General features: G+C 36.7%; 1 protein-coding gene and 1 long non-coding RNA gene across 2 annotated transcripts; one reads left to right on the plus strand and one right to left on the minus strand.

Annotated features, from left to right (window-relative positions):
- Positions 1–21885: 21885 nt before the first annotated feature.
- MAST3 (microtubule associated serine/threonine kinase 3) lies at positions 21886–120598 on the plus strand. Its single transcript, XM_072405129.1, has 28 exons — positions 21886–21996; positions 29173–29262; positions 51936–52024; positions 53379–53448; positions 56099–56119; positions 56209–56287; positions 58058–58215; positions 61688–61763; positions 65728–65937; positions 66839–66940; positions 67276–67408; positions 75965–76032; positions 76870–76955; positions 78110–78318; positions 79584–79722; positions 80056–80188; positions 94316–94481; positions 96761–96862; positions 98211–98333; positions 98770–98882; positions 99183–99337; positions 101824–102038; positions 103886–104083; positions 108446–108672; positions 108747–108869; positions 109387–109523; positions 111353–111534; positions 112457–120598. Exons 1-28 carry the CDS (start codon positions 21950–21952, stop codon positions 113476–113478), a joined length of 4473 nt encoding a protein of 1490 aa, XP_072261230.1. The 5' UTR covers positions 21886–21949; the 3' UTR covers positions 113479–120598.
- On the minus strand, positions 58092–70110 carry LOC140326490 (uncharacterized). Its single transcript, XR_011919880.1, has 3 exons — positions 70053–70110; positions 65795–65916; positions 58092–58224 (listed from the first exon to the last, which is right to left on the minus strand). It is a non-coding gene; the product is annotated as an uncharacterized lncRNA (long non-coding RNA).
- Positions 120599–124912: the final 4314 nt, after the last annotated feature.

Here is a 124912-nt window from a genome sequence, read left to right on the forward strand (position 1 = left end):
GGGGTGGAGGGCCCTCTACCTTCTCCTCTTAAATGATACTTTCCATTAGAAGTGGAAGTGAGTCTTTCTCTTTGAAGGTGGATTCATGTAGAAAGTTTCTACATTAGAATTTTTCTTTTCTGTGTTTTCCTTTACATAGTTTAATAGGACAAATATAAGGTCATTGACAGTATTTTTCTAACAGAGTCAGGATGTTCTAGTGAGAATGGTGTTTCATACCTGAAGCAATGTCTAGTAGCGTGTGAATTGTGCGTTTAGGACCGTGGGAAGCAGTCATTTTAGCCAAAAAGAAACCTGCCCCGTTTCCCCATTTAAAATACCTAAATGTAATAAAACAAGATTTCTGCAGATGTTGTCAGTGCAGGCAAGAGTCTAAAATAAAAGAAGCCTGCAGCCATTGCTGCTTAGCTTCTTCTGTGAGTGATTCTTTATAAGCCCTGTAAAATGTGACGCTATTGTAAAGTGGTCAGATTTCCGCTTATTGGATACGAATGCAGAGATATGGCCACGCATGACTGCCTTTCCCATAGTAATATAGGAGTGCCCCAATGTTGAAGATTATCATTCAGAAATTCCAATAAATGGCCTCAGAATTAGAAAGGTATATGGGGAAATGCCAACTGAGGGCCTTATGTACCAGGGCAAAAAGGTAAAGGTGTTGGAAAATTGGCATATGGCCCGAAAGGAAGATAGGATGATATCCCACCTTCCCTACCTGGGAAAGCACAGTATACAAAATGAGAAAAAAGTCTAACCGGGAGAGGGATTTATGGGCTTTGGAATAACAAGATTATTCCCTAGCAAAGGGGTATAGAGATCGCCATGAGTTGGAAGCTGGAAGGTGAATCAGCCTGTGTTTGAAAGCTAAGGTATTGGAAGGAGAAACGGGGTGAGGTAGATTTATTTATAGCTGGATTGGGGACTACATTAAAATCTCCAGTCACCACAAGATTGGTAAAATGTTCTTGTAATAAGAATTGTGTAAACTGTGTAAAAAAAATCAACATTATTTCCGTTGCAGTCATAAACATTCGTGGATAGTATCCTCAATTGCTATTTTCAAAAGTATAAATTTAGAGGAGGGGTCAATATGAGTTTATATTATTCAATAAGGGAGAGACCTTATAAAAAGGATGGTCCACCTGCATTCTAGAAAACTATATGAAGTGAGGAAAGAGTGCGAGTTGTGGGACCATGATGGGTCTGGGTAATAGGATGTGTCATATTGGCTCACTAATTACAGGAGAGATGAAAAGGAAGTTACGTCAGATAGAGTCAGAAGAGGCTGTTCCAGCCTGTTTGAACTCCCTAGCTAAAGAGTAATAAGCTGCTTATACTGTATGCAAAGATAACTGGCCTCACAATACATTCAATGATCACATTAGACACTTGTGTATAATAACATTTCAAGAAATTCATTTTATCAATATAAGGAAAAAAGAAAATTCAAATGACCACTCTGGGAAGAAAAAACCCTGAGTAAGATACACAACAAAATACAATCTTTTAATTTTGTAAAAGTGTAAACAAATTTTCCCTTGGAAAGGAAAGGCACCAGGCTTACAGTCCATAACTGAACAACTATTTGAAAAGCTAAAAAAGATGTCACGGTGTTGCACAGCAGGATGGTGGACCCTCTGTGTCACCAGCTCAGTTGGTAGAGACGTGCACAGGGTGCAGAGACTAAGCAGCTGCCCAGTCTTCACCTGAGCCTCTAGAGGTGAGGGTATAGCGCTGCGGGCAACTGCCAAGTTGTGGTCCCTGTGCACGCAGGCAGACAGGAACAAGATGTGGTACTAGAGCGAGGAGCAGAGAGTAGTCAAGCAAGCCAGAGGTCAGGGCAGGCAGCGATCAGGAGTAGTCGAGGTCAGGCCAGTAGTCAGGGCAGGCAGCGATCAGGAGTAGTTAAGATCAAGCCGGGGTTGGTACACAAAGAATCTGAAACAAGAGAATCAACAAACAGGAACCTGGACACAGAGCCAAAGGAACTCCTTGTTCAGGCAACTACCTGTTGCCCTTCACTTCCTTTTAAAGGGCAGGTCATGTGATGAATAGAGCCATGTGACCTGCTGCATCCTATCCTACCACCAGACGGGGTCCTGGACGCTAGAGGTTGGTGGTGTTCACATCTCTACCAGCAGGGGGAGCGCGTCTGTGAAACACTCTAGTCCTCTGAGGTGGAGGAGCAGCTGACTGGGAGTCACTTGACCTGGACCAGGAAGTGAGCTGCGGAGATGATGCCTTAGCAGAGCTGGTGCTGGCAGCAGAGGAGTGAGAGGTGGGTAGCACTGAAAGAGGCACAAATTCCCTGAACCTGCAGGGATCTGTGACACTAGATCTGAACAGCGGGCGAAGGCTCAGCATGGTTAGTAAGCATATACATAGGGTTTGTAAAATGGTAACATAGAGGTCCACAGTAAAGAGGTGTGAAAGCCTGTAGCAATATTGAAGACAACAAATGAAGGAGCATTCGCACACTGATGATAATGGAGAGAAAATGCAACCTTAACAACTGAGAGGACTGAACTAACTTACTAACTGAACTGTTCAACAGGTTCACAATGACCAGGATATAGTAGAGATAGGTGGAGACATAAATGGTGACCTTCAGTTTTGCTGGGTAAAGGAGGCCAAAGCGTTGGTACTGTTACAGAAGAAAGCGGCATACTGCTGAGAAGACCCATTTTTTTAAGGTTTTTTTAGGGATACAGCTGTGGAATAGCTGTATCTCAAAAAAAATTATGGCCATCTGCAGTAAGAGAGTCTATTTTGAAAGCTGAGAGGATATGTTTCTTGTTCTTGAAGTGAAAAAACTTGGCAATCACAGCCCTGGGTCTGGTATTAGAGGAACGTTGCTCTGGGCCTACACGATGCGTCTGTTTAATTTTATGGGGAGAGCAGGGTTCTAATTGTAATGCTCTCATTATATCCACCATGTGAAATTTAAGCAAGTCTTGCAATTTATAATTCTCTGGTACACCAATAAATCGAAGCTTTGATCGGCGGTTACAATTCTCCAAGTAGTCATATTTATCTGTCAGCTCAGTGAGCTGCTTTTTATGTAAATCAATGATAGGTTGTTACTTGATCCTCTAAATCACTAATGAAATCTGAATTTTCCCAGGCTGTAGAAGTGTGGTCCACCCCAGAAAACATTGGTTGAGAAGAAGACAATATAGCCTGCCAAAATTGGCTGAGAAATCTAGTGTTGGTGGTGATGGTGGATCCACAGATGTAGCCTTTTCAGGTGTGCGGGCGAGAGGCTTATTTTTGTTGCTTGTTTTTCCCATGGTTTGAGGTGCTGACCTGATCATATACTTACTTACATTACATAAATTTATATTAACCACCTGGGCGTTACACTGATGTCTAGATTTCTGTACCAAAAGCGGTACACTGTTTTTCATGAAATTGTTTTTTTAAATTGTGGACCTGTAACTTACAGAAATATGTCCGAACAAGGGTCTAGTAGTTATCATGAATATAAAAAAAGTTTGAAACACAATCAAGTAAAAAAAAAAAAAAATTTACTTTTAATAAAATTAAATAAAAAACACAAAATCAGCTTAAACAAGAATACATAAATAAATCAAAAATACTGAAAATGCAATAATTCGGTATACTGTATAGTAATAGTTTTTTCTAAAACACCTCCCTAGTGTGGTAAATTTTAAAACAGTCCAACGTCACATACCTATAGACAAAACCACATAAATATATTTTGTATTATTTTGTATTGGATTGGATACAGGACTTTGTATTGAACCCAATACAAAATATTTGAATTTCCTGCTACAACCCCCATCGACGGGCGCACGCACGGACATCATCAAGCATACGATGCATACGCGAACGCCGGGTATTCTAATTCTTTCCAAACTTCCATGCAAAAAGTGTTAAATTTTTTGCATGGAAATCTATTTTAGATTGTAGGCTATAATTCACCGAATTACTCAATAATTACTTATAATTCACTGAATTACAACGAATTACCGCATAACTCACCGAAATATGTCCAAAATTTTATAAATTTAATAATAAAATTTTTTTTTATAAAACATAAAAAAAAAAAATCTTTAAAAAAAAAATAGTGTATAGTGTAATGTATATGTACAGTAGCTTATATAATATATATATATTATATAAAGATTTCTTTGTATTGGACTCAATACAGCTTTTTTGTATTGAGTTCAATGCAAAGAATTTGAATTTCCCGCTCGCCTCCCGCACCGACGCATGCAGCGGCGTCACCGGGAAACCCCAGAGATCGTCGCTGCACTCGCCAGGTGAACACAGAAGAGAGAGGACGTGTCCAGGGGGGGCTGCGGGGATAACGGCCCTTGGTACGGGGCTGTTATTACCCCGTACCAAGGTCGGATTTACCGGCCGGGTGGTTAAGGGATGAAGCTCCTGAGCAATGACCACAGCACTTTAGAAGCAGAAGTTGTCCCCAAGATTCTGTAAAGAAAGAGGCTTAAAACTGTGAGACTTGTATTAGTTCTACATAGATAAGAGAAAATGTGACAGCTTACCACTGTGCAGGGATGTAAGACACACAAGCACCAGGGGGCAATAGAGAGAGAAGAAGATGTGTGTGCTGGAGAGCCTTGGTAGTCTGGGTATTTAATGCAAAGGGTGTAATGGGAGACTAGCCAACACAGTAAGGCACTGAGAATCCCACAACAATCTAAGTGGGCTGCAAGAAAGAGTTTTGAATGTGCCTAAAGGAAGGTTGCTGGTAAAGAAAATGCAGGAGAAATCTCTGTGCTTGGGCCAGACAGCAAAACGGCTGCCGCTGGATTTGCGCTGAGCACAGGATCCAGGAAAATATCAGCCGGGAAGTTTAAAAAACAAGGACCTTACACTGACCTGTGGACTCCACACCCCCCACCCCAGTGGAGCTGGGGTAAAGAATGCTCACTGATCTAGCAGATGTCTGTATAAATGATGGAACAGCAGGAGCCCTGGTAACATGCAGCCACCTGCAATGGAAATGGAAAAATTGGAGGATGCCATTGCTGACCACCTTCTGAAAATGCTAGTTGGCTGGCCTTATGCTGTTCAAGTGATTTTAGTATTTGCAAGCCTCAGATACAAAACAAGCATGCAAATCTGGAAAATTACTGTGAATTCATTAATCATAAACTGCATACATGTTCTAGGTCAATGACACACAAAGTATTCAAAAACAGCATGCTTGCCAATAACTAGGAATATCAGTCAGTGACAGCATTTACATTTTTCACAAAAGAGTTTCTTTTTAAGAGATCATCCACTTCAAACAGGTTATAACCTATAGATTTCAGGGACAACTAGAGCCTTCGCTAAGTGGAAGAGTGGATTTAGAAATGGGTTTGGCAATGCCTTTACCCAGGATAGGGCCTCTGAGAGCAGAAATTCCTGTGAAATTAACCAGTAATCTAAATGAGGTGTTTAAAAGCAAATGCACCTAGCATACCATAAGTGCATTAAAAGATACCTGTACACACAAAATAGAAATAACAACACATTCATATAGTAAATATATGATATGGAGACAGCTGGAATACCTTTAAGTCAGGATGGTGGTGATGAGGAGATGCTCCAACAGGCACTGTAACAGCTTGAAGAGTAACTTGTCTCTAAAGAAGTCAGCATTGTGACACTGGAGCTCAATGTCAGCTTATCTAGTCTGCCACTCAGTCCCTAAAGGGTCTCTATCCTGCTGCTGCAACTAGACCTCTAGCTTCCTATGGGCCGTCGGTTACCTAACCTGGTAATATCTTATTCTGTTTATTGAGCTCTGAACTAATTCTAACTAGGCTCCCAGACCAGGTTGGGACTACAGCTATTCAGAGTACTGATAGCTGCATGTAAACTGTAATACAGATAGGTTGACCTAATAGTGTAAATACAAGGTGAATCACTTCACATGCAAGCAATTGCACAGACCTGTATTTACTCAGGTGTCAGGTATAACTCTGTGACCAGACCTAATAGGAACACAGAAGACGTGCATTAATAATACCAATAGAAGAATATAGTACATTTGCCTGTTAGTTTCTACCTCTGGTTTGGAAGATCCCATAAAGTACACTTGCAGCAAGCACTGCTATATAGGGTGGCTATGTGCTCCATTTCTGACAATACTTCTTGCAATCCACCCTATATTTTACACATAGTCCTCCAGTCTGGGTTTTCTGACCAAGCTAGCAGAGACAGGAAGTGCTATCTGTACATGAACTCTTATTAACAGGTAAATAGCTTTTACAAGTACAGGTTGACCATCAAAAATCCAGCAACCTCGGGACCTGAGGAGTGCCAGATTTTCTTTTTTTTTATACTTTCCTCCACACACCTTTCTCTTGCAGCACCCGCATACATCTGACACAGTTCCAGGGAGCAGGCAGCAGGGACGTCTCAACGTGTATTTAGTTTAGCAAGCAAATGTTTCTGCAGAATAGCGCCAAAACATTAGTGGCAAACAGTGAACTGCAGTCCCTGTACTGAATATGCGATCTAAAATTCATGCCGGAAAATTAAGTAAACGGATTAACGGTGGCTGGATGTTCGAATGTCAACCTGTATACCAAAGTAGCAAACAATCCTCAAGAGTGACATCTTGTGGCCTTTTACTACATTGCTCCAGATTAATGATATTACTTTGGTAGACTGTGAAACAACTTAGTAGACCACAGTCTACCAGGGCTATAATTGTATGACCAGTTTAGCATACATTGAAAATAAGTGTGTTGATATCATAAAACCTTCTTGCACAACCTGTATAGTATGTTACTCTGTATAGAGTTGAAAATAATTTGAATTTGATGGAAATGCTAAGGCTACATACACACATGCAATAATTGTCATTAGAAACAAACGATTGACGACCGATTGGCCAATATTCCTTAAAAAAAAGTGCACAACGACTGGCCAACGACGCAGATGAACAAGGAAAGTCGCTGGAAACGAACCACCGTCTCGGCAGATCTGATTGGGCAACAATCGTTCGCAATCGATTTTGTGTACGGTCGTTCAGTGATTGTGGATAACTCTGCACTACACTTTCTCTAGTACACGTCACAACCTGCATCGTTCAAACGATTGTATCTAGTGTGTGTACATTATTGGTGGATTATATTTGAACATTGATTATATTTGGATTATATTTGAACATATATGTTTTAACATATATTAATTCATTATTGGTATATATAATTGAGTTAATGTGACCAAATGATTAATATAAACACATTTTAATAAAACACATCAGCATGTATACAAACATGCATGCTCTCTTCAGCATGCCACAAACAGAGACGTGCTATCCTCGACACATTTCGTGGATTGCGTCTACTTTTTCAGTAGGAGAGAACAGACTATGGTAAAAACAAACAATACATGGCCTATTGTTAATACATCAGTACAAAATTACATTATAAATTTGCATCATTTAATGATTTAATAGTTTGGTAACCTACATTGAACCATGAAACCAGGGTTCCCTTAATTGGACAGCTGGAAGGCGGGGAGGGTAGTAACTGACAATATGAGGAATGGGTATCCAAGGACTTGTCCTTTTACCTTCTCCAATATAGCGGGGAGGGTAGCAACGGACAATATGAAGAATGGGTATCCAAGGGCTTGTCCTTTTTCCCCTATCCAATATGATGCATGTGGTTTCGCATCAGTTGCGCCATATTCTCCAATGGATACTGAAGTTGCATTTGCTTCTGTTGTCCATGCGGAAGTGCTTGCGCCACGTGGAACGCCCATCATTGGTCACATATAAAGATGAACAGAGGAGTACATGAGTTGTGGCAGTTGGAAATCTGGACATCTTGGCGTGTGGTCGCTGGTCATTGTTTGGTATTTTGGAATAGAATATGGTTTTGGATACAACTCTAGTGGTAAATGTAAGCTTATGCGCATATGGCTATATTGGATGTAATTGCTAATTTTGGAGATACATCTATTGTTATTATAATTAATTAAATGCAGGCGCTGTACAAACAAGGCGAGTTTGGATGCACATGACAATCTGTATGAAAATATAGAATACTTTATTAGCGATTTTGTCTTGTTTTGACTATGCGCATATGTTAACGCAATCAATTTGTCTATTGACCCGTTTCTATGACTTTAGGTCTTGAATATACACTTTTTAAAAAATAGATAGGGATATGATATACCTGTGAATTTATTAACAAGGCACACATCTTCTGAGATGGTGCTTTCTGTATCACATTTTGTTTATACACACACGTTTGGTATATATCTACATGCGATTTGCTAATTATATATGCAGATATATATATACATTTTTAAACTACCTCGTAAGTGGATTTGCAGCTTAATTATGGTCGCATTCCTCATATTGTCCGTCCCCCCCCCCACCTTTTGGCTGTCGAATTAAGGGAACCCTGGTTTCATGGTTCAATGTAAGTTATCTAACTAATAAATCTTTATAATGTAATTTTCTACTGATGTATTTACAATAGGCCATGTATTGTTTGTTTTTATCATAGTCTGTTCTCTTTACCTAAAGGATAGCATGACTCTGTTTGTATGCATGTTTGTATACATGTTGTTGTGTTTTATTAAAATGTTTTTATATTAATCATTTGGTCACATTAACTCAATTACATATATCAATAATGAATTATTATATGTTAAAACCCTGTGGGCATTGAGAAATGTTGAATATACGGTGCCAAATATACATACAGTATATTGCTTGAAATACATCATAATGTACATCATGTTTCCAACATATCTGGAAAAAACTCAGCCTGGTGTTTTTCCGAATAATATAATTAGCAATATATTTTCCCTCCATGCTGGTAAAACTCTGGGCGGTGGTGTAGACAGATTTAGTTAAACATGTTCCTTTATACGATTAGTAAACTGCTACATGTAACCTAATTGTTACATCACACCATATTGCCTTTAAATCCTTCTTGGACACACCTTAGGGCAGGGGTGCCCACACTTTTTTGGCTTTCTAGATAGTTTTAAAATTACCAAGTCAAAATGCCAATACCAACAATATAAATGCTGAACGTATATTTTTTTATTTATATACCGAGTATACTTTATATTTAAAATATATGTTTTTTATACCTTGCATAACAGCATGAACATGTATGACAGAATACAATTCTGTACATTTTTGGCCATTACTACAGAGCATGTGAAGCAGATTGCCCTAAAATAATTTTTTTTTACAGCAATGAAGTCATGTATTTGTGAACTGAATATGGGAATGGAAGCCTGTGTGTGTGTACACAACACGTATTAATAACTAGAGAGCACATACTGTTGTGTTAAACACTGCATGGAATAGAGCATTGTACAGGTGTTCACCACACAACACAGAGAACTTTCCATGTCAACAAACAGCAAGAACACTGAACAGTCCCTGGAAAGTGCAGGTGTATGGGGCATTGTTCACCTCACTCCCTCCTCACATCATACACACATTTACCCAACAAGAGAGAGCAGCCTCTGTATTCCTTTGTCACTACATCCCCACAGGACCCGCTACCACAAGCGAGGAACTATGGCAGCCCTTGCTGAGGTAAATGGGCAGAGCCAGTGAGCTGAGGTAAAATGGGCGGGATCACCAAGCTGTCATAAAACGGGAGGTACAGTTTATTTTGAAAGGCAGGGCTCCATGTTGCCTTTGCGATCGACTGGCAGATCGCAATCCACGTGTTGGGCACCCTATGTCTTAGGGTATGTTTATAAATGATTCCCCTGTCAATTAGACTGTATGTTTACCCACAGCAGTTGAAATCCCTATACATTGCTCATTTCAATGCAGTTTAAAACTATGACTCTTTCTGCCACCTAATGGCCAATACTGCTGGTCAACAAAGAACCTCTTGTCAAACAGATTAGTCATTTCAGGTTATGTTTGATGCACAAATTCCAAATATGGTATTGGTTTTGCTAGCTTGGCTCTAGTTTTTAAAATAATGACCTCATTATTAACCTCATAAAAACAAATGAAACATGAAAATAAACTAGATATGCCTACATAAACAAAATTACATTTTTGAAATATCGTCAATATATTGTTATTCAGTATATTTACAGAACTAATCACAAAGAAGTCATAGAAAAACTCAAAACTTTGTATGATTTCCTTATATGCTGATGCTTGATGCTTAGGACAATCACGTTGAAGGCTTCAGCAGTAGTCTGCCATCATGTGTCTATCCCATCTGCCCTGATACCTTTCTTCCATCCCCTTTATATTTTGATAGAACCTCTCCTTTGTTCCTCACTGAAATCGCCAAGGTTTTCTGGAAACTTTTGCAAATGGCTATGGAGATAGTGTACCTTTATGCTCATAGTAGCACCCAATTTTTTTAAGTTTAAGAGCAAGTTTTGTACCAGTTCTTCATAATTTTGTGCTTTATGGTTACCCAAGAAGTTTTTGACAACCATGACATAGCTGTGCCAGGCAGAAGTATTTAGTATCAGTCATGTAATTTGTGAAATTTGAATCATTTATCAGCTTCCGAATCTGGGGTCCATCAAAGATTCTAGCTTGTACTTTTTCAGTACTCAATCCAGGGAAGAATCTACAAATGTTTTTGAAGCAATCACCGTTCTTGTTCAGAGCTCTAACATAGTGCTTCAATAATCCCAACTTTATGTATAGTGGAGGGAGAGTGATTTTTTTTTTTGTCAACCATTGTCTCGTTAATGATGTTCACTGCACCTTTTTTCATGTTTTCCCTTGGAGGCCATGTCACTTTTTTCCAGTGATCCCGCTTTGCTTTACTATCCCACAAGCGGAAGAAACATGGGTACTTTGTGTATCCACTTTGCTGTCCAAGTCGGAAGTTCACTATTTTTAAATCAACACATATGGACCATTGGTGTTCATGATGGCAAAGCTTTTGTAAGACCATTTTGATATTTTTATATTCTTCTTCCAAGTTTTGTTGAGTGACCAATTGGAATTGATGCATAGCAGTTGCCATTATGCAGTAAAACTGATTTCAAACTTCAAGTGGAACTGTCTATGAAAAGCCGCCAGTCTTCTGCTCGGTATTCTGGTTGTCACGGATAACAGGGGAGGAGAGGGAAACAGAAAGGATTATACTCTGGACTAGGCCTCCAGGGGCTAGGGAAAAGGGAATGGTCACCCCTTGCAGACACCCTAACCTTGCCCTAACTCCTAACCGTATGAGTATCCCCTGATGGTGAAAATACTCATACACAGGAACCTAGTCCCTACTAGCCCTGTATAGCCCTAGCAGTAGTGTCTGGCTTCAGACTGCTGGTTCCGTCCCCTATGAAGGACCCAGTATCTCCCTGAGGCCTAGTAAACAACTAAATAACCACAAGACCCCAAAACACCAAAAGACCAAAAGTAAAGCAACTTATCTTATTAGCAGATATAAACAGGAACTCAGGATGGCACAACACTCCAGCTATTCACAACCCAGCAGTGAATATCAACCGCACAGCATGAAGTGTGAGGCCAGACTAAATGGAGGAGCAGTAATGACCACCAGCTGCACCTGATACAAGGGGAGTGGTCATTACAAACAACAACACAGAAACAAGTAAAAACAAAGAGACTGACAGATAACCTCACATGCAGCTTGTCTGACAGATCCTCAAACTTCCGTCACGGAAGGGACCGTGATACTGGTACTCCCATATGGGCTAGTAGTCCAGGGATATTACAACAGTACACAAAGTCTCCATCTTCACTGAAATATGGTAGGAGTGTCACCTCTCTTGTCCTTTAAACCGTTATTTTAACTTCCGGTCTCAAGACAGTTCTTTTCTTTTAGCCTGGATGCTAAAAGTTCAGATGCTTGTTTCGACAGGCTTAGGTAACGTATTAAATCATTGAGCTCTGCTGGGAGAACTGCTGGTTTTGATGAAACACTTCCTTCATATTCAGTTTCACTGCTAACTCCTAGATTACACTCCAAACCCTGTATATCCTCCATGTCTGATACAGGAATATCAGGGAGTGTACTGAACACTGGTATGGGAACATCAGCACCATGCGGCACAGGTAATCTTGCTGATTCCAAATCGGGGTACTGCCTACACTTACCTACCCAAATCAGGGTACTACACCTGTTTTTCTTGTAACAATTGAAACTTTTTACATTCACAGCACAAAAATAACAATCGTTACTATACCATACCATAGTTACACCAAATTTTAAAATTTTCAGTTTTTCATTTTTTTCACTGACAGACGCTTTACACAAGTTTTGCAAACCATATGAGGAGCCCAATATTTATCTCCCCTAGTTTACTACCAAAATATGCAAAATTTGCTTGTTTTACAAATTCTGTAATGTTTCTTCTTTGTTTTTGCTGCGAATATTCAGCAAAATACATTAGGGTCATTTAAACAACTTCTTCTTGAAGAACTAATATTTCTGTAAAAAAAAGAAAATGTATGAATAAACAGAAGGCAAATGAAAGTTTCATGAAAATAATGCTACATTTAATATATAAAATACAAAACATTGATGTAAAGATTGATAATAATATGTTGTGTTGACATTTGTTGTTGGTCATCTATTCTGATTCCTGTATCACAAGAACTAGAGCCAATTCAATGAAACTGATGTCATTTATGGATACAGCAGACCTGAAATACACTAAATATTATAAATATAATAAAAAATCCTTGGCAGGAGAAAACAAATTTTTTTTGGTTGAGCTGTCTAGTTTGAATTGACAAGGGAATCATTTATAAATATACACCATTCACAGACAAATTGTATACTTTCTTAAATTTATTTGTTTTATTATATATAAATAATTAAATAAACAAATGATACATAAGGTATAATATTCTACCAGTTTGCAATCAGAGACTAGAAATAGTTATGTGGAAGGTTTAAATGTTATCAGGGTTCCTGAACTGGAGTTCCGCCTGAATTTTGTGTTTTGTCTTAAGTTTATTTTTTATTAAAACATAGCTAAAGCATTCATGTAATGGCAGAAAAAAAAATGACCAAAAATGGTAAGTTTTCAACACTATATATTTTCATCTGTGTGTCTAGTTGTTGTGGTAACCAAAGTAGCACTATAAATTGAGCATCAGTGGCATCCTGTGAACTTATTTTCTCTCTCCACCGGGTATGATAACTCTTAAGGGAATCAGAAGAGTAGTTTGTTAATGAGCAAAACTCCATGGTAATGTCTGATTTTTTCCCCAATGTTTTCTCCACATAGGTTTAGGGTGTGGGTTAAACTGACAGTTCGGCATAGAAAGGCACAGGTAACTCAATGAAGCAACACATTTGCTACTAAAGGAACAAAACATTTATTGTCAAATAATATTTTGACAACTGTTAGCTACAACATTTAATTCCTCCTAAACTATATTGAAATGTGTTCGTCCTGTACTGTAAAAACACAATCTGAAATGTAGCTACACCACACTTTTTTTGGGGGGGAAAATATATTGTTACTTGGGTTTGCACAGAATTAGTTAACTGATATTACCTCACTAGCACCTAATACATTTTTTTAGTTAAAGCTTACCTCTGGGTTAAATTTGTTGGTTGTATGAGTTGTTGATGGTTGATGGGCTTTTGTTCACACCAAATTGGTTTAGCCTTTTCACAGAAGAGTATGGGAATAAAAAAACAAATTGTGGGCAAAAATGCAACACTCCAAAAGCATGAGAAAAAATATGTATTATTTACATGGTCTGTGGAGCACAATGACACAAATTGTGGATTATTAATTCAACATTCTGGACTAGAGGAGTAGAAAGATTAAAATACTGAAAAATGTAGCTGGCATTTTTAAAAAACTGGATTAAAACAAAGGTACAAATGGGGGTTGTAAATACAAAAGGGTTTATCCCAGTCATCCTGACTGACGATAGGATAAATCCTATCCAAAACTATTTGGCAGTTAGACTCCAATGATCTGCTACTGGGGTCATATACCATACTATGCCACTTCCATAGTTTGTTTTGGAGCACAGATTTCTCTCCTATCTAAAAACCTGGCAAGTGGCTCCTTTACCATCCACACTGACCTTCAGTCATTTAAGAAAAATTGAATATTTACCTATTCTGAATTCAGTACCAGTTTTAGGGTGTGTTAGATTGAATGTTTGGGTTAAGTGTAAATTGTAGGGCTTAATTATAATAATTGTATTAGAGTTTTAAGGGTTCAGGATTCACTTCTTGGGTTAAGTGTCAGGGTTGAGTAACAGTGATCATGGCACTATAGGAACAAAACAAAAGTAAGCACAGTCACTAAAGGTACCGTGTACCTTGAGAAAAAAAAGGTACCGTGTACTGACAAATGCAGATACAGATGCTGTTGACTTCCATATGAAAAAGGGAGTTGTTTCTACTGTCTTTGGTAGCATTGTTCTGAATTACTAGCCTTAAAAAACAATTATGTGCATTCATGTTAAAGGTCAGTAACTCAAAAAGTAGTGAAGCCATTGTCTTACCCTTACAACAAACTAAAATCTTGCACCAGAATTTGTCTTTAGCATAATTTTGCAAAGATGCTGAAACAGCAAAAGTGGCCAGTGTTGAAACAGACAAATTTAGATCACTACTGTCAGCTATATTGGCAGGGGTGAGAAAAAAACAGAAGGAAAAAAGGGGTGTTTTTCAGTTTGGCAAATGTAATTTATGTTCTAATTGCAAACTTTTTATATATTGACAACAGAACAAATGTCATTACACATATTCATTACTTCATGTATGGATACGTATTGAATAATCATATTTAATAAAGATAATCAAGTGGACTGTGCATTGATCTCCAGTAAATTGATGCAAGTATTGTCATATTGAAACTGTTCATGTATGTGTAAAAAGGTGGTTAGATGAATAAATAAATATACAAGACTTACTTGAAAGTCTAGGGATAGGAGTATGTAGAAGCAATGAGATGGTTATGGTAAAAAAAATACCTAAAAGGGTATCACAAGGTTAGTTAGGTGTATTTATATGATATTTGAAGGGTTTGGTGAGCAAACAGTTTTCCATAGTAGTTAAACTTGAATTTAATTACAATATGGGTATAGAACTTACATATCCCAGGAGTTGATAGTAGCTTGCAAATTTCAAATAGGGAGAAAAGGTCTCAGTAAAGTGTCCCTTGGAGGAATACCTGTAGGGTCAAATACATATATCTTTTTATCGTAGATAGAGGTATTTGACCTGAAAAAGTGACATAATCAGGCTGTTGGTGGGAAAAGGGGAGGGGAATGGGAGGGAATGAAGTGTGTGTGTATAGAGTATGAATGGGAGAGTGCTGTGTATGATGCATGAATCTGGAGGACAACAAAATAGGAATTGATGAACATGGACTAGCCTGAAGATGTTGGAATATGTTAGATGTGTAAACATTGTGTTACCTTTTTTTTTTTCCTTTTTTGGTTTATTGTATGTAAAACAAGTATTTACTATATTATATAGATTGGTTGAGAACTTATCACTTGTCACCATTATAATATGATAATGGTTACAATACGTATTAACACATTTAGTGGATTATTAATTTATTATATGGGGATTTAAGGGGTTTGAAGTAATAAGTGCTGTTATATAGGGGCTACACGATGAAATACATTTGCACTGAGCATTCAAGCTTTACATCAACGTATATGTTTCACAGACACTGGAATTCATTCCACCCAAAAATGGGCTTAGCACATTAATTCAAATATTGTTGATGATTTGCATTTGCACTATTATTTTCTTGGAGCACTTGGCTTACAATGTGTGAGATAAAATGTATCTAAAATAAATTATCTTGTTTCATATCATTAGAAAACGGCTTAAAATTTTATTTGCTACACTGCTGTCCCTGCCTGATCTCATCTGTATAGATGGGGCTATATCTTTGCCATAGGAACTAGGTAGTACCACACTGAAAATGAGTAAACTATAATGTAATTATTTTTAAATGGAATTATTTGTTGAAATATATATTGTTTTAATTTTAGATATTTCTGTCTCCTCCTTTTCCTTAAAAAGCGGATTTATTCCGTGAAATGCTTTGGAAGAAGCAAGGTTTTCCCCCATATATGTGGGCAACCTAGACAGGAGTATTTAGTTATATCCATCACACATTTTATATGGTTTTAACATTTATGTTTTTAATGTTGTTTTAATAAAGATTTGTTTTGATAAGCTACATGTTCAACTTGATTATGGTTGGCCCCTAAAGTCCCAGATATTGAGTTTATCCCAGAGTTTATTTGTTTATTAAAATAGGGATGTGGCCATGTAAAAACTAGAGGGTTGGTCTTTCACTATTTATATAGTTAACATTATGTTTCATTTCGAATATGGTTTTCTAAATATGAATAAATGATAACAGAACAAGAATAGTTGTAGGGAATGTATTAGGATTCCTGACAGCTATATTGTAAGATAATGGCCTTTATATACAAAGAAACACAAAAAGTAAAAGTGCTTCAAGGGATGTAATAGGGAATACTTAAGGTTACAGAAGACTTTACAAAGATTGGATCAAAACATGGTTTTATAAAGCAAATTGTGTGACTGGGGTCCAGGAGATATCACATGGGGTACATGTTTCAAAGGTTGAATAAAATCTATATAACACTGTTATAGTAACGGTTGTGGTTTTGGTATATTTAGACCAGTAAATATGTATAAGTGTAATGTGTAAGTATTGGCAGAGGTGGTAAGATGCTTCTTTTTAGCTAGTATGTGCTCAGCACACCAATGATGATATGTTCAGCTAGACAATGGCTAGACAACAGTTTGTGTAGATGCTTAGCTGGGAATAAAGCAGCAGCACTGGACATACATACTATTTTTTTCGTTTTTGTTATAACCTATATGGCTATAATACTGCCAAAAAAAAAATGGCATTACTTATAGAAAATTGTTGACAATCTGCTTTTCCAAAATAAAGCTTCCCCCACTCAGAATCAAAATTGACTGCTCCCCAGAATTTCAGTCTGTATTGCACTAGCCAGGAATAATGTGTTTGTAATAGATTTTATTCTAGAAATTTATAGCCAATTGTTACATTTTTGAAATTAAGTTACACAGTGCATTCAAATCTTGTTTGTTTAGAGATTTCTTTTAGAAACTCATCAAATTCTTATTTGATATTATATCTTATATATCTTGATCTTATATATATATATATATATATATATATATATATATATATAAACACTGAAAGCCATAATAGCCATATTGCAAAAGATATTGTCTATTTGATTGATATTTATAAGCAATAACTCCTACTCTACATATGTGATCATTGACCATCTGTTCCCCTGTTCATAGCCAAAATGAGCAGTTTGATCATGTGGGCTCTGACACTTTATTATTTCAAACAATCATTTTGTGTTCGTGCTGAAACCATATCATTTTAAATATATTGCTTTATAATAAATTGCTTTAGAAGGAATTAGCCAAAGTTATAGACTGGTGACAAGACAGTTAAGATAACGACTAATTGTAATGGTTTAATGTTCCCTGTAATATGTTATGGAATAAAAAATGTCACTACTACAGTGGTAACTTGAATGAATCCTTTTCTGTGTGTCTTTATCATTCTCCTACATTGTTGTCAGGGAATTTTGGCACACTCTTATTTACAATATTGCTTCAGTTCATCTATGCAAAGTTCTAAGATCCCACTACAGCATTTCAGTCAGGTTGAGATTTTGACTTTGACTACTTTGGTACTTTGTACCATTGCAGCATCTTTATAATTTTCTTTTTTTAGCCATTCTATTCTCGATTTGATGGTGTCCTTAAAACTATTGTCCTGTTGCATGACTCAGTTTCAGCTAATCTTAAACTTTTGCACAGGTGTCCTTACATTTGACAATATAGTTCTTTGGCATACAGATGAGTTCATGGTCAAATCAACAACTGCAAAATACCCAGGTCTTGCTGTGGCTGCAACACAAGCTCAAATCATCACTCCTCCACCACTGTGCTGGTATTAGGTGTTTGAGCAGATATGCTGTTAGGTTTCCACCAAACATGGTTCAGTGTGTTATGGCAAACATCTCCATTTTGGTCTTGTTTATCATTGTTGCAACAATTGCTGCAAAAGTCGGGTGGTTTGTTTATATGCAACTTTGCAAAGTTAAGCCTTGCTGCCATGCTCTTTTTAGAGAGAAGAGATTTTCTCCTAGCAATCATTACAAAAAAACTATGCTAGTCTTTTCTGATTGTACTGTCATGAACTTTAACATTTACCATTTAACTAAAAAATATTTTGAAATGGCTTTAAAAATCCAGATTGATAGGTAACAACAATTGCTTCTCTACAAACTTGCTACTTTCTGTCCCCCTTGGCATTATGTCAACACATATCTGAATGTTCCAGACTAGCAAAATGACAAATCTTCTGCTTTAATAAAGGGGTCACATTTTCTGATGATCAATTTATTTACCTATCGCATTTGCAGCACCTGGCTGTTACTACCAGAGTACATAGCACAGAGGTCATAGCATCAAACTGACCCTGCTGCTGTCACTGAACATGACTTAAAAGTAACCCTTTCTTGCCTGTATTTTGAGAGAGGCAACATATTTTATGAGTTTGAGCTGGATCTGCCTCCAGCAGGTAAAGGAGGCACAGTTGCACAGCTAAACTTGATACGTTTTATTTGTAGTAGTTAAGGTGTACAGTAATAATTGTATATATGTCATTTGTAAAGGTATTTTTATGTATTTATTGTTTATTTTTATGTGCCCCTTTTCATTCTCATAAGGGTAAAATTAGTAGTTGGAGAATATCAGTGCACAGCTCCATCTTGCCTTATGCCTTAACACAAAGTATGTATGATGCCAGGAGACAAGCAAGCAATGCAAAGTAAGCTAATGAAAAAAAATCTGAGAGAAGACATCATTGCCAGATGAGAGCAAACACTTAATTGTTACCCATATCAGTGGGTCAGGCGTGCTGGATATTGGTGCTATTAGAGAACTTTCTTAACACTCTTATTTTGCATATAGTAAGAAGGTCTAGATTTGAAATAGTAACTTAAAAAGGAGAAAAGAGTTGCAAAAAAACATGAAAAAGTTAGGGTGGCAATGTTTTCATGTCTTAAAGCAAAAAATAAATAAATTAATAAATTATATTTAATATATAATATTTAGAATATATATAATATATTTAATATATAAGAATATATTATTATATTTAATATATATATAATATTAAATTCACAACTCTGTACATAAAAAACTCACTTAGCCATAAATCCCCTTGCTTTTCTTGTATTCTTTCTTCTCCTATATATATTTAGAGGTTTGGCTATCACAAATATTTTAAGAGGTTGTAAACACCCAATATCATACTCCATATATTTGTAATAATAATATTTTATATATATATATATGACTTTTAGTTGGATGGAGTATGGAAATTAAATTTTTATATCATGTTTTGTCATGGAGACAATTTTCATCAGAACAGAATGCAATAGTAATTCCAAAATGTTACCACTGTCACTGAAACAGGTACATTGTAAAGGAAGTTTTAAAATTAACTTTCAGTTTAAATCAGCTAGTTACAGGTGTATCTGCACATGCCTCTTTCTAACATGGATCTAAAATGATCCAATTAGAAACTAGCCGTAAGAGTTTTGCCAGTTGCAGAGCTATTGTTTTGACTCACAGTCTGCTGTGACTTTAACTGTGACTTTAACTTTAAGGCTTTAAACACCCTTTGTTTTATAAACCAGGAATTTAAACTAAATATTCAGTTGGGCTTTAACCATTCCCTTCTTTATCCAAAACATAGAAAGGTTTTGGCACTAGAATGCTGTTTAGGTTCATAAACATACCTAATTGAAGCACACCGGGCACATGTATGTAGCATGGTCCCCTATCTGTATTTTACCTCATGGTGTCACACACAATTGTGTGACTAAAATGTTTTGCATTTTGGCATAATTTAAAGGGGCATGGTTAAAGTATGAGCCTTTTCACATGACAAACTGCACATTTGCCACTGTCCTTTACACAAGCATATGTGTATATGTACTTACATATTTGAGTATAAACCAAGACTTTTTGACCTGAAAATGCAATTAGAATAAGAATCTTAGTTAATATTTCTACTAGATGGTACTGTGTTCTCATGTAAAGTGAATTGCAAAATTTTGCTAGAGGAAACAGTCACATCTACTGCTGGCCAGCAACAGTGCACAAAATATCATTGAGAATCTAATGACCCATCACAACCAACTCAAAAGTACAAAATACTTTACCTGTAAAAAGGGGATTGGGGGAAGATAGACTGAGCCCATGTGATTTTCTAAATTTATTTAAATAAATGTTTTTGGGAAGAAAAAAACACACCATAGATTTATTTATATCCATTATTTTTTTGCCATTTCTGATGACTACTGACCACATAATTTGCCCTAGGTTTATACTAGAGTCAGTGCTGTTTTCCATTGTAACTTAATCCTTTTCTTAGTTTGTAAACTACTTTGTAATGCATTGTACTAGAATTTTAATTTTATTGACATTGTAAGAGCTCATTCACACCTTTAAAGTGCTGTGAAAGAAATCACATGTTAGCATATATGGAAATGTAGCTTTAACCCACAATCCTACTGCATTAAAAAAACACACAGCATTACAGTGTGCTGTGTTGCCAAAATGGGTGCCTTTTTAACATTTGGTACAATGTTAGCCTATAATTTAATATAATAATTTGAGAGGGCTGTCTCAAAGCAGCACCTGAAATATGCATGTTAACACAATAGGCCTGATTTATTAAAGCTCTCCAAGCCTCGAAAAGATGCACTTTCATCAGTCAAACTGTGCAATCCAACAAACCTGGAATAAATCTGTAAGAAATCTGTTCAAGGTTTGCTGGATCACCCAGCTTCACAGATGAAAGTGTATCCTCTCCAGCCTTAGAGAGCTTTAATAAATCAGACCTATTGGCCCTGATTTATTAAAGTTCTCCAAGGCTGGAGAGAATACACTTTCATCGGTGAAGCAGGGTGATGGAATGGATCTGGTGCAGGATTGCAAACATTTGCTAACAAATAGCTAATGACTTTTAGGAAATCCATTCCAGGTTTTGCTGGATTGCAGAGCTTCACTGATGAAAGTGTATTCTCTCCAGCCTTGGAGAATGTTAATAAATCAGGGTCACTGTGTACAATGGTTTCCTCCATAGATAAAGCCCAGAGGGGAATTTAGCCACACAAGGACAGGAAGTATCTTGTTTGTAAGATTATAAGATAAAAAAAGAAGAAAGCCTGAATGAAGAAAACTAAGGAAGCCACTATATCCAAGGATCAGTGAGCTGCAACTTGTTACTTTTTTGATTAGATGCCATTAGCAGGACTGATTTTTTACGGAAGTTTATTGGCAGAAATTAGCCTATACATTTTGAATAAAAATGGGATATTGATGTAATGCAGAAAACCTCAGGGCCTGAACACAGGACCCGGCCTGCAAAACAAATTTAAATGGTGGTTCTAAAATGTGTCACTTATGAACTTGGTGCTAAAATGTGCCCATATCTTATCACACTTAAAAGTATACTCTGATACCTAGCAGGTTGTGCATCCTACACAATAAACATATAATATTGAAACAAAGTGTAAATAATCAGGATCCTGAATTTTATACTACATGTTGAACATCTCTAAATATACCCTTTAGAAATACTGGTTTCACTGGCATCAATACTTATTTGCTGATAAAAGTGTGTCAAGTGAAGTATTTACATGAGCAAAGGGGTCATGATAACACAGATAAGACAACCAATGATAGAATAACCCACATACAAATCACTCTGTATATTTGCATTACTCAGTCTTTACACACATGCTCCCTCCCTCTTCTCTCTCCCTCCCCAGTGACCAGCTGTGCCTAGTACACTTATTATAGCTGGCTGTTCTGATAACATAGGAGAGCAGGAAAGGGAGAGAGGCTGCAAGAAGTATTCATCTGAAAAAAACATGAAATCAAGAAGAGACAGACTGAAAATCCCCTCGCTGACATTAGAGTGAGTATCCACAAATGTCTAGAATCTCCTTGGGGTAGCTGAGAGGTACTTTTGCTCAATAAATTTGAGAAAAATGGGGACAGATTCATGTTTTTGGCTAAGGTGTAGCAAATGAACCAGCTGTTGCAGGCTATACTATCATTTATATGTGTGTGTGTGTGTGTGTGTGTGTGTACAGTGTATATACTGTAAACTGGGACGCATGTAAAATGGAGATTTTTTGCATGTACCAAATGACTGTATTATTCTGACTGACATCAGCTGCTAAAACAAAAAAGTCAGAGGTAGAATGTCTACATTATAGCAAATGAGTATGCCAGCCACTGACATCTCTTGTCTTGAATAGATTGTTTTTATTTACCAATGGAGGAGACAACCCTTTAGATAGAGATATATATATATATATATATATATATATATATATATACATACATATAAATGGAGGAACCCTTTTTATTTATATATATATATATAAATATTTATCTTGAAAATTGCTTCACAGAGCAGAGACTATTTTGACAGATAGCAAATAAACAATATAGTTCTCAGCAACCATGGGATAACCAACAATGAGTAAAAACAGTGTAGAGCTTCTAGAGATGCTAACAATATAAATGTGTTTGTATACATGTAGATATATGTTGAATGTAGAATAGGATGTTCTTGTCAGGTTAACTTAGGTTAGGTTTTTATCATTCTGCCCAGATATTAAGGAAGAACTCCTCCTTTCCATGACTAAGCAGACTGGCAGTCTCTCGCATTGAAATCTGTATTAAAAAATAAAATGCAATGCAATTTTTTCATTGTATATTTTTGTATACATTGATAAGGACAGACACGTTTTACAGATTCCTTGGTGGTCCTAAAAGGATACAAATATTTTATAATCAAAAGCTTTATTAGCAAAACACACAGAATTTCGGTTGCACCAACATTTATATTTAGCATACCTATATCATCATCAAAGACTATAAACTTTTTTTATAATGTACCATTGGGCACAAATTATTTATGGAGAATTTTTATAATACTGATTCACACCACCTGTGTTGGACACTTATTTATATACAATGCTTATTGCAACGAGTGGAAAATGGCTGATCCACCAACAGTGTCTGAAAAGTTGTGTGTTGGTCTATAGAAACCTCCTCCGAATATTAAGTTAGGAAAGACAAGTGTACTTTGCTATTTGTTGCTAGGGGTTATAAAGATTTATTTTGTTGGTAGGACGTTTGCATCTAGTAACTAAGCACATCTTTTACTTTGTGTATTTATATACTAAACCTATGACATCATGTATAATGTATACCTCCATTTGTATATATGTGTTCATTTTTTTCTCTGCATCTAGTCTATAACAGTATAGTTACAGTTAAACTGAGTCTTAAACCATGCAGTGAAAAGAGAATCTTACTGCTGCAGTACAGATGAGGTTACCATGGAGACAGAATCTTCCATCCTGGAAAACACCCTTCCATTTATAACTCAGTCTAATGCAATCACCTTTACAAATATCACACACTGTCTCCCTGTAAAATCTCATTCTATCAGGTTCCATTGTTCATTTCCAAAACTCCCTAGCATATTTTTTTCAATTCTATACTATAAGCATATGAGCATTTACTTCATGTATATTTATACTGACTGTAATAATCATTGTTGCCAAAGATTTATTTTCTGTTTACCATAAGTATCAGGCTTGATTCTCACCAGTCTATCCCACCATGTCAACGAGGAAATCCTAAATCAACCTGTTTTCTCACTCTCACTTCTTTCTCTGCTAGACCTAGCCCCCAGTCCCAAGCATAGCTGCCAGGTGACCTGTATTTTGCAGAACAGCCATGATCTGCTTATATGTATAACACATCAATGTGTATTTTACTGTTTGGTTTATTGTAAGGCTGAAAACCTTCACATTTAGTTCTCTATTTTTTGTTCTTTGAATGTTACTATAACCATGTCATATATTCTGTTTGATTTTTCTAGTTATCATTATTTCTTCTTGTTCTGTATGTAGTGATGTTATACAGTATCTTTTTCATCTTTTTGCATGGTACTCCTTTTCTTGAATTCTAAAAGCAATTTATAGCATCTGTTTGTATCTGCTTAGTCCACTCCACAGCCCACTCAGCACAGTTTTTTTATGTTTGTATGTATTGGGTCCCCTCTTTTAGCTAAATCCCCTAAATAATTTAGCCACATCTGCTTTCCGCCACAGTATGTGCCAATTCATTTTGCTCTATATACTATTCATACTATATTTTCCCCTATTTACTGTATATTGAGCTTGTATACTGATTCTGTGTTTTATTGTTGTCTTTTTATTCTTTTCAAATCTTTTTAATGTTTTAAATTTACTAGTAAAGAATAAGACTAGTTAGAAAGCTTTTAATCCAAAATTTATATGAAGTTATATGTTACCATATACATGGGGTGCATTAACAAACCAGAAAATACATGCAGTACAAAAGAATTTGAGATAATTAATTAAGACAGATCTACTATAATCACAGACTCTGCTTCTTAAAGTAGCACTCTGCCAACTTTACTTTCAGTGATGTTATCCTTTGTAGATGCCTGTGATCCTTACATTGTACTGATCATGGTTAAATTCCTATCTCCAATCCCTAACCTAAAATCTTCATTGTATGGCCACAGGAATAAATGACAACTATGTAATGTACCTAGCCAGAACAAACTTGTAGCATTAAGGTCTCAGGAGGAAGGCCACTGATGTGTATTTAGCTACATGGAAAGAAAGGAGGAGGGGGGTAATTGAGCATGATTTCTAATGTACTACATTTCACTTTATGCTAACTTCTCCTATAACTTTTTAGATGGCAGATTCTCACTCATTAGAACAACCTTATACTGCAGAGTTGTTAATTTATTACAGAATCCTGGTTGCCTATTAGTTGTTTAAACTGCAAGATATTCAGTTGTCCCTATTTACACAGGTATTCTGGAGAACCAACCAGTCAAAGTCCAGTACAGCAGTATAGCAGTCATGACATTAGAGAAGGATCAGGGCAGTACATTAAGTCTCATCATCTCATGGGAAGTAGAATTTGTCATTTGTTAGTGGGCAAAATCAGGTTTTAGCCTTAGTGTCCTGCATTTTGAAAGTGAACAACTGGCAGGTGAACTTCCTGAAACATGTCACTTGGATTTTGGAGAATGTTCCCTCCATCTGAAAGTTTTGCAATGATATTTGGAGAAGTTGTAAAGAGATTATTGCATGGTCCAAGAATCTCTTGACCGATGTTTTAATATCCTGTGGTGTTAGTACATCTTGATGTACTCATTTTCCTCCTTCGAACCCACTTCCTTAACTTTTGCAGAGTAATTAGCTGAAAGGCATTCATGCCATCCTTGCATAACACATTCATGGATTACAGTGCAATAACAAAATAAAAAAAAACTTATTGACACACAACATTATAGTTATTTTAGTGCAGACCATCTCATTTAATATCTTTAAACAATTCAAACAAGGTAGAATAAATTGAATTCTGTAAACTATTTTTTATTTCTTCACTAACAATAGTTCTACTTCAAATCTATAAATCAAAGGTCTAAAGTGTTGTAGCTTTCTCTAAATGGTCCAAAGAAGAACAAACTGTGATTATCAGGGAGCATCAAAATGTTATGGGCCTAGAGAGCAATGTCCCCAGATTTTGAAATAACAGGAAGGAGTTAGCTAGATAAAGAACAGGGGGGGTTAGAGCTGGGTTCTGTTAGACCAGTTGTGTCTGCTTAAACACAGACATATCAGAGAGCTGCCACGAATGAAAAAAAATTAAGCTTTTCCTGACCATTCCCGTGTCATCTTACGATGGGTTAATCACTTTCAACTTGCACTCTCAGGGCCTAACTAGATAAATTTAGTGCGGTCCATATCCTAGTTTTTCTTCTTTTTTCCTTCTTTGTATTCTCAGCACTGATATAGCCACCTACCTGGCTGCAGTAAATCTCTGTCCATCGTGAAGTCCCCCGTGTGGTTGCTAAGTCACATTAGGGGAGCCCTGCTGCTAGTCCTTTGGGGCACATGTAGTGCTTGATAAATTTATTCAACAAATCTTCACTCATACACCATCTGTGGCTCAGAGGTATGGTAATCTCTTGGATCATAATGTGAATCCTGAAATACACCTAATGGTTATACTGTTTCAATGAAAGCTTTAAATCCTTTATGTATACCATAGGATTCTTGTATGTGGAGTCACATGCACAATATGTGAATAAATAATTTTTTCTTAAAGGAGAAGACTTACTACAGAAGCACTGTGTGTAGACATACAACCGCATGTGTTCAGGTCTTTGTTATATTGCAGACAGGAGTGCACAGTCTGTCAAGTCTGTCAATTTCTGTGTTTCCTACAAATCTCACACCTAATGGAGGATCTGCAAACATTGATACAAGTAGATCTGTTCATGCTCTGTGCTAGGGAGCCATCGTTCAATATAATGGGCCTGATTTATGAAATCTCTCCAAGGATGGAAAGGATGCACTTTAATCATTGAATCTGGGTGATCCAGCAAACAGCCAGGCAGTAAGTTCACTAAACACTGACAGCTCAAGGTAAGACTGTTAGCCAGTATAGAAGGTTTTAAAAATGGACTTTCATTTCTAGCTTTGCCTTTTTTAAGCACAGTAGTCAGCAATAATGGTTTTTACATCAGAAACCCCTCGACTGCTCCTTCCCCCCACTAGTGGATCTGTTGCATCATTGACCAAACCACAAACTGGGGAACTTCTTCTTAAAGGTTTTTCCTTGGCAGCAATCCATGGGGTCAGTTGAGCTGACAATGGGCTGTGTTTTTCCTCCATGCTTTTGGTTCACAGGTTTTTAAAGTGTTTCTCAAAGGAGCTGACTTTTTTAGCAATCAACTTTCACTGGCTTAGATGGCTGTTATGCAGAAAAAAGTGTTTGCACACCTCCTGTTTTAAACTTCTTGTTCTCACAAGATCCCCTGTTGCATCCTAACAAAAAGAGGGGCACCTGGTGTCCTGGATCTTGAAAGGCAAAGGTGGTCATACCTAGGCTGCTATCAAAACTGATGAAGGCTGCTGAAAACCCATACGAAAGCCAGGAAAATTTATACTAATACCATCTAACATCAAGTTTTGCAGTTTTGAGACTTTGCTTTCTCCTTGCTACCGTAGTAGGGGTTCCATGGTGTAATGAGTAGCACTCTAGACTCCAAATCCAGCAATCAGAGTTCAGAACTATGTGGGACCTTCTTTTTGTATTTACCATCCCTTTATGATTCATGAATCAAGCTTTTTGTTACTGCTACAAAGTTCAATGGGATCCAGCAGTTGCTCTTAGTGTGGTGTAATATCCATAGGGTCATCATGGTTACCTAATACCAAGGGCTTTGCCAAGCACTATTGGAGCAGTGTTCCCACAAATGCGACTTACTCTGGAACATCCTCAGGTGTAAGATTTGGGTTCAACACAGGTCAGGGTGCAGATTTCTCCCTGTTCACCGGGTACTGTTGGTCACACCCTTATTAATTCAGTTCCTTTTGGCAATTGCAGAGGATAATTCCCCCGGGTAGCTAGATCACTGGAAGGGGACCTATCTTGATTTTGCTGGTATCAATACTCATTTAAACCAGGATCAGGATCTCACCAATCTTGCCGTCGCTGAAGGCAGCCCTTTTCGTGGCTTTCATTGTGGCCAAAAGAGTTTTAAAGATTATTTTAGGTGCCTAAGAGCCTTCTACCACCAGACAGGGCAATTATGTTGACCATGCCTAGCCTCAGCCCAAAGGTTACACCAACCATTCATCTAATCGAAAATCAACAAACCTGCAAACTTTACATCAGCAGTACTCTCCAAGAATCTGAATGCCTTGGCACCTACTGTGTATGTCATTCTGAACACCCTTTTTTTCTTGGAGGCTACCAAAGAATAAGTAGACCTTGGTGCCTCACGGATTGTCTGATCCATCTACCTTGTTAACCACAAAAATATTTGCAAATCTTCAGCTCATTCATAGCATGTCCTCTTCCTGCACAGCGGCTAATAAAGTGTCATTGGACACCTACTGTAAGGCAGCAACCTAGTCACCTGCTCACACAATATGTTGTTACTGCATTGAACTGGCAACCTTAACAGCTGTTAGTCCATTGGGTCTGTCCATTTGGTTCCCTTGTGAGCTTTAGGTATTTTTTAACCTTCCTCCCTGCGTGTGCTAGTTATTTCCCTTCAAGTGCTGATAGGGAGCGGTCAGGAAAAAGGTAAATGTATTACTTACCGTAATTTACCTTTTCTGATAAGCTCCATGTCAGCACATATATACCCACCCTTATTTTTTTGAGGAGGGCTAGTTATGGACCCCTAAAATATGGACCGCCTTAAATTTATCAAGTTAGGCCCTGAGTGGAATTGGAAAGGGATTAACCTGTCGTGTGCTGACCTGGAGCTTATCAGGAAAGAACAAGACCATAAACATAATTGGAATCTACATGGTACTGTGCCCCAGATTCTTAATAGACCTGGCACCCTGTTTTAGACATTCAGTTGGATGGTTCACAAAACAGACCTAAATCAACCCCTAACTTTGCTAAAAGTAAATTCAATCTTTTTCAGACTTGAAGCAAACACAAAAATAGACAGGAAATTGGAAGAATACCAAACTATTGAAAGGCAGATGCTCTGTTTTAGAAAATAATTTTTCTTTGCATACATGTTTGTTTTTACCTGTATTTCTGAAAATACTTCCCATATGATGCATGGTTACTGGTCTGAAAATGAAGATACTGGTTGTTTTGTCCTGTCTGTCTCTTGTGCGCAAAAATATATTTTACACAAACACATATACTTTTAACATGTTAAAACTGGAGGTAGCTTTATTCTTTGTAAGAAAATATGTGTCTTTGTCTACGAGCATGTGTGTGCCTATCTGACTCATAGATAACATACAGTTTAATAATTCATTGTACTAAGAACCATTGTCAATCTGCTCACAATGTATTCATTCTTATAGTGAATACAGCATTTTTGTTCCAATATAAATGTCATGAAGCAATCAGTATTTAGACATTACACTTTGTGAAATAATGTGTAGTCATAATTGTAACATTCAACTTTGCATTTGTTTCCTTACGACTGTGATGTACAGTGTGAAGGGCTCCAAGTGTTGAACTTGCTCTTCCTTTACAGTTTATCTCCGAACAGTCAAAGTCCGACTCTGCTAAGTCCCTGTAGTCCCTGCAGCCCAAACAGTCCCCTGCAAACACTACACCCATGGAGGTAAGAACACATGAATCTGACTTGACTACTGTTTACTGTTAAACACTTTTAATTTCATTTTACAGTTTTATCCTATTGTAGTATTTGTAAAAGTACAATGGTAGCAATAACTACCAGGTAGAATTTTATTATTTATTTTCACATTTCTGAAATGCTTTTAATATTCACAAAAGTGCATTTATAATTTTGGGAATTAGATTAACCTAGGATTCAGAATATACCTGCTGTACAGCTGAATCAAATCTACTTTTTAATAATATTAAAGTATTTATATAGTACCAACATATTACGAAGTGCTGTACATTATTTAGGGGTTAAAAAGGACAGACAGATACAGGCTCAGATCTGCGATGGGAGAGTGGGCGGGTTCTGGCATCATGACATCACTATGGGGGACACCCAGCTCCCCACACATGCACAGTCTGGACCTAGTAAATTTAGTGGTCCCTGGGTCCGAAAATGGTTGGCCTCTTCAAACCCCCCCCCCCCCATCCCCTAACTGTGGGGAGTGGGTAGAGGTGGGTAGAGTAGCAGGTTAGTAAAAGACATGAACTACAACAGTATTATACTATCTGAGCATTAAAGGTCACTGGAACTAAATATACCTTGCAACACATATATCAAATTTATGCATAAATGAAACATAAATATGTTTCATTTATGCATAAAGTTGATATATGTTATGTTTAGTAGCTTCAAGATCAAACCCTAATGCCACTGTACCCCAATACCACCATATGTGTCTTCTTGACAATAGTTACACCACTGCTCCTGAGAGGTAGGACATTTTTAGATCTTTTACATCATTTACAAAGCTGAAAGACAGGTGGATTTCTCTACACCTAAACTACTTTCTAAGGTAAATTAAATTTAACTGGTTGTAGTCACTGTTGAATAATGTAAGGATAATGTTGATAGTCTAATCTAGTCTAGTAGATGGAAAAGAGCAGTTGCAGGCAAGAGAAAGATACACTTTGCTCACTGACCTAGAAGTGCTTTGGCAAAGTATGGGGAGAGAGCCTTGCCATTGCGACCCCATGCTGTTGCTATTATTTTGCAATTAAAAAAATAAACACCAGATTTTTAGGACGTTTTACAACCATGTTATAAATGTTCTATTTACTTACATTGTATTCTACAGCTGTCTGCCCAGCCCTTGCAATACAATCGTTTTTTTCCTAAATGGAATTTATGTGAAAAGTGCAAATGTCACATTTACAGAAATGTTTGATTGACCTAGGATAACAACCTATATTATCTGCAAACAACAGAATGCTAATGACATTCTGTTGCTAATTAACACCATAATTGCTTTATAAACGTGTTGTGTCCCCTATACCTGAAATAATTTTTTTATTTTTGGTAACAATATTATGTTCAGGAGCTTTGCAATTAACATCTAAATTAAGCAGCCAGAAATATCTAGAATTTAGAAATGGCTATTCTCACCTATACTTTAACATATTTCCAATATTTACTTAAAATCAATTAAAGATTAAATTAAAAATCTATTAAAGCTATTCCATTAAATAGATTTATTAATAATAACTAAAATTCTTTTAAAACAAAAGACTTCGTCATAAATCCAATCCAAAAAAAAGGAGTAACGGCTTAGAAACGAAATGGGGTAAAATAAAGGCAAAAGAAAAAGAATAAGTAGCAGTTTTTTCACTTATTTATGAATTTGTCACCAAAAAGTAGTTATCATAATCCAGTTGAAAAGCTTCTCCCTCATATCCTGTTACTTCAAACACTGCTTGAATCCTTGTTTACATTTGATTTGATTTGATATAGAGAAGTGAGCACTAAGAAAAAGATGGATCATTACAATATGAAATATCTGCATTATGTTTTAATTATGCGGTGATCTTAACCAGCGGTCATTTTTCCTATGAACAGCATTGCCTCACAGCACACACACTTCTTTGATAGGTGTCAGTTTTCCAGCAGAGCAAATCCTACATAAGGAAATGTCATACACAGGGGAGGGATGTCCCTCTCTCCTACAGTGCACTGGCTGTCGTTGTAATGAGGAACAAAATAAATCCATGGCGTTTCCAGGGAAACACCATCCAGCTCCTGGCTATTACAGAGCAGAGTTGCTGCCTAGTGATCACTGTGTTAGCAAGGGATTGAAAGGGGAAACGCCATTCAGACAATTGATAGTTACCCCTTCAGAACCTGTCTTTATAATTAAAAAATAAATTTTGCTTTTCTGCTAATTTTTAAGCATTGTTAGGCTTACCATATATAAACAATCAGAAACAGCAGAAACACATATTAATCTTAAAGAGACAAAAGCAGATGCCCCTAGCCAGTTGTATTCAGCAAATGCCTGGGCTGGATTTTTTTTTTATTTCTGCCATCTGCTTAGAGTTAGTCATCTTTGAATTATTCTAGCATAAGGGGGATCCTAATTCCCTCCCCTCTCCCACTTCGATGGCTGGAACTAGGAGGATCTTTATTCTTTTCCCTCTTCTCCTCTGTAGGTATTATTTGCATGTTTGTACAAATAAAACAATCATGTTAATATTGTCATCTTTAAATATGACATAAAAATCTTATAGTAATTGGATCACAAGGAATATAAGCAAACACCTAATACATTCCCCTCTTACTTTCTGCCCCCTCATATTTAGAGGGTGATGGCTGACGGTAGCATCTCCTCCTTACTCCCACTCCTTCTCCTATCCACATCGATGTTCAGAAGTGGGAGTAGACAGGTTAATACTGCTATGTGTTTTATGCTCTGATCTGCACGAAGGGGAACCTCGATACATAGAGACAGTATTTTTGGGATACATCACACCAAGATAAGTTGAGATGAAATTTTTAAAGTATCGTTAGGAGCCCAAAAAATTGCCTTATACATGAATAAATACACTGCCTGGCCCTAAAACATATATACAATTTATTACTAATTGAAATGTTTTTAGCTTTAATTATGACATGCATTCGCTGTAGTATTGTTTTGATAAGCTTAGGGTCTGAACTTCGTAGAGGCCTATCCATGGTTAAAAATGATGTCTCATGCTTCCATGCTTTCACAAATTGAACCCCATAAATCCTCTAATTAATATTAGCTTTTTGCATTGAAATTTTTGAGATTTGAAGAAAAAGTGGTTGTTTTCTGAATTCCTCCTTTTTTTTTTTTTCTCTAGACATGCCAAAGTATGCATTTCAGTTTGATGGAGGAACCACTTATACACTGTGCATCAAGTGCAGACAGCTTTTAGGTTCTTTTTTATCATTATGGAGTGCTTGTAACACTATACTATTTAGGGTAATATAATTTTTTTGTACTCTGCTTTGTTTAAAAAATAGGGGCACTTTGCATTCATATCACATTATTCATGGTATCAAAGAATACCTAGGACAAAATGTAAAGTACTTTAAGTTTTAAAACATATTTATTGCTGTTTCATAAGTTTCTTTAAAACTGAGCAAGATTTTTGTTTTTAGCATAGGCAATGGTCTATGATTCACAAACCCATTCCATGTCTTGCTTTTCTACACATATAAAAAAGGCATAGCTATAGCCATGAATAAGATTGTACATCCATAGCAATAATGTGTGCTCATTCTATTCTGTGAATATAATCCGTCATAGTGCTGCTTAAAAAAGAAAAACAAAATTAATAAAGCATTAATAAAAGATAAAGAAACTCCCAGCTGTTATAGCATAGTTTATGTGTATTTTTTATTTATAGGCAAAATAAAAAAAATGAATGTATTTGGGTAGTTCAATTTTTTCACTTTTCGGACCAATTTTCTTTTTTCATTTCAAAGCATTCTTTCTTTGCTACCTATTTTCCTTTTTGGGGGATATTTTACGGTCCTTAACATCCCTAACCCCTTTTTTGGGGGGTTATTATTTATATATCTTGCATTTATATGTATAGCTCTGAACTGTATTTAGGGCACAGCATGTGTAACTTACCTCTTCTGTGACAGAGCAGACACACAGATAGGGCCAGAATCCATACCCCGGTGAGGTGTCAAGATTTACCCTTCTGGTTTTGAGCATAATATGTCCCAGATCTTGGCCATGGAAATAAATCCCTTCTAGCAGAGTAGAAGAAGAGACTGGAGCAGCAGGATAAATAGGGCTATAGACCTCAGTATGGTAGTGTGTGGGGAAGACTGCATCCAGAAAGCAGGACAGCAGATTTTTTTGTGGCAGTAGAACTTTAAGGATCTGCTGTAAGCCCCATGATTTTCCATCTGTGACTACCTTTGTTAATTTGGGGTCTGAATCTGAAACAGAATGGTAAAACGAGGCTTGGGGTCCTGCAACCTCATGATCTGGGTGGGTTAAGAATTTAATATATCTTTTCTATACCAATGTAATATAATAGTTGCCTTTGTTTTTGGGGATTTCACTGTTTTATCACTCCAAATGTTGGATTATAGGTAAAGTTGCTTCAAAGACCAAGAGTACCCAACCTAATTTGTATAAGAATATTGTTGTCTACTTTATTAAATTCATTTTTATTATTGGTTGTAAATCTTTTCTCATATTACTACTGTGCTTTTATTTGTATATAATTACCTTCATTCCTGAGATATATATTTATAGTATATCAGTGCTTTTTTTGTAAGAAAAAAGGTGCAGGAACTCGCATCTTGTTAATCCTCCAGACACTGTCCATCTCCAGCTTTTACGAGGGCTTTACAGTTGTAATTCTCCTTTGGAAAATCTGTCAAAAAAAGGAAAAGTTTCATGCTCAGGTATATGCTACCTGCAAGGGAAACATAAGACAACCTGGTAGCTTAGAGTACAATTTCATCCTGTAATGGCAGATAGCAGCGCTAGACAGCAGGTAGTAAATACCCAAACATGAAAGGTGTCACCCTTGAACACCAATGCAGTCAGTTTATTGTCATGCACCCTTGCCATGTAGGCCTTTATATCGTGCCAGTTACCTTTTTTGCCAGCTGGGATACAATTAACTATATGGGTAAATTTGGGGACAACTGCCATCACTTTAAATATCAGCACATACTGTGGTGGGCACAGAACAAAAGCTTTTGTATGTGGTGGAAAGTACATTCCTGCCAGTAGAGCATGCCATCATTGACAGGCTGCATACCACCAAGGACACCTAGAAAAGTAGGCAAAGAACAGGGGTGGTACATTTCATTCACTGCTTGGTCACTCTCATGAGTTCTAAGAAGGGTAAAGGAAGTTGTCCTCCAATGTAGTTTGTGAATTCACCCCACTGGGTAAAACCGACACCACCTCCTCTGTTGCCTTCGCTCCTCATCCAAGTATTCTTGAGCCCTCTTAGCAAACTTCCTTGTATATACACAGTAGTGCAGAACAGTGCAGAACAGACACCGCCAGTATGTCCTCCACCCCCATCATTCCTCAGGCAACTAGGAGGTTGGAGCAATTGCATAAATCTCCTGGGTACCTCATGCCTTCAACCTAGTGGTGTTGGTGATTCTATAAGCAGGCAGGGTTTTGAACTGGTGTTTAATCCTTACTCACATGGAATGGTGAAAGGGTCTTTTTATAGGAGCGTCCTCACTCCACAGGATTCATTTAAATCTCACAACACCAATAAAAAACAAAACTAAAAACACCTTTATTTTTACCATTTCCCTATTGTTTATAGTGCATTAATTTTTGTGTTTCCTAATTTTGCTCATCCTGGATAGTTATGTAGTGATTTCAGTAAGCAATTGCAAGTTATTACAGTATTTTAGGAATGTGAAATGTCTGCTTGGGAATTCAGAAAAAAAAACAAATAAGCTCATTGTTGCATTGCTGTTAAGACTGTGCATAACAGTCTTGTTTACCTGCCAGTAATGCTACTGAGTAAAAGCTGTAGTGTGATTGAAGAAACCTAAATAATGGTTAATATAATACAAAATGATCAATGGCTACATTTGTATCCCAACAGCTATGAATATGGGAATTCATACTTTTCAATAAATTGACAATTTGTTTCTTTAGGACAGAGAAAGATTGTGCCATCTAGTGGAAAAATCTCCAAGTGCAGAAAACAAAAAACTGCCCAGTACCCCAAAATCACAATTTTATTTGTTTTGTAGTTGCATTTCCATATGTAATGTCTGATATGATTTTAAAGCTTTTAAAGTTTTTTTTAAATATATGTCTTTTTTGTCTTTAACAATACATTTGCAGATTTCTGGCCATATGCAAATAGATAATACATTTTAACTCATTGGGATTATTTATAAACTGTGTATAAGAGAAATGTGAGGGAAAAAGTAAAAACATTCTTTAAGAACCGCAAACAGATCACTTTTTATTTTACCCTGCACATAAAAAAAATCTAAATTCTTAATTAAAAAGAATTTAAAATAATATTGCAATAAATGTGGGTCATTGCAAAATAGAAATCAAATACTTATGAAAGCCATTGCCTGTGTCACCCAACCATCTGTAAAGAAGAGTTTGTGTTGGAATTCCCAAGTTAGCAGCCCGGGAAACCACTGGACCATGAAAAGAAATCACAGCATGTCAACACATGTTTTGTTCTTAGCTGTGCATTGCAGCAACACATGTGTTTCCATGCATTAACTCATGCGTTTTCATGCATTATAATGTGAATGAACCCTAAATTTCTCTGCCTTACAACAATGTTTAGTGGTGCAAGTGGTAGAAAGAAGCATTTACTTCTTTGCAGGAAACACATTTATTAGGAGTGTTTTTATATTGGCAGAGGTTCTTTGAGATTAGTTCATACTTTTCTTCTAGTTCTTTCTACTTTTATCATCTGCTAATCCATAACTTGCTGCCTTGGAAACAGCCACTGGAAAGTGCAAGGAGGATTACAGATGTCAGAAACACTCACTGTTTTTTGTACAGGGAAAATGTAGGCAGACATCTATGTGAATTTTTAAATTATTTATGAAGAGTTTTTAACAGTGTGGGAAACTCAGTTCACATGCAAAAAAAACATCCAGTAACTGTGATCCTGGAAGTAAAAAAGATTTTTGAAGACAGTCGCAGTTGTGGCCATGGGTAAACACCTAGAACTGTGACAAGAAAATGGTGGGTAAACCAGTTGGGAGTGGGAGTAAAAGGTGTGAGATCATAAGACCTAAAACATATGCTAGGTAGAAGTCATACCAATATGGACTTTACTAGAACCTCCAATGGTCATGAGCTATTTCAAAGCACATAAAGGAGGGGATTAGTGGCTTTGAATAATGCCCTTCCAACACACCAACCATAAGTGCTTTTCTCTTGAACTTTTGTTACCATACTAAGATGAGTGAAAGTTATCCAAACTCTAAAGACATGGTAACTCCTGTTTATAGTCTTCTCTCTTCTACCACACTATATTATCACAAGTAATCCCTTCTTTTGCTAGTACTCTTTAAATATTGAAAAAGAAATGATTGCACCATCCCCTGTACTTTCCCTCTGTTATTTGGAAAACCTGTGTTGACACCTTTTTTCTTTATTATGTAGCAAAATCCAATCTGATCTGTTGCATTTATGCAGTGTGAACATTTTATAGGCTTTGCACACTTAGCTTCCTTGCTTCTGTAGTAAGATGCAGATTTTAAATACCTTGCAATGAAAATAACACTGCAGTGACCAGCAACAGATATAAATCTCACAAATGCAGTGTTCTCTGCATTATGGATGTTATTTTTATGAAACTGATATCCTTTTATAGAATAAGTATTGTAATTATTGCAAGTCTGTGTTCAATACTACATGCTGCTTTGCATTATACCATTTTTTGTCCCTGTAGCACATTATATGTAAATGGAAATGGAGACATACTTCAGGATACATATTTTTTTCTGTTACACAAACATACACTCGATAGAACAGACAGGATTGAAACTGGATACGAACCTTTATTGCTTATAGCGTTTCAGACACAAAATCCACAGAAATATGAAAAAAAAAATCATACCCTGTATGGCTTAAATTACTTTGAGCAGGAAAATAGACTTTGTATCCAGACCTACAGAACTGTATTTATTTATCCAGGCTGTCAATGGACAGGGTAGAATAAGTGCTTGGGATTCTCCAAGTTTTTGAGACAGTTGTGAAGGTTGCATCTTCCTTTATCAAAAGCAATTACAGCTTTCTATGATTGACCTTGACTACCCTGGTTTCTAGGTAAGCACAACACTCTTTTCTTCCCTGTCTTTTAGGTGCTTTTCTGCCTTTGCCTTTATTTCAACATGGATGCCAGAACACATGTGGCAAATAGCTTGTTTTACATTGCCTCACACTGTAGGGATTGTTGTGTTGCAGCTCCTGCCAGATGTACATTCTAGTGTTACTTACAGCTAGGTAGTATGGTTCTTTGTGGGCTAAAAGGGTCAGGGTTTGTGCCAGAATTCTTTGGTATTTTGTTTTTTTTGGAGAGTTAACCTTATAGGGATTCATTATGAAAACTTATGATCAAAGAATATCAAAGTCCACGATTTTTCAAACAAAAGTGATAGTTCTGGCTGTAAAGTAAGTGTATGACTGCTGATCACCTTTTTGAAGTGGAGATTGCATCCCAAAAATGTAGTGATTCATTCAAGTCTGGTTCCTGATTGCCTGCATATTGTAAGAATTTAGATTGTGGCTTGTGCGGTATATACAATTGCCCATTTTGGGCCCATATATAAAGTCACAGCTGTTAAGAGGATCATCTTATTATAGGTTTAGTCTTTTTTTTTTTTTTAAGCCTGTCACTATCTAAGCATGTTGATATTATCCAAAAGTTTTGCCACATAGGAAGTAATAAATTGTTTAAAATAAAAATACGTTTTTTTAATTGTTTTTTTTTTTACCTTGCAGATAACATTTTAGCTGCTGCTATTAAATCCTAATTTTGTTTTTTTTTTAATTTTCTTTACAAACATTTATCTGTTGGCAAATAATTTTTTTTATGTGATAGTCGGCATGAATTCAAGAAACACTGAAGTTGTTGAACAATCCTACTCTCTTTTTATGAGGAAGTAAGTAAACAGGTAGACAGTGGAATAGCAGTTGATTAATGATTCATACACTGAATGGTCTTACGTTATTAGTGGTGTTCATTGTTGGGACAATTACTGTTAATTAATTATTACTATTAACATAATTTTACATTTTTTAGAGAGTGGGATTCAAAGTACCATTTCTGTGTTTGCAGATGACACCAAACTATGTAATGGAATTAGGCCATACAGGATATCTTTAATTTACAAGTATAATGATGACATTTAATATTGATAAATGTTATGCACTTAGGGGCTAACAGCATGCATGCTTCATACAGTCAAAGGGGTGGGGTACATTTGGGGGAGTTTGTCTCTGTACAAATAGTTATGGACCCAACTGTACATTGTTCTGTGTAAAGAAGTGAATTCTGAAGAGAATGTGTGTCATTTAGGCTTGGTGTCCTTTGGACTAGGACTTTGTGTATACCAAATTGTTGCATTAAACTGGTAGGCTCCATTTAGCCCATTGTTAGGCGTGAGTTGCAGCAGTAGTTGAAATGCCATAATTTATCATATCCACAAATTTTGATGTAAACTAATAGTATTTTTCTAAAAATCTTCAGTCACCATCAAGAAAACAGCTGCCAGTTGAGTAAAAACTATTTGCTGGTGATTATTTTTTTAATAATATTATTATTTATATGTCTTAAATACATACTTGTTTGCCATCAACCAGCTTTGAAAATATATATTGCATTGTGTTAATTTTTTACAGAAAGTGAAGAAAAGTAAAAATTAGGCTGTTCAAAATAATAGCAGTATGGAGTCAAAAAAGTGAGGTCATTAATCCTGTGAAAACAACAGGTGTCAGTTATAGCCCTTATTTAAGAAAGAAACGCAGCAAATGTACACGCTGGCTATGGTGCGTTAAAATGGGTATTTCCAGACATTGAAAACGTTGATTAAAGACAGGGTAAGCATATAAAGAAGTGCGGAAAATGATAGGCTGCTCAGCTAAAATAATCTCAAATGCTTAAAAATGGCAACCAAAACCTAAAAGATGTGGAAGAACATGGAAAACTAACATTCAAAAGAATATAAGGATAGCCAAAATGGCAAAGCCAATGATCAGCTCCAGGAAGATCAAAGAAGGTTTTAGGTTACCTGTGAGTTCTGTTACAATTAGAAGGTGTGAAGCCAATCTATCAGCAAGAAGCCCCTGCAAACTACCAATGTTGAAAAGACATACTGAAGAGGTTACAGTAAGCCAAAGAACACACTGAATGGCCCAAGGAGAAACGATGCAACATTTTGTAGACTGATGAAAGCAAGATTGTTCTTTTTGGGTCTAGGGGCCACAGACAGTTTGTCAAACAATACCCAAACACTGAATTCAAGCCATAGTAAACTGTGAAGAATGAATACCTAAGGAGGTCATGTTGCCTTATACGGAAGAGGAAATGCCCCTGAAAGGGCTGTTTCAACAAGACAACGACCACAAACACACCAGCAAAAGTGCAGCAACTTGGTTCCAGACCAACATGATTTGATGTTATGGAGTGGCCTGGCCAATCTCCAGACCCTAATCTAATTGAAAATATGTAGGGTGGTATGTACATATTGAAAGCATGTAGGGTGAAGTAAAACAAGGCACAGGGGGCAAGGAGTAAGTAACACAAAGCATAGAAGTCTGTAGTATGTTATCCACACTGCCTTGGCTTCCACTTTTAATTCTACCTTCAGGAAGTGAAGGAAGGAGTCGGTGCCTAATGATGGAATGGGGATAGATGAGTTGCCGGTGTTATTAGTTATTGCAGGGGTTACCCAGAAAGCATCAGCATTATCACATCATGGCAGCCACAGGTTCCCAAATCCCAATAATTTGAAAAAACGATAACCAGATTTTTTCTTTGCAACAGGTGGCAACTGAAGTCTCAGAAAAAGTTACCGAAGAGAAGGAGAGTTTGTGCAGCTGAGGGGTTTGCCACTTTAGTAAACATATTTTGGCACAACACAATTTTCCTGTTATAGTAATGGCAACATTATTAATCAAAAAAAGTTTTTATAGTCAAACTAGGTGTATAATTGGCAAAATTTGAACAGGTCAAAGCCTTGTTAACTTTGCCAAAAAAAATGAAAGCTTATTTCAAGTTTAGTCACTACAAATGTGGGAGAGAGCAAGGATATTGAAATTGTTTTTTAAAACTCACTTTAAATTATTTTTACCTATTTAAACTCATGGACCACAGGAAAAGAGAAAATGTCACAAGGCAGGACAGTGCCAACTTGCCTAACCGAAGATATAACAGAAAATTGTTGAAAACATGGTTGCTTCTTGACTACAGGCTGAAAAATCATATTCATACACCAGTCCTGCTTAGTACCCAATTTACATTGACAGGAATTTGTATATTGTGGTTTTAGTAGCTTTAAAGAAGCACAGAATGTACACATTTATGAAAGATGCCATCAAGAAAAACTTCTGCCCCATAATGGTGGTGATAGACAGTAATATTGAGTCTTACTTTGCTATAGTTAGAATGCAATAATACCAGCCTTATGTGCAGACTCTTCCCTGGACTTTCTAAGACTTTTAATGATATTATGTATTTTAGTTCAGTGGTCACGAACCAGTCCGGGAGAAAATTTTGGTGGTCCGCAGAAAAATTTGGACACTCTGGCAAAAGACATTTTCATCTGTCACGGCAATTAAAACTCGGTAACGGTCTAGGCTTGAAATAAAAACATCTCTCCGTCTTGCAGTAACGTCATTGGAGCCAAAAATCCATAAACTTATTTCAAACAAGCAGAAACAAATATCACACTAAAATTGTGTAATACCTAAATAAGCTTCAATTATTTTGTAATAATTAAACTAACTATAATCATTTTGTTATAATTAAACAAGCTTTAAAGATTTTGTTATGATTACATAGGCATTTATCATTTTGTTATATTTATTAGGTGCATTTCGTAATAATAAAATGGAAGTTCTCTGATCATTATTTTACAAATGTATTTAGCCTTTTTAAAAATAATTTATATTAATGGTCTGTGGGATTTAAAATTATGAATAAGAATTCAGTGGTCAGTAAGGTTCGAACGGTTGGCAACCGCTGCTATAGATGATGAAATCCTCGAGTTCTTAATTTGTGGTTTTACAAATCATTCTGAAATGGTTGTAATTCCACTAGGGGGCGAAATGTGTCAGGGTATCACTGACCTGGAGAGTGTTCATGTCCACTTGGAAACAATAAAGTTTGGAGGCTTGGCAGTTATGAGATGTACAGTTTTCCTTTTTCCCGTGTGTCTTTTTTTCTCTGTCCAAACTTTTTCAAAAATGTTCCTGGCATCAGATTTAAAATGCATAAATATTTCATAAAACTGTACGATTGTAAACTGTCTCTGATTCACTTTGTACTTTTAAATTAAATATCAGGTACAAAATAGTTGAAAATTATTGCAGTTGCATTATTATCTAGTTTTAGGGAAATACATATCTATAATATGTTTATATATGTGTGTGTGTCTAAAATATATATAATAAAAAATATATGTAAATATATATATAATATTGAGGGGGATATTTTTACTATTAGCTGCTGAACAGTATCATTTTACCACATATTAACAAAGCAAACTTTAACTAGTTATAGCATTCTGTTTTTTTTTACATTTTACACAGCTCCCCCAACTTTTTTTGAAAATCATTAGGAGGGACACCTACAAGGGATTATAGCACGCCACCTGTTGGAGATGTTTAGGCATGGGCAAACAGTGGATGTGGCCAATATCATAGCAATAGTCATAGCCTTAGCTAATAATGTGATCTCTTTCCCCCTTTGCTTTGCTATGATTTAGGCAAAAAAGGCCTGAAAGTACACAGAAGAAAAAATAAGGGTAAAGTAACCCCCAACTTTGTCAGTAGATGCAATCATTTCCCCCAGCTTTAGGCTAGGTACACACGTGGAATAATTGTCGTTAGCATTTAAAGACTAACAACCAATCAACAAATATTCATGATTATTTTGATTGTATAGTGCACAATTCTCTACATGCTGAAACAATACGATCGTTCAAATATAATCCATCAATAATGTACACATATTAGATGCAATTGTTTGGACGATGCAGGAAGTGTACCGCAGAACAATCCCCAATCACCGAACGACCGTACACACAATAGATAGCGAACGATCGTCGCCCAAACTGATCCCCCAGGACAGTTGTTTTTTTCCAGTGTCATTCCTTGTTCATTGGCATCGTTGGCATGTTGTTGTGCACTTTTTTTGTTAACGATTATCGAATGATCGGTTGTAATTATTGCACGTGTGTGTTGTGCATTCACATGCATGTCTGCCTGGCAGGCATCTATACCAATATCATACATGAGCTACACGCACAGACCAGTGTACATTACTAAAAATATTGTGGACAGCCTGATAGGTTTGTTACCTGGCTGCTTTCAATTTTATACTTTGTAAGTTTATTCACCCTAACATGATGTCATTTTTATTATTTTACCGTTCATTAAGGTTAAAACCTACAGTAAAATGATTCCTAGTTGTCCTGTGTTCATGTTTTTTTATTGCTACAATAGGATGACAACACTGCCTTCCAGCTGGGCACCAGTGTTGTCACACAGGCTTTGCTGATTTTCTGAGTTGAGGATTTTATTTGAAAAATGGTTATTCGGTTTAATTATTTATGAGCAAATTTCACACTCTTGTAACTGTGTAAATTTTCAATGTTATGTAAAGAACCAGTCTTTTCTATGCAGGCATACTCCTTCTTAAAAAAATGATAAATGATTTTAAAAATGGCAATTGTATTCCTAAGCTCAGTGATTGGTAATAAGTGAATGCCATTTATTTGGGGTTCCGCTCTTGTATTGTGCACATTGCATGCTTCCCTCCAGCAGTGACAGTGTTAGCCGAGATAGCGCCGCCCACTGGTGACGTCACAGCACTGGCTTCCTGCGTTGGAGCCCCTCGTTGTGTGTTGTCCGGCGGCTCCTCGGTTTGTGAAATACCTAGCAGCTGGCAGAAGGAACCCGAAAAACTGCAAGGCGTTCCCGTGTGTGAGGTGTGCGGCCATGGTGTGCCGAGAGGAGCCGCCCGCTGCTGCTAATGCCTGGGGTGAAGTATTGGCATAGACTGGAATAAGCAGAAACAATGGAAGTGAGGGCATCTGTGCGGCATATTTAGCGGGGGGCGCAGCCCGTGCAGGAACATGGGCTGTAAAGTTTCCAGTCCGGCATAGAAGTGTCCTGACGTGTGCGGCGTAATGCTAGGACCCAGATGTACAATGTGAGGGGGGCTGGGAGCTGCTACAGATGCTTGGCATTGGATGCTGCAAGGAAATAAGTTCTCTTCCTCCCCATGCTGCTCCCTGTGTATGTGGGAGGCTCACTCCATTTATCTGCCCAGCTATTCTAAGGCAGCAGTGAGTTCATCACTTTGTTATGTGAAGTTTGGCAAAATGCATCCTTTTTACTTGTGGCTGTGGAATCATATCTTTGTATTTCTTCAAGCAAAACATTAATGGGATTTGTAGCTGTGTTCCCCCAAATAAAGGAGGGCTCTCACTGCAGATAAAGTCTCCAGACCTATAAAGGAAGATGTCTGACCCAAGTTACTGGACTGCGGTCCATAGGTGTAAAGGACACCTGGCCAAAGGGGCATTATTGCAGCGCTCAAAAAGGTAAATATATTTTCTGCTTTTATACTAATCCTAGAGGTCTGTATTTGTCTACAAATGTTAAATGATTGGGCTTTATGGCTGTGTGTGAATTGTGCAGACACTACTAATGTCCTGTAATGTGATTTCTGTGAAAATGTAAATCTCACCCAAATTATTCCATGCATCTTTTCACATTGCATTCATTTTACAACTAAACAATGTAAAAACAAAAATGATTAATTTTGAGTAAAAGTTGGATATATTTATAGTGTGATCAGCAAGAGACAAAGCCAACACTGGAGGGATTTGTGTTCATTATAAGGGCCCATGGGAGGCACTGAGCATGGATTAGGGTAAACATCAGCCTTACAGTTGGTTGCCAAGTTACACAAAGGGTGAGCTCCTATTGGCTGGTAGGTGTTACCATCACTAGCTAGGGGAGCCTGCCTGCTGTGCACCTTAGTAACTATCCAGAAAGCCAATGTTTTCTCAGCTGAGCTTATGTTACACGGGCCCTTTAGGAGTATTAACAATCAGCTTTTAAGGTATTTTGCAACTAGATGAAAAACAATTGACTAGACACCTGATGATAAGCATAGAAGGAAGAAGGGGTTAGGTCACTGTTACATTGAACATCTTTCACTTTTGCACAGGATTAAGAGGCTTATCACAGCATCCTGACTCATTATGTCTTACAAGAGCCTTCAGCCCTAATGCAAGACTTATGTCCTGTCCAAAGGCTCACAAAGGGTGAAAGTAAAATAACAAAATCACACTTGCCTTTATTTTCACAGATCCCTCCATTCCAGCCATCTTGTGTGAGATTGACAATTTATTTTTTTCAATGACTGAAAAGCCTTGTCTGCGCATTCCCGAAGCATCCTTTTATACATATGTCATGTACGCTCTGTACCGCCACTGCGGTAAAGACAGGAGGGGAGGAACTTTGTCTTTTTTTTAAATTATTTTTAAACTAGCATATTTTTCCTCTGTATAGAAGGATAATCTACCTTTTTCTATAAAGTAAAAGTTGTGATACGTCTTCTTTGAAGGGCTGAGTGATGCTGGATGCTCTGGCTGATGGAATTGAGCTGCAGTGCTCAACCAAGAAATTATTTTAAGCTGGGTGAGAAGAAACTGTAGGCGGGGGGCAGCCCCTGTAATGTGAGCCAACTCATCATTAACCCCCCAAAAACAGCCGGTTGGTTGTTGAAAAGTGCTGGGTGATGCACCCAGCTAAAAGAGTCTGGGGAGAACACAGAGCTGGACTCTATGACTCTATATGATTTGCTGCAGCATCTAGTGCACATGTATAAGAAGTGCAGGATAGGGGAGGAGACTGTACAACTATGAACGACTTAGATTTAAAAAATTAAACTGCAGTTCAGCTTTAAAGAGATCCTGTCCTCAGACCAAGTATTTAAATAAAAATCTTCCTGCAAGAATATTTGTACATTATTTAAAATATTATTAAACATGTAAAAGCTTCTGTTGTGTAGACATCTGAAAGCCCTGAGGCTGCTGCTCGGTGCCATCATCTTGAATGTGATGTCATCAGACTCAAAACAGTCACTTTCTTCTTCTCAGCTCAGGCTGGACACTGGACGGCACCATCTTCTCTGTTCTCTTCCTTCTTCTGCCGAGGTCAGCAACGTCACACACCTCAGGAGGCTACAGGATGATAAAAAATAGTGCCGAACTTTTTGTGCAAAGCATTTCGCTATATAGTGCTTGGCCCCTCTTTTATATATAATGTAAAAATTCTGATGATGGGTCTGCTTTTAAAGATTCTGTAAAGAGGTAAAAGAGGAGATGCTTGGCATACGGGAGTAAATAGATCCTCTGATTTGCTATATGATTATAGTACTACTATAGTTGTGTATTTATAAATATGTATTGTGTTGGGGCAGCTTGTTCAAATGAATGCACCACAACACAGAGAAGTTGTGCATGCTTTCCTTTTGTAGATCCACAACGCTGCAGCTTTTTCTCTGCAGTTTTCTGGAAAGATGTGTTTGAGTTGCAATTAAGAGTAAATAACTGCATCAGAGGCACTTGTGATATAATGTGCTTTGCAGTAGCACAGGTTTGTAAACTTGTTAATTCTCCTAACACTAAATAGTAACAGAAGAGGAGAGGACTATGATATGCACAGAGGCTGTTCTAGAAAGTATTTTATTTACCTTTCAAGTGCCCAAGTAAGAATTTTTAAACTACTTGATTCTAAATACTTCATCTTTTGCATTGCTGGACGTGACTTTGCTACTCTTCTCCAGGTAGAGTTTTGTAGATTGCAGAGCAGATATAATCTTGTATAAAGACAACCCGGTTTATTGGAAGAATGAGATTTTGGCTGCTTTACTTTCCACGGGACTTTACTGTGTCATGTTTTTTTAACTTTACCATTTGAACATACTTTTTCTCCAGTTTATAGTAGGTGGTTTTAAAAATACAGTGCCTGGCCAGCATAAGCAGACCATCTAGTTATGTAAGAGGTCCCCTTCAAGAAATAGGGGTTTGCAGAAACTGTTCCCGCAACCAATTAAAAAAAAATGTGTTGAGTTTGGATAACAGCTGCTAGAATTTAAATTCACTTTTGGTCAATGATACAGCATCCCTACAAGTTTTCTTGCATTGTGGAAATTCTCTAAGCTTTAACATATAGGGAGGGGTCCTAAGAAATATAGATGTAGTTGGTGAGGCTTGCACTTAATAAGTGTATGGTATATTTCAGGTTTTGCAAACACATTAAAACTTTTAGAGGCTTGTGAGCATGATTAGATAAATGTTGGTAACAAGAATTTCAAATGGACTTCAGCAGGGCTGTGGAGTTGGTACAAAAACCACTTCGACTTCTCATTTTATAGTACCACCGACTCCTCCAATTTAAATATGCTGATGTGAATGTTCCATGTTGATTGAAGCACAACATACATGGCATGCCAAAGCTCAGCCATTGTAAAGCAATAGTGGGGAGTTTTGCCTTCACCTAAATTAATAACAACCTTATTTTGAGCCTCCTCAAATGAATTATATGTAGAAATTTTGAAGTAGAAAGAAAGAGGTGTTTTAAGGCTCAGATTTTCATTACAAATCATTAATTATGTATTTATGCATCAAAGATGATTCATACATAATTACAGTATACAATCAAAAATAGTGTTTAATCCCTGATCCTGTTAACATTAACATACTGTTAACAGGAGTGGGATGGCTGTACTATACATATATAAAGCTGCAGCCTTAGAGTAGTTAGCAATCAAAACGTTGGACCGAGTAGTTCACATGCAACCCGACGCATTTCGCCCTATAGGCTTCTTCAGGGGTACGATTATGGCAGTTGTTTTTGTGAAATTGGTGAATTTATGTTCCAAATGAAGTATGGAAGGTTGCTGTGTAGATGACCAGGCTGTATGTACCAAGGAAGATAATATGATGAGGTTCCTTTAAGTGCTCCTGAAAGAGCTGTTTTAAAATGTGAATTCAGGAATGTCCCGAAGGTCCTAATTAGTATGTAAAATATTAAACAGATAGTGGTTGCTGGCAATAGATTATATACATAAGGCTGTTGGGAACTGTGTCCACCAAGGTCAGGTGGGAGGATATATTATGCTAAAACTGGAAAACCCAGACTTGCTGGAGTGCTTGAAAATTCTGTAGGTACGTGGGGAAAGCCTGTGTTACATTATAAAGCTATATGAAGACAGGATCTGCTTTTGGGGACAAGAACTGACCAGGAAGCTGACACTTTACCCAGTAATTGCCAGGATGTAAACCATTAAGTTTATGCCTACATTTTAAACTAAAAACACAAAAAGGAAAATAAATTTGTATTTATTGTTTTTATCATGAGGCTATGATTTTTAAGTCACTTGCAGAGGATGAGGATCAACTTTACTTTTATTTTTTTGCTTCAAAAATATAAACATCATTTGCTGCTTTAAAATCATCAATTTAACTACATAAAAAAACAAAAAAACAATTGCAAAACCTATAGCAGCAAAAAACGTTAATTAAACTTGGCTTTTGCCAGATCTTTCTTCATAAAAGCTCCATTATCAGATTATTTTGGTGTTTCAGTGTCGTTCCTGAGAAACTCCACGTTTTTTAGCCATTTCTCTGTTTAAGCCTAAAAAGGCTGGCTGTAAAAAGGATACAGGTAGACAATTCTATACTGCCATTTCAATGATGTGGTTTTTGAATTTTTCTGGTGTCAATTTTTATGGTAGCTTTGTCAGATGTAAAGAATCGTCTTAGTTGGGTTTGTTCTCCAGTAGACATCTGAGCTTTATTTAGTCCTGAAGTAAATAGGTTTTCATTGCTTGCTTTCTTATTAAGTGTCTTTTAAATTGTGATGCTGTTGTAGGTTATTGTAGGTAACTGCTAATTTTTGCATCACATACTATTTTTTTTATTTTACCATCCTCACCTTCTATGATATATTAGCACACATAATATTTCCTATCTATTGATAGTGTTTAAATTTCTTTTAAACATACTTTGTTGTGTTTGACAGTCTTTTTGTCATTGTAAATGGGATGCCACTTTCACTAATATATAAATATGAAATGGTATGGTATAGCCCTTTGTTTACCCAACATACATGCTGCCTTCCTTATACACACAAACAAGCCACATCCCAGCACTATACAGGATTTGTACCATACACACAAACATACACAATGCCCTACATTTTACATAGGAACAGATGCACTATTCCCAAAGACATACACAAGATCCCTGAAGTTTGCATAGTTTACACAAATCTCCACTATATACATTCATACATTGCTGCATTATACACATATATACATAGTCCTGCACTTTATTTAGAAACAAGTACATATTCCTTCACTATACACACTAGTAACCGTTTAATATAAACATGAATACTTACAGTTAAATCCAAGAAGCTGTTCTACTTCTTGTAGTTCTTCTAAGCTCTTGCAGCAGACAGAGGCTGCTGCTTTTTTCCTGTGTGTGCTAATCTGTGCTGAAGACAGAAGACAAAGAGAGGACAGAGAGAGGCTTCATGGGGGCCACTTATTTGATTGCCTAGTATTCAGGTGGTGTGCAAAATGTTGCTAAAGAATATAGAAAAAAGAACATAAATTGAGAGTGCAGACAGGTGTCTGAAACAGGCATGGGGTGATAAACCACACCTCTGCTTTCTTATACCACTTTACGTATGCATGGAACATATATACTGTAAACAGGCATGGGGTGATAAACCACACGTCTGCTTTCTTATACCACTTTACGTATGCATGGAACATATATACTGTATCTTATTGTATAAACCTGATTAAAATTATATCAACTCTAAGCAAAAAAATTTGTAATCTTATTAAATGAATATTTTTCAGTATAATCCAGATTACAAAGATGTTTAAATAGGCTGCAGAGTAATTTAGATGAGCTAGTGACAACTCAGTGGGTTTAAATGATATGGCAGTGAGCTACTACAGTTACCAATATGAACCAATCCCAGGTGCCTACAAGTTGCAAGTAGTCACTCAGGAGCAGTAATGGCACCTTTTTCTTTACTGTTAATGATAACTAAGCCTTACTTGTTACCTTCTATCGATTACACAAGTGATTTCACTCTTAACAAAACATGGAATGCTAAAAAGTTGGGTCGCAGTACAGGGGCACTGGAGATTTGGGGTATAATAAAAAAAAAAATGGGACATTTTAAGGGGACAGGCATTACAAAGTTGGAACAAAGTGTAGGGGGAAGGAAGAAAACGGACACAGTAATAGGGATCACTGGATACCTAAGACAAAAACACTAAATTTGTCTTGCCATGGCCACTTCTTGACCATCTGGCTATAGTTGTATTCAGGTAAAGATTGTGTTCAGGTATAAAGAGTAGGCATATTACCTGCATCAGCCAAATTAAGCGCTGTGTCCCATCTCTTTGTCATATCAGTCCATCACATAGATATGTTTTTTTGGGTTTTTTTGTTTCATTGACTGATGGATAAGTTAGGGAAACATGAACACTGTAACCTGGTAGCAGAGGTTTTGTTTTGTTTTTTTTTTCGGAAAATTCAGAAAAATTAAACAAGCATTACAACCTAAACACTACTTTGTAGCAATTGCTTTACAATGGCATGTAATCAGCAATAAATATTGAAAATGTACATCACAAATTGTTTTTGAATGACTTTTTTATATCCTGCACATGCCCTTGCTTTCTATTTCTGTGTTTTTAGTGTGTTTATTTGCAGTAGTTTCAGATAGGTTTCAAGATGTTTTTCCAGTCAGTTCAAACATTTCTATTAAGAAAACGCCTAGAAATGCTTTTACAAATACAAAACACATGTAAATGTTTTTGAGAAATGCATTGTCGAAAAATAAAATGGTTAAAGCCAATTTAGATGACTGAACATGAAAGCAATCAAAAAAGGCCTGCACAATAAAAGTATATGTTTATATGCTTTCATATACACAAACGTTGGCTTTTTTATTCAAAGAAAATATATATTTTTTTTTAATAAACTATGTCGGATTGTATTAAATAGTCATATCTTTTAAGTGTTTTTTTTACCACAGTTTTTATGTATAATTTGTCCCTGCTGGTGTAGTCTATCTTATATAAACTGTTGTCTGTCTGTCAATAATTGAACTAGAGTACTGGGTGTAGAGGTGTGGTGTGGAGTTACTTCTAGTGACTATAATCTACAGTAACTAAATTCCTTTTTAATTTCATGTTCCATATTCCATGTTTCTGCCGCTTAAAGCGGAACTAAACTCAAAATAAAAATCCACACTTAAATTTAATTCCACATATCCAGCTATCCATTGGGAGGTTTCTTCGCTTGGGCCCTGTGTTGTCCCGGTATCCGTCTTCAGCCTGGTGCAGAGGAAGTGCCGGGCGCCGACATCTTCTTCCAGGTTCTTCTTCCTATGTCACCCGATGTCACATAACACAGGCGCGAGTGATTTAGATGGGGATAAAAAAAGTTTCCATTAATGAAAGGCCTCCCAGGATGCATGACGTAGGTATCCCAGGAGGCTTTGTGCTCCCATTCTGTCTTTTTTTTTTTTTTTTTTTTTTGTTTACCCTTTTTTGTAAAGTAAAAATTTTAGGTTAGGTCTGCTTTAACCAGAGATAATGACACTTCACAAGCAGCTCCCCAACTGCACTATCTGTCATTTTACCATGTGAATTTACTTGAACAGCTGGAATACACATAATGTTATTATAAATATAGCTGCCTGTTATCCAGGCCTGTATTTTTTATTTAACATTTTTTAAATAAATATTTTTAAACGTAAATAATCTTTCACTTCAGTTGAAGAGCCCACCTTGCTCAATGAAACCAGAATTTTTTTACTTTTATGTTGTAAGAATGTATTGCAGAAAAAGGAAGTCTTTTTTTTTCCACCTAAACAAATGTGGCTGGTAAGCATTGTGTGTACTTAAAAATAACAAAACAATTTCTACTTGTCTTGTGCAAGATTCCAAATACTGATTCTTAAATTATTATAAATGTGAAGACATTTTAAACTTTTTGAACATTTAAGCCTTTGCTTTAATTAACCTACATTAGCACTGGATATAAAAATGAACAATTATTATGTTTCCTTCCAGCCTGCTTTGAGCTGTGACGTTTTTTTTCTACATGTGTGGATACACTTGGTAGTGTAGCCCCAATAAGGGCCAAGTCCTAACACCTACCCCTTAAAACAAGCATAAAGGCAAGTAGCCTAAGCATGGCAGTGTGAGCACATATTCCAGTAGAGTTCCCACTACTTTTTCCTTTAGCCATGGCCAGTGGAGTATGTGTCCCTTACTTCTAGTAACACCTCAGATATAATATATATTATATTAGATAACATATTTGGTTCATTACATTTTACATAAAGTTGGCAAGTTCAAATGAGTGCACTAACAATCCACCAAACATGCCAATAAAGGATATGCACCATTTCTTTGATTTTTATTTTGCATTTTATTTAGTATTTTTATTTATTTAGTCTTTGATTTTTTTGCTAACAGTTTACCTTGCATGATTTGCTTCTTGTAATGCATCATCAAATTATTTAATTTGTGTTTTATCTGCAGTTGCAGAAGCAATAATAGAAAGAGCTTGGTAGTTGGGTCCCCATCACCAACATTGTCGCGTCCACTATCTCCTCTCTCGGTTCCTACAGGTGAGCGTATTCGTAAACCGGACAATTGTCTATGTTAAAGAATGTTGTATAATGGGTAGTTCTCCGCAACAAGAAAAAGAAGCACAAAATTTTAGTTGGCTGGGGCTGTGTGAAAATAATTATTTAAATAAGGCTTTATGTTCATCAAACATTATTCCAATATTATATGCATACACTTAATTTGTCAAGATTACATATTAACAAAAAAAAAATTTTTTTATTAAATTAATTAAAATGTAATTATTGTTTGGTCTATTGAACAATTTTTTTAAACCTAGCTTGGAAATATCTAAGCTGACGACATTCTACTGTGCTTAGCACTTCTGCAAAAACATCAGATCTTTAAAACTTAATGCTTAAAGTATAGTAAACCCAAAACAAAAAAAAAAATTTTATTGCAGCTTAACAGTCCTTACTTGTGGTGACTGGATAAGTTTGAATTTTTTAGATTAAGAACATTTTTTTTTTTTTTTTTTACAGACAACACCACGTCTTCCTTGAAATGCTATTTCTTTCCCAGGCTTTTCCGCTTCACATCACCCTTAGTAAAAAAACAAAAAAAAAACAATATCTAACAAATGTTTGGAGTTTGGCAGCTAGGCATTTGTTCTGCCCTAGGTTACAGTGTGTTGGAAACAAAATATATACAGTATGCATAAAATCGCATAACCCCTATTAAAGCTTATTAGATTCTTCCATTGATGAACCCCTTATGACTGGACCAACCTCATTTAAAAGATGACTCCAGTGACAAACCTCCTTAACAAATTACCATGACTGATCCTCCACTGACGGGCTCCTTCAGTCCTTCTCTTTTTGGCATCATAGCATGCAAATTGGGAAGTGCTGCATTATCCACTCTGATAAATGGTATAATCACAACATTTTCTAATGCTTTATTGCTCCAAAAATTATATATACTATACCCCTCAAGTTTCTGAGCAAGAAAATGGCAACACTAGAAAATTGCTGTAACTCCTCTAGTGGTTTTCAGGAGTTTAATTTAAAAAAAAAAAAAAAAAAACTCTGCAAAAAAATTTCTGTAGCTGTATCTGGGTGTCTAGTGCTTGTAATTGTGGTAAGCAGTAACCTAATCTGTCAAAACAAACAAATTCTTAATAGTAATTTACTTGACCAAAACTGTAAATGTTACCAATTTAGATAAATGTGTTTTTTTTTTTAAAGATACAGTAAAAATGTAGAAGGCTGTTTTTTTTTTTTTCATCAAGATGTGTAATCTTAAGCCGCAAATGTCCCATATTTTGTCCATGTCTTCCTCTTGTACATTGTGATATTTAATTCTAGCTGCCACGTACATATGTGTTTGCTTATTTGCATGTTCTTTTATTAGCAGGCAGCAGCCCTCTGGACAGCCCAAGAAATTTCTCAACTAGTACTTCTGTCAACTTTCCTTTTGCACGTAGGTGAGTGTAGCATACATATTTATTGTGTTTTTAAAATGGAGGATTTCTGAATCTACAATTTCTGTATTTGATTTGCTGGAGAAGAAGTCGAAACCCTTTATCCTTTCTGAATATATTTTGACTCTGGCAAATATTTACCATAGTTTAAGGTCATTCCACAATGTATGTTCACCATCTCCCAGCTTCTATAAATTTCCTTTATGTTAAAATGACCTTTCTGGTACTCCTAGGCCCTACCTTAAAATACTACTATTGTAAAGAATATGTTCATCCTATCATTCATCTGAATGCCAAATTTCAGTGGACAGTAGAAGGTATGGTGTGTAACACCTGAATAATTAGTTGGCTTCAGTTGTAAACCCTGTGATGCCTTTTTTTCAGGCTGTAGAAGGCGGCAACATTCAGATGCTACAGTGTCTACCCCAGAAATTGTTTTTTTTCAGCTAGATTTACAATTCCATTCCATTGTTTATAGTCCCAACTACCTCCGCAGACTATGCATTTACATTTTGTTCCCCATTTGATTATGTTAACAAAAATGTGTAGTGGAGGTAAACATATGAAGAATTGTGCTTCATTTTTATGCGTCATACTCCATGACCCAGTGTTTCATTTTCAGTTCACAGCTATCAGGGCAAACAGGTGTCTTCGCACAAGCTTCCACCAGGAAATGAGTGTGTAAGCACTAAAAGTTTGTGGGACAGTCCTCTAGCTAAGAGATACAGATAGTGTGGTTGACTTCTCTATGGTCAGCTAAAATGCTATTTGAAACTCCTTAGGATTATGTTTGGACTGTGTACTTTTCCCTTTGCCACTTTTTCCAGTATAGGTAATTTCTTCTCAGGTATGCCAGGTCAGCATTATGTTATTGTTTTTTGTGATTTGTGTACTTGGCTGCTTTTTGGGCCTTCAACACCCTGCTTCTTTTAGGGAAGCTGGTCTTTTTGGGTTGCTTTACAACTTTTCTTTGTCTTTTGAGCTAGGAATTTATTTTAGTTTTTCCCTGACGATGGCTCATTTTTAACATGCCGGGGAAATGTGTGTGCTCTTAGACTCTATGTTCATTGTTTTAAACCGTGGATTAATAAAGAGATTACATAGTACCTTTTTTAATGTTATTCTTTTCCTGCCTTTCCTGTTATTTTGATAGTTTTCAGCAAATACTTGGTGATCATACCACTCCCATTGTTCTCCATCACAGCACCATGTCAAGCATGGAAGCAGATATGTGCTTCTGTGGTCATTTTGCTGCCTCAACTCCTAAATTGAGCTACAGAATACCATGCCAAAGCACAGCTTGTCTGTAGTCAGCCTGGTTAACACACACCTTCCCAGTCTACCTTATTTCAATTGATGGATGTTAAAGTATGGAGTTAAGCTGTTAAAAATGATGGTATCTGCATAAAGCAGAAGAGCCTTGCAGTTTTTTGGGCCATATAAAGAGACAAATGACTGCTGGATAAAATATATTTTTAGCGTATTTGGGAATAGTTTTTGTAAGTAATGTGGCTAAGAGATTTGGTTCTGAAATATGATAGCTTGGTTTTTCTGACTATGTTTATTTTTTTTACTTTCATTTTGTCATGGGCCAAGGCTTTTTATTTAAGGTGGAGCGGGTGTTCCTTGCCATTATTATGTTTGCTTTTTGAGAAATGACTCAGTTAGTTTATCACAGACTAAGCAGACACTTCTGAATTTTTTTTTAAAGGGTATTTTTTGAGCAGTGACTGAGTGCCTTTAGAAGGACGGAACAGGCATTTCAACCCTTTTTTTTCTATTTTTTTACAATGTGTTCTTTGTATTGTTATTAAATTGTTAATTTAATGCTTATAACTTGGCAACAGTTTAAAATTACCATTTATTTATTGCAGCTTAATAGCTGCAAGGCCTGCCCTCTGCAAATAATGCACTTTTTATTAATTTAGGGGAATAAAAGTTGTTGACCTGCGCATAAAAAAGATTCTAAAAACTACATAAGTAAGGTACAACATATCTGCAGGTCATCTAATTGCCATTTTTTTTTAATAAACCCAAGTCCGGCTATACTTACCTCTCCACCAGTGATGTAACCTCAGCAAACTGTCTTGCTGGCACTTACATCTTCGTTCAGGGTTCTGTAAGCTTTCATCTCCTTCAGCCATACATTGTATGGCTAATCTGCAATAAAAATGACTGCCCTTCTCGCCAATTTCTTGTGGGGGTTCAATTATCACTTTTAAACCTAATAATTATTTAAATATTGGTTTTCCATTAGGTTCTGCTAGTGCCCACAGTTAAAAGGATTCTTTCCCTAACTAACTGTTGACTGTCTTGTTCACTAATCAGTGATTTGTGGTCTAAGGGCTTGTTCAGGCTGGTAACATTATGAAACTGTTAGACCAAGAAAGACCTTAAGAAAGGGAATAAATACATTGTCACTTGCATCAACCTGTTTACTTTGATGAATTTTTAGGTCAGAATAATTAAAATGGTGTCAACAAGTATTTAAAAGTTTATGAGCCACTCTTTTATTAGATCCTGATTATAATCTCTAACTGCTAGCTATGTATGCTTCTAGATTATATTTGTACTTTGTATATTTGATATCACTGCCTAATATATATATTATTTTTTTCCTCCTCTTTCTGTTTAATTCTCACAATAAATGCAGTCATGGACCACGCACAGACAGGTAATAATGGATATATTTTGGAACCTTTTAAAAAGTTTTTTAAAATTATAATTTTTGCAACAATCTTCTACAAACTTATTTTGTTTTAGAGCTGATGGACGGAGATGGTCCCTGGCATCTTTGCCATCATCTGGATATGGTACCAATACGCCAAGCTCCACTCTTTCGGTAATTAACGGCTATTCTAAAGACATTGATATCTATCAACTTATTATTTATCATGATGTACTGGTAGGGCCATAGATAACTAATGTCACAATTTTTAACAGGGAGGTTTTTGCTATGATCACTGTAAAAATAAGGCAGTTAAAGCGGAACTGAATGTAAAAATAAAAAATGAGGACCAGGCAGGTCCTTTATTATCACTGGTGATGCCATCATCATTATCAGGATGGCAAAACTTCCATGCCTGCTCGGGAGCTCATTCAGTCCTAGCAGCCCAAGAGGATGCCAGATACTGCAGCTTAGTGTTTTATTTGTTTTTTTTTTATAAAGGTGAACAAGCAGGTAAGTATGTTTCTTGCCTGAACTATAGTTATGTTTCAGGTGCCTGGTGTTCTACACCTGTCTGTTTCTTTTTTCCACAAATGATGCAAATTCATGGTTCCAGTAAATACATCATCTCAACCCTTAATTTTTCTCCCAACAGTGCAGCTCCAGATGGTTTTGATATGGCTGGTGATTCACACATTGGTTACAGCCCTGCTGTTTACAAACACATTCCAGCACATAATAATATATGCAGATTCCCTGAAGTGCCTTTCTTGTACATTCAGGACAATACCTTGCCAATTTTAGGTCTTACATTTGGCTTGTTGTTGTATCCCTTGATGTTTACACATGTAATGCTGTGCTGTGCTTTCTCCTCTCCAGAGGATTAGTCATTCCGTGCCTAAAGTATACCTATCACCAAAATTTTTATTTTTACATAAAAGGCTAGACAATCTTTTAATGTAAATTAAGAAAGGTTATTCTTTTTTGCTTCTCTGCAACACTCTTTAAAAAAAATAAGTGAAGCCCCTCCCCTTTTGTCTTTATTGCCATGGGTGGTGGGTGATGTAGCCAGAACACGGAAGGAGATGGCAGCACCCAACACTTTCTCCGCACCGGGACAAAACAGGATTCCAGGACAGCGTGGGACCCAATCGAGGACATCTCCGACGTGATCGAGGGATATGTGGAATTTAGGCAGCTGTGTTTTTTTTATTTTCAGTTTAGTTCTGATTTAAATGATTTGCCTATACAAAACGTTATTGCTTAAAGTATCAGGATCCTCAGTTTACAACATTTTTTAGCCTTTTATACTAGTAATGTTAAAACTTCAGTTTAGACAGGTTAGATCAGACATCCATATTTTTCTGGGCCTTTTCTCCTTCAAAGTATTTTACATAAACAATTATTTTTAGTAACTGTTTGGCATCCTTGGTGTTAATCTTTGCCTAATTATTAACTTGTATTTACCCAGTGCTCTACATAGTCCAAAGTCATGTCACCAACTGTCTCTCAAAGCAGCGACAATCTTATGTCCCTACCAAAGTCGACCCCCCCACCCTCCTTGTCTGGAATTCATGGGGCTTAGGCTGAGCAGCGCTAGGCACTCTGACCAAACTCTGCTGTGTCAGTACTGTAGGCTTCCCATAGACATACCATCCAAGTCATAGTGAAGTATTTTTTTTTTCAACATTTTTGAAAATATTAGCTCTGCAGGGGTTAAACAATTCAGCTTTATAAAACAATAAATTATGTACAGTTTTTATTCTTGTATATGAAAATTGTTATTTTGTTTATTGAAGTTAAGTTTTTTTTTTTTTTTTTTTTTTTTTTATGAAAATGAACAGGTTCTTGCATGTAGTTTTAGGCATTGAAAAGATTTTTGCATCCTAGGTGTCCCAGGTGGACAGCAATGCAATGTGTGCATTAACGTATCTCTCTCTGCAGTCCTCCTCCTCTTCTCAAGAAAGGCTGCATCAACTACCCTACCAGCCTACTGCTGATGAGCTACATTTCCTTTCTAAACACTTTCGCAGCACGGAAAGCGTTACAGATGAAGAGGGTAGGCGTCCCCAGTGTTTGAGACCTCGGTCTCGGAGCCTGAGGTGAGAATCCTATAACATAATAACAAAAGGCAAGTTACATAGTTACATAGTAGGTTAGGTTGAAAAAAGACAATCAAGTTCACCCACTAGGGAAATAAACATATCACTGGTATAAACCCTATAGGACATAGTTGGTCCAGAGGAAGGGGGAAAAAAATTCCTTCCTGGTTCCATGGGGATATCGGATGTTCCCTGAATCAACAGTCGCTGTTATTTTTACTTTTAAGCCTTAATACCTAGTTATATTCTGTGCTTCTAGAAAAGCATGCAGCTTTTATTTAAAAGCAATCTATAGTCGTTGCTGAAACTACCTCCCTAGGGAGCCTATTGCACATTTTCACAGACCTTACAGTGAAGAAACCCTTCCTTATCAGGAGCTTAAACTTCTTTTTCTTTCAGATGCAAAGAGTGCCGTCTTGTTCTTTGTATTGATCTCAAAGTGAATATTAGGGAAAGAGTTTTCTATATGGACTGTTTATATATTTATACAGGGTGATCATATCCCCCCTTAAACGTCTCTTCTCGAGGTAGAATAAATTAAGTTTAGCTCATCTTCCCTCATAGCTGAGCTCCTCCATTCCTTTTATTATTTATTATAAGTTGCCCTTCTCTGCACTGTCTCCAATTCAACAATGTTAACTGGTGTCCAAAACTGGACTGCATATTTCAGATGTGGTCTGACCAATGCTTTTTACAGGGGCAGGATTATGTCTCCATCTCTGCAGTCTATTCCTCTTTTAATACAAGAAAGTACTTTGCTAGCTTTAGATATTGCTTGGTGTTATTACGCCTATGATCTACCAGAACCCCAAGATCCTTTTCCATTTCTGACTCCCCCCCTAGACAGTATGAAGCATGCATGTTGTTAGCTCCCAAGTGCATAGTTTTACATTTATCTATAATAAATGTCATTTGCCACTTGGTTGCCCAATCAAACAGTACAACCAGGTCTGCTTGTAGATGATAGACATCCTGTATGGACTTAATTCCATTACTTAGTTTGGTGTCATCAGCAAACACAGAAATGGTACTTTTAATGAGTAATGAATGATTAATGAGTATGAATCATTAATTACAACTCTCTGGATGCGGTCTTTAGGCCAGTTCTCTATCCATTTACAGATTGACTTTTCTAAACCTATTGACCCCAACTTGCATAATAACCATCTGTGGGGTACAGTGTCAAATGCTTTAGCACTATATCAACTGCTATTCCACTGTCTACCTGTTTACTTATTACTTCCTCATAAAAAGAGAGTAAATTTGTTTGACAACTTCTTTCTCAAAGCCATGCTGACGATCACTTATTTTCTAGCAGAAACTCGTCTATTTTGGTTCTTTATCAAACTCTCTGTGACCTTTCCAACTATGGACGTTAAACTAACCGGTCTGTAGTTACCTGGTGATGATTTTGCTCCTTTTTTGAAGATAGGAACAACATTGGCCTTAACGCCAATCCATCGGTACCTTGCCAGTGACTAAAGAGTCTCTAAAAATTAGAAATCATAACTTTGAAATAACTGAACTGAGGACACTTGGATGTAATACATAGGGTCCTGGTGCTTTGTCAACCCTCTTTTTTCCCAGCTGTTTCTCAGTCATATCAATTTTGAGCCATTGTGACTCATTTAAAGCGGTGACATTGCTATTATGAATTTGGATTTGAGCTCTGCCATTTTCCTTAGAGTACACAGAGCTAAAAAAAAGGGTTTAATAAATCTGCCTTTTCTTTATCCCTAGTTACCAACCCAGCGGCACCATTTACAGGTCCTACTTGCTCAGATCCGATCTTTTTGCTATTAATATATTTTAAAAAATTTTGGGGGTTTGCCCTACTTTCTTTTGCAATCTGTCTTTCATTTTGAAGTTTTGCACATTTTATCTCCGTTTAACATCTTTTGTTATATTCATTATAGTTTTCAAATGATGAAGGTGATCCTTCATTTTTATATTTTTGTAATGCCATTTTCTTTTTCCTTATGGCTTTTTTACTATCAGCTGTGAGCCACATAAGTTTTAATTTTAGCCTCTTAAACTTAGTACCCATTAGAATAAATTTGACTTAAACAAAAAAAAAAGACTTGAAACATTCCCATTTCTGTTGTGTCCTTTGAGGACAATATTGTTTCCCAGTCCAAATCACAGAGAGCCACCCTTAATATTAGAAAATTTGCTCTCCTAAAATTAAATGTTTTTATCTTTTCTGTTTTTGCTTCCTGTTTACAGCCCACATTTATTGAAATCATATTCTGCTCACTGCTACCCAGATTCTCTTTTATTTGCACATTTGTTATAAGCTCTGCATTGTTAGAAAGAACTAGGTCCAGCAGAGTATTGTTTCTAGTTGGGGCTTCTATAAACTGTACCATAAAATTATCCTGTATTAAATTCACAAATTTCCTCCCTTTTGCTGCTCCTGTAGTGCCATTACTTCAGTGAATGTCAGGGTAGTTGAAATCTCCCATGATTAAAACACTTCCACTTCTTGCTGCTTTTTCTCTGGGTTGATTTTCAATTTCTTCCTTAGCACTGGGGGGCCTATAGCAGACTCCAATAATTAATTGTGGGTTATTCAACTCCACCCATAATGCCTCAAAGTTTCATCCACAATTTCTTCTTTCACATTCACTTTTAGATCAGTTCTCACATACAGACAGACACCACCACCCTTTTGTTTGACTCTGTCTTTATGAAAGAGAGTATACCCAGGAATATTGACCGCCCAGTCATGCAAAGAACAAAGCCAGGAATCAGCAATGCCAACTAAGTCATTATTCTCTTCACTCATTAAGGCTTCCAACTCCCCTATCTTTTTTGCTAGACTTCTAGCATCATTGTTTGCCAAATCTTTTTGTTTTTCAGTACCACTAATACTGCACAATCCAATGTTTGTTTGTAACATGGGAAGCTCCTTAATTATCCATAACTATCCCTAATCCACCCTCCACTAGTGTCTGACCCCTGACTAACCTTTCTGTCACCTTATTGAAACAAAAATATATAAAAAAAAACAATAATAAAAAATGAGTAACAGGTAGAACTAAGGCTCTGTTGTATTAAATGTATAACTTTTTTAAGACAAAATCCACTTCTTAACTTTTTGTATTGTTTTGAAAAAAAAAGTGACATGTCCTGACTCACATTATTCATTTATGACATCATAGTATGAATCTTACATAGGTTAGGCCCTTTTATAGGTCATACATTTGTGTACAAGGTTCATTGATTTCTGGGTTATGTAGTTAATTGCTCAAAAAAAACCCCATCTGTTTAGCTTCTGCCTGAACTAATCAAATGACTAAAAACCAGTCCAGATATGTTGTTTATACAAATGGCAACTAGTCGTATGGCCTGGAATTGCATTTGTCTGTCTTGATTATGATGGGTGACAGACTTGTCACTTAAAAGTACAAAATATTTTAACCTGTAAATGACATTGTACTTTAATAAGGATTGTTTCTTTGTTTTTCAGCCCTGGTCGGGCATCAGGAAACTTTGATAATGAGATCATTATGATGAATCATGTTTATAAGGAGAGATTTCCCAAGGTAATTGTATGTCAGTCGTATATGTCTATATGCACTTGTTAATGTTATTCATTAAAGAATACTACATCTGACAATTTTTTTTTTTTATCTTCACTGACAAATAAATGAAATGGGTTACATGTGTCAATAAGCGTGGAAAGGTGATTACACAGTAGCATTGGCTCCTGATTCCTAAGGAAAATGTTGCTGTTTTAAGTCGTGTAAAGGAGTAGGAAAGGAATGAGCATAATTCTTGGGCACCAACTATGCATATTGTATAGTCCCAAACACTTTTTGGTGTTTTTTGATGACTGGTTAGACATTCAACTTAAATTGAAAACCTAATCAAATTGTAAATCTACTAAAACCTTTCTTACATTGTTTGTTGTTGTTTGTGTTTTTCAGTGTTGTTCAAAAACAAAAACTACAAAACAAATACTGAAAAGTTTCATAAATCTTCCACCGTCAAAAAAAAAAATTATATACAGTGGTAGGTGCATCATAAGCCCCAGAGGGCAATCTTTTAGATATCAACATTTTCCTCTGGTTTCTACGGAAAATGTTAGTGTTCATGCTTTTTGGGGCTTGGCGTATGCTGCCTATTTAAGGCACCAGTTGATAATTTTAATACATATGACCGGTTGCTAAAGCAAAACTGACAGTGCTTTAAAGACCCCTCTAATCTGTTTACAGTGAAAGTTTTGCATCTTTATTTACTTTAAAGTTAATTTTAGAATTAAATCATTAGGGTGACGCAATGAAAAATGTAAGTTAAACCTCCATAGACATTGGTTAACCATTGGTCTGTTTCTCTAGACATAACCTTTACGCTTGTAACTAGAAAAAATAAAATCCTTTCTAGAACGCCATATTATATTAAAATGATTACTAAAGCCAGTTGTCTCTTTTCTCAGTAAATGTTACATAAAAAGTTTGCATTCCTAATGAGGGCCACTGCACTCTACAGTAGATGACTATTGAGAACATTAACTCTCACAGGAAGTTGTGAACCAAACAAAAAAAAAAAAAATCTCCCTTTAATGGGTTTAATTTATACCTTAGGGACCCCAGTTAAAAAGCTTAGGACCTTATTTACTCAGCAACGCTGTAGATTTCCTTTGAATTGCTTCACTTAATTAGCTGCTGGCAGTTTGATGCCAGATATGTAAACATGTTGGGAAGTCTCTCCAGTAAGCCAACAATCACTCTTCTGGTGTATAAAAATGTAACATTTCAGTTTTTTTCAGATTCTCAGCTTTGTGCATTTGCTGCATAGCTACTAGGATAGGTATCCCAGGATAGCTTTGAGGACACGCCTCGTTAGGCAAGGAGGCTTTTTACTGGATTTTTTTTTTTACTTGTTTCAGAGGGGAAGGGCATTACCAAACATTGACCAGGTTGCTACATTTCATTTATGGTTCTCTTTTTTTTTTATGCTGTCCTTTATTACTATTTTTACAACAAAATTTTCCTTTTGACTAAAAATTAAGGTTGTACAGCCATTTTCAAGCAAGTGTAGGCACATAAAAGATGTGAAGAGATTTCTTTAGAGAACTACACACTTCTAAATACAACATATGACAATAAAATAAAAAATGAGACTTCAGTTAGTTGTTATGATTGCTGCATGCCTTTGCCTTTGGTCAGGGAATATAGATTTCCTCTACCTGTCCTGTCGTTGCAACTCTGTGTATTGTGTTTCTTCTCAAAAACATCACAAGTGTTCTCACTTCCTGTTTCCACCATTTCTTTCTGCCACTTTACTTTCTGTTTAACCAGCACTTTCAAACACATGAAATCATTTTAATTTGCATAGCAACAGAAGAAACCCAGCTACAAACAGACTGAAAAGAATTTCAATTAACCCTTCTAACTTCTATTTAACTTCTAATTAACTTCTAGACTGTATCTAAAATTATTCTAGTTTTTTTGTTTTTTAAAAAGGGGGTACCCTTTGGTGTGTGTTTTTTTTTTTTTTTTTTCTCCTTCAAAATACCATACCAGATTTGCATAGACCAGTCTGCTGTCTGACACAAAAAAGTGGACCAATCACCATCCTGTTGTTGGTGAATCACAAAATTAGGTTTGTTTTCTGCTTGTTGTGTCCGTAACCTTTGTGACAGATCATGGGTCACATGTATGTGGCTTTTGTGAATCCTCCCTTGGCCCTCAACCACCTACACTGCAGACTGGTCAATGTTTGGTAATGCTCATAACTTGATTATTTAAAATTGGCTAGATAGTGCTGCTTACCGAAGAGGCCATCCCACTGCCAGTATAGATACTGGGTAATGAAGTGTATTCAAGAGGAAGGATATTGGGAAAATATCAGATTATGCACTACTACGCATAACCATAATCCTAGATTGCATACTGAGAAGAAGTAAGTTGGCTGAGGGCGTAGTAAGTGCTGTTAAATTGAGCTTCATTCTGAGTGTTGGTTCTGAGCTTTTAGTGTTCATTGTCTTAACAATGGATGCCAGGGGTTTCTTGAGCCAGCGGTCGCCAGGTGGGCCACAGAAAATACCATTACCATTTCCATCTCCCGACCCGCTGGATATGTTCCCCGTATGAACGCAACTTTTTGTTGTGTCCACAGCCCTGTGATACTGTCCAAACAGGATGTGTTTAGTAAGCAGGTCTGAGCCTGGGATGGGAGAGTGGGCGCATTCCCCTTTGAGTGACACACAGCTCCCCATGCACGTGCGGGTTTTAAAATAATGAATTTAGTGGTCCATGAGATCCGAAAAGTTGGTGACCACTGCCTTGGGCAAAAGGCAGTTTGTGACTTCCAGGTCAGTTTACCAGTTACTAAAGATCTTTTCAGCTAATAGTAAAAGTGGCAGCTTTTCTACTGACTTAGTAAAATGTTGAAGGCATTCTTCCTACTGACCATCACACTAATGTACTGTAAGTTGTGGATGTTGTAGTCATAGCAGGGGTTCCCTGAAAACCCAAAAGTTATTACAAGGGGTTCCCACATGTTAAAACGGTCAGGAAACACTGGTCTATGTTGAGGACAATGAACTGTGTTGAATTTTCAAATTTTATGAAGAGTGTGTATGTCTGCAGATCAAAGATTCACTGGAGAATGAAATAAAAACAGTAATACAGCTTATCATTTCTAAAATGTGGTGGCTGCATTAGTTTATATATTTTAAGGTTTCTTCCCACATATTCATTATATGGGAAAGAGGTGCTTTGTATTTTAGAGGATAATTAGACAGGGCTGGTAACAGTTATTGCTGCCTTGTGCAGAAATGCAGTGCTGTACAAGGTAGCGCTGGATTTCTGACAGGAGCAACAAGTAATTTTTGTATTTATCGACCAGGTACAACAAACAAAACCCTTCCTCTGGTATATTTTACAGACTATGAGTGCAGCTGATAAGAACTGTTTCTAATGTCTAGTTATATGTTTTAATGTAATACCAGAAATTGACACAGATCTAAAGTTCCATATTTGTAATATATTATCTAAAAAAATGGTAAAGCTGGGTAATTACTTTGGTCATCTTTTGGGTTTTTAATCTTGTCTACATGAATATATATTAATACAAAACTACACACATACTGCAGAAAAGGCCTGGAATACTGTACACTTGTCCATCCTTTGCAAGAAAAACATACAAAACTAAGGGAAGCACGTGTATTATTTTCAAACCTTTTAAACAAATGAAGCTGTTTATCTTAGCCACAGTGTAAAATCATGTGAGTGTGGCCAAAGGGTGACATTTATGACATGATATTTCCAAGCCTAGGCCCATTTAGCATCATAATCTAATCTTGGCAGTTTAAAGTGCTACCCACTTCCTGATCTTGGTTTGGTGACAGATTTTTGGGGTAAAAGTAAAGTGTGTCTATATATTTCAGTGGATCTTAAATGGCTGTGTGTTCGAAAGGTTTTTCTGTGTGCTTTTCTGTTTCAAACTTGTAGTGTAGCCTTTTCCTCCTTGTTAATATAGATGCTGCTTTCATTATTTTAGGCCACAGCACAAATGGAGGAGAGACTTCAAGATGTTATCACGAACCTCTGCCCAAGTCGCACTTTACCTTTAGCTGATGGTGTCCTAGGCTTTATTCATCACCAAATCATTGAGCTGGCTCGTGACTGCCTAGACAAATCCAAGGGGGCTTTGGTCACTTCCCGATATTTTGTGGAACTGCAAGAAAAGCTGGAAAAAATGCTACAAGATGTGAGTTTTTAATAAACAAAATCAAAGTAAAGGTAAAGCATACCTGTAGTTTGATAAATTTAAAGCTGTGGGTCTGGTGTTCCATAGCTGAATAAAGTTTACTCTGCCCTCTCCCAACTGCAACAGCATGTGGCCATCTATGTCAGTGATGCCCTTGTAACCCTTTCTACTACACCACCCCATGTTGCTCATTTACTTCCTCTTCACTAAAAGCCCCTGCATTCTGCTCACTTATCCTGTGAACACGGCTACACTGTGCGCCACTTCTATAAACACTTCTGCTTCTATTCAATTCACTTTTATATGCCTGTGTGCATGTACACAACACTGAACATGGTTTCACATGTGAACAGTCATCTCCACCAGATTCATTCACTCTTGACTCTGTTGCCCTGTCTGCTGCCTTTACTGTTCACCACCAAACTGAAGTGCACTTCTATATTCAGCCCTTGTAACAAACTTGTGCAATTCTGTTAGTTTTATATTTGTAGAAAATGATACAGGAATAGTTGAAACACCCTGAAGTGGGAAATACATACAAATGTCAAAGTGGGTGGGTACAGTGAACAGAATCAGGGTGGGAATAATTTGCCACTAAACTAAATGTTAATCATCCACTTGATGATGGAGTGCTTGATCACTGTACAGTTACAGAAACCTCTAAAATCATACAGATGTATTCTGGTGTGTACCATTGGATGGTAGCTAAGAAATTAAAGTACAAACACCAACATTCCAACTCTCTCGTAGCCTGGCACCAATGATTTCGCAAATTAATGAAAACCTTTTGTAGGAAGTTTAGTGGTTGTTGAAATTTAGGCCCCTAGCCATTGCTTGGTTCCAAATGCGACTGCAACAATGATAGTATTCCCAGTTAATTCAAAACTGTTTCACTTTTCAGGCCTATGATCGTTCTGAGAGTGAGGAAGTCACATTTATTGTCCAACTTGTAAGAAAACTGCTAATGATTATTGCCCGACCTGCAAGATTGCTTGAGTGTCTGGTAAGGAATTCACATTTTTAAAATCTTCTAAACTGTTTACTAGAATTAATCAATCTTCGTAATTTTACAGTTGTAATAATTTCTTTGTTAAAAATAAATAAAATATAGTGCCCATCTGATTTAGAAGCAACAGTTGTTGTAGTAGTGCAGAGCAGGTAAATGCATAGGTCTTTGTTATTTACACTGAGTGTTATTTTTTTTTTTTTCAGAAAGTAAGTAAGACATTGATAGTATGTCTCTATCTATCTCTTTTATCCTTGGTATTTTATGGTAAAGTTAAATGGTATTCTGCAATGTTACTTTGATCAGTGGTTTTGTGTTCTTTTTATGGACAGGAATTTGATCCGGAACAGTTCTATCATCTTTTAGAAGCTGCAGAAGGTCAAGCTAAAGAGGGCCGCGGAATAAAAACAGATATACCACGCTACATTATTAACCAGTTGGGTCTTACAAAAGATCCATTAGAAGGTCAGTTTGGCAAATGTATTGCAGTAATATAGGCTCTTGTTAATAGAAGGTTTAGTGAAAGCATATATACCACATATTTGTTCTCAAAATGTTTTAAAAGAAGCCATACAATATAACAGCACCTGTACCTTTTCTGTTTAACTGTATCAAATGCCATTTTTTTCTAATTTAGACAGAAAAAACAAGACAACAACAAAATTGTAAACATCTTTTGGAAATACTGAGCCATCTAATTAGCCTAACCAAAAATGATTTCTTAATTTGTTGAGGGACACCACAGTGAAGGTTTTGTACCATGGGAGAATGAACACTATTCACAAAATTCTATGGAACAACCCAGAGGCTATAACTCCACATGTCCAGTTTATCTGCTTTAATATTGGATGATTCTCTTCATAGCATAGTTTGTGACTCTGCTAAATACTTTTTATTCACTGCAGATACACCGTTTGAGTCTAAAACAGAGACAATAGATGCTGCGCAAACTTTCCTGCTGTATGAGTAGACTGTGCACTACATTGTTTCTGCTAACTGGGGGGAGTTTAGTGGTTGTCAGCCTCCTTTCTATTGTAGCCTTGAGCCTAGGGTTTGTAGTTATAGTAATGTCGCCTACAGTGGTTTAGCACTTCATTTGTTGACATAGTGCTTCCCCTGCTGCACTGGGCACAAGGATAATTGGTAGTTACCAACACTTGTCCCTCCCCTTAGTTTTATGGACTGGTCAGCACCCAGTTTTTATATACTAGTTCTCACCCGCAGGTTTTACCTGGGCAATGCACTGGGCACTTAAGGCTCCCTTGCCCATCTCTCATTAGCAGCTCTAATCCATGAATTGGATTACTGGGGGGCAGCTTGTGCTCATCAGTTATTCGTTCAGAAGATTAGAGCTGATGATGATGAAATGAGAGGTGGGCAGGGAGCGCTTACCAGTGCTCAGCTATGATGAGATTGGGACATCTAGCACATGTTCTAGCAAAAAGAGATCTATTCATCTAGGTGAGCGTGTACAACTGTGACATGCTGTAAAGTATTTTTTCTTTTTCCTCCCCTTTTCCCTTTTCCTTTTTTTTCACATGATTAACTAGGGTATTGTCTATCTTAAAAACTTGTTTTATGGAAACACACACTCCCTTTGTACTCTAAATGTTTAAGGGCTGTTGAAAGCATCCCTTCTGTCTCCTGAAAATCTAAACAACAGATGCTGCCCTGTCTGTGACACGCATCACTGTTTCAGAATTGTTTGCCATGCTTTGTAGGTGAGTGTATATTGTGTTTCTTTGCTCTAGGCAGAAAGAAGTGGTCTAGTTTCTTTTTCAGGCAGTGTGTGAGACCTTTAAGTTTGATAGAGAACACTTTGAGGCTTAAATCTCAATGACAGATTTTGGCTTTTTTAAACCAGAATGTTTGGCAAAAAATTATCCTTGCTGTGCACTATTCTAATACAGATTAGAACCCTATGGATAGAATAGTGACTCCTCCAAAGCAGTTTTTGGGGTTTTATCCTTTTGCTGTGGATACCATACTGCCATCTTTGTGGTGGTTTACTCATTCACAGAAAAGAACTATGATCCTTGTTTACCAACAGCAGAAACTGTTGACTTGTGAAAAATATAGTTTTTTCCCTTGAAGTAAAGGGATGTCGGTCCTAAAATGTGTAAGGCGAGAGGTCTCAAATTGAATAAATTAATAAAAATGTGTGGCCGTGATCAGCCAGATGTTTCTACACAGTGTAGTCCTTTCCTTGTGGAAATGCAGGGCTGTATGTTATAGTTGGGTATCATGAAAAATAAGCCAACACAGAGTTTCCTTCTTAGCTTTCTCAAAATTATAACTATGTCCCGAAATAGAATGTTGGTGCGGATACGGGCTGATAGCTTAGGAAGAATGAGGAACCTGAGCTGGTTACCAAGGGGTAGAGAGAGCTTTCAAATGGTAGTCTGTAAACATTTAAAGTTTTTTACCTGGCGATGGGGAACTTTCATACATCTGTAAAGCTATATTCAGTCTCTTCTATACCAAAAGAAACATACAGTAGCCTGCATCAGCTGCATAACAACAAAGTGTTTTAGCATACATGGTAACATTTGCATGTGACAGACCAGTCTGGCAAAGCTAATCATTTTAAAAAGATGTACTCTGCTGAAGAGCCACAGTGGGTGATATTCCAAGGCATATAGTTTTGAGTACATTTTTTGAAGCAATGGTTAAATGGTATAAAGGTAATGTTGTCTTTCTGATCCTCAATCCCCCAAATAGGCAGCATACTCTTTGGCCAGTATATTAACCCAAACACTGGGCAACAGCTCTTGAAAATGTCAGAATGAGAATCTTACTCTTTTTTTTAAATTTCATGTAAGTGTCAGAAAACCACCAACATGGGTAAAATTTTCCTGAAACTTATACACATCTGTTTGTACAATGGAGAGGAAAACCAAAATTATGTCTGCATGTAAGGCCACAGGGGGTTTCATGCCACTTATGTAGATTTTAGAAAGTTCTGTGGTCAACTCCCAACAATCTCAAGCAGTGTTTCTGGACCTCTTAACACCCCTGGCGGTATCCCCGAGTGAGGCTCGGGGTGAATTTTATGTACCCAAAGCGGTAACCCCTAGCCACACTTAGGGTAGCATTGTAAAGATCCTACTTGCTCCCCACGATCCAGTAGCGTCCTCCAGTGATACCAGCCGGCTTTGTGTCCCCTGGCATCGCATCCCTGGTGTGATTGATGGGGAGGCGTGGCCTGGCAGGAAATTTAAAAATAGATTACATTGTAATCTGCTTTTAACACATTGTAATGTTACAACACATTGTAACACACAGTAATAAAAAATAAATCCAAATTATTAAATAATTAATTATTACTAATTTAACAATAATATTGCACCCTTGTTTGGACAGATTTCAGTGTTTTTGATTTTATTAAATTACACTGGGGAATGCATTTTTTGTTTAATTAGATCTTACACTTGTTTTTTTTTACTAATTTTTGGGTGGTGAATCCAGAAATTACCTGAGTTTTTGCTATCACATCTAGTTTTTACGATACAGGGTACCCTCCATTTTTGTCAAAAAACATACAAATTTTACATACAATGAAAAAATAATGAAATAATAACTTGAATGTACTTTTGTCTATATAAAGGATTTATTGTTAGTCTGACACTTTTTTTACAGTAAAACATTTGAAAATTTATTGGGTAAGCGGTTAAAGTAAACATTTACGCTTGTAGCTTTTTCTGGAGTGTTCAATGATACGACAATCCCACCGGATGCTCCAACAATAGTCAGCCATCATATGTACATCCCATCTACCCTGATACCGTCCTTCCATGACCTACAAATCTTGGTGGAATTGTTGACCTTGCTCATCACTGACTGCACCAAGGTTTTCCTGGGAAGTTAGAAAAATAACAATGCAGAAAATGCACCTTGATGCTCATATTGCAACCAAGCATTTTGTAGCTCTCCAAGAGTTTCTGGACAATTTCTGTGTAAATATTTGCTTGTGTGTTTCCAAGAATGTCATTGACAATGGCTTTGATTGATAACCAAGCGTTCTTTTTGACTTTTGACATTGTCCTGACGAAATGCTCATCTTTGATGAGCTGCCGAATTTGTGGACCATCAAACACACCGGTCTTTATTTATTTATTTTTTTTAATGACAGGCTAGGAAATGCCAAAATGAGGTACTTGAAACAGTCTCCTTCAGTTGGCAAAGCTTTACTGAACTGCTTCATCAGATCCATGTGCATGGGCGGGAATATAATATTCTTTCTATCAACAAGTGGCCCATGTAGAATGTTTGGATCACCTGATTTTAGGGCAGATCTTGGAGGCCAATTTCTTTCCACCCAATGCCTCCCATGAGTTCTGCTGTCCCACATACACAGATAACAGGGATACTTGGTGTATCCGCGTTGCTGACCAAGCAGGAAGCATACCATTTTAAGGTCAACACAGATGACCCGATTGTATTGGTGATATTGCAGCAACTCAATTACTCTCTTTATGTCTGCATATTCTTCACAAAGAGAAACTGAATGGCCAATTGGGACTGACCCAAATATATTGCCATTGTGAAGGAGAACACACTTCAAGCTCCGCTTTGAGCTATCGTTGAATAGTCGTCATTCAGTTGAGTTATAGATTGGAATTCCCAAATCCTCCTTTAAACCAGATATGTTATGGCAATACACAAAGGCACTGTCAGTTCTAAAGTACTGCAGAAATGCAATTTCCCTGGTTCGAAAGTACAATACCTTTTTTTCCTTTTTCAAGTAAGTTTTTCTCACGCAGTCTTGATGCTAGGAGTTCTGAAGCCTTCTTCGATAGTCCCAAATCACGTGCCAATTAACTCAACTCAGATCAAATCTCTTACGAACAAAGTCCTCTTCAATTTCAAATCCTTCATCATTGTTGTCACCTAATTCTTCACCGTAATTATGTTCTTCAAGAGAGCGTAGTGTAACAAAAACCGGCACTGGGATTTTATCTGAATGAGCCATTGGCAGTATAGCCGATGGTAGACTAGGATACTCTTACATTTTTTTTCTTGTGATATCCTGAAGTTTTCACTATTCAAAAGTAACAATCACTGAATTGATTTCCTTGCTCTCGCCAAACCATAAGTATACTAAATGGCATCTTATCACGTGTTCCCTTTGCCCACATCCGTAAACCCTCGACACACTGTTTGCAAACCTTATGAGGGGCCCAAGACTTATCTTGATCACCAAGTTTAACTTTGAAATATGGCAAATAGGCTTGCTCTACAAATGTGCTGATGTTCGCCATTTGACTGGGAATGGTGAAACTGCCACAGATATAACAAAATGAATCGGTTGTTTATGACGAAAAACAGCAGAACCAGGCATGATCTAAAAGAAAGGAAATACGTGTGTAAGTTGAAAAATAAGTTTTGCCTAGTCACTATGTAGAGCAGCGCACAACCTCTGACCACGATGCTTGCGTGTAAATGAATAGCCTATACAAATCCACGCTACAGTAATCGCATTGATAAAAGTGGCAGAGAAAAAACCTGATGTGATATAAAAAAACTAACTGCACTTTCAGAATCGGCATACCTATTTTAAGGGAAATAAGCTTAAAAATTGAAGTCAACAAAAAATTTGTTCAAAATTTTTCTCCAGTGTTATCTAATTAAATTTATTATTATATTTTATAATTATTATTTATAATTCTTTATTATATTATAATTTATATGTGTTTCAATCTTTATCATACCTGGAAATTGTTCCTAACAATTACAGGCCTACAATAATAAAGGACAAATTTCCATGCAATGTACAATGTAACGCTTTTGACCAAAATTATACTGACATAATCATACTGCCAGGGAGTTTTTGAACATGGGGGAACCATTACAACTTTTAGGTCACCCCTCTTGTAATTTAACTGTATCCACAGCTCACAGTACATGGGTGTGGTGGTCAGTGGGAAAATTGCTTCTTTGCTAGCAAGTGGGAGGAATGTCACTTTTCCATATGGCCAAAAAGATCATTGGTGTCAATGGTAATTCATCTGATATGTACAAATTGCTCATTGCTCAAGGAACCTCTGGGGAAACCCTGGTTAAGAAAAGCCTATATAAAGAGAAGCAATAACATAAATTTTAAAAGGATGGGGGGCAGCCAAAGCTAGCCAAAGTTTACATCCGCAGACACCTTTTCTGAATCTAAAGTCAAAATCTCTCATTTGATATTAGAATGCAATTTTGTTATGTTTAAGAACCGCCAGTACTTTTCAAATCTTACCTGTTGAAGATCAGCCTCTGATAAAACCTACCTGAGAGGGGATATTAAATGTGGCATGAAAAAGGATAGTCCATCATCTAAGATATTCAACAACATTTTTAAGTCAAAAATAATCAGATATAGGTCTGGAAGAAGCTGGAAATAAAGTCCCTGTCCTTCTTTTAAATATTTTTTTAATAAATTCTCCTACCCAGTCAGTAATATTGAATTTGCACTCTGTAGGTTATTTTAAAGACCATTAAGATTCGTAAAAAGTTCTTGCTTGAGTATTTTTGTCATGTTCAAACTAATTACTATTGGGGCCAGATGTTTTTTATAGTGGAGAGAATTACTTCCTGCATTAAGCTATAGAAAATGATCAGGAACGTTTGAGAGCAAAAATCTCCTTCTGACCTTGCAGAAGTGGGGGCATAAGGGTTGTTATTGTAGAATCATAATAATCCTCCCAGGGTCAAGAGTTAGAGTGTAGGAAGCCAACCAACAGGACCATATTTCACAGAATAAAGATTGTGGTTATTAAAGCCCATGGGAATTACAGTGAAACATACAGTGCACAATGGAATAAATAAAAAGTTAGACCCGGGTATTACTTTGATCATTTTAGGGACCTGACACCAAAATTGTTGAAGACATGGGCAGAACTACCAAATTTGTGCTAGCATACCCAAACCCCTACATTCTCTCAACCAAATTGGAGAAACATGCAGGAAAATCTGATGTAACTGCACAGGAACATAATACCATCCAGAAGGTTATTTAAAGTTACCCTCTTGAAACAGATTGTTGACATAATTGTGTAATAGACTCAATTTGAGTCTCAGAAAGAGAATATTCGTTCCCACTCCAAAAGGGGATTGGCTGTATAAGTGGGGCCCTGGTGTTTAAGTTGAAGAAGAATCTTTTTAAAAAAATTGAGAGATGTCAGAACAGCTATTTTTATCATTGTATTACTTCGGTGGAGCAGGAGCTCCCTGTTAGCGTGGCCAACACATCAGGCGTCGTAACTGAAAGTTTAACATTGGACTATTCAGAGCCCTGATTGAATCCTATAGAACATCTATGAAATAAACTGGAAAATGCAGTCTGGAGAACCTGATTCAGTTGAGGCACTTTGCTCAGAGGGGGTCAAACAGAAGTCTCTGAAATATAAAGTAATAACTTGTTTGCAGTGGTTGCTTAAAATTGGAAGAACAAAGTATAATGTTAAAGTTCATGTCATTTTTTTCCCAGCCCTTCTTATTCATGTTTTTGTTTGAAATAATCTGTTGAATCAAAATAGACTGTTTTGTTAAATACAGATTAAAAAGTATTTTAGGGACAATTATGGGTTCTCTTCTTTTTTTTGGACTGAAGTATGCCAACACATTTGTCCTTTTATAGGACTTTATAGCTTCTTTGTAAAATATACATATAACTTAATTGCTCCCTTGCTTAGTGCATTATCAGTTGTCCGATAGCATGACTAGAGTAAAGCGAGCTTGCAAGGGTGTCTTTAGCAAGCTGCTGTGGTGAGCATCACATAAAAACATTCTTGGAACTTGCCCTTCAAAAGCTGCCTTCATATAGCTGTAATCTGATTATTAGGATGCTAAACACCCATGGCCAACTCAAAATTCCATGTGTGTTGTTTGGTTTTAACCAATATATAACATACAAAGTCAGAGATTCCATTAACTGAGAAGTCAGTTAGAGATGAAAGTTTATTTACTGACTCCAGAGCCTTTGGGTGTCTGGGTGAAAGTGTTGGTGTCTTCAGCATGCAAAATTACCATTTTCCATGAACATAAGTGTTTTTTTTTATCTTGCATTGGGAAAAGCGACTACTAGATTGTGGTTTTCCCATTTTTTCCTGTTTTTTAGTGCTACTGAAGCTAAAAGATATTTTTTGTTTGGTTATTTCATCAATTGTCTGCCTTATTCTCAGCTACTGGAGAACTTCTGTTTGATGGTCTCCTTTATTTGAAGAAGTATCTTTTGCTTTATTTCACACAACACTGCCATAAAAAATCCTATAAGGTCATTAGCCCTCCTTTACTTTTACTTCCCATTCTGCTGGAGCTGCACACACTGCATCAATTTTTTGCATCACCAGGCTTTCCTAGGATTTGTTTCATATTTTCACCAACTAAAGTGGATGAAGCTGCACTGGTAAATGCCAGCATTTGCCATAAGACTTGCCGTTTTTTTTTTTGTGATCATCCTATCTTTTTTGGGCTTGCATCCTTGATATCCTATAGTGTATGATCTAAATTATAGTGTCCATCGATGAATGACAGATATAATTGGTATTTTTGTACTCGGTTTCATTCTTTTACATGCATGTTCCCTGACAGATACAATTCCCTCCCCTATTCTGTGTTGACATGTTGTAGTATTTTTTTTTTCTAGCTAGAACTAGAAGGAGGGAAAAAAACGTTAAACCGGCTCTGAATTTTGTGCAACATTCCCATTCTCATAGAGGGGCAGCATACAGGGCCTAACCTATGGTACAGAATCTACAGTGATATATCCCTAATTAAATATCAAGTGAAATGGATTTTATTATGCATAAAAACCCTACTATTTCAATTGTGGGTATACAATGGTTTTTCAAATCCTCCACTGTTTTTTTTTGTTTTTTTTTAGCTTTGGGAATTCAAGTCATGTTCACACTTCTAAGCTATTGGTTCTGCATTTGGTCAAAATATAAATAAAAATTCCAAAACGTCACAAATTCCTATGTGCTTATTTCATCTAATGCAAAAGTTACATTTTAATTCTTCTTTGTCTTCTGTCTGCAGAGATTGTTCAACTTGACAACTATGACACAGAGTCCACCATACAGTTGGAACATGAAGACTTTCAAGAAGTAAGTTTAATTTACAGGAATTTAAGCATTGTAATACTGTGAAATGCAAATAACTAACCCTGCGCAATCACTGATAAATACATATATATAGCTACAAAATCAGTTCTCAAAACCACAGATGCTTCTTACATGGCTTTGCCAAACTTATATAAGTATACTGCATACACACTTTTTTTTACAAAAGCAGACTCCAGTGTCCAGATAGGACCCTGTCTGAGACGTATCTGAACACCTCTTTATCCTCAAGAACCATGATACTGGGATCCCTCCAACTACTGTTGTGAGTACCACAGGCCGCTAGACCAACATGCTCAAGTGGAGCAATCAGTTTTCCACATCCTACCGGAACCCTCTTTACCTGTGCATTGTTGGGTCTATACGAATCTTGTGACACCCATCTGCACAATGTAAGTCCTCTGACACCCATCATCACATAGTTGTATTACTAATGAGGAAGCCTGTCAGGTGAAACACGCCGGGTAACAAAAAAAAAGATGGCTGCAACCTTTTTATTTGGACGTTTTTATGATTTTGTATACAATGTATCTATTACGATTTCTAATTTGATCCCATATATATATATATATATATATATATATATATATATATAAATACTGACATATCGGGACAAATGTGTCACCTAGTTTTTTGTGTTATGAATTAACAACATGTTGACTAAATATTTAGTAAATATATTCAATTTTTCTCTGCCATCAAACCCCTCTGTCCTTTACCTTTTTTTTTTTATCCTTATAATGCATACACTTTAAAGAGAATAACTGTTTTAGCTGCATCTTTTAATAGTTTTGATCTTTTTTTTTTTTTTTTTTGTTTCAGACTTGCATATCAAGCACTCCTAACAAAAGGAAACCTGGAGAGTATGATTTTGAAACCATCAAGTTGATCAGCAATGGAGCCTATGGGTACATGATTCAAATTCTAGTTAACGCCTTTCAATGCACAGGGGTCACACAGAGGTCAAGCCCACTTGGGCACCTACTGAATCCTAAATCTCAACTTAAATAAGTTGTTCAAGCTGCTATTGTGTAGAGAACAAAACTGTTTGTTTGTAGCCTTCATTATGATGGGCAACTGCAGCAAAGCAAGGTGTTTTTTGATATTTTATTTTTTTAATTATATTTATATTCATTTTTTGTTGCTTTAAATGTAAATATTTTAAGAAATTATGAAGGCAGTGGAGACTTTAATAATATTTTATTGGCTTTGCCAGTAAGTTTTTGCCAAAATTTGCATGCTGTCTAATGTTAATTGGAAGAGCAGAGCTAATTAATTGCTGACTTAATTCTGAGTATGAGAAAAAATGATCTAAAATACTAAATGTGTAACTGGTGTCTCCCCTTAAAGATCTATACTGGACTACCCTAGGAGTATTGATGCCTGTTTTTGATAACAGTCATGGGCATTATTTGGACATGGTAAATGGTTAAAACTATATATTTTTGAATTGCAAAACAAGTTCTAGATGTAGTACATGATCTGCAGATGAAGGATCATTTACCTGCTGTGCAAGATTACTTTTTTTTATCAATAGGTCAGCGACAGCTGCACTGGGTGGAGCTTGGCCTTGTTTGTATTTTTAATTCTTGAAATCAATCCATTACTTTTATCTTCATCATCAACCTGCCAGGGTTTTATAAGTTTTTTTACACACAAGTAGATTGAGGTCAACCAATTTGATTGCTGTTCTGGTTAACGACCAACCAGTTGATTGTAAATCCAAAAACACTGTTCAAACCTGTACAAGATTCTGCCCTTATGAGTGTTTTTCCCAAATTGAAAGAGACCACAATTCCTTTTGGATGTGTTTAATCTTTTGTACACACGATACAATTTTCAATATTTACGAACATCCTAAATCTATCCACAGCTAACTTGATTCCACAAGAAAGGTGTTTTACAATTCAAAGGCTTTTGAATTCACCCCAGAACCAATTTCCCTAATCAGTGAAAAATGTTTAGTATTAAAATATTGTAGTGAATTTATTGCACCTTAAATATAGTGAATATTGATGTTAGATCATAATAAATTATTGATAATATTTATTTATCTTTTTAGTGCTGTGTACTTGGTGAGGCACAAAGAGACTAGGCAACGCTTTGCCATGAAGAAAATCAACAAACAAAATTTGATACTACGAAACCAGATCCAGCAAGTTTTTGTTGAGAGAGACATTCTTACCTTTGCAGAAAACCCCTTTGTAGTTAGCATGTTTTGTTCATTTGAAACTCGAAGACATCTCTGTATGGTGATGGAATATGTAGAGGGTTTGTACAGAAATTCTGTTTTCTCCACTATTTGTCTTGCTTTCAAAAATGTCTTGTACATAAAGAATTTGTATGGGCATGACCTATGCAAAATCAACTATACTGAATATATCAAAACAAGACATCATGTATTGTATTAGGTTTAGTCACACTCTTAGAAGTCTATTGTTGGTTCAGAGATAGCATTGTTTATATTGTGGGCCTGTAATTCTTAGGATTAACTCCTGGGTATGATAAATATATTTATATATTATATTTTAATCCTAAATAATGATATAATAAATAATTATAAATAATAAATTATAAAAAATATTGAAATATTAGACCACAACAATGTAGTTTATCAAAAAAAATTGTAAAGGTCAGGGATAATATTGGGCAAAATAAAAATCAGGGCACTGGGCAGTAATGTGAGTGGGGATGTCCCGCTCTGCCTCACCCCTGCATCCACCAACGCTTCCTGCTCACATCACCTATTAGATACGAGCAGCAATAGTAAATTCTGGGGGTGATGCCATGCAGCGGGTGAGCCAGGGCGGGACATCCCCACTCGAATCACTCGGAAGGGTGATGCGAGTGGCGACGTCCCGCCCTGGCTCACCCCCTGCACTGCTGCTGCTGCTGCTGCTGCTGCTTGCATCTACAGGGAGATGCAAAGCACAATGCAGGACTTCTGCATTGTACATCGCATCTTCTGGGTGATGCGAGCAGCAATAGTAAATTCCGGGGGTGGTGCCAGCGGTGATTTCCCACTGGCACCACCCCCAGAATTTACTATTGCTGCTCACATCAGCAGTTAGATGTGATGCACAATGCAGAAGTCCTGCATTGTGCATCGCATCTAACTGCTGATACGAGCAGCGGCCTGACCGGGACCCCGGGTGGTATTTAAAAGTAGATTTCTCGCCCTGCCATGCCCCTTAATTCAGAAAAACAATGTACCGCTTTTAGACATATAAATCTGGACAGAAATGAACCTCTCAGGAGGTTAAAGCAGTTTGAAAACTAGGGGCTGGTACACAATAATAATAATATTAATAACATTCCTTTATCATGCACCAGAGTGCATCAATCCTCGGCCACATTTTGTATGTCAACACTAAAATTTTTCTATTTGTCTTCTACTATAAAGGCAAGGAATACTTATAACATGCAAAAAAAAAAAAACAGAAAATGCTAAGCTATTTAAGTAAATTCAAGCTGGTGTTTATTAGCAAATTTAATGTATTCAAACAGTATGCTGTGTTATTGTTCTTCTTTCCTAGGTGGTGATTGCGCTACTCTTTTGAAGAACATGGGACCACTTCCAGTGGATATGAGCAGGTTGTATTTTGCAGAGACTGTCCTGGCGCTGGAATATCTACACAGTTATGGAATTGTTCACAGAGACCTCAAACCGGACAAGTAAATCATTTGTTTTAAAATTATGTACAACCTCATTTGCTTGTGTAACTTATTCAAACAAGACATGATAAATCTTTTTAGTCTGGATAGAGGAATATTAAATGCAGGACATGAAATATGCTGCAAATTTTTCAGTAATATCTGATGCAAGACCTGTCTATACAGATATTCTAGTAATGTATTGTTAAGCATAAACATAACTATATTCCTCCCCTCCATTTGACAGTGAATGATGTGTAAATATACATTTTGCTTTTTTTTTCAGTTGGTCCTGCCATTCATTATTTGCAGCTAATGTGTGTTCCTAATTGCACATTTTTCCTGTTTCTGCAGCTTGCTTATTACATCTCTTGGGCATATTAAGCTTACTGACTTTGGTCTGTCCAAAATTGGTTTAATGAACATGACTACAAATCTATATGAAGGACATATTGAGAAGGACACCCGGGAATTCCTTGACAAGCAGGTTGGTACAATCTAAAGCCACAAAAATGTCACCAACAGTAGTAGGGATGTATTTTTTGCATGATTTCAGAGTTATGGGTTATGTTACAACATATTGTGATACTGTAAGCAAATAGATATATATCAACATTTTAAAAAGCAAAGCTAATGCTGTTAAATGCTAATGTTAGTGCTGCCTTCCAAAAACGTGTTCATGTCTCATTTTTGTTGTTTGAGGATTACAACACACATGCTGTCATCTAGTAGTTGAGGGTTTACAAAACAGTTCTAGTTTCACACTGTCTGTGTGTGCTAGAGGTTGCCTCAGCATATCCATTTGGTCTGCTACTTCATTCCTGCAAGCCCCCCTCCACCACTAATCCAGTCTGTGGCTGATATTACAGCACTGTTGCTTAAAAAACCATGGCATGCACTTTGACCTCACCACTAATTCCTTATGGAAATATCCAGTTGTTAAGTACTAGTCATACTGTTAAGATAAGTATCAGTTTTTAAAACTGACAGAGAGGCACACCTTCCCTTTAGCTGGTCATTTTTAGGTGCAGAACCACCCCCTGATCAGGAACCATCCCTAACACATGCTTTGATACCAGTGTCAAGACATTTTAGGGAGGCACTTTTACCCTTCTCCACTAAAAAAAAAAAAAAAAAAAAGTATACAGAAAGTGGGGAAATTTCCATTTCTCACCTTGATGCTCATATTGCAACCAAGCATTTTGTAGCTCTCCAAGAGTTTCTGGACAATTTCTGTGTAAATATTTGCTTGTGTGTTTCCAAGAATGTCATTGACAATGGCTTTGATTGATAACCAAGCGTTCTTTTTGACTTTTGACATTGTCCTGACGAAATGCTCATCTTTGATGAGCTGCCGAATTTGTGGACCATCAAACACACCGGTCTTTATTTATTTATTTTTTTTAATGACAGGCTAGGAAATGCCAAAATGAGGTACTTGAAACAGTCTCCTTCAGTTGGCAAAGCTTTACTGAACTGCTTCATCAGATCCATGTGCATGGGCGGGAATATAATATTCTTTCTATCAACAAGTGGCCCATGTAGAATGTTTGGATCACCTGATTTTAGGGCAGATCTTGGAGGCCAATTTCTTTCCACCCAATGCCTCCCATGAGTTCTGCTGTCCCACATACACAGATAACAGGGATACTTGGTGTATCCGCGTTGCTGACCAAGCAGGAAGCATACCATTTTAAGGTCAACACAGATGACCCGATTGTATTGGTGATATTGCAGCAACTCAATTACTCTCTTTATGTCTGCATATTCTTCACAAAGAGAAACTGAATGGCCAATTGGGACTGACCCAAATATATTGCCATTGTGAAGGAGAACACACTTCAAGCTCCGCTTTGAGCTATCGTTGAATAGTCGTCATTCAGTTGAGTTATAGATTGGAATTCCCAAATCCTCCTTTAAACCAGATATGTTATGGCAATACACAAAGGCACTGTCAGTTCTAAAGTACTGCAGAAATGCAATTTCCCTGGTTCGAAAGTACAATACCTTTTTTTCCTTTTTCAAGTAAGTTTTTCTCACGCAGTCTTGATGCTAGGAGTTCTGAAGCCTTCTTCGATAGTCCCAAATCACGTGCCAATTAACTCAACTCAGATCAAATCTCTTACGAACAAAGTCCTCTTCAATTTCAAATCCTTCATCATTGTTGTCACCTAATTCTTCACCGTAATTATGTTCTTCAAGAGAGCGTAGTGTAACAAAAACCGGCACTGGGATTTTATCTGAATGAGCCATTGGCAGTATAGCCGATGGTAGACTAGGATACTCTTACATTTTTTTTCTTGTGATATCCTGAAGTTTTCACTATTCAAAAGTAACAATCACTGAATTGATTTCCTTGCTCTCGCCAAACCATAAGTATACTAAATGGCATCTTATCACGTGTTCCCTTTGCCCACATCCGTAAACCCTCGACACACTGTTTGCAAACCTTATGAGGGGCCCAAGACTTATCTTGATCACCAAGTTTAACTTTGAAATATGGCAAATAGGCTTGCTCTACAAATGTGCTGATGTTCGCCATTTGACTGGGAATGGTGAAACTGCCACAGATATAACAAAATGAATCGGTTGTTTATGACGAAAAACAGCAGAACCAGGCATGATCTAAAAGAAAGGAAATACGTGTGTAAGTTGAAAAATAAGTTTTGCCTAGTCACTATGTAGAGCAGCGCACAACCTCTGACCACGATGCTTGCGTGTAAATGAATAGCCTATACAAATCCACGCTACAGTAATCGCATTGATAAAAGTGGCAGAGAAAAAACCTGATGTGATATAAAAAAACTAACTGCACTTTCAGAATCGGCATACCTATTTTAAGGGAAATAAGCTTAAAAATTGAAGTCAACAAAAAATTTGTTCAAAATTTTTCTCCAGTGTTATCTAATTAAATTTATTATTATATTTTATAATTATTATTTATAATTCTTTATTATATTATAATTTATATGTGTTTCAATCTTTATCATACCTGGAAATTGTTCCTAACAATTACAGGCCTACAATAATAAAGGACAAATTTCCATGCAATGTACAATGTAACGCTTTTGACCAAAATTATACTGACATAATCATACTGCCAGGGAGTTTTTGAACATGGGGGAACCATTACAACTTTTAGGTCACCCCTCTTGTAATTTAACTGTATCCACAGCTCACAGTACATGGGTGTGGTGGTCAGTGGGAAAATTGCTTCTTTGCTAGCAAGTGGGAGGAATGTCACTTTTCCATATGGCCAAAAAGATCATTGGTGTCAATGGTAATTCATCTGATATGTACAAATTGCTCATTGCTCAAGGAACCTCTGGGGAAACCCTGGTTAAGAAAAGCCTATATAAAGAGAAGCAATAACATAAATTTTAAAAGGATGGGGGGCAGCCAAAGCTAGCCAAAGTTTACATCCGCAGACACCTTTTCTGAATCTAAAGTCAAAATCTCTCATTTGATATTAGAATGCAATTTTGTTATGTTTAAGAACCGCCAGTACTTTTCAAATCTTACCTGTTGAAGATCAGCCTCTGATAAAACCTACCTGAGAGGGGATATTAAATGTGGCATGAAAAAGGATAGTCCATCATCTAAGATATTCAACAACATTTTTAAGTCAAAAATAATCAGATATAGGTCTGGAAGAAGCTGGAAATAAAGTCCCTGTCCTTCTTTTAAATATTTTTTTAATAAATTCTCCTACCCAGTCAGTAATATTGAATTTGCACTCTGTAGGTTATTTTAAAGACCATTAAGATTCGTAAAAAGTTCTTGCTTGAGTATTTTTGTCATGTTCAAACTAATTACTATTGGGGCCAGATGTTTTTTATAGTGGAGAGAATTACTTCCTGCATTAAGCTATAGAAAATGATCAGGAACGTTTGAGAGCAAAAATCTCCTTCTGACCTTGCAGAAGTGGGGGCATAAGGGTTGTTATTGTAGAATCATAATAATCCTCCCAGGGTCAAGAGTTAGAGTGTAGGAAGCCAACCAACAGGACCATATTTCACAGAATAAAGATTGTGGTTATTAAAGCCCATGGGAATTACAGTGAAACATACAGTGCACAATGGAATAAATAAAAAGTTAGACCCGGGTATTACTTTGATCATTTTAGGGACCTGACACCAAAATTGTTGAAGACATGGGCAGAACTACCAAATTTGTGCTAGCATACCCAAACCCCTACATTCTCTCAACCAAATTGGAGAAACATGCAGGAAAATCTGATGTAACTGCACAGGAACATAATACCATCCAGAAGGTTATTTAAAGTTACCCTCTTGAAACAGATTGTTGACATAATTGTGTAATAGACTCAATTTGAGTCTCAGAAAGAGAATATTCGTTCCCACTCCAAAAGGGGATTGGCTGTATAAGTGGGGCCCTGGTGTTTAAGTTGAAGAAGAATCTTTTTAAAAAAATTGAGAGATGTCAGAACAGCTATTTTTATCATTGTATTACTTCGGTGGAGCAGGAGCTCCCTGTTAGCGTGGCCAACACATCAGGCGTCGTAACTGAAAGTTTAACATTGGACTATTCAGAGCCCTGATTGAATCCTATAGAACATCTATGAAATAAACTGGAAAATGCAGTCTGGAGAACCTGATTCAGTTGAGGCACTTTGCTCAGAGGGGGTCAAACAGAAGTCTCTGAAATATAAAGTAATAACTTGTTTGCAGTGGTTGCTTAAAATTGGAAGAACAAAGTATAATGTTAAAGTTCATGTCATTTTTTTCCCAGCCCTTCTTATTCATGTTTTTGTTTGAAATAATCTGTTGAATCAAAATAGACTGTTTTGTTAAATACAGATTAAAAAGTATTTTAGGGACAATTATGGGTTCTCTTCTTTTTTTTGGACTGAAGTATGCCAACACATTTGTCCTTTTATAGGACTTTATAGCTTCTTTGTAAAATATACATATAACTTAATTGCTCCCTTGCTTAGTGCATTATCAGTTGTCCGATAGCATGACTAGAGTAAAGCGAGCTTGCAAGGGTGTCTTTAGCAAGCTGCTGTGGTGAGCATCACATAAAAACATTCTTGGAACTTGCCCTTCAAAAGCTGCCTTCATATAGCTGTAATCTGATTATTAGGATGCTAAACACCCATGGCCAACTCAAAATTCCATGTGTGTTGTTTGGTTTTAACCAATATATAACATACAAAGTCAGAGATTCCATTAACTGAGAAGTCAGTTAGAGATGAAAGTTTATTTACTGACTCCAGAGCCTTTGGGTGTCTGGGTGAAAGTGTTGGTGTCTTCAGCATGCAAAATTACCATTTTCCATGAACATAAGTGTTTTTTTTTATCTTGCATTGGGAAAAGCGACTACTAGATTGTGGTTTTCCCATTTTTTCCTGTTTTTTAGTGCTACTGAAGCTAAAAGATATTTTTTGTTTGGTTATTTCATCAATTGTCTGCCTTATTCTCAGCTACTGGAGAACTTCTGTTTGATGGTCTCCTTTATTTGAAGAAGTATCTTTTGCTTTATTTCACACAACACTGCCATAAAAAATCCTATAAGGTCATTAGCCCTCCTTTACTTTTACTTCCCATTCTGCTGGAGCTGCACACACTGCATCAATTTTTTGCATCACCAGGCTTTCCTAGGATTTGTTTCATATTTTCACCAACTAAAGTGGATGAAGCTGCACTGGTAAATGCCAGCATTTGCCATAAGACTTGCCGTTTTTTTTTTTGTGATCATCCTATCTTTTTTGGGCTTGCATCCTTGATATCCTATAGTGTATGATCTAAATTATAGTGTCCATCGATGAATGACAGATATAATTGGTATTTTTGTACTCGGTTTCATTCTTTTACATGCATGTTCCCTGACAGATACAATTCCCTCCCCTATTCTGTGTTGACATGTTGTAGTATTTTTTTTTTCTAGCTAGAACTAGAAGGAGGGAAAAAAACGTTAAACCGGCTCTGAATTTTGTGCAACATTCCCATTCTCATAGAGGGGCAGCATACAGGGCCTAACCTATGGTACAGAATCTACAGTGATATATCCCTAATTAAATATCAAGTGAAATGGATTTTATTATGCATAAAAACCCTACTATTTCAATTGTGGGTATACAATGGTTTTTCAAATCCTCCACTGTTTTTTTTTGTTTTTTTTTAGCTTTGGGAATTCAAGTCATGTTCACACTTCTAAGCTATTGGTTCTGCATTTGGTCAAAATATAAATAAAAATTCCAAAACGTCACAAATTCCTATGTGCTTATTTCATCTAATGCAAAAGTTACATTTTAATTCTTCTTTGTCTTCTGTCTGCAGAGATTGTTCAACTTGACAACTATGACACAGAGTCCACCATACAGTTGGAACATGAAGACTTTCAAGAAGTAAGTTTAATTTACAGGAATTTAAGCATTGTAATACTGTGAAATGCAAATAACTAACCCTGCGCAATCACTGATAAATACATATATATAGCTACAAAATCAGTTCTCAAAACCACAGATGCTTCTTACATGGCTTTGCCAAACTTATATAAGTATACTGCATACACACTTTTTTTTACAAAAGCAGACTCCAGTGTCCAGATAGGACCCTGTCTGAGACGTATCTGAACACCTCTTTATCCTCAAGAACCATGATACTGGGATCCCTCCAACTACTGTTGTGAGTACCACAGGCCGCTAGACCAACATGCTCAAGTGGAGCAATCAGTTTTCCACATCCTACCGGAACCCTCTTTACCTGTGCATTGTTGGGTCTATACGAATCTTGTGACACCCATCTGCACAATGTAAGTCCTCTGACACCCATCATCACATAGTTGTATTACTAATGAGGAAGCCTGTCAGGTGAAACACGCCGGGTAACAAAAAAAAAGATGGCTGCAACCTTTTTATTTGGACGTTTTTATGATTTTGTATACAATGTATCTATTACGATTTCTAATTTGATCCCATATATATATATATATATATATATATATATATATATATAAATACTGACATATCGGGACAAATGTGTCACCTAGTTTTTTGTGTTATGAATTAACAACATGTTGACTAAATATTTAGTAAATATATTCAATTTTTCTCTGCCATCAAACCCCTCTGTCCTTTACCTTTTTTTTTTTATCCTTATAATGCATACACTTTAAAGAGAATAACTGTTTTAGCTGCATCTTTTAATAGTTTTGATCTTTTTTTTTTTTTTTTTTGTTTCAGACTTGCATATCAAGCACTCCTAACAAAAGGAAACCTGGAGAGTATGATTTTGAAACCATCAAGTTGATCAGCAATGGAGCCTATGGGTACATGATTCAAATTCTAGTTAACGCCTTTCAATGCACAGGGGTCACACAGAGGTCAAGCCCACTTGGGCACCTACTGAATCCTAAATCTCAACTTAAATAAGTTGTTCAAGCTGCTATTGTGTAGAGAACAAAACTGTTTGTTTGTAGCCTTCATTATGATGGGCAACTGCAGCAAAGCAAGGTGTTTTTTGATATTTTATTTTTTTAATTATATTTATATTCATTTTTTGTTGCTTTAAATGTAAATATTTTAAGAAATTATGAAGGCAGTGGAGACTTTAATAATATTTTATTGGCTTTGCCAGTAAGTTTTTGCCAAAATTTGCATGCTGTCTAATGTTAATTGGAAGAGCAGAGCTAATTAATTGCTGACTTAATTCTGAGTATGAGAAAAAATGATCTAAAATACTAAATGTGTAACTGGTGTCTCCCCTTAAAGATCTATACTGGACTACCCTAGGAGTATTGATGCCTGTTTTTGATAACAGTCATGGGCATTATTTGGACATGGTAAATGGTTAAAACTATATATTTTTGAATTGCAAAACAAGTTCTAGATGTAGTACATGATCTGCAGATGAAGGATCATTTACCTGCTGTGCAAGATTACTTTTTTTTATCAATAGGTCAGCGACAGCTGCACTGGGTGGAGCTTGGCCTTGTTTGTATTTTTAATTCTTGAAATCAATCCATTACTTTTATCTTCATCATCAACCTGCCAGGGTTTTATAAGTTTTTTTACACACAAGTAGATTGAGGTCAACCAATTTGATTGCTGTTCTGGTTAACGACCAACCAGTTGATTGTAAATCCAAAAACACTGTTCAAACCTGTACAAGATTCTGCCCTTATGAGTGTTTTTCCCAAATTGAAAGAGACCACAATTCCTTTTGGATGTGTTTAATCTTTTGTACACACGATACAATTTTCAATATTTACGAACATCCTAAATCTATCCACAGCTAACTTGATTCCACAAGAAAGGTGTTTTACAATTCAAAGGCTTTTGAATTCACCCCAGAACCAATTTCCCTAATCAGTGAAAAATGTTTAGTATTAAAATATTGTAGTGAATTTATTGCACCTTAAATATAGTGAATATTGATGTTAGATCATAATAAATTATTGATAATATTTATTTATCTTTTTAGTGCTGTGTACTTGGTGAGGCACAAAGAGACTAGGCAACGCTTTGCCATGAAGAAAATCAACAAACAAAATTTGATACTACGAAACCAGATCCAGCAAGTTTTTGTTGAGAGAGACATTCTTACCTTTGCAGAAAACCCCTTTGTAGTTAGCATGTTTTGTTCATTTGAAACTCGAAGACATCTCTGTATGGTGATGGAATATGTAGAGGGTTTGTACAGAAATTCTGTTTTCTCCACTATTTGTCTTGCTTTCAAAAATGTCTTGTACATAAAGAATTTGTATGGGCATGACCTATGCAAAATCAACTATACTGAATATATCAAAACAAGACATCATGTATTGTATTAGGTTTAGTCACACTCTTAGAAGTCTATTGTTGGTTCAGAGATAGCATTGTTTATATTGTGGGCCTGTAATTCTTAGGATTAACTCCTGGGTATGATAAATATATTTATATATTATATTTTAATCCTAAATAATGATATAATAAATAATTATAAATAATAAATTATAAAAAATATTGAAATATTAGACCACAACAATGTAGTTTATCAAAAAAAATTGTAAAGGTCAGGGATAATATTGGGCAAAATAAAAATCAGGGCACTGGGCAGTAATGTGAGTGGGGATGTCCCGCTCTGCCTCACCCCTGCATCCACCAACGCTTCCTGCTCACATCACCTATTAGATACGAGCAGCAATAGTAAATTCTGGGGGTGATGCCATGCAGCGGGTGAGCCAGGGCGGGACATCCCCACTCGAATCACTCGGAAGGGTGATGCGAGTGGCGACGTCCCGCCCTGGCTCACCCCCTGCACTGCTGCTGCTGCTGCTGCTGCTGCTTGCATCTACAGGGAGATGCAAAGCACAATGCAGGACTTCTGCATTGTACATCGCATCTTCTGGGTGATGCGAGCAGCAATAGTAAATTCCGGGGGTGGTGCCAGCGGTGATTTCCCACTGGCACCACCCCCAGAATTTACTATTGCTGCTCACATCAGCAGTTAGATGTGATGCACAATGCAGAAGTCCTGCATTGTGCATCGCATCTAACTGCTGATACGAGCAGCGGCCTGACCGGGACCCCGGGTGGTATTTAAAAGTAGATTTCTCGCCCTGCCATGCCCCTTAATTCAGAAAAACAATGTACCGCTTTTAGACATATAAATCTGGACAGAAATGAACCTCTCAGGAGGTTAAAGCAGTTTGAAAACTAGGGGCTGGTACACAATAATAATAATATTAATAACATTCCTTTATCATGCACCAGAGTGCATCAATCCTCGGCCACATTTTGTATGTCAACACTAAAATTTTTCTATTTGTCTTCTACTATAAAGGCAAGGAATACTTATAACATGCAAAAAAAAAAAAACAGAAAATGCTAAGCTATTTAAGTAAATTCAAGCTGGTGTTTATTAGCAAATTTAATGTATTCAAACAGTATGCTGTGTTATTGTTCTTCTTTCCTAGGTGGTGATTGCGCTACTCTTTTGAAGAACATGGGACCACTTCCAGTGGATATGAGCAGGTTGTATTTTGCAGAGACTGTCCTGGCGCTGGAATATCTACACAGTTATGGAATTGTTCACAGAGACCTCAAACCGGACAAGTAAATCATTTGTTTTAAAATTATGTACAACCTCATTTGCTTGTGTAACTTATTCAAACAAGACATGATAAATCTTTTTAGTCTGGATAGAGGAATATTAAATGCAGGACATGAAATATGCTGCAAATTTTTCAGTAATATCTGATGCAAGACCTGTCTATACAGATATTCTAGTAATGTATTGTTAAGCATAAACATAACTATATTCCTCCCCTCCATTTGACAGTGAATGATGTGTAAATATACATTTTGCTTTTTTTTTCAGTTGGTCCTGCCATTCATTATTTGCAGCTAATGTGTGTTCCTAATTGCACATTTTTCCTGTTTCTGCAGCTTGCTTATTACATCTCTTGGGCATATTAAGCTTACTGACTTTGGTCTGTCCAAAATTGGTTTAATGAACATGACTACAAATCTATATGAAGGACATATTGAGAAGGACACCCGGGAATTCCTTGACAAGCAGGTTGGTACAATCTAAAGCCACAAAAATGTCACCAACAGTAGTAGGGATGTATTTTTTGCATGATTTCAGAGTTATGGGTTATGTTACAACATATTGTGATACTGTAAGCAAATAGATATATATCAACATTTTAAAAAGCAAAGCTAATGCTGTTAAATGCTAATGTTAGTGCTGCCTTCCAAAAACGTGTTCATGTCTCATTTTTGTTGTTTGAGGATTACAACACACATGCTGTCATCTAGTAGTTGAGGGTTTACAAAACAGTTCTAGTTTCACACTGTCTGTGTGTGCTAGAGGTTGCCTCAGCATATCCATTTGGTCTGCTACTTCATTCCTGCAAGCCCCCCTCCACCACTAATCCAGTCTGTGGCTGATATTACAGCACTGTTGCTTAAAAAACCATGGCATGCACTTTGACCTCACCACTAATTCCTTATGGAAATATCCAGTTGTTAAGTACTAGTCATACTGTTAAGATAAGTATCAGTTTTTAAAACTGACAGAGAGGCACACCTTCCCTTTAGCTGGTCATTTTTAGGTGCAGAACCACCCCCTGATCAGGAACCATCCCTAACACATGCTTTGATACCAGTGTCAAGACATTTTAGGGAGGCACTTTTACCCTTCTCCACTCAAAAAAAAAAAAAAAAAAAGTATACAGAAAGTGGGGAAATTTCCATTTCTCTCAGAGACCCTTGTTGTGGGAAACTATCAATCCTCCATCAAAAGTCTACTCCACATATAGTATCCCTCCCCTTTTTGTGTACTGATCATTATTTGTTTTACGTTTGTATGATGCTTTACGAGGAAAACTTAATAAAAACCATTGACTTAAAGCTAATTCCACAAATCCCTCTGACTTCACTGCATTTATTACAGGACTCGTTAGTCTCTGCATATTCCTTTTTTTGGGTCTGTCATCCCTTTTAGCAAAAAAAGTCTATCCTTTTGACCAAAGATTGATCATTAAATCCCTTTCCCTGTTACATTTTACATGTTTGCAAGATACTAGTGTAAGTCATATGTGAACTCAAAAATGTTCTTCTTTGCTCCCTTTTTCTTTGTTAAATATACCTTTGAAAGCATTTTGTTATATCTGTTTGAAAAAAAAACATTGATCTTGTCAGAATATCAGAGCTGTTATGTTCCTTGTGTTCACTTCTTACATTACCCCAAAAAGTTAGCCCTCCCAGGTCTTATCTTGGAACTAGGTAACAAGTAAAAAAAAAAAACAAGTGGCCTTTATCCAGGCAATCAAATAAATGTGAAATTCAGGAGAACTTTATGTATAATTCTACATATTTCAGTTAGACTTTGGAAACAGGCTAAAGTTCCAGGCAAAAGGATTAGATCTTCTGCCACGTGTTTATTGCAGTCTGTGTCCCCATTTAGGCAATTCACATTTCTAGAACAAGTCAGGAGAAATCCTCTAATGGGGACAACTCTCTAAGAAGGAATACCTCTCATTTTAGAAACTTTTCTATTAACTTCTTTTTGCATCTCTGAGACAGGAGAGATGGAAAAAATGAACCTGGCAGGGTCTTAACCATTTTCTAGTCTAATTAGTAATCACAGAAAAAGTTTTGCACATATATATACACCGTGTTTCCCCGAAAATAAGACCTACCCCGAAAGTAAGCCCTAGCATGCTAATCATGCAAGGGTGAAATATAAGCCCTCCCCCGAAAGTAAGCCCTATTGGCTTCTTCGGAGGGTGTGGTCACGTGGTACACGGAGGGATACCAAGAGGAAGGAGGGAGCAGAGAGAGAGAGAGCAGGAGATTTCAAAAGCACTGGAGCAAGGGGTGAAGAAATCGCAGGGTTAATTAACCTACAGCACTCTGGTGTGACACTAGCACTAAGAGGTTGGTGGATTCTCTTTTCAAAAGGTCCTTGCTGGTATTTTATTCATTAGCAGCAATGCATATTTATTAATTGATTTTTTTTTTTTTTTTTGCTTTTACTCAGATTTAACATGTAACTCTATGAGTCACATGTTAATTGTCAGCACATTTTCTTGTTATGTTGCACTTGTTTGCTTATGAAGCTGTGTTTTTTTTCATTACTCATTTATGTCAATTCTTATTCATGACTTCTTGTATATAACAGAAGAAATCTGTGATTTTGACAGGTCACAGGTAACACAGAGGTATCTTTCTATAGTAATATTGGTTGCAGGTTTTGGTAAATACAGATTTTTGTACATGAATAAATATAGATTTTTTGTGAGAAAAATAAGACATCCCCTGAAAATAAGCCCTAATGAGATTTTCAGAGGTAAAATAAATATAAGACACTGTCTTATTTTCGGGGAAACACGGTATATATATTACACATTAAGGCTTGTTCACACCCTAGACTTGGCTGAGAAAAAAGGTTTGCATTAACCTACATATTTGTAATCATCAACTGGAAAAAATCTGCACCGTCTATTTCCAGACCTTAGGTCTTATAAATATGGGGTTCAGGTATAGACTCTGGACAGGCAAAGCAGTGAACAGATGAATTAATAAGCATTTGAGAACTGGTAGAATGGGAAAAGGCAGAAGATTAGTTTCTCAACTCCCAACTTAAGTCCTTTTTAAAAATTTCAGTTATTCTTTACACTAACAAGTTTTTAAAATTTTATCAAACTTAGATTTGCAGAAACCTTTGTTACCCTATGCCTATGCCAGATGTATACTTTTTTCTCACCTTTCAGGTCAATAATAGCCTTTGACATTGACGAATGCACCATGGTATCTCTACCACATGAAGAAAACAATCACAAAAATAAACCAATACTGAAAGTGCTCAAATAAAGGGAAAATTAATGGTACAAGTAAAAACATGAGAAATAACCACAATGCACAATAAGGAACAGGCCATAGGGCATGTTTACATGAATGATTACGCACTTGTGCTGTAATTGCTTCACACCACATGTGAACTCGGCCCCTTCACTATGTAGTCATTTGTCCATAGCAGTGCACAGGTCAGGCACTGAGTAGGAAAAACAACTGCCATTTTGTTATGTTTTTTCATCTTCCATTTATCCTTATTTGAGAGGTCTTCCTTTACTACCTACAAAAAATCTACAGTGAGATTTCCACTTCCGACAACTGTTACAAGAACAGGTTATTTTAAGCATCACCACTGAAAAATTTAAATGGGTTGTGGCGTGCCTTTTAAAATTATGTATAATACTACAAAACACTACAGAATCCTTTTATTTTTGGCTGTAAACTACTAAAACTCTAGAATCTGCTCCTGTTGTTTATGTACCTACAAAAATAGCCTTATCTCTTCAATTCACATATAGCAGTCAGGTACGTTACATGGCAACTCTGCACAGTCTAAGGCAGTGGTCGCCAAACTTTTCAGTCCTGGAGACCTCTAAAATTACTGGCAACTGATCGCGCATGCGCAGGAAGCTGGGTGTCAATCAAAAAGGAAAAAACATCCTCCATAGCGACACCATCATGACAAAACCTGGCCCAGGCTTAGACCTGCGATAGAGGAGAGTGGGCAAGTTGTGTCCAGGGACACAGCCCGCCCACTTCCCTGAGTCTGGGATTTGTACGGAGGTCATGGTCCACGACTCTGGCCGGTGCGCCCCGCCAGCAGAGTCTCTCCTGATTCTGCTGGGGGAGGCAGAGCCGCGGACCATCAGTTGGCGACCGCTGGTCTAAGGAAGCCACCTGGGCTACTGACCCGTACCCTGCTGTGTGTTATTTTAAAATATGCTAACTGCAGCCTGGCCACAGATTGCAACATAAGATGCTGTGCTGTGCTCGGGTTAATAAGACATGTCATTTTTACAGGTGCAATGTCACCCAAGCGGCTGTGGCGTGCTAGGCCACGACTAACCTAGGCCCTAGGTAACCCAGTAAGAAATCTTACCTTGGTTATGCCTCTTTAACTAATGAAATACCATTCTAGTATTGGAGACAAAACGATTTTTAGCTTCAAGCTATATGTTCAAATGTTATATTTTTTTGCTAAAGGGGCTGTTTCAGAACAGGCATGGTACAAAGTGCTATTTAGTAGAAATACTAAACTTCGTAAAACTTGTAGAATTTTTTTTTTAATTTAAATTTATTCTATAGGTTTGTGGAACCCCTGAATACATAGCACCTGAAGTAATCCTGCGGCAGGGTTATGGCAAACCTGTGGACTGGTGGGCAATGGGCATCATTCTGTATGAGTTTCTTGTGGGCTGTGTGCCATTCTTCGGTGACACTCCAGAAGAGTTGTTTGGACAAGTGATCAGTGGTAAGTTTTTAAATGTATTCCTTCTTGTGGTAAATGTGGAAGATGGCATGTGTTTTTCTGTACACATGTTTAAAAAAAAAAAAAAAAAACACTTTGTTACAATGCCTAAAAAACAAACAGACTTTCCATAATAGGGAAAAACTGTGCTGTTTTACTGTTTTTGATAATTAGACATTTATGATTTTCCCCTTACCCAGTAGTAATGTGTCCTCCATTCCAAACACATTAGCCTGCCATGTTAAATTCAGCTAGCTTCCTCAGTGGCTTAATAGAAATTCTAGTGTAATATGAGTCTGTACTAGGCAATCTGGTGATAAAACTATCCTCTTCAATCTTGGAAAACTTTAATAAATCAGGCCCATTAAGTGAAGTAGGTAGGTGGTAAAGTAAAATATATAATATTGGTCATGGTTTTGTTATCTGATATTGAGAGGTGGTTAGTTACTGTATCATGGGTCCCTTACTTGAGAATTCCAGTACATGAATATAGGAGAAGGTGGATAAAGAGAGTTGGAAGATTGGAGGATGATTGGTTGGTATACAATAACTGAGAGAGAGAATTTTTTGGATCTGAGATATTGTTGTAGGATATAGAAAGATGTATGAGGCATAGTTAAACACAGAAAGAGAGAAATGGGTATTGGGAATCCCTTCTCGATTCATCCCCACTGTAGGACCTCATGGTAAGCATCCAATACCCATTTTCTCTTCTTGTGTTTAACAACAGTTTTGTTAGAAATCAAGGAATGATCTTCCCTCGTGTCTCCCTGGTCATGGCATCCTGAAGCCTTTTTTTGTGGTCTCCAGTTCCTGGGAAGGGAGCAACAGATGAGCCACATTTTGATGCCTGTAAAGTAATTACGTATGTCTACTGCTAGCCAGATTATGTAGCAAAAGGTAAAAAAAAAGCTTGCACCATACTACAGAAGTGGCAGTATTAGATTTATTGTAGTTTTATTTTGGGAGTTACAATGTTTTAGCATCTTCCTAACAGCTGCCAAAATTCAACCATTGTTTTATTTAATGGCTTTCTTCTGCTTACAACTGTGGTATATATGAGTATATAACAATTTTACATTTCTTTTGATACTTATGTGCATGCTTAGGCAATACGGGATAGGGTGAGTGTATAGAAAAGTCCAAGGCCTGACTAAGAAGAAAGGGAATGAACTAGAGTTATAAACTACCTATTCTATTTAACATTTTAAATAAATTTGAACTGTTTCCCATTAGATTATGATTCAGGGTTTCCTTCCTGGTCTCTTTTTGTAGTGAGAGAATGTGTGGAAAACAAAGGCTACTCATTCAGATGTCATGTTGGGCAATTCAAAACTGAAGCCAAATAAAATCCAGTTAGGAGTAACATTGTTGCAAAAATAACTTTTCCTCCTATAAAAGTCTTGGAGTAATCTCTGGTTTTGTATGGAAGTACATTGTTGCATTTAATCTTTATATTGAGACATTTAGGTGGAGTGCAAAAAAGTTTGACTCCAAAAGGCTAATAACTAACAAATAGTAAAAATGTGAATGATAACTTAAAAAAAGGTGATATGATATCAGTGACTGAATTGATTTACTGCTGGGTGAAGATAGAAAAAATTGTATTTTTGTTACTTTTATGTTGCTGTTTATGAATTCCCTTAGTTTTCCTGAGGATGTTAAACTAGTTTAAGCAAACAGGTTTTCTTGTAAGTATACATGTGTTTGAATGCTAAATGCAGTGTTTGACAAAAAAAAAAGCTGCTGTTTTCCTATTTTGTTTGGAGTTTAAATACACCTTAAATGCACCTTAATGCCAAATGTTGCATCACAAAGCATGTCAAACACAGCCTGTAAACTTAGTGAGTTCCAAATGCTTTCTATGCCATTTGGCATGAGTTTTTACCACACCTTTAAAGGTTGGTGTTTACCTGGCCCTTGGTCATTACAACTATACATATGAATTATTAATAGTAAATGTGTTGTAATAAACACTTGAGCAGAAACAAAGTGCTTACGCCTTTTTCAGGCCTTCGGTGAGCCACAGTGTTCTGCTGAAGATCTCAAATACGGTCTTAGCCGTTCCTATTTCTGTTGGAGTGGACAGGGACTATTTTTTGCATGAAGCTGTGGCAGATAGTGCTGTGGTTCCTGAAAGTGACAAGGAGCTACCTTTGTTTCTGATGTATTTATTTGAATTCTTAAATGGTACACGTTTTCAGAATATTGAAGTAATTTTACAGTAGGTATGTTGCTTAAAACTTATAATGTAAAATAAGATGTCACTATGGTTTTTTCAGATGACATTGTGTGGCCAGGAGGGGAAGAAGCTCTTCCAATGGATGCTCAGGATCTCATCACACGTCTGTTGCGACAGAATCCATTGGATCGTCTAGGGACAGGTAAGTAACCTGCTGTGAACATACTCTAGCTGTATGCATTTATACCATTTTCATTATTAATGCAGATATATTCATATTTGTCATTGTGTACTGATGGATAAAACACAATTCTTACCACAATGCAGTCAGCTTTCTCATGGCTTGTTTTTCAAATTAAATGTCTTTATTCCAGCACTTTAGTTGTATGGACCTTCTTTTCCCATTACTTTTCTTTGTGTATTATATATGTTTGCTAGTTCTGTATCCTTCTATAAATTTTGTTGATTCTACATTCAGTGCAGTGTATGAGAATGCAGCTGAATGTATGAAAAGATGAGAAAGCGCAATGAAACATACAGCACCATTATCCTATTAGCAATACTCTAGAATTGTGCACATATGCAGGGATGCCAGAAAGTCAAGTGCACACCACAGTAGTTTTAAGTTCTCTCAGCTTTGCCACTGCATTTGAGTCTGAAGTCTGACTGCTGCCATGTGAATGGAAACAGAAGTCAGTTTCTGGTTCAATGACTTGATAACCTTAAAAAAAAATGGCTGTGGTCATGGTGTTGTGACCCAGTGTAGCAAACAAATGATGTCAGGCCCATACATGCCCTAGGTACCTGGAACTAGCACCTTCATAGTCTCTGAGACCTTTATATAAAAATTGATAAAATAACTGGCTTTCTTTTCGGCTCACTTCACCTTATTTGACTCCCACATTTGTTTCAGTATAAAGGAGATTACCACTGGTTAAGGGTGACTTACATTATTACTAGAAAGAAACATGAGAACAACTTTATATGAACGGATAGGAAGGTAAAGACCTTCTCTCCTTTCATGGCTACACATTTTTTTTCTTTTACATATTAAAAACATAAAAATAAATAAAAAGAACTACTTAATTTTGTGTGCTACTGCTGTATCCTAAAAATAAAAAAATTGAAGTGTGTGTCTTTAAAGGTAATCCCTGAATAACATTCGACATAATTCTTTATTTTATCCAAAACTTTCCAATTTTAAAAATATTTTTAATATATTGTAAAGTTTTGGATAAATTAAAGAACTATGTTGTATGTTAATAACTTTTAAAGTGATTGCCTTTACAGTGTCATTTTTTCAGTAGATTAAAATTTTTTTGATTTAATTCCTGTGGGATGTGGCATATCTTTTATAAATAAAGATTATTAACAATTAAACTGAAGGTAGATTTGGGCTGGGTCCAGCTTGCATTTATACTCTTTTATTCATAAACTTTTCTTTCATTTTTATCTGGAACAATTAATCTAATAGTTTGTGGATTGGCTATAAATCTTTTTCAGAATTGTAGATCATAATTTAATGTGATAAATTTCTTTCGTGCAATCAGGTGGGGCACAAGAAGTAAAGCATCATCTCTTCTTCCGATCCTTGGACTGGAATGGACTTCTGAGGCAGAAGGCTGAGTTTGTTCCACAGTTAGATGCTGAAGATGATACCAGCTATTTTGACAGTAAGACTGCAGTGAGGTTTTATGATGATAAACAATGTTTACTTGCATGTTGGCATGTTTACTATATGAACTATGGTTTACCCATATTATCCCCTACACACCAAAACAACAACAACAACAACAACAACAAAAAGCAAAACTATAAAGTAGTAAAATATAAATATTGATAACTCAAATGAACAAGCTTTTTTATTGTTTTATTTTGGGATGCATGCATATGCTTACTGCACATGCCTGCCCCTCCAACCAAGTGACCTAAAGCTCCATCTTAAATCATAAACTGTAAACCACAGACACACTATTTTCTATATGTTTCCCACCCCACCCCCTCTCTCACCACCAAGTAAACATTAAGTTTTCTAGGTTAATGTTGGTAAAAACTTCACTGTCTCTGTACATGTTATTTATAAGTTTTTCTCTTGCATTGCATTGTCAGCACGCTCAGAACGTTATCATCATCTGGCCTCTGAAGAAGATGATGAGACAAATGACGATGAGACCTCCATGGAAATTCGTCAATTTTCCTCTTGTTCTCATCGATTCAGCAAGGTATTGTTAGCAGTGACTGTCTCTCATTGTACAAAGATTACCTTGTCACAATATAAAATAGTTGGAAGTAATGACTGTAGTGTAATATACTTATACTTTTGTTAGCTAGCATGTTATTTAAAGTAGACGTGAACTGACAAAACAAACAAACCACCATGAAGAATTTCTCTTTTGTCAAATAACTAACTCCCTGGCTCCTGGTGGCTTTTTTCCCCTCTGTAAATTACATCTAAGTTTAGCTGTTTGTGATGTAAGCTTATAATGTAGTTATGTATGTTTTTTTTGTACACACAATCGTAGGTTTATAGCAGCTCAGAACATCTTGCTACACAACTCGGTCTTAGCTTTTCATCGACTGAAAGAAGCCATAGTGATGAAAAGGAAGAACGAGCGGAGAAGTGGGACAAAATCATGTCAAAGGAAGATGAAAACAATCAAACGCACACTGAGACCAGGTATTTATAATTTATACCAGAAATGTAATTAATAACAACAAGAATCTAGTCTGTTTGGGTATAATGATTAAAACACACACACACCTCGCTGTCTTTCCAGACAGGAAATCCAAACGTGCAAATGAAAAATCGATAATTTTTCCGAAACCCTTAAAATGCTAATTTTAAAAATTTACTACCTTTAATATAGTTTTTTACTATTGGATTCCCACCATTTCATATCTATTCTGGCATTTGAAACGATACAGTCTTGTATAATGAAAGATAATGAAGAACTGTTAGAAGTGCTCTTGGATGCAATGGTGACAGTCACCGTTGCTGTAGTTTCTACTGACCTGTTTTGCCCTTGTGACTTTGAACTTTTTCATGGCACTTAGTTGCATAGATTATTTGCACTGAAAGGCAGCATGATTTGTGTTTCTGTCTTTTTTGCACTTGTACTTAATATATATCCTCCAAAAGTTTGGTGTTTTCATGTTTTTTGTTTTTTTTCTAATAAATCATGTTTAGATTACAAAACCTAAGCTCAAACAGTTTGTTTTAAAAAACCTAGACTGTGTTGAGTAAATAGATACCAAATCTAACAAACTTTAAAAGTGCATTCAGCACCCACGGAACAGCAACAATCTAAGATAACTAATATTTTATAAAAGACAAAATCTAAAAAGCCTTTATAGCTCATAATTTAAAATTAAATAATGCCACAAGATTGTTCCTCTCATTTTAATATGCACACAATGCACAAAATGTTATAAAGTTGATGTTTAGATATGCACCTATGTTTGTTATTTTTACATATATCTGTAAGAACATTCGGAGGACCTGCACCCTCCTGCCTTTTTGCAATAATTAACTAAACTCGCCACTTTCCTGAACCGTACAGATTCAGAGATTATGGCTTCTAGGGCTTAATGCCTTTCCAATCCACTCTGGTAGTTGTACACAGTAGTGATGCCATCTCCTGTCTAAGAAGTTAGGCTGTAAACGGGTTGAAGGTGGCAGTGGCCAGAAAGGTGTATTGTGTCTCCTGTATTTCAAGGTCAGCTCATACTATCTTAAGCTTTATGGTCTAATTTCAGTAAAAACTACAAAGGCAAGCTCTTAAATCCCCCCCCCCCCCCCAGATGCTTAAGCCATGCTACTGTGCTTTCCTTTAGTAGATTCTGTGTCTTATTTTTCTGTGTCACATATTTCATTAACTGATTTTTTTTTTTCCAAGGGGAGCACTGCTAAAAATTAACCTCCCTGGCAGTCTAATTCTGTGCAAATTTCCATGCAAAAAGCAGTACAATTTTTAGCAAGGAAATGTATTTTTCATTGTGGGCTGTAATTCTTAGGCATAACGCACTGATATTTAATACATTTAATAATAAACTTTAAAAAACAAAATACAAAAATTAATTGTTAAAAAAATATTTAAACATGTAATATAAGTTTACAGTAGCATTTTTAATATATATAGTACAATTATATGTATATTATATGAATATTTCTTTGTATTGGACTCAATACAGCTATTTTGTATTAAATCCAATACAAAATAGTTTGAATTTCTTGCCGATCGGCCCGCCAGCACCGACCCATGCCCCGACGTCACCGGGAAGCCCCGGAGATCGCCGCTGCATTGGCCGGCTGGAGAACGAGGAGAAAGAACGTGTCCCCAGGACCTGCGGGGACCAGCAGGATGACGGGGGACGACAACAGAGCAAGGTAAGTGGGTTTTTTTTTTTTTTTAAGTTCCCATTCATACTCGGTTATGCTAGGGGGGGTTAAAGGAAACCAATTGGCTCCTAGTTGAGATGAGCACTATTTTTTAACTAGAGCATCAGCTTCTTCCAGGTCTGTTTCTCATCTTGAGCCTTATTGGCCTACTAGAACTGAAAAAACGTTTAAAAAGTAGATTGGACTACTGCTGCCATCAAGCACATAGAGGAGTTGTCTTTGGCAAAAACTAAAGCTGTAATGGTTTTTTAGAACCTTCAACTGCAGGCTGCCAACTCTGTCTGTCTCACCCCACTAAGAAGTGTTTGTTTTCAGATGCCTGCCGTTGCTTCACTAAATGTTTATCTTGCTTGGACAAGTGTGTACCAGTGTACTGATATTGTCAAATTTGAAACCACCAGTTTCCATTTTTTTTGTGGGAGTTGTAGAGTTTTGCATCTGACTGTTTTTTATAAATGTATATGACTGGCAATATTTGATCTATGTTTGATTTTGCCTCGTTATTGATGATACTGTTCTTGGTTGTATGTAATCTGTTTGATCTCTTTCTTGGCTTAGTTATTTTACAGTATTGCTGCATGTATCTTTTGGCAAATATCTGCATGTTGGCCAAAATTATATTCCAGAATTGTCCAGTTTTTATGTTCCTTTTTTTCATTTATAACTTTTATTTAATTTGTCATTAACTTTAGCAATTATTCTATAACCAATTTAGTGTTAACAAATGTAATCAAACATTTTCTCTTCTGTTTTATCTTTCTTAGACTGAGGTCCTGGACTTCCTCTGGATCCTCCCATAACTCATGGCTAAGTGAACGTAGTGCAAGCCCCTGTTTCCTGACCAGCACTTGCAGCCTGGATGCCATGCCAAAATTTGCTTTCTCATCTGAGGATGAGACATCTGACCACAAATCGGAGAAGTCCTCCTTCTCTAAAAGGGAGGTGAAAGGAACATCTCCCAAACCCACTCATTTTCCTGGTAAGAATTGGTTACAGAAACAAAATTGCTAGGCCAACAAACATTGAAAAAGTATACATGATGATTATAAAGGACACTGCCACCGTTGTTAGTTTTTATTTGTTTCATCTTGTTTCATCCTCTGTACTCACTGTAATAGTGAGATCATGATCCAGGAATCTTTATTATTGCAGCAGTGGTATTTTCAAACATTCTTTCTAAAGTGTTCCTACTGTTTCCTACATATAAAAAACCTAGTGTAGCAACTAAGATGTTTCCTACTGCTGCCAGCCAGATTTAAACCTTCCTTGGAAGTCTGAATCTAATCAGTTACAAGGGAAACTAATTTAGTGGAAATTACATTATCCTGCACTAGCAGGATACTAGTGACTAGCAGAATGAAAGCCCTTTGCATCCTTAATGAGATCTGTGACATCTGTTTTTTCTGAGATACAGAGAACTATAGTGTGTTAAGTGAACTTTTTGACATAAGCTCAATTGTGATGCTTTATAAATAATATTGGCAGCTTACAAAGTAAATACAACCATCACACTTATGTGTGCTTCTTGGACATCCCAACACCATGGGCATTAATATTCCACAATAGTCTCCATATTAGTCTCCACAATCCACAATAGTCTGTCTCTTTGGTTAAATTTCCACAAGAATTTGGAAATTGCCTGTAGAAATTGTCCCCTTGCAACCAAAAGGTTGAACTTGACTTTTTCTCTAATGGTAAACTGCAATAACCATGTTTACACTAATAAAATAAGAGCATGGATAAAAGACCAGGCAGCAAAATATTATCCACTGAAGCTTTGCATAAGATTTTATGATATTTACCAGAATATGGCCTGTACCTAATGAATGCCTTTGATATTAATATTATGTTATTTAGTAAAGCAGAGCAAGTGTGAAAAGAGATGACAAATGGTCTACAAAGAGTCTGTGGTTACATTTATTGGTACCCCTAAAAAAGATTATAAAATACATTTTCAAACTTTTTTCTTTAATTAGTATCACACATTTTATCCACGTCAAATTTCTAAAGCAAAGTCTGTTTTTTGTCAAATATGGAATAAGCAATGACAGGTGCCTTTTACTTTTGCCAGTATCAAGTTACTTCAGGAAAAATTGTTGGGGGGTTCATGCAGGGTACCAAATTGAAACAAATGTTTTTACATTTGTATATACAATTACTTTATACAATGTCCCTGATTTACTAAAGTTCTCCAAGTCTGGAGAGGATACACTTTCATCAGTGAATCTAGGTGAATCAGCAAACCTGAAATGTATCTGGTCCAGGAATGAAAACATTTGCCAACAAATAGCTAATGACTTTTAGGAAATACATTCCAGGTTTGCTTGATTACCCAGCTTTATTGATGAAAGTGCGTGACGAGAGATAAGAGCGTGTACAAGGAGTTTGGTGGTCTCTGGGGACAGATAGCGGTGTATTTTGGAGATGTTGCGCAGATGAAAGTGACAGGACCTGGAAATGTTCTGAATATGGGGGGTAAATGAGAGGGAAGAGTCAAAGGTGATGCCAAGACAATGTACCTGAGGGGAGGGACAAATAACAGTGTTATTAACAGTTAATATGTCAGGGGGAGATTTGGAATTTGATGGGGAAAGATGATGAGTTCTGTTTAATTCAGGTTGAGTTTCAGAAATCCATCAGCCATCCATGATGAGATGGCTAACAGGCAGCCAAAAAACCTTATCCAGGACCAAGGGAGACAAGTCAGGGGTGGACAGAATAAGGTGATTAGGGTGTCTAATATGCACTGTGTGTAATATTATGTATAGTCCAACAATTTACACTGGCTATAACAAGTTGTTTTTATGTCCTAAAATTCTGAATCAGAAATGATCAGCCTTAGCCGAACTCGTCTGCGCAGCAATAGCACTGGTGCCAAGAATTCCACCGCACCTAACCTGGATCTGAGTTCAAGTCGTCGATTGCGTGGTCAGAGAGAGAGAACTGAAATACAATCCTCTTCCCCAGGCAGCCGTGTACCCAAGTCTGCATCTGTTTCTGCCCTATCTCTGATTATTACTTCTGGTGAGCCACTTTGACAGTTTTATTAATTAATCTTTTAATTCCCAAACATATGACATTAACTACCATTACTGTGTTTGTCTGGTAAATTGTCCACAAAAAAGGCCAAATGACTAAAAAATATAAAAATATTATCTCATCTAAGTACAATACAAGGACCAGTAAATCAAACCAGTTAGATAATTAGTTTGTTGAAGAGTATGTTCATTTCCTCGTTTATCATTTTTATCTCCACATTTATCACTCTTAATATTACTTTCTCCAAATGATTCCAGAACAGTTTTCTCAATGCTCTTTGAAGATGACAGTATCTGTAACATGTACTTGTGTTACCCTGTTACTATGGAGCATAGGATTCCACCCTAGCTTTGTGTGTGGCCAAGGCTTCCACCTTGTTGACTGATGCTCCTGATACAGCACACTAAGATTTTATAGGACTTTAAACTTAATTTCTGAGTTGACCCTGACCTTGGAGGTATGGTGATCTTTTGTGTCTTTTCAGGCAGAAACATTATTTTCTTTTCAATTTTATTATCTTTTCAACATGATTTAAGTGTTATATTTTCAATAAAACAATAAAAAATTGGGGAAAATAAACATAAAGAAGTATTAGAGTAAACCAAGCAATCAGGAAAATAACAGTGTTCAATCACAGAATACAAAAGGCAGGTAAAGAGGTCAGCAGTAGTTAATGGGGGAGGGGGGATATCAGTAGAGTATGTATTATAGTAGTATATATACAGTAGAGTAGTGTAGTGTATATATATGTGTATATGTATATATATATATATATATATATATATATATATATATACCGTATTTTTCGGACCATTAGACGCTCCGGACTATAAGACGCACCAGGTTTTCCGCACGGGAAAACAAGAAAAAAAAAATTCATTTGATTTCCCCTGAGATATATATATATATATATATATATATATATATATATATATATATATATATATATATATATGAAACATAATCCTAGCAGCTCTGTTATTTGTTTCCAGTAAAACAGAGTGTTAAAAAAAAAACCCTTTTCAGTGCCATGAATGCAAGTTTTAAGGTCCTCCATAAGCACAATTTCATTTGTTTTCCTAAGCCATAAACCCACTGTAGGGAGGTTTGGGTTTACCCACACCAGAGAAATACACAACCTAGCCAAATGGACCAAGTGCCTTGTCGCTGAATGTTTATACGACTTCACTCAGCAATCATTATGTTAGTAGAACAAGAAAGCTACGGAGTCTGGGACCTTGCAATCGGTAAACTTCTGAATGGTTTCCCAAACCTTATCCTAAAAAGGTTTCAGTAAAGTGAAGAACCAGAATATAATATAAGATCATCCCTTGCCCCCTTTTACATTTCCATCAGATGTCCAGAGAAGTATTTTCATAAAGACAACCCAGAAATTGACAATTCAACAATGTTATAGAATTTGTAATCGAATACAAATTAGTGAATCAATCCACAGTCAAAAATATAGCTACATAAAGAAAACCATATACTTACCATAAGTGAGAGTACAAAGTAAGTAGCAGAGCAGGGATATTGAAATATGATTTTACTAATTACCTAAATTTAAAGGTCAATAATAGGAAAAACAAGAATGAAGAATAGAAAACAAAAAATATAGAAGCAAGATAAAAGCTGAACAAGAACAGAAATAAAAAAAAAGAGAATGGAAATTTGTGGTGGTGGTGTGAACAAATCCATTATCTGAATAGTCTGTGTCAGGGATGAGCTGGGTGTTGCCACTGTGGGACTGACAAAGTACCAAGTGGTTTTCTTTTTTTGGTGCAAAATTAAATCCAGTAGAACCAGGTCTTCATAAATCTCTGTGCACCCCTACCATCAGGCACCACTCCATATGTTGAATATCAGCCATCCAATGTATTCATTGGCTGAGAGTCAGAGGAGAAGTGCACTTTCAACATGCCTGGATACACAACTTTGCTTCATTCAGCAGATGACATAATAAAGACATATTACACATATGCAAAATGGCTAACTTAGGTCTGACTTGAATGTCCGCACCAGTTAGTTCAAGTTCTGCCACTCCACTCCAAAAGGAAGAAAATAATGGTCAGTTCCAAAAAATATGGAGTAAAGGTACTCCATACGCAGCATCACATCTCCAACAAGTCACATTACCATGAGGATATATCTATCCAACTTAGCAGGTATCTCTCCATACGCAGCATCACATCTCCAACAAGTCACATTACCATGAGGATATATCTATCCAACTTAGCAGGTATCTCATTAGTAATTTATAAAAAGTTCCTGATATTTGTTGCAGGTGAAGGCCTTATGGTCAAAAATGAGTAGATTTTGTTGGGAATTCTGTGTATGTAATGTGCATTCTCTTTTTTAATCTTTTCTGTACAGCGATTGGAAATGCTCTCATCTACCCTTGTTACCTCTAAATATGTACCGAATGTGTTCCCATTTAGGAAAGACTGTGGTCTACCCCCATAGTGAAATCCAACCGTGGCTCACCTTAAAGTAGGACAAAAAGTTCCACTTTATGGTAATAGTTCCACTTTATGGTATTATCCCAAGAATAAAAGTGTCTTTCAGTGGGCTCACTTATCACTCAATACAGAATATTGTTCAATTTGTTCTAACCTTTGCTGGTCTTGAATGCAAATGTGCTAAAAGGTCTGGAAATTAATACATGTTATACTGTTAATCAGCAAAAATAACTTAAAGTAGGTATTAACCTCCCTAGCGGTATTCCCGGGTGTGACTCGGGGTGGAAAAAATTGCAAAAAGCGGTAATCCCGAGTCACACTCGGGGTACCTTTGAGGGTCCCTCTTACCTTATCCCCGCGCTCCAGCGGCGATCTCACGATCCCGCTGTGATGGCGGGGCGCTTCTCCGTCGGGGGGCGTGGCCGGGCGGGAAATTTAAAAGCAGATTACGGAGTAATCTGCTTTTAAATACCGCCCGGGTCCCCACCACCCCGATGCACGCATCTGCAGTTAGATGCGATGCACCATGCAGGATTTCTGCTTGGTGCATCGCATCTAACTGCAGATGCGATCACCAATAGTAAATCCAGAGGGTGATGCCAGCGGAGATTTCCCGCTGGCAGTACCCCATGAATCTACTGCTGTCCTGCTCGCATCACCCGGAGATCAGCTTTCGGGAGATGCGAGCAGGGGAATGAAGTAGGGCGGGGACATCCCCACCGCATCACCCGGCAAGATGTGTGACATCTTCCGGATGATGCGGTGGAGTGATGGATTCTGGGGGCGGGAAATTTAAAAGCAGATTACTATGTAATGTATGTATGTATGTATGTATGTATGTATGTCTGCTTTAAAATTTTTTTTTTTAAAGTAAAAACACACAAAACACACAATAAAAGTACAAGTACATATTGTAGTGCACCAAGCATTATTGCCCAGTGCCCTGATTTACATTTTGCACGCTATTAGCCCTGACCTTGATCTGACCTTTTAATGACTTTTTAATCACTTCCTGAATTGAAGTAAATTTTTTTTTCTAAAATCTGCATATAATTTATATTATTATTAATCAATAATATTGCACCCTTGTTTGGAAAATTTCAGAATGAAATTTTTGATAAATTTTTTTTTTTTGGATAAATTACATTGTTTTGGGCTAATATTTCATTATTTTTTATAATAATGATTTATAATTATGTATTATTTTATAAATTATTATTCTAATATAATAAATAAATATAATAATTATACCCGGGAGTTAATCCTAAGAATTACAGGCCCACAATATAAACAAAAATTTCTACGCAAAAAAAAATAGGATCACTTTTTGCATCAAAAAATGACAGAATTAGAACGCTAGGGAGGTTAAAGCAGAAGCCTTAGTTGCAAAGGAAAATGAATGAAGAGTAGAGCATGAGGTCCTTCAATGAAATTCAGGATGTTTGTCTGCACGTGATCTGGTGTCTTGTCAGCACAGCTTTATCTCATTTAATAATCGAAGTAAAACATATTTACAAAGCAATATTCCACATTGCAGACTGATTATGCTTTAAAAAAAAACTTTTTGTTGTTAAATGCCCCCCAAGCTAAAAAATAAATCTAAAAATGCAGAAAAATAAGATTTTGTTTTTCTAATAAGTTTTATTTAGTTGCAACCCTGGTAATTTGGTACTATGTATGTATTGTTGTGTTTTCTGATTTGGTTCAGTAGAGGAAGAACTGTGAATAAAATCTATTTGTACAAAGTTGTAAGAAACTGTTTGCTTTTGATAGCTTTAGAGATTGATTGTAAAACAGACACCAGTTTCTGTCACAATTGTTTACATTATATATTACCAATATATAATTATTATTATATAAATAACATTCAAATTGATTATTTCCACAGATGACTTTAGCAGTGGATCTCTCACAAGCCCAATTTCTCCACACTCCGTCTCATCCAATCCTTCTTCCAGAGATTCTTCCCCAAATCGATACTCTGCTGTGGCAATAGCAGGTCTGCGTCCCCCAATAATTATACACAGCTCTGGAAAGAAGTATGGTTTTACTTTGCGTGCAATACGTGTTTACATGGGAGAAAGTGATGTGTATACCGTGCATCACATGGTTTGGGTTAGTAATGTTTTCAGTCATCCTAAAAATTACTTTAATTTGAGCAACTGCTAATGCTTTTTTTTATCCTTCAGAATGTAGAAGAGGGAAGTCCAGCTCATGAAGCAGGGTTAAGAGCTGGAGATCTGATAACCCATGTAAACGGAGAATCTGTTCTTGGACTGGTACATATGGATGTTGTAGAGCTGCTTTTAAAGGTACACCTGTTGCAAAATATTTGTGTGTACTTATATTTGCTTGCCTACATCTACATATTGCTTTTACAAAATGTATGTATGTTATTTTTTGGGTAATCTGAAGACTAAAGGTAGAACCACCTTCAGTACACCTAGGAATTTGTTCATTGTTGAACAGAATATGTATGGCATAATATCTTTATTATGCTTTGTTATATACACAGCCTGTTTAGAGAGCTCTGTAGACTTGATTTAAACATATAGTTAAAACCTAGAGATGAGTCAGAACTACATGGCTTATTAACAACCAGACAAAGCCAGCTGGAAGGCAGACTGCTTTAGATAACTGAAAGTATTTTGAGAATCCTTTGTCATGCATTTAACTTTTATTTGTGATACTATTTTTGTGCACACATGAAACAAACAGAATACAAAAACTCTTTACCGGTTTTTATGCAATGGAGGCTCCAATCATTGTATTCTCCTGTATTTCAAATTTTTCACTGATTCTTTGTAATGTAAACTTTGTTTTTAACAGAGTGGCAACAAAGTGTCTCTAAGAACTACTCCACTAGAAAACACTTCCATAAAGATTGGCCCTGCCAGAAAAAATAGCTGCAAGGGTCGCATGGCAAGGAGACCCAAGAAGATGAGAAAAAGGGACAGTCAAGACAGGTAAGATAAAACTGAACATTATAGCAAATCTGGAATAAAAAAATAACATTTATTGAATGTGGGTAATAGTGATTTTGCGTTCCCCTTTTTCTTTTATTGGTGCTTGTTTGTTATTCCTATATAGGTGAGTTGCACTTGCACTCACTTATATCCTGTATAATCTAGAGACGATGGTTACTACCTGGTTTACGCGCAGATTTATATATATATATATATATATATATATATATATATATATATATATATATATATATATATATATATATCAGTTTCCGTGCTCTAGAACAAAATTATGTTACAATACACAGCAGTTTATTATTATTATTAATATTATTATTATTATTAATAATATTAAACAGGATTTATATAATGCCAACAGATTAAGCAGCGCTGTACATTAAATAGGGGTTGCAAATGACAGACAAATACAGACAGTGATATAGAAGGAGAGGACCCTGCCTCGAAGAGCTTACAATCTAGGAGGTGGGGGAAGTAATGCACAATAGGAGGGGAGATGTGTAGGGGTGGGAAGTAGTGATGGTTTTAAAAAGACCGAAGAAGATGGGTAGGCAAGTTTGAAAAAAAATGGGTCAAATAGGACATCGAAGGCCATTCCAGAGAGTTGAGGCAACTCTAGAAAAGTCTTGGAGCCGTGCATGTGATGAGGTTATGAGTGAGGAAGTCAGTAGTAGGTCATTGGAGAAGCGAAGAGAGAGGCTAGGGGACTATTTTTTTTTTTTTTACCAGGTCAGAAAGGTAAGTGGGACTTGAAGGCAAAGCACAGGAGCTTGAATTTGATTCTAAGGTGAAATGGAAGCCAGTGAAAAGAACTACACAGGGATGCAGCCGAAGAAGAGGGGTGGGAAGGATGCATAAGTCTGGCAGTAGCATTCATAATAGATTGTAGAGGAGAGAGTCAGGTTTAGTGGAATATCAGAGAAGAGGATGTTACAGTAGTCCAGAGGAGAGATAAGAGCGTGTACAAGGAGTTTGGTGGTCTCTGGGGACAGGTAGGGGCGGATTTGGAGATGTTGCGTAGGTGAAAGTGACAGGACCTGTAAATGTTCTGAATATGGGGGGTAAATGATAGGGCAGAAGCAAAGGTAATGCCAAGACAACGTGCCTGAGGGGAGGGACGAATAACAGTGTTGTTAACAGTTAAAAATCTGTCAGGGGGAGATTTGGAATTTGAGGGGAGAGGGGGGTGATGAGTTCTTTTTTTATCTATTTCACATAAAAAAAAAAAAAACATTTTCTCGCATTACAATACTATCATTAAAGACATAGCTGTTGAAACCAATATATTTAGAAGAGAAAGGCATCTGAGTTGTCATTTACATCATAATTCATCACTTACTTATCTAAAGAGCTTTTTTCAGGGCAGTCATGTTGTACAGGTTGTCAACTTCCTACATTCCTACGTCTTAAGATTAGAGCCTCATTCTCAGCACATAAAGAGGACAGATCTTTATCTTATCCATTCTGTTAAAGCAACCCTTGGCCTTTGATTCTCTGGTTAAGACCTCCCTTTTAGGAATTGAAAGAACTCCCGCTTTCAGTTATGGCATATTCCACTAGGTCTACTAGTGCCTCCTGCACCATCCCTCATCAAGAATCTGTCCCTGATTTGCAAGGCCGCTAACTTGTTTTCTCTTTTTATTTTTGCTAAGTTTTACTAGGCGAACTACTTTGGATACCTCAGTGCTATCAGAATCCTGTGTGTCTTATCATATATTTAAAAAAATATATATATTATATTTTTTTTAGCTTCGTTGCTTTATGCCTTTTGCCCGAATAATTACTAAACAGAACATTTTCTCCTACTGTAGGAAATCCTCCCTTTTTAAGAAGCTTTCTAAGCAATCAACAGTATTACAAACAAGCAAAAGTTTTTCCTCTGGCTTCCATCAGTCCTTGTCTTCCAGTGAGAGCCTCCCAGCCTCTCCCACTCACAGCTTATCTCCAGGTCCTACAACCCCAAGCCGTAGCCCAGCTCCTGATATGCCTATTGGTAAGTTCCTGCAATACCAATAATTAAAAAAAATTATCTTGCAATAAAATGTTTTAATGGGTTTTCGGTTTTTCCTAGTTTGGTTGTTGTTATTGATCCAAATTGCATTTTTTATCTAATATCTTTTTTCCTGCCAAAGTAAGCAAAGTACAAAGAGTTTTTATTTCGGCACTCTGTGTATTTGCGCTACAGATCCTACATCTACAGTTAATACGGGTTAAAGTCCAATTAATGTTTGTAAAGAATATGTAAATTATTGAATGTCCATACGATGGCTACTTTAGTTTGTATTAAAATGTTCAACACCACCCATATCAAATGGAATAAAGCTTACTATTGCAGGAATATCTGGACATCAATTTGCACTGAGTTTTTTTAAATAATAAAATAGAAAAGGAACTAGCCAAAAATGCCTTACAATATCTTTTTTATGAATGTGTGATGCTAGGAGAGTAGAGTGCCAAGTATTCAGGATCGTTTTTGCAGAGAACAAATTACAGTGATGCTTTAGGTAGTCAGCTGGGTATTGGAGCCATAGGCAGGCTTTAAAAACATTTGCTAATGCTGGAAAAAGTTAATGTTGAACTAAAGCAGTTGTGCAAAGTTTCTTTGGTAATATGAGACCGTTGACAGTAATTACATTAAGTGTTCTGCACCTGTCATGGCCCCAAGAGAGGTTGCAACTAGCTGCGGAGAATCAAATATAGCATATAGTTGCACAATACTTCAAAAAATACATAATGTTTTCATATTAAACACCCTTTACCACAAATCCAACAAGGCCAAGTGTTTTTCTTTAAAATCATTATTTGTGCCTAGGTGAATTTTGAACTTGTGCTTTTTAGTGTATCAACCTCTATATGTCTAATTTGTTACTAAGCTAAGTTACTATATTTTTGGAACTAACTTTCATGTATTACAGATGCAGTGTCCCCCCAAAGCACATCACCTTGCTCTAGTACACCCAGTTCCCCTGCTGGACACATCAGACCCAGTTCCCTCCAGTGTCTAGCACCAAAGCTAAGTGGACAGCGTTACAAGGTGGGGCGCAGGAAATCAACAAGTAGCATTCCTCCTTCTCCCCTGGCTTGCACTCCAGCTTCAGCCTCTCAAGCACCCTCCTCCCCACAGCATTCGTCTCCTCCATTAATCTCTGGACATCCAAGAAGCAGCCATACAGTTTTCCAGGGATCAACCTTGTCTCCACCAACTGTTGTTCGTCAAGGAACAAGAGGTCGGACATCAGAACCTCCCCGTTCACCTTTATTAAAAAGAGTACAGTCTGTAGAAAAAATGGCTGCTCACTTTGCTAGTTCACGCAAAACAACACTTTCAGAGAGCCATCAGGGTGGGGAGCCATTTGAAACAACTGACAGTTTGACGGATGCTGGAGGTTATTGTAAAGATTGGAGCACAGAAAAACATGAGCGAGATCAAGAAGTAGTAGTAATGAGGAGGCTTAACCTTTCAGAACGTAGAGACTCCTTCAAAAAGCAGGAAGCTGTGCAAGAAGTAAGCTTTGATGAACAGGATACAGGGGATGGGGATGCTGTCTCTGAAGGGAAAAAGGAAGGAGGCAATTTGGTGTTATGGGAACGGTTGCATCACCAAACTTCTTGGGTTCAAGCAAGACCTGCAAGTATGTCATCACTAACTGCACTCCAGGAGCAGCAGCACCGCTTGGTTCCACAAATTGCTGTTCAGACTTCTGAAAGTGATGAACAAGAAGCACACTGGGAATGTCAGGCTTTTTATCCCCTACATCCAACAGATGGTGGCAAATGTTCTCCTGTTACTTGGCAATCAAAAAATATAGCTGCCGGCTTAGATAAAAGGGCTGATTGCCATGATGCTCCCAGACAGCAGCAATTACAGACATCTTTGTCTATAGCCACCTCAGATTTGCACTTGGATAAAAGTGAGCAAAGTAAGAAAGCATGCTGAGTAACTATGCTGGCCAAAACTACAAATGTCAATGTGAACTGAAGGCAGTGAAAACAGTCATGGCATTGGTTTATGAAAAATACAAAGATTTGTACTTTTGGTTTACATGTAAACAAGGGGTGGAGAACGATATTGTATTTTACAATTGTAAACTTTATTTAATTGTTTTATACTTTTTTACTTTATGATATTGTACCTTTATTTATATCCTGATTACAGAAAGTATGTGCCCCGAAAAAAGCCTAAATTTTTATGGTTTTGTGTCTACTTAGCTCACACCCAGAAAAGTAAAATATGTTGTATGTATTAATGGATTAAAAAAAATAGTTTGGTTAAAGAAGGGTAAGAAAGTTCCAACCTTAAAGTGTAACTCCAGTTACTTTTAGAGGCTAGCTTTAAAACAAAGCAGTCGTTTTAATACAAAGTTTCCTGTTTTTTTTTTAACATAGTGTTTGTTATAACCATTGTAGCTTTCTAGTTGTATGTATTTTAAATAACAGTTGGTCATTAAACTGGAAAGCCGCTCTTCCTAAGTTCTCTTGTGAAACTTTATGGAACTAGTTTTTCATATTGACTTTTAGGATAATATGCCCATGAACTGACATTGGAGTTGAGTTCCACTCAAATATGAAGCAGAAATGTTATGTCTTGTTTATCTTTCCCTACAAATCTTAGTGTACAGTGAAAGTTGCTTCTAGTTCAGTTGTTGTGCCACCTGAGTTCTATCCACATTATGATGAACTGAACTTAGTAAAGCAGAGATGGGAAAACGAAGAATGTCTATGGACTTAAAAGTGCATTTTAATTTTTTATTAGCAGCAGACTTTATACAAGTAAATATTTTTAAATGGCCATTTAGTTCAAAATGGCACTTTTATATAAATGTGCCAAGCTCAGAAACTCTTCTTTTTATATTCAAATTTAGGAACACAAGTCAACTAATTTAGACAGTTGAGCTAAATTGTGAAAAAATTGCCAGCAGTTTAGTTTTTTTTTTCTTTTTACCCCCAATAAAGTGGACTTTAATGCTCAAAGTTTTGGGCCCCGTGGAAGTTTTTAGCCAAAATTTGCAAGTTTGCACAGCATACAGGTAGTCCCTGGGTTAAGGACATAAGGACGACTTCTCAGATACAAATGGGGGCTTCCCTGCTCTCTCCTGTGCAGAACGATGGCTGGATGGGGGGAGGGAGCTGTTTGCATGACTTGCAGAAGAAATCTTTTGATAAACACAGCTGAGGTTGTGGATGATTTTAAGGACTGAGCTCTTTCTGTTGCCTCTTGTAACTCCATAATGAACAAGACAAACTGCAGTTTTCTTTTTGCATATCAAAGCACAGCTTGCTCCAGAAGTTAATGAATGTCTAGGCTCCATAAATGTTTTTTTTTTCTTTTTTTCTTGCTTTGTGATTTAACTCACAGCGAGGATTTTACACTGACACTATGCTGCCTAATATTATGTGGAGACAAACATCTGTCCTAATTGCATTTATTAAAATAATGTACCTGCCCCCGCTTACATACAAATTCAACTTAAGAACAAACCTACAGTCCCTGTTTTGTATGTAACCCGGTCACTACCTGTATTTGCACATTACCTGCCAAAAGGGACACCAAGTACTACACTTTTGCAGGCTTCACCCAGTTTCTGGGACTTCCACCTTCTTTTGGTCACCTTTCTGGTCCATAGTCTTGGGACGTTTTCATTGCATACTCATATGCTTCAATCCAGTAAAGAATGGTGCCAAAAATGTACACTGAGCTGTGCATGCACAGCTCCTTGTACTCATTTGGGAAAATGAGTTTACGGGCAGGCTGCAGCAGCTTTAACAAAAACATCACATCTCTCTCGTTATCTCTCGAAAATATCTACTTGCCAGCTAGTTTCTTACAGCAGAGGTAACTTTTTTTTTAAATCATGGTTTATGTATGTTTTTTGTTTACAAAAGAACATTCTAGTGCATTTGCTGAAATCTTTAAAAATAAGTTCTAAACACAATTAGTCCCACTAGTGTTTTATTGAAGTATCAAAGCTCCTCTTTTAGTCAATAAATGGTTATTTAATTTTGTTCTCCATCCTGTAACAAAAAATGTTACATTAATTAATTAAATATCACTTTTATAGATTACACACTAAGTAAAGTATGTTATCATATTAACAGTTAGTTGCCTATATTTTGAATGAAAAGTGTAGCTGGAAAATTAAATGTATTAGTGCATTAAGGCTGAAACACAAAGGCAGATTTTCACTTCCAGTGCACCTTATGATCAGATAAATTATCGGATCTGAAGGAAGTTCAGCAGCTGGCTGATTGTCTGAAACCATTATTTTAATCTGGTGGTGGTGTTTAGATTCTGCAGTTGGTACACGAGTTGTAGCGTGTGTATGATCGATTGAGTACATATGTTTAAAATTTCTACCCTTTAAAAAAAAAAAAAAGAAAAAAAATCAGAAGGGTAGAATTGCCTACACATGTGCACAGTGTTTTGGAATTACCGACTAATTTGATCAGACCGATCAATTGAGTACAAAATTAGCAGTGGATCTTTTGGTCTGTTCTAAGCTTGTCAAATTCAGTTCTGTACCTGTGCTTGTATATTAAATATATTTTAATGAGCTGCTTGTACAATAATTCTGAACTCCTTTAAAGTAACTTTAAATTACAAAATGGTTTGTATATCAAATATCTATGTTATATTAATTGTTATGAAAACTGGAGATTTACTTTTTTACGTGCCTTTGCTATATATTACCCAGAGACTGCTGACTTTTTGTGTTTTCTTAATATGTGCAGAAAAAGAAGCCGAATTCCCCTTGTTTAATACATAGTGATGTGATAAAATGGCCTATTTTCAATGTTATTAAACTCTTAATTTGTATGATTTAGTATTTGATAAATATATAACTGTTTTTTTTTTGTACACAATATATATATATTTGTAAAGCCAAGTATTTATGGAATAGAACAGGGAATATTGTGCTTGTTGTCATTCCAAATGTTACTGCAGTTTATATACAGTTCAGTTTTTAATATGTGTGCATATTGCAAATATGAAAATTGCAAGAAAATTGTGTTTATTGAAGGTTATTTTTAGCTTGACCTAGGTTATCAAGCATAAACCACTGTAATACTATTCTGCTGCATTCCTTTATAACTACATTTGATGGCTGTTTGTTAGTGGTTTGTTTTAAAATGCTTCCTTTGAAACCCTAAACTATCCTTTTCATTATTTAAAGAACAATGTGTAGGTACATAGCAAATCAGTGTCTTACTGCACTAACATACAATCTAGTAATGTAAATGTTGCATTACTAATATAACTGATAAGCAAACAGCTTTGTATATGGCAGTGCAAAATAAAATATATACACTTATATACAAATAGGGGACACTAAAATCACATATCGGTTTTTGATGACTGAAATATTCAAGTTGAATATGTAGGAATGGTGGAAGCCAAGATCATTAGCCCATTGGGAACTGGATTCCAAATCACACTAAAAATCAATGTACAACAAAAAAAGATGTCATAGAATGATCAAATGTCCATGAGTTTAATTAACAAGCTCACTAGAGTGCATGGCCTCCATGTTTCCCTAAGCACCCCTTTGGACGCTTGGGCATACTTTTAAAAAGCAGATGGTTCCCTAGGAGATCTCCTCCATTACATAGATCAAGGCATCATTGAGCTCTTAGACATTCTATAGCAATATTGCCTTTTTCTCTGAGTAAGTACAATGCCACAAAGCTTTGTACTTGGTGCTTCAAGCTCTCTTCTCTTCTAATTTGGTTGGAAACTGTATGCAACATGCCCACTTATAATGTCATTTGCAGCCTAGAGTCATTCTGTTCTTTTCTGTTAGTCTGTCCTATCCTCTGCGTTTTCCCCTGCCTTGTTGGTGTTTCAAAGTTTTCTGGCCTTTCTCAGCTTACGTTTTTACTATAGTCCATCATGTTTTTATGACACAAATTACCCAGTAATTTCTTTAAGCTTACTTCCTTGTTCTGTCAAATATGCATCTGACTTATGTGTGACCCTAACATGGTGGTAGTTAGTGCTACAGAGTAGGCCTGTATCATATAAGGTTTCTTAAGTCTTTTTATTTTTCTAATTGACAATAGACCTAGACAGTCTTGGATCTGTTTAGTTTTTTTACTATGGATTTACCCATGTCTTACAATATTAAGGCAACTACTATACCACTGGGGGGTGCACTTGCTCTTGAGGGCCTGGCTTTTAGGGACTTGGAAGCACTTTTTAGAACTCTTCTCACTCATTGGTCACTGCACCCTCTTTTGGCCTTGATTTTACTTTGCTTGGGCAAAATCCCATAAAAGGGACCTCACCACAGCGATCATTGTCCCTTTGCCTTTTTAAATGCATGGAGCAGAAGGTGATGGTACTAATTTCAAATTAACTATTCTACAGCTGATGATACATGCGTAGGATACTGTGCTACAGTACTAGACTGCAGTATGGCCTTGTAAGAAGCATTATTTTTTTGCATTGGCCTTAAGGGACAGCGCCTATTTAAACCAGCATTGGCTAGTCTCGTCAAACATGTTACTGGTAGCAAGAGCACTCTTGTTGCCTAGTAGAAGGAACTTTGCAAACCTAGAGGTTGTAGGCTTGCTAGCGTGTGGCCATTTTCTTTTTCCATTCAACTAGTGTCTGGGGTCCAAAAGGATTAGCTTCCTAACAGCCTGCAAATTCTGGTGCTTCAAGTCTGCCAAATCCTCAGACAAGCCTTCCTCTGCATAAAAATATGTCCCAAATATCCAGAGTAGAGTGACTCTGTTGACATTCTGGATGCTTGTACAGCTGTCAGTCAAGATGCCCGGGTGAAAAAGGCAGTGTTCCAGGACTACAAATTTTCCCTTCCTACTCCTAGTTTTGTTCCTCTGTTGTTCGTAGGTTGGCTAAATACCATCAGGCTCATGGTATGACTTTTGGACCTAGGTGTCATATTGCTGGTCTGTTCAGCAGAATGAGTGTAATCAATCAGAACTACTCCTCATTCCAGTGAACTTCAGTTTGCTGTAGACCAGTGGTCACCAACCTTTTCGGTCCCGCGAACCACTAAAATTACCGGCTCCTGACCGCGCATGCTAGGGGAGCCGGGTGTCACTCAAAAGGGGAGAAACCTCCCCCATAGTCACTCCTGACCCCGCTCGTGGGTGCACCGACCAGAGCCGCGGACCACCAATATTTTCTGTTGGCGACCACTGCTGTAGACCGTATAATGCCAGTTCATGGTCTTCCATTAAGCTTATCTTCTGTGCCTCAGTTGTTCCATCAAGGTGAAGCCCTGTTGTATTCTCATGGTAACCCCATGGTGTGATACTTTGATGACCTATTGGTGAGGACACAGACAGAAAATGTTTGACTTACTATACAGAAAATATAGAGATATTAGAAGTAATGTCTGGGTCTGCTTCTGAATACATCCCAGGCCAGAGTATTTCTATCTTTGGGAAAAGCTTTAGACTCTTGTCTTGGTTACAAGCTTTTCAGTTCAGGAGCAGTTCAATTCTCCACTTCTACCTGAGTCTAAAAGTAGCACTCATCAAGGCAGTTCCATTTGCCCTGTTTCACTCCAGACACGTTTGCAAAGTAATTCTTCCATGTTCTTCTCAGAAATATGTTTTCTCCTGGCAGTCCTTCCAAACAAGCCATACTTGTTCAAAATTTTTACAATTGTCATGAACTTTAACATGCTGATGCCTATAAAGTCTGGGATGTAGCTCTTTTTGAAGGGTTTTTTCAATTTCTCTGAGCATTGCATGGTCTGAAATTGGAGCGAATTTGCAGCGACATCTGATCCTGGAAGCTTGGCATCTATTTTAAATATTTTTCATATTTGTAAAAATGTAAGCATATTTCCTATAGTAGAATGATGTAGAATATTCAGATTGTTTGGAAATGAGTTTTCCCAGATTGATGGGCAGCAGCAATTGCTTTTCCAAGATCATTGTAGAGGTGATAATACTTTCTGATGATCAATGCATTTGAGTGAGGGCAACTGGCTGCTACTTGCTACTTAAAAAATACATGGTGTAATGTGCCATGTGTTGTTCCTGTACCTGAAGATATATATTTATCTAATTTTAAGACCTGCCAAGGACGAGATGATTTTTTTAAAAATTATGTCACAATGTGCAAAACCTTAGAATTAAGAGTGGTTTTTCTTTTGACTGTATTAGAAATAAAAAATAAAATCTAAAAATGGCCCAAGGACAGTATTAAAGAAAATCATGTGGTTCACCATTTTTGCTTGGCTGTCCTAATGCTTCACTGTGTTAAATACTTCCCATGTTTAATTGTTTAGTTTCTGTACCTTTCTAGATTGAGCAGTCAATTTATACAGAATAGTGAAAATCATTTTCACCACAGTGTTGTACTGTGCAGCTGAATTTTACAAGTCTTTTCTCAAATTGGCATCGTCCCTCATAGAGCACACTGTTCTGCATTACATTGTAGGGAATACCATCCTTATTGGTGTAGAGGCTAGTCACAAGTGCTCTTCTCCTGGCACTTATTTTTTCTCTATTTAATAAATATACCTTAACTTGCTTTTGAGATATAAGTAGCCAGCAAAATGCAAAACATTTCAGCTGTCATTACTGACCTGGCAAATCTGACATTTCAGGTAAAGCTGGGAGATACAATAGCATAGTTGTTAGACTGGTAATACCTCATTTTTACAAAATATTGAAAGGTGGAAATGTTCATGTCAGTGTTACTACTGATCTGAAGGTTTTCTATTAAATTTGAAATAAAAGCTTGTAATATATAAAACAAAAATGTAGAAAGCTTTGTTAAAGTGGAGCTGAAATAACAAAGCTTGACTGTTTTAGGTTATAGCAAATCATATTTACAATTAGAAATGCTAACTGTGTTTCCTAACAAATACACCTTTTTGTCTGTAATTCCATCAGACATTTTTGGGCACATCTTCTAAAGTTATGTCACTCTTTTTAATTAGTTCTAGGATTAAAGTCTGGAAGTTGAAATGTGTTTCACCTATTGATCTACATCCCTCTTTTTAAGCAGAACGTGATTCCTCCACAAAATGTCTGGACACCAATAAAATTTGTCATCCAAAAAAGTTAAAAGAAAAGTGTTGTGAAATGATTTCTTGACTTTTTTAGTGGCAGTTAGGCAATCCACAAAATAACTAGTGAGGTAAATAGCTTCTCGATTGGTATCATAGAAAATGGTAAAGAAACTCCCTTCACTATTATCATACAAAGCCTAAACAGGGCAATGATCCTGTATATTTGGGACTTGCTTGTAGGACTATACACAATTGGATCCTAGTCAACCAATTTCGTCAGACATATTTTCTTTAAATGTTTCTGACCAGGAATAAGAAGACATATAACTCATTTACATGCTTTATGATTATTTTAGTTTAGTGACTCAAAGCATTGACATGTACAGGCATTTTACAAAGGTATTGGTAATAGCAATCTACCTAATTTTGCCAGAACAAACTTTTCTGTAACCTGCATAAGATGACAGCCTTTGAGGTCTGGGCATTTTCATCCAAACCATGCCATAATCTTTGTCTTTAGACAGTGCCAGATTTTTAGAACACTGTTCCCCTGATAAGCCAGCTGTACAGACGTCAGACAACAGGTCATATATTTATAAATTTGTTATTATATATATAGTTTCCCTTCAAATTTTATTTTAAAATCCTATATGCATACCCCATTTTTTGTTAAAATCCAACTAATAGGGACACAAATGGCAATAAAAAAATTTCCAACACTACAAAAAAATGTTTTGGCTTGGGTTACAATGTTTGTTTTAAACATGATTTTGTTCCTGATACCTGGAGTTAGTGATTGAAAGCTAAGGATTAATTTAGGAACACTCTAAGCATGGTAATGTTGTGCATCTGTACAATGTTACTTAACTGACTCAGCTGTGCACATGGAGCTATCGAAGGCTATTGTTGGGCACATTGGGGACCTTACCATGGACACACAAAACTTCCTTTTTTTTTTTTCCTTACCAGGATGAAATATTGTGTATACTAGTAGAGACATACTAAGTATATGGAATAGAAATATAAACACAATAGAGTAGACAAATCCCTCACTAGTTCCCAATTCAGGTTACACACAGTATTTTGATTTGCCTCTGATAGGACAGATATTCTTCTGCTTATTTGTCATGTATTAAACAGGTTGGAAGGTGAGTAGTGACAAGAAAATTGAATTGCTGAATCATACAAAGGTTGGAAGAATTTTGGTCTACTCTTCTTTACAACCACAGTTCATTGATTTGCAGGCATTTATTTATTCAAAGCTCTCTTAAGGTCCTTCCTCAGCATTTTGATCAGGTTGAGATCTGGACATCCACTTGGCTATTGCAACACTTATTATTATTATTAGCCTACTAATTGGACAGTAAAACAAAATGTAGTGTAAAAAAGCAGAAGACAAAAGGAGTCATTCCATTCCTCATTTTGCTATATCCTTTAATTACATATTCTTTCTCAATATATTTGCATATAACACACCTGATTGGTGTCTTCCTCTTCTAATCTGAATGCTGCTATATAAATGAAATGCAACACCAATCAAATATAGGTACTTGTTGCATTCATTTATTACATACTATTATGCATTTATTTTGTCTTCTGTACCTGTGTACCTTAGGATCAGCCTTAGAATTATGTAATTCATAATATATTAAAAGTCAGAAATTGCTACAGTGGCTTTAGAAAGTATTTAAAATAGGTGAGATTCTACTAGAATTTGATAAAAAAGTACACATTTTTGTTGGATTTGCGTGCAGAATTTCAATATTACCGTTAATTTGATCTATTTACAATAAAGCATGAGGTCACTGAATAAATGTTAGTTGCAAACCTCCATAAACCTTGTAATGTCAGCAAAAGGGAAGGTATAGTAGGGGGCAATATATATATTGTCATCCAAAAAAAAATATATAAATATAAACAATGTGTTTTTTTTTATAAATGACAATATTAGGCCCCATAGTTAAAGGACAGGCCCTCAGATTTTATATGTTTTAAAATCTTTGTCCTAGGCTTTTATAATGAATACCGAGCATCCAGCCACTGATTGAATAATTGAATTGAGTCCACTCAGAAAATATATCCTAAAAGTTGAACTCAAGGGGCTTGATTTATCAAAGCTCCCAAAGACTGGAGAAGGTAGGCTCTAATGGGTGAACCTGGGTAATACAGCTCACTTGGAATGGATCTAGTCCAGGATTTAAAAACATTTGCCAAATATTAGCAAATGGTTTTAAGAAATCCATTCCAGATTTGTTGTATCACTCAGGTTCTCCCATGAAAGTCTACCTTCTCTAGTCTTAGGGTGCATTAATAAATCAGGTCCAATGTTGTCTCATGTACCTGTGCCCATATACAGTAAAGTGGAATGGAAAAATGTTGCAGGGTGCTATCCGTATTGTCTCCACACTCAGTGCTCCATGAATTGTCATCACTGCCTCTGTAGCTGAAACCTTCCCACTGTTAGCTGAAGTGTCTTTGAAAGGGGGCGCATATGAGACAGAAAAGGGAGGATTTTGCCTAGCAAATGTAAACATTTTTAAAGAGTGCTCCAGTGGAAAATTGGGGTTTTAAAAAAAGCCGGTCATGTTGAAATTAAATCTTCTCTAAGTTCTCCTTTATATAAAAAATATATATATAATGCAAATATATACAGCTCCCTTAGGTTCCAACAGCTCACACTATGTTGCTACACTTTATGCTAATGGGAGAAGAAAGGAGAATGGTACTCTCAGAAGTGTTGGTTCCCTAAACGATTTTACAGGAAAATGCTTCTTGTAGGAAAATAGATTGTAGATTCTGTTTTCCTTTGTCTATCAACATCCTTAATGACCAAAGGAAGGAGTTGGTGAAGGAGAGAGTAAAGCTCATACACCCTCCTGACTGTCTCCTCTACATCCCTGGCTTAATGTCTGCTCCAGAGGAATTCCTGACCATGCAAAAATCTGGGGAGTTTCCTTTTATAAAATTTAGCAGAATATTTGTCACTGAAAAAAACTAATCCGCAAACTCTTGTATTAAAAATAGAGCCTGTATTATAGGAGAGTGGATATTGGAAAACAGATTGCCACTATTTTATTTCACTGTTTTTCTTCTGGGCGAGACACTGGAGGTCATGATTAACCTACAAATGGTTTACCAAACACTTGCATGGTGGATCACCTTTTGGAGCCAGAATCCCAATTTAGGGTGTAAAAAAAACACCACTGATCTCCACTGTGGTTTATCTTCATCATCAAAATACCAAATGCTTTTTGGAAAGCTATAAAGTGGCAAATGGCTTCAAACGGAACTGATAAAATAAAAACTACCACTTAACTTTACTTCCACAGAGCCCTCAATGCCAAATTTTTACGTTTTTTATATCAACTAAAAAGTTTGGTGATAGGTCTGCTTTAATTGAACATGCGCATCACCTCTCTCAACAATGAAAGCAGTAATATTCTGAAAGTGTCAATTATGGTGAAAAGGCCAATTTACCATTTTTTTATGTGGAAGCTGCATGTGACTAATAAAAAAATAATTTCCTTTGGAAGCATGTTATTATTACACAGTATTTATATAGCACCATCATATAATGCAGCACTGTACAAAGTCCATAGTCATGTCACAAACTGTCCCTCAAAGGAGCTCACAATCTAATGTCCCTACCATTGTCATATCTCATTAATATAGTCTGGGAGGAAACCCACACAGACACAGAGAGAACATGCAAACTCCATGCAGATAGTGTCCTGGCTGGGATTCAAACCTGGGACCTAGCGCTGCAAAGGCTGGAGTGCTACCTCTGAGCCACCATGCTGACCATGTTGAAGATGTTATACATTAAAAATGTCAACGGAGAGCTGCCCGCATCACCACCACCAGCTTTAGGGCTGTGCAAACAGGGCCAGCGCCTCACATTACCTGTGGCCCCGACCCACCAGCCACAGAGCAGCACCAGTCCATGGCATCGGGGTTTGGGGACCACTGTTCTATTGGACACCTGTATCCTATGGTGTATGCCTCGCCTAGACCCAATAAAAGGTATCCGTTTGTGTGATCATTTGTACTGATAAGCAAGGGGTGTCTTATTCTAGATAGAAAACACTGAGTGTTAGGGCACAGTTTCCATTACTCTGTGGACATAAAGAAGTGTTCGTAATAGATGGGCAAGAAAATGGACCTTTGTGGAATAATAATTTTATCCTCCCAAAAATTCAAATATATCCGACCGTGTATAGTTAATTCCAGTAAGACATATTCCACAATTACCATGCACAGAACAGTCATTAAATCCAACCTAATAGACTGAGCCGTCAGTGACAGGTATTGTAATCTCGGATCAGAACTCGGATCCGTCACATTGGAGTGAATATCTATTCTGATCAGAACTATACG

Source organism: Pyxicephalus adspersus, chromosome 3 (genome assembly GCF_032062135.1).
Source record: "Pyxicephalus adspersus chromosome 3, UCB_Pads_2.0, whole genome shotgun sequence".
In the NCBI taxonomy this organism is placed as follows: Eukaryota; Metazoa; Chordata; class Amphibia; order Anura; family Pyxicephalidae; genus Pyxicephalus; species Pyxicephalus adspersus.

Bases quoted from the DNA above. Each gene is read 5' to 3' on its own strand.
- MAST3 (XM_072405129.1), top strand. From the start codon at position 21,950: ATGAAATCAAGAAGAGACAGACTGAAAATCCCCTCGCTGACATTAGA. The intron at 29,263-51,935 runs GTAAGAACACAT...TTTTATCTGCAG, and splicing joins CAAACACTACACCCATGGAG to TTGCAGAAGCAATAATAGAA. The intron at 58,216-61,687 runs GTGAGAATCCTA...TTTGTTTTTCAG, and splicing joins CCTCGGTCTCGGAGCCTGAG to CCCTGGTCGGGCATCAGGAA.